Source organism: Cibotium barometz, chromosome 50 (genome assembly GCF_041138505.1).
Source record: "Cibotium barometz isolate CiBa-2024 chromosome 50, ASM4113850v1, whole genome shotgun sequence".
NCBI lineage: Eukaryota > Viridiplantae > Streptophyta > Polypodiopsida > Cyatheales > Cibotiaceae > Cibotium > Cibotium barometz.
The window spans coordinates 20437414-20581592 of NC_141095.1; the positions used below are offsets into that span (position 1 = coordinate 20437414).

Genomic DNA, 144179 nt, shown 5'->3' on the forward strand with positions numbered 1-144179 from the left:
GTGGAAGCATCTTAGGCTACCCAAGGTAAAGAACGTTTGCTTTTGATGAAGATCTTTGACGGATGCTTTTCTCTACAGATGCACGTTTGCTTGTCTTCTTCCCTCCACGCTAGGCGGCTAATACGTGATCAGACCAAGCTACGATGCCTTCCCTTGCTACCCAGAGTAGACTACTCTCTGCCTGCTACACGACTGAGCCACAAAAATGGAGCTGCCACACCCCACTGGCTGTGTGAAGAGGTGGTTAAGCACGACTACTCTGCTCTGAGTGCCAAGAGGATGCTCGGCCACGCCTACCTGAGCGCCATGTGTAGCTTTCCGCCACACCCGCCACCACCTGTGCTTGGTTGAGCTCCACCTACGATACCCTCCCCTTTGCTTCTTCTCCACTCCCAGTCCTCTTCTGTGCCTCCATGCTACTGAGCTGACAAACAACTAGCTCTATGCTTTGGCCTATGCTTTCCTTGCTTGGCCAACCAATGCTGCTACCCTTACCAAATGTTCTATGCCCAACCAGACCTGCTCTGTAACTAGAACGAGTGTAAGGTCGCAACCCTAGCACGTTTATTAAGAGTGTTTAGCCCGGGCTTTATTTTATTAAGCGTGTTTAGCTTTAAGCGTGGTTTTTAAAAACTTGGGTACCCACGTTGTCTTCTCTTTATGCTTGCTTTAGTGCAAGCAAACATTATCTCAACAAATCACAAGAATTAGAGCCTTAAATTTTGAAGGTTTTTCTAGATAATTTGTAGGATTTTGAGAAAAAAAATGGAAATGTTGCATTTATTACAAGGAAAAGAGCCTTAAATTTTTTAAGGCTTTCCAAGAATTTGTAGATTTTTGAACTAAAATAGAGGTAAAATGCCTTAAATTTTACAAATATTTTAAAATTGGAAAGTTTAAATTTAAAATAAAAAACAAAAATGTTGTAAGTCCATTATAAATACTTTGCAAGTTTTTTATAAAAGCTACTACAATTCTTTCATTCACCACAATGATCAATCCCAAAATCAATTATGACATTGCTCTCTACCCAACCATGACCATTTGTGGTGGAGTAGTAGGGCTTTTGTATTTTATAGCCAAGGCATGGGTTTGATTATCCCTCACTACACTCGTGAGTGGCTATAAAAACATGGGAGCATTGCTCCTCCACCTTAGCTCCACAATTGATGAATCACACTCAAATTTAACCTACACAAATTCTACCTTCTGGCCTTCAAAATTCCCTCATTGGCAAACCCACAATCATGAAGATTCCCAACAGTAAAAACCAAGTCAACACCTACTCCGAGGGCCTAACCCCACACACCATGGAAACCAAGTCAACACCTACTTAGCCTACCTATAATCCACACTAAGATCTCTCTCTCTCTCTCTCTCTCTCTCTCTCTCTCTCTCTCACACACACACACACACACACGCACACACACGCACAAATTATGCATATTTGTAGGATAGGCATAGTTTCATAAGAGACATAAGGCAAGCAAGCCAAGTGATAGGGTGAGCCAATGTAAGAGTAGGGTGAAGGAGTAGGGAATAGGTCAAGAAGGTAGTGAAGCAAGACTTATGACAAGGAAAGAAAGGCTAGCCGACCAGGGAGCAAGCTTTGTGGGGTGGGGGGGTGTTTGCCACATACACATGTGGATAAACATGCACAAGGGAGGGATACACTTGTTACAAAGCACATGGACAAGCATGCACAAGGAAGGGCTACTGTTGTTGCAAAGGCTTTCTCTCTCTCTCTCTCTCTCTCTCTCTCTCTCTCTCACACACACACACATAGAGGGGGGTTATGCCTTTACAACAAGTGGCAACCCTTGTGTGAAGCAATAGTGGACTTGTCATATTATAGCTTTATAGGCATGTTATTACGATTTTATAATTAATATACAAGAGCTTTATTACATTGAACATGACTATTGTGTAATATGAGTAGCTAAATATCATAGTTAAATTGATCATTTTTAATTTAGAAGGGAAAAACCTAGTGGGACAAAAGTTCCCATTGCATAAGTATATATCCTCCTAGTGTAGTATTACTATATATCTAACCAACCCCATGTAGTAGAATGTGAGGTACATAGGGGTCTGTGAAAGGGAAGAGGTCCAAAGCTTCATGTGACATATCTTTTCACGTGATAAGGCTTTAGTGAAAAGATATGTCACATTGTCATGTGTACTGCAATAGATCAAATTAATATCTCCTGCGCATGAAGCCTCTCTCTGACATAATGGTAATGCACTTCAATGTGTTCCTTAAAATTGAATTTATGCCTAAATAGATGCATAAAAGGATTTTTACAAAAGTGTTATTCCTACTAAAGTTGTCTTTATGCCTAATTAGATGCGTAAAGAATCTTTATATCAAAAAATTAGAATTCTCTTACATTCTATAAATAGATGTGATGATATCAATCTTCTCAACCATACAATGAATGCTGCTCGGTATTCGTCTTCATAAAATGGTGTTGCCACAGTTGATTGTTTCTTACTAAGCCAAGATATGCATGAATTATTGAGAAAGAAGCAGTTTCCAGATGTGGATTGCCGTGTATCGTACTCGCCTGCTTCTAACGCATCCTCACATTATGTATGTTAGCATCATTATCACTAGTGATAATCAAATCATCCACATAAATGACTAATATCATGACCCCTCTATTTGTCTCTTTCACATAAAGTAAAAAATTTGCATTGGATATCTGAAATCCAATGGTAACAAGATACTCCTCCATCTTGTTGGACCATGCTCTAGGTGTCTACTTCAAGCCATACAAGGCTTCACATAGCCTACATAGAAAATATGTGTAACACTCTCGTATACCAATGGCTATATCACCATGCAAGAAATCATTTTGTACATCCAGATGTAAAGACCAACCCTTTGCCTATTGCAGCCATATCAATGACTATATCACCATGCAAGAAATCATTTTGTACATCCAGATGTAAAGACCAACCCTTTGCCTATTGTAGCCATATCAATGACATCTCTCACATGGTTGACATTCTCGCACTGTGCTAAATAAGTTTATGCTTATAATGATAGACACATAGCATATCCAAATGGCGAGGAAGGGTTAGACAACATATACAAAGACCTAGAGTTGTTTTTATCATCGGATCCATAGACAAAGACGACGATGAAGAATAGGACCTTAAGAGCGAGAAGGCAAGGGAGATCAAAGAAAGCCTAGTAGCCAAGACAAAGTAGGCAAAGTGTTAGGATCCTCTCAAACAACCAATACCAAAGTCTGAAACCAAGGAAAAAGGGATAAATTCAAGGAGAAAATGCACAAAGGTACACTCAAAACAAAGATTAGTAAATCAACCTACATTGCACCAACAAGCTTATGCAAAACTCTTTCTTTTTTTGAAATAGTCGTACATTATCTTCACTTGTCATACATCAAAAGTTCTTTACATATAAGAGGAATGCCAATTGTATAAGACAGCTCAACATAAAACCAAGGGAGGAGGGACTAAGTGTCATATATCCATGTTGTGATCAACATCCTAGTCCTCATAAATAGTCTATACAAAGTTATCACCCAAAGAGGAAGAAGCCGAATCCACAGCCATATCTAGAGCCCTACCAACTTTGACTATATCCGTAACCTCAAAGCCCTGAGAAGTAAGAGCTTAGTATATCTCCTTGCTTCTTATATTTGAAGGTGACCAACAATCTCCCATCAGGCTCCACTCCAAAGGACATGAGCAAATCATCAGGTAGCTCCTCCTTATCCACATTAATATATCATAAACCTTGCAAACATAAAGCATTAGACACCGGTGCGCATGATGCCAATCTTCCTCTAGACCTTGTCAAACCTGCTAAAATGATAATCTAGAAACCAATCTCACTCTTCCCATTAATTAGCACACAAATGATTGACATGCAATTTTACATAACATTAATAACCAATTAACATGGGGGATCTGGTTTCCTCCATCCCCATAGATTAGCTCATTTCTTAAACACAAGATTTCTTAGAATATTGTGAATCTCATTAAGCCAAAAAGTGTTTGGACTTTTAAGCAGGGCCAACTTTCTTTCCTCAAACCTAGTGAGTCCAAGAGACTCTAGTCTATAGCACCAAGGAGACAAATCTGTTCACCTTGGACCAAACCCCTCTAAGAGTAGGACAACCCCATAAGAAATGCCACATACCTTCTTTAGCATTTAGACATTTGGGGTACCTTCTACTAGTCCATCTCATGTTACAAAATTTCTCACCCCAGTAGGCAGAGCTTCCATTTCCATAAAAACACAATGTATTTAAGAGGGATTCGCAAGATCCAGAGATCCTCCCATCTCTCCCTCCACACCTGCCAAACCCGGTTCAATCTCCATAGTATTTGTTCTGTTAACATTGTAGCAAAAAAGATCATCTTCGTATAAATTTTGCTAGTAGTACATGTGCCTATGTGTGTTATCCTCCCCTTCCAACACTAATTATCAACTCAATGTACACTATTAGAAATAATGGACACCTAGATCAATTCCAATCTTCTTAAAACCAATCCTATCACCCATAGATCCCTTTTTTTAAACTCTCTACTCATCTTTAATCTGTTCAAGCTCTCTCCAGCCAACCACTCTAGCATCCCATGAAATGAGAGATGCCACAATTAATAAGCCCTCTAGCAGTAAATCAATCTCTGTAAGAGGGGGATTGAACAAATGAGGGTGCTTTTTTTTGGCAAGCAATTACGGGCGAGCAGTCTTGCTGGTCAGTGTTCGAAATCGTAACACATGGGCACCTCTTGTTCCCTACTCTCTCTCTCTCTCTCTCTCTCTCTCTCTCTCTCTCTCTCTCTCACACACACACACACACACACACACGCGCACACGCACACGCACACACACACACACACACAATTCACATGTAGACTCTATTTACAAGATATCGATAAAAGTCACTTCCATACAGGAGACATTGAATATAAATTCCATGGGAAACACCAATAAGTGTGCCTGGTTGAAAACATAGGACATTCATCTCTCTCTCTCATCTCTCTCTCTCTCTCTCTCTCTCTCTCTCTCTCTCTCTCTCTCTCTCGATATTGGCACATTTCAAACTTTTGCAAGATATTGATAAATGTCACTTCCATACATGAGACGTGAATACAAAATCCATGGAAAACAACAATAAATGTTTTTGGAAACCAATGACATGGTCATCTCTATGACTCATATTCCATGTGAGGCACCAGCACTACCTGAAGTTGTATGAGCTTGGTGGTTTATGTTGGGTCGTGGAGCCCCCCCCATGGCGGATACTAATATGGGTTGGTTATGTTAGGTTGTGGTATACCATAAGGGTATAGCATCATTACATATGAAGCATACCCTAGCAACCATTGGGGTTATCCACGCCAAGGTTCCTCCAACAAAATTTGAGGTTGCATGCTTGCTTGAATAATTTTCTTGGATTCTTTACCTTGAAACCACGTGGAACCAAAGTCTATGGGCACATCTTGCAAAGGAGCCAACTCCTGATTATAGCACAGCCAATCATTTTCTATGCTTATACAATGTCAGCGAAGCTCTTTGCATGCCTTAGCCATGACACCAGTCCCTACAAAGCAATCCAATACTAATACCGCTTCCATTGTGAAAGTAAAGAGGAGCCACCTGCCAAAATGAAGAAAAACTTAAGATCAATGTCTTACATTGTATCGAATCATTACCAATAAAATAATAATTTAGAGTTTTCTTTTAATTTTCCAATACTAGAAGAAAAGAAAGTTGTGGTTCATACCTCTTCAAAATCTATCTCATCAAAGCGACAATAGCTCTCTTGCAACTCAAGATATAAAGTGTGTTGTAGAGCAAGATCATGGGCTCTGACTGTCTCCACCACATCACCAAAATGATCACCGATACAAGTGCTTACAAAGGTTCCATCCTCTCTTGAGAACTCATTGCCAAGAACACACGCAACCTCAACAAGCTCTTTCCAAATGTTCCAGTGAGGGACTAGTGGAGTGTCCTTGTCTATAGACAACCCTACTGGAAAATCTGCCCACACCATTGAACATCCTCCCAAAGATAAGGGCTGGCTTCCTATATTTCCAAACTTGTTCAAGCCCCCAAAAAACTTTACCAGCCCATTGTAATGCCTGGGAGCTAAGTTTATATTAGAACCATGTTGGAACTACAAATACTTATGTTCAAAATACAAGTTGGGGTTTTCATGCACTTACTGTGAGATGTTTCTCCCAATTATATTGTCGGCTATTTTAGTGATGTTTTCCAAAATAGCCATGTGCTTCAGTGATAAATTTTGAAACACGTGTAAAAAAAAAACCAAACATGGTTACATAATTAAACACATGCTTTAAAGGAAACGATTGAATAGCTATAAAATAAGGTTAGTGTCCATTACTACTTGGAGGACTGTCTGAAGTATTTGTGTCATTGTCTTCGTCCTCCTCCACCTCCTTATCTTCTGTGTGATCGTCCTCCTCTGAATCGTCATCATTCTCCTCATCTTCTCTTACAACCTTTCTTTTCTTCGTGACTTTCTTCCTTTTTTGGGGACCAATTCTTTCCACATTTGACTTGCCACCCTTTTTTTGGTGCCAAGATTAGTGACACCTTTGCCTCACCCACTTTCCCCACTGCCTGCCTTGGTTATGCCTTTCTTGCCATGGCCTGTAGGTTGCTTGGATCCAACTCAGCTCTAGACCGCTTAGGCTGATGTAGATCTGCTTCACAAAATTATGTCAAACAAATGGTTAACATAGAGCAAGACATGCAATATATCACATGGCACCGGGCATGGATAATACCTTTCCCCAGGCCTCCTCGTCTTCTGGGGGTATGTCCCATTGGCATAATCTAACTACCATGGGCACAAACTCCATACCTCTTTTTCGGCAAGTTCTTCTATCCAAATTTCTGGATATATGCCATTTTCCTGAACCTCACTCAACACCCACTCATCTGCGGGGATGACAAAGCTCGGGAAAAGAAACTATGTCCCTCATCAAAACCCACCACCTGGTAATAAATAGGATAATAACTAAGTTGCCTTATCGACATACCTATAACTAGTGTATAAGCAAGTTGGAATGAAATATTCTATTCTAAGCATACCTATATATGGCGCGTCTTGTTGTACATACAAGATGTGGTTGAGTCGATGCTATAATCGAAGACCGCATTGCTTTTTGCCACGATACAAATGTGGTGTCGAAATGTTTTGCTTTGCAATCGTTCAAATAATCTTTCAGGGAAATTATTCCCTTTGATTCTCCTTCCACATCATGAACATCTCGCAAGATTGGCTTCTCTTCCTCTATTTTGCACTTCATATCAAGTGATGTGGTTATTAAGTGATGCCAATACGTGTACTTGTTGAAGAACGTGCGGGATACAAGTTCTCCGCATGGTACCCATACAATCTCTCCTTTAGCAATGGTTTGAACCAACTTGCCCTTTCTACAAAAACAGAGCAGCCATGCATTACACTCTAAAACTTTACTAAAACCAACTTACGCTTTTTGCATAGCAGATGAAACCAACTTACGCTTTTTACTCATTTGGAGGCAAGCTTAAGTGGGCAATGAGTTGCAGCTTCTCGATTGTGAGTTGTTGTTGCTTCTCATGCCAATCCTGGTACTTAAATACCATATCAAAGAAATCCTTTCCATTTTCAAGATTTGCAATGGCTGCGAATGTCTACCCCTTTTTCGTGAAAATCATCTATGTTTCCTTCAAGTGATTATTGTACACCTCCTCCTCATCTTCCATGCATTCCCCTTCCTTAGGTAATCCTCTCATTTTTGTTTGAATCATCTTCTTGAAGTCATTCTGTTGTTACAAATCAAGATGAAAAACTTTAAGAAAACCTGAGCTAAAGAAGTAACGTCTTTGAATTAAATGTTAGAGGCATGCACAAATATTACCTAAAAAACAAATTGGGACAACAGTGCCATTGGGACACTGTACCAACTTGGTTTGCCCACTTTTTTATTATTGTGAGCAACTATTGTGGTTGCCCACTTCCATTCATCATCTGTTAGCTTATGTACCAGAGTATTCGCGTTTTCTATACCGAAACGTTGCATCAGAAAAATATCATGGCCCGATGTGTGTGGTACATGCACACGAGTCACCCTCATGAAAAAAAAAATTTAATAGATTTAGAGAATACTTGCATACAAGACATTGAACATTTGTATTGTAGAATATTTATATACCTATTGAGGTTTTCAAGGTTCATTAATAACTCTGCCTCTTCTTCCTTTGTGAAGGAAATGACTCCACACCTAACTTGAGGATACATATCCTTCAAATGTAACCATTCTATGTATCCAAGATAATGAAGAAAATTATATTGGAGCTTTCAAGAAAGATAGAAAACATTCCAAAGAAAGAAGTGTGAATTTAACTTACTTGTTTCAATGGTATAAAGCCGTGACACAAGTCTATGGTTTCCATCCCAAACAACTAAATTTTTATTGGTAAGGTGAGCCCACTTTTGTGTTTCTTTGAGATTTTCATCAAACATATTCACCAAAACCCATTCCTCCTCGGGTCCTTAGGGTTATGTTGTGCGGGGGCTTCCCTGGAAAAGACTCAGAAACAATGAACTCTCCCATTGATGGCATATAACCGTGCCTATTGAAGCTCTCTTCAATTTCTAACTGATGGTCATTTGTAGTTCGAATGGCTGGATTCACACAAAGCTTGTTCAATGGTACATGTGGTAGTCTCACATCATCGACAAAGTGTGAATACAGCCAATCCTGCAACATCTTAGTTTGCACCAGCCTCCCAAAATTTTTCGATAGAGAGGGCAAGTTCTTATCTTCCTCTTCCACCAATTGCTTGTGACAACTCTTTTTTGAGAGCTCTGTGGGGTAGAGGAGCCTACTACATTTGTTCCTTGGACCACATTTGACACAATTTCACTTGGCCCTGCATTTTCAGTGCTCTTGGACAATGTTGGTTGAGAAATGTTAATGATGTTTGGTTGCTTTGATGAGCTTTTCGAGATCGGGTTGATGAAGCCATTCTACAACATACAACATTGCAAAGTGAGTGTATTTGTATATGACTGTGTTTTAGTATGTGTGCATATACCAAAGTGTATGGGGGGGAGAGAGAGAGAGAGAGAGAGAGAGAGAGAGAGAGAGAGAACATCACCTCCTTGCTCCTTATGGTGGGAAATACAAAAAAAAGGACATCAAGATGTCCTTTTGTACAAAAAACACGTACTAACCATGGTTAAATCTAACCCAAAGAAACCTAACCTAACCACTCCAGTTATTCATCTACACCATGGTTGGCTAAGATAATTAGCGGGTGTTGCATACTTATCATGGACCCAAATTCCTGGCATAGACTTGATCCAACATCATTAACAGAGTAACATGGGCATCTTAGCCTCTATAGAAACATGAGGTGAACAACAACATATTGACATATAAGTAGTTGATGTGAAGAATATACACCAAACGAATAGAAAAAACTCTTTGATGAAGAATATACACCAGTGGAATATACATCAAAAGAACCATCAGAAGTAGCAATGATGCAACATGTTAGAGTGCTTTCTCTATTAGGTAAAGATCTTAATACCCATTAGGTAAAGATCTTGATGCAATTGAATACCCATTAGGTAAAGATCTTGATGCAATTGAATACCCATTAGGTACGGATCTTAATCTCTCCCTAGAGCCTTTATAAGCTAATTTTCATGAGGCAATGTGCAACATGTTTAAGTGCTTTCTCTATGATACAAGCATGTACACACACACACACACACACACACACACACACACATACACACACACACACAAAATGATTCCTCCTAAGAAAGAAATCAAGGCATATCGGAGCATAAAATAAAATTGTTTCGTTTATCCTTTTAGTGGAAGCCATGTTTATAGATTGAATCAGGTGAGGTGTCCACGTTCCCTTCTACCCCCACATACCTACTATTCCCTAAAAACACAAATGAGAGGGTGAGATATAGCTAGTAGTAGGTGTGCCTCCTTCTAGGCACTTTTGGGAGCTCTTCTGCCCTCTTCTCTACCCTAGAAAGTTGTCAAAATCTCCAGGTAAACCTAGCCTATGCTTTGGACTTCCGCTTTGTGCATTAATTAGTGATAAACATGGCTAATTTGTGTGTTGATTAGTGCCCAAATCCATGTATTTAATTCTTACTCCACCATAGGTAAAGGATCTAAGGAAAGAAGTAATGCAAGTTCTTACTCCACCATAGTTATAGGATCCAAGGAAGGAAGTAATTCAAGCTCTCTGATGTTAGCAAAATATATGAGACCATGATATGTACATGTAATCCTTTACCAAGCCAAAGCTCATGTTATTCAAGGCATTAATGGAGATAACACCTTTCAGTCCAACATAAACAATTTATCCACATAGGCTTACACCACTATGAATAAAATGTCATGGATGCTATATCCAATTAGAGTATCCATATTATATGTGTTAGAGCACCCATAACACATGTAATATTGATGGCAAAGTGAGAACACTCTTTGGTGAGCTAACCTGCAATGACAAGTTTTTTTGGAAATACGCTTGGTCATCACATATATATTATTGTTCTTTAAGAGAGCAAAAAAGATGCATCCAAGGAGAGGTTACATCAAGGTTACTTTATGCTTGAAAAATGTTTGTAGGGTGGCTTGAAAAACACCTTAAAAAAGATTGAAAATAAACCCCTGAACAAACGCTTGAAAAAAGATAAAAAATGTACGCTTGAATCTTTCAATTGAACGAACGTCGGATAAACGAACACGAACATGAACGCTTGACGAACATGAACACGAACACGAACAAGAATGAACCCTTGAATCACGAATTCTTAACGAACACGAATGTTTGAATCACGAACGTTGATTTTGCTAGTTCTCCAATTATAGATGTTAAGGACGCTGACGTGGCATCTGACCGCCACGTCATATTGTTGAACTTCGGCAATATGACATGGCGGTCAGATGCCACATCATATTACTTTTGTCTGATCCTACTGCTATTACTTTTGTCGCACCTGGTACCTGGAGCAGCTAGTTCTACTCCGCCTTTGAATCGGCAAAATGGACGCCTCTACCTTCTAGATTCTCCAAAGCGGAATACCTATCCGCCATCCGAGTCAACGACTGATCCGCTTCCGAGTTCAGCACACGCGCCAACAACACTGAAGTCAAATGCCACGTCGTCGCTAGCAACAAGCGAGCGATGAGAGATTAAAGCTGGTGGTGAAGTGGGACATGGCCCTGTGTGGTGACATGGTAGGTGATGTGGTGAAGTGGGACATGGGACATGGCCCTGTGTGGTGACATGGTAGGTGATGTGGTAGTTTTTGCCACATCACTTGCCCCGTCATATTGTCGAGGTTCGGCAATATGATGTGGCACCTAGGGCCACGTCACCTTCTTACCAACAAAGGCATACTTAAGCTATACAATGCATTTATAATCATCTAGATGCTATGATTATTTCAATTAATCAATAAATGTTTTTTTAACCTTAGAGCATCTATAATATCCTTCACATATTGATTAGAGTGAGAGGGCTATCCTATAAATATTTCTTGAATCCCAAAAATCCACCACCTAAAGAGAATGAGGGGGGAGATTTTGATGATATGTCCCACTATGCTTACCCTATTAAGTGCTCCCTAACTATACAAATACCCTATTAAGTGCTCCCTAACTATACAAATACTACATTCTCACACCACTCATAAATCACTAAGATCAATGCCAATAAAATCCAACACTTTCAATGTTGCAACATACAACACCATTTGCTTCACAAAAGGTACATGATTCTAGGGAGATCCTAGGAGACAAGTAATGCAAGCTCTACATTGTCAACAAATTATGAGGACATGATCCATACAAGTAATCCTCTAATGTCAATATAACCCAACAAACTAACACTACTTTCTCTCTTCCACATGATGGCTTTCCCACTAACATTTTAGACCCTAAGGAATTATTGATTGAATATGGCATGTTGAGGCACCTTTCAATGTTGCAAATTCTTACTCCACCATAGGTAAAGGATTTAAGGAAAGAAGTAATGCAAGTTCTTACTCCACCATAGGTATAGGATCCAAGGAAAGAAGTAATTCAAGCTCTCTGATGTTAGCAAAATATATGAGGCCATGATCTGTACATGTAATCCTTTACCAAAGCCAAAGCTCGTGTTGTTCAAGGCATTAATGGAGATAACACCTTTCAGTCCAATAAAAACAATTTATCCACATAGGCTTACACCACTATGAAAATAAAATGTCATGGATGCTATATCCAATTAGAGTATCCATATTATATGTGTTAGATCTAGCACCCATAACACATGTAATATTGATGGCAAGTGAGAACACTCTTTGGTTAGGTAGCCCACAATGACAATATTTTTTTGAAATACGTTTGGTCATCACATATATATTATTGTTCTTTAAGAGAGCAAAAAAGATGCATCCAAGGAGAGGTTACATCAAGGTAGTGCCTTTGAATATGAGTTCCCAAATCATAAAGATAAGGACCCTCCTACACCTTTGACCCCTTCAAAAGTAGCAAAGGGGGAACTAATATTCTCTCCATCTAGCCCTCTAAAGCACCCTCCTCTTAACATTGTGTAGCCTTCTCCCTAGTCCCCAATTGCAAAAAATCATGTGTAGAAAGGGGAAACTAATATTCTCGGCCACCAATAGTAACAAAGGGAGGGCCAACATTCTCTCCACCCAATGCTCTAGCACCCTCCTCTTAACCCAGTGCTCTATAATTATCTAATACTCAACTCCCCATTGGATTCTATATGGAACTTAACTATAATTATTTTGTAATTTCTCCTCATCATCATTGTACCTTTAGCCTGCGTGCATAAATAATGTTTTGGGAGTGCATAAATAATGTCATGGTGGCACACGGATTTGAAAAGGCAGACTTCTTTGGTTTCATGGCAGCTGAAACCCAAGCAAATTGGAATGCCATTAGAGAAGTCTACAATGAAGGATAATAAATGAAAGGTCGGTAAAGCTCATGTTTATTTCATTGGGCACAAAGCCTAAATATACATACCGCAAAGTATGTTATAAAGGCCTTCCAAGGCTTGCATAAGAGCATGTGCGAGAAGTGGCGGACCGAGTCAACAAAAAAGGCTATAGTAGCTCAAGGGCGACTTATTCGACAATGGTGGCGTAGTGGAAATGTAAAAGATTCAAATATACCTTCCATGGATCTTTGGCTCAACTGGTGGGGAGTACGCATTGCACATTGGGGCAATGTAATGATTTCGGTATGTATAAGAACCATTGTCTTTATTGATGTTTCTAATATGTCTCTAACTATTGCATAGGTGGAGAAGAGCAGCGCGATCAGTCATGTACACCACGAACAAACTTGTCAGGAGGTAAATGCATTGGTGCTTTTTGCAGGGTAACTCATAGAGTAAGCCATTGGGAAGGGAGCAACAAACTCCATTGAGCTCAAGTCAACCAGAAGTGCCTAAAGGAGAGACAAACACATTAAAAAATGATATGTCATGAGATGGTCATCGTACAAGATACAGAACAGGCATTTCAGAAGAAGCTGCAAAAAGAATCAAGAAAGCACTAGACATAAATGCACAAGTTACTCAAGTGCAGGTGTTTCAATCTTCCAAACATGAGGCTTTCACCATTGAGGCTTTTGGAGAAGGGTCTCATGTGGGAAGTTATGATGTGCATATCAAAATGCATCCATCATGCTCATGTCCAGATTTTTTGGAAAGGGTCAACCAACAAAAACCCTACTTGGCATGCAAGCACTTGTACTTTGTGTACATGAGAGTCATGGGGCTGAGCCAAAATGAAAATATGTTTATTCACCAACCAATTTTGACAGAAAGGGAGGTATCCGAATGTCTATGCAGAGAATGAACTTACCCTGAATTGGTTTAGTGGTGGACAACTCATGTTCTTATTTAACTTCAGAGGAGAGAGAGAGAGAGAGAGAGAGAGAGAGAGAGAGAGAGAGAGAGAGAGAAGGAGACAAGTGTGCAATAGAGAGAGAGAGAGAGATAGACAAAGAGAGAGATAGACAAAGAGAGAGAGAGAGAAAGAGAAAGAGAGAAAAAAGAGAGAAAGAGAAAGAGAGAGAGATAAAAGAGAGAGGAAGAGAAAGAGAGAGAGAGACAGATAAAGAGAGAGAATAGACCGAGAGCCCCCCATTATTAAAAAAACTGCTTGCCATATTTGGGTTTATGCTCGCCCGTAATTGCTCGCCAAAAAAAACCCCAACAGATGAGACCACAAAATCGGGTACTCCAACAAGGAATTACCCAAAATTCCATTCCATTTAGTAAGTCCACTTTTATCTTTCCAAACCTTGAAGCATAAGAGGAAGCCACAATCTTAACAAGGGCATGCGGATTTTATCCTTCCAGTCCAAAAATTTCCACACACTCCTATCCTTAACCAAAGACACCATCACAATATCTTTGAGAATTAAAGACCAATCGAAAGACAATATAATAGCATCCCTAAGCTTCGTAACAATTATGGCTTCTGATGAGTCAATATTGGGGTTTTTTTAGCAATCTTATTTATCCAAAGAAAAGCCTTTATGGGTTTTAAAAGCTTAAGCCAATGACATTTTTTGTAGTCCACAAGAGGAGTCCTGAAATGAAAGGCAGCAATATCACAATAATTCTGGCATGAAAAGGGAGAAGCACAAACTTCCACTTTTTTAGTTTATTTTGTACTTTAGAGAAAATCCAATCAAATATCTATTTTGGAGGTGGTTCCAACTCCCACTTGACAACCCACGTGTCTAAACACTTCTTCTTTGTGCACAACTTGACAACCCCAGCTATTTAGCTCAAAAGAATCATCCTTAATCAGATTGATAACCTTAGATTTGGCAATGTTGCACTTAGAGTTAGAGGCTATGGCAAAACATTGAACAAACAATATTCAAAGCCCTACTCACTTTATCAATGTCGTCCTTGAGGAAAAGGAGTGAGTCATTAGCAAAGCATTGAATAACTAGGTGATCAACATCACCCATTTTTAAACCAAAGATATCACCTCTTAGAGTTTCCTTGAGGAAATGGAGTGAGTCATTAGCAAAGCATTGAGAATAACTAGGTGATCAACATCACCTATTTTCAAACTAGAGATATCACCTCGTAGAGCTTCCTTCTCTAAAGCAAGAATCAAGGGATGAGTGGCCACAACAAAGAGTAGTGGAGAATATGCCCACCAAATCCTAATTCATACAGCACTCAACTAACAAATGACAAATGGACTCTGTTATAGAACTTTTCAAGGTCCAGTTAGAACACGTCATGCTCATGCTCATGTGTTAATGATTTCATCTGCTGCTTTAAAGCCCCAATCCTGACACCCTAATGCTATCATTTTTTTCATTAGCGATGCCTCTAGCAACCCTCTAATGCACCAAATAGCCTTCTCTTGGCAAGATCTCACTGGCTCAATCGTTCTATCCTTGAATAAGATACCAGTTTTCTGTCGCCCCAAAAACCCTAGCTAGCTCCCCACCATGAAGCGTGCAAGAAATTCCGTATGCTTCATACTAACATGGAATACACATGGATGAAATCAAAAGCACGTTCAAAGTTGATCCACAAAAAATCGACATTTTCTTCCAAAAATTGCAAGTGTATAAATTAAAGAGATTAAATAAAGATTTCCAAAAATCAGTGTACTATGTAAGGGTATCCTTCAAGGATCACGAGGATCTGATAGAGATAACTCAAGGGTTTGTTTACTTGGATGAAGAAGACCAAGAGCTACTCACATGGGGTCTTGAGAATTATGCCTTGATGCTTGTTCCAAAGCATATGTCTTTTATATCAACAACTTCTTCATCGATGAGAAGTGCATCACCAATCATTACTTCTTCATCAAACTCATCTACCTCGGGAAAACATGCTCGGACCTCAGGTCTCATTAACATAGAAGAGACGAAGTAAGAAGATCTTCATTAGCATCTTGACCACATCAAGGGGGGGATTCTTCCTCCACACTTATCTATTTAGTTTATGCTATGAGTCTTAGGTTCTTTGCCCGAGAAGTCCCCCAAAATCTGAATAATCTGGATATTTTGGATTTTGTATCTCCTTGATGCTATAAAAGGCAAAGGTTGCTTTGTAAACCAGCTAAGGCCAACCCACCTGTGGGGTCATTCCTCTATCCTAAGTGAAATGTAGATGTCTAGCATCTGTCTCATCATAACTGGCATTGTAAACCACCATGAGTAAGACCTACGGGCACTTGGATGGTCATTATAACTAGAGCTAACATTGACACCATAGTCGACATGGGTATTTTGTTGGGGGAGGTGTTGAAATAATACACCAAAATATCATGTGACATTAGGGATATGGGCTTATAGGTTCATATGGTCTATAGCCAACTTGGTTAAGTCTTTTTAGTGTGAACCACCCCTTAGTAAGAGTCAAAAGATAGGGCCTTGGTGTTTATAAAAGGCTATTGTATTTGGTGGTTTTATCATGCTTTTAAAATACAATTGTGCCCACTTTGCTCTCTCTTGTGTGCTCAAGCTTCTCTCTCTCTCTCTCTCTCTCTCTCTCTCCGTATATAGGCACCATGTAATTCCAATAGCTAGGACCCCCAGTACCAATGCATGTGGAGATGCCTCCACAAGAAGCCATCCCACCCCTAGAAGAACACTATGAAGAAGAGATCAACCCTCCAAAGGGCAATAACCTAGAGTGGTAGGATGCACTTAACAAAGGGCCATGGGAGTTCCAGGATAGAACAAAGATGAATCAAATTTTGGGCTCAGAGGTCTTGGAGGTACAAAGGGCAATAACCTAGAGTGGTACGATCCACTTAGCAAAGGCCCATAGGAGTTTCGGGATTGAACAAAGACGAATCAAAATTTGGGCTCAGAGGTCTTGGAGGTATAGATGATCTAGAAAGGCATAATTAATTTCTTCTCCAAATGGTGATGTCAACATCCGGAAGAAACAAGAAGAAAGACATACCCACAGAGGAAGATATGGGATTGCACCCTTGCTAGCTAAAGGAAACCTTTTCTTTAGAATCCTAGAAATTGGCTCACCTACTACTGCACTCCACAATACTTGCGAATCAATTTGACATACTTGCCTATCCAAAGGTTCCGGAGCTACCAAGAGTTCGAGGAACTTAGGGAGAATCCATACTCTGTGAATCTATGAAGAGGAGAAGATGCTCAAGAGGATGTCGAATTTCTGCAACAAAATGAGTTGTAAATTTTACCTCTTGTGCATGAGTAGGGCAACTTCCCACAACTGCACAGCCTTGACGGCAATACAGAGACTTCAATCTATCACCAAACATGCTGATCAACGTTGGTACAACTCTCAGCATCAACAATGTGAGTAGAACTAACATCTTAAAACAGGGCAAAAACCAATCACAACAGCTTGGTAACGAAGAGGAGAGAGAGCCAATCCCTTGAAGAAGAAAAGCTAAGTTTGATTTTTGCATGTTTTTGAGAGAAGAGAAGGGGACTCCTAGCTTCATATGCTTGCAATACCTTTGAACAAGGTTTTTGCCACTTCGTCATCTCGAACTGCCCATGCCCACTCTTTGAAGGTAAAGTTTTGTTATGAGTTTCATTTGTGACCTTAGGTAAGGCCCATTACACATCGCCATACCCCTGCCTGCCCATGTTGATGTGGTGGGGGTATCCACCGCCCATAATTCATGGGCATGCAATCTCCCCCGGGCGATGGGGTATGTGTAACGGGCCTAAGATCTCGAATTGGGACGAGCGGCAACTGCCCAGTTCTAGGGAAGCAATTTGAATGAAGCTCAATGCCCCTCCTCTAGGCTCTAGCCCCACTTCACCAAGGGGTATCCACCGCCCATAATTCATGGGCAGGCAATCTCCCCCGGGCGATGGGGTATGTGTAACGGGGCTAAGATCTCGAATTGGGACGAGCGGCAACTGCCCAGTTCAAGGGAAGCAATTTGAATGAAGCTCAATGCCCCTCCTCTAGGCTCTAGCCCCACTTCACCAAGGGGTGGTTTTAAAATCATGGCCAAAAAGAAAACCTCTTTGTGGCCTTAGGCTGTTACCACGACGATGAACCCCTCGATCAGGTGCTTTGTGACTTGCACATTTTTCTGACATCCCGGACCGGATGTTAATGTGAAATGCCCAAATACCCCGGCCTGTGCCTTCTTTCCCCTTTGGTATCTAGCATCGCTCCAATTCAGCAGCACTGAGCAGTCATTGCCCCCCTTCGTTTTCCTCCTGCGCATTAGGGTTTCATTTTCCTCCTACGCATCAGGGTTCTTCATGGGAGCAGATTGAAGCAGAGGGGCTATGGCTTCTGGACGCAAGAATCGGGGCTCTCGTCATCGCTCCCACAAGCACAAGCAGCAAAAGGCAGAAGACTCTGGCGACTCTGACACAGAGCGGAATTTGAGGCATGGCCCAATGCCAGAGCGTAATCCTAACCCTAACCCCACTCCTTCATCTCCATGGACGATGGAACCTTTACCCCCGAACGTCGAAGGCCCTTCTGTGCTGAAGCAGCCGGACATGGAGAATGTAGACCGAAAGAGCCACTATGATGCGCAGAAGGGATCGCAGACTGTGGCCGTGAAACGCAGGAAGGAATCTCTGACTGTGGTGGGAGAAGCCGCCCCTGCGATGGATCGTTGGGATGGAGGGGGCGCCGACGAAACGCTACCGCTAGCTCTGCTTGACATTGCCAAGAGCAATCTGATTATACCAGGTGATAGCCTGGACAGGAAGGACGCCAAATGTGAAGGCGATGGAAAGAACAGCAAGGGGAAAGGCAGGGCGACACTTGCTGTGGGTAACAGCAAGGGCATGGAGCATGTCGATCCAAGCCCTCATGAAAACAACATACATATCACTAGCAAGGTCAACATCCGCAGTGAGTCTGAAACAGACAGATCCAATGATGGCAACCCATCAGAGTTTGCAAAGGGTCAGATTATGGGGTCCAATGTATCTGAAACCACAAACGCCAGGGCTTCCAAGAGTTCGCTGAAGGACAAAGAGTTTGAGTTGGACGACCCTTCATCTCAGATGAATACAATTCTGATGGAGCCGGAAAGGAAGCGCTTTCGGAAAAATGATTTGTTGCAGAAGCCTAAGAAATCTGAAGACGTCACAAAGTCTGCCATATTTGAATATCAGGAGGAGCATCATAGTGCCCTTGAAAGAGGTAAACTTAGTAAAGTTTTGCATTTGTGATCATTTTCGTCATGGTATTTATCAGAAGAGCTTATTGACATATAGTAGTAGCATGGGGTTCCAGAAAAAATAAAGCTGGTTGGCCTGTTGTGGCCAGCTCTGGGATCAGCATTAATTCCCCTTTGTGGGCTGTTTGCAAGGCCAACTTCCTGACTGGGCAGCTCAACAACAGGCCAGAGCTGCCCATAACTGGTTGCCGAGGTTCTCCACACCTGTCCCTGTGTGGCTGTCCAGATCTTGCTCATTTACTCCTGGCTTGATGCTTTCAAAGGCCAGCTGATTTCATGTGGATATCTTCAATCATGGGCCTTTGTGCTTTTATAAACAAATCTCATGATTGCCGGCTTTCTCTGCTAGTGTTGCACAGTAATACAACCTTTTCTCTTCTGTTTTTGTGAACAAAGCTCATGATTGCCGGCTTTCTCTGCTAGTGTTGCACAGTAACACAACCTTTCCTCTTCTGTTTGTCTTCAATTGCTGAGACAATCTTCAAATTCTGCCACAGTTCTTATCAAAATTTGCCTCATCTCTTGGTCGCAAAAAAATTGCTAATGGAAAACTTTGAAGTTTGCACACCTGAGAGGTGAATCAAACCTGTGGGTTGGAAGGGATCTGCTCATCTCTCTGTGGATCCAAGGGAGGCAGTCACATGGCTTGCCCCTTCCTTGTAATCTGATTGCAAAACTGGGTAATAGTGAAGAATGTATTTTATTTCTTTTAGGGCTTTGTGCATGAACTTGTGAGGATCCCTCTATGACTGGCAGCTCTCAGAGGGAGAGTACGTTTAGGGGATGGGGGAGAAGTAATCACACTGTGGCCGGGAATGGGAAGAAAAAATATACGACCTCTTGTGGATAGACATGAGCTACTCCAAATCCTTACCTAGCAGCTGTAGAGAGAGTGGATGAGATTGGTGCAGATATCATGGATGACCTCAAAGGAAGCCCACGCAACAAAGGGGATGCCCCCCCCCCCCCCTGCCGGCCCGCTTTGTGCAAGAGTTGTCGCTGAGCCCTCAATGGTCCCGCATGACCGTTCCCTCCAAATCTGCCATGCTACTCTACTGTGGATCAGAATCGGGGGAAGTCCTCTGTAGCCAAGGAAGCGGGGCATCTGGTGGGGTAGTGCGATGAACTCTGTTTATGTGATCAATGAAGAGCCAGTGCAGTCCTCCTAATAGTTAATGGTTGGGCCCACTTTCATCGCCCATTGCCACCATATCCACATGATAAGATGATCATCATGGCGGTCCAAGGTGAACAAACCTGTTGAATAGTAGTGCAATCCCACAGGCATTGGTGGGCTCAACGACAATGGCAGTCTACCAGCTCGTGCATGGTGGCAAGCTGAGGCCCCACTGTAAGACCTTGGTGAGAAGTGAGCCATAGGAAATAGGAGACTTTGCAGGGACAGAAGCTGTTCAACATATGTTTCTAGGAATCTGCTATGCTGGGGTATGCCATGCCCTATGTGCTATCTAGCTCTGTTCCTGGAATTGAACAATTCGAGCCCTTTGCAATGGAGCTTTGAGATCTCCTTGGTTGCCCCTTAGGTAGGGTTCATCTGGCCTGTGAGTTTGATTGAGATGTAACATGCACTTGATGCGGAAGTGTTTTAATGATGAGATAATGATGCTTAACAAGGGTACTGTCAGAATGCACAGCGGAAACGAAGACAACTACTTAGAGAGCAAAACGCAGATGAGAGAGGGAGAGAGAAGCTGTATAAATTCGCTCTATATTCTAGAAAATTCCGGAAATGATACAAGAGAAGTGTGGGGGGCTAGGGCCAATATATATGGCCCCAGGCTGCTGGTCGGCCAGCCCATAAACAGACCACAGCAGCCATAGATGCTCACGACCAGCAAATAGACCAGTCGGCCAGGTAACAGTCAGTCGGCCAGCAGCCCTCCCACAGATAGCAAAAATGGGAAAATACTATGGAAAGTGAGGAAAAATGGGGGAACACCTAAAATGGGTGGGCACACCCACAACAGAGGCCCTAGTGTAAACTATACAGATTGGAGCTGAAGCTGACTGCTAACACTCCCTCTCAACTCGTGGATGTGGAACCAACCCCAGTGAGTTGGAGTGCTGCCGGAGCATAGCGTGAGGTAGAGACTTCGTGAAGAGGTCTGCCACATTGTCCTCTATCGAACAATAAACAAGCAAGATGTCACCAGCCAAAATCTTCTCATGAATAAAGTGATATTGTATCTCTATGTGCTTGGTCCGGTTGTAACCACTCCCTACAGGAGGCCTACAAATCGGAAGATACAATGGACATTATCAGCAACATTAAAACTGAAAATGATAAAGAACACTTGACACCATCACTGGGGCCGGAAAGCCCCCCTCCCCCCTCAATACAATTGTATTTCTTGGAGTATTTATATGTACAAGTGTTCACGGGCCCAAGGCCAGGTTTCTCCATAACAAGGAGTGAGTACAACTGAAAAACAATAAGATGATGAAGAATCAGTTGTCGGAGTAGACCAAATCACAGGTAGTCTCCCACCTTCACTAGGTGAACACCTGCCCTCACTAGTCTTCCGGGACCGTGCACCAATAGGCACGCCCGTACTAATGCCTGGTAGGGTGAAACAGTGGGGAGGGAGTGATACTTGGTGCTCCCAAGTCAGCTTTGCTCCTAGTTTTCTTCATACCCCAATGACCTTCATTGGCTCCTCTAAATGCGAGGACGCGGTCAGGGTAATCATGGGAAAAATCACCATCCCGATGGCCTTCCTTGGTGAAGGCAACTGGAGGTGATGCTTGCCTGACAAGACTTGTAAAAATAACATTTAATTTTAATAATATATGAATATGAAAATACAGAAATAAGTACCTGACAAAGATTCAATTTAGGTTGTCAAGTGAAGAGACTATTCCCCCCTTTTGATGTGATCCCTGTCGATGCAAACAATAGGTACAAGTATGGCAGCTAGTAGATACTGATGTGGCAGCCAACAGGTACTATAATCAAGTACAAGGCAGTAGCCACAGGTAGAGTAGGCGGGTACAGATGCAACCGGCAAGTACAGATCTGCAACAGCCAGGCGGGTAACAGACAGCAGCAGGTATTGGGCAGTAGCAGGTACTGGGAGTAGGCGGGTATAGTAATCCAGGCGGGTATAGTTCTGCAACAGGCGAGTACTGGGCAGCAGCAGGTACTGGGCAGCAGGTGGGTACAGTACTCCAGGCGGGTACAGTTCTGCAGCAACCAGGCGGGTACCAGATAGCAAGTACAGACGGGTACTGGGCAGCCAATCGGGTATTGTTATGAAGGCGGGTATTGTAATTGTAGAACACAGGCGGGTTGGAGGAGATGAATTCAGGGCAGCAGCCAACCAGTGTGTGTAGGCGGGTTCCAGGGCAGCAGCCAAGTAGTCAACTTCCTCTACCATCAACCACCCCACACCATCCATGTGTGGAGAGGAAAATATTTCCCCATGCAATACATGTTGTAAATATTATTAAACCTTAATAAAGTTAGGCACCCACATTAAATCAAGGTCCGGTCAATATTTTAAATGTGTGAACACCCAACCTTATAAACATTAAGGTTTACATTACTTTATGGATTTTACATTCGAAAAGGCCAAAAAGAGCAATACTTACCACTTGTTCACACGCCACACCAACTCGTCAGCAGACAACACACCCACGGTACACTGGGGGCGTCCCTGTCCAGTGTACTAGCACGACATAGCACGTAAACACACGAAAACAAGTCATGCGAAAACAAGTTTATGCATGCAAACATAAATGCATGTGCACATGTAATGGACGAAATCTCCCTTTCATGAAACTCGTACAAGGATTTCTTGTCGGGCACAAAACTGGCGCAACAGAAATGTGAAGTCTTGGTTTTCCTATGGAGTGACAGTCCCATAGGCAAAACACAAGTCCTGGCACGGGCCTTCCTATGGAGTGACAATCCCATAGACAAGGCTAGGCACAAATATTAGTCCTACCATGGAGTGACAGTCCCATGGGTAAGACGCAATCCTGGTCATACACGGGTGGCAACATACAGGCTTCCTTCCATATGGCACAATGCTGGTCACACAGGTGGCACAAAACTGGTTCCCGTCCATGTGACACCAGATGACTGACCCTCTCACATGGGGCACAAGCCTAGCCACATGTGAACATGGTAAAAATCTGGCCGCTCTATGGAGTGACAATCCCATAGAAGTGGCTCCAAAAATGGAGATGGACCAAATGGTGACACCGGGCACGGAAGACCGAGTTCTGAGTCGCCAGAGAGGCAATGCTCACAGATACAGTTTCAGGAGCCGAGGACGAAGCTTTGGCTATTTGATACTCTAGTTACACGTGCACTACTGTATGGTGCTCCCATCTGGGGTCCTAGCTTATACTACAGGAGGAGACAGAGGAGAGCCGGCCGAGACAGATACAGAGGAGGTATATGATGGGTGGAAGTCGATGGAGAGGCCCCTAGTGGTGATGATCTCATGCATGATTAGGAGTAAACCATCAGTGCCACATGAGATTGTGCGGGTAGAGATGGGGGCTGCACCAATAGTGACAGAGGCTCTATTCCAGACAGTGACATACTGGCATAGGCTATGGGAGCTTCCACTTGATAGATACCCCTGGCTAGCCCTGGAGTCCTCGAGACAGTTGACACTTGAGGGAGATACAAAGTGCTGTTATGCACAGGTACACACTTGGTTTGGCATGCATGGTATGTAGATGGAGGCACTCACCCCCTTCCAGTACAGCATAGAGGCCCTGTCATTTGCTCTCAACCGCATAGAGCGAAACAGGGTTATCAGGAAGGACATTGTTAGACTGGATACTCAGAGGACATAGAGTTCACCTAATCGTATATTCACTGGGAACGAAGATGGCCTTCTACAGAGATCACCTCCTATGCCTGACAGAGGATGGGTTCATCATCCGTCCACTGTCCACGCTACATGGACATACACCTATCCTTTGGGGTGAGATGTGCGATCGGCCAGATCTGCACCTCGTCCCACCAACTGAGAGTGGAGATTGCAGATATGGGCCTAGGGCGGCCGCACCAGAGGACAGGATATGCGAGCTCTGTCACACAGAGCCCGAGATAGAGGACCATTACATATGCCGATGCCCTGTATACTATGAGATTCGGGGGAGGTTCCATTGCCTCTTTCGAGCTGGGTTCGGACCACTTTCCAGGATCATGGACTTCTCGGATCAGAGATGCCTGGGACTTTTCTTCTAGAGCTCCGTAGACACAGGGAGTCCTTAGTGAGATCTTAGTGAGATCCAGATCAGTTGTACTTGCTCGAGGACCAGCACAGAGAGCTCTCACCGATTTCTTTCATACCAGCACTCCGAGGGTCGATCCACCCATCATACCCAGACTACAGGCTAGTGTAGGAGCTCGCCCGAGAGGTGTGACACTCGACAGAGCCACTGAGTTATGCAGAGCTTGACGCCCCAGACCCCATGGCCCTCGCCCACGGCCACGCCACCACAGGAAGATCCGGGCCATCATCTCCCATCATCGCAGGATCTTCTCGCGCCAGCTCAGTTTTACCACCTTGAGCACCACGTCACAGCGGCCCATGAGGGATGTATTTGTCAGAATATGCAGCGGAGATGATGACAAAATATGAGAACACGAGCAAGTGCAGTGCAGAAAAATATAGCAATGTAGAAGGAAATGAAATGAAATGAAATGTTATATTAACGTCTTCAAAAGGCCATAATGACCTATGAGACCAAAAAGTTACATCATGGTGGATTTGATACAATGTCTGGATAAAAAACCAGAAAATGAAAAATAAAGATGATACTACTGGCACCTAGAAAATGAAACTGGAACTGGAAGGTAAACAGAAACCCTTATAGGGTGTGAATATAGTGAGGGAGGGGGGGGGTACGCTATGGAGGTGAGTGGAGTACAGTGAGGGGATACAATATCATGTGGGACGGGGGGGTACACTATGGAGGTGCCTCCATCTCATAATATGTGCCGCATCGGACGCTGGCGGATCTCCTCAATATCCTCTGTAGTCAGCACCCTGACTGGGTGTCCCGCATGTCTCGCAAGAATAATCCGAATCCGCCGCTGCAACCTCCGTCTATGCTGGGATGCCCTCCTCCGTAGTCGTGGGCGTCTGGACCACCCAAGCTCAATCGCACGATCAATCAGTGTACTGCTGGTGTGGGCGGTATCCATGTCCTGCTGCTGCTGTGGTCCATCTGGCGCAGTGATGGCTGGACTTAAGAAGTCTGTAATGTGCCTCTTAGTCTGGCTCTCTGTGCACCTAAGCAGGCTATCTCTATATCTCCGCAGCTCAAGCAAGAACAATCCCAAACACCTCTGGTCCTGGTACCCCATGACTCTGGAAAGTGGTCCAAAACCCTCTCTGAATAAACAGTGGAAACGACCACGTATCTCATAGTATGCAGTACAATGGCATATATAATGCAGCTCTGTCTCTGGCTCCCCATGGCATACTCGACATATCCTGGCCTCAGCTGGTATACCTCTATATCGGCCAATCTCAATCTCAAGCTGGTGTGAGGATGTGCGAATCTGACCAATAGCATATCATACTGCATAAGACAAGTGTACATCTATGTAACTGGGTCTGATCACAAAACCATCTGCTGTGAGCTGAAGAAAATGCTCTCTGTAGAAAGCCATCTTCGTGCCCAGCTCCTCAGTCGGCTGTATCCATGTCCTCCTAATGTCCAGCTGAACTAAATCCTGACGGATGAGTCTGGTAATCTCTGTCCGTGTGAGAGTGAGAGAGGGTGCCTCCAGAGAATACTGGAAGGGAGGCAATCTGTCCATGCTAAAACCATGTGCCTGGAACCAAGATGTCATCTGTCCATACCAACAAGCCGTGTCTCCTTGTAAAGCTAACTGTCGGGAGGACTCAAGGGCGAGGCGTGCATATCTGTCTCGCGGGAGATCCCACAAGCCATGTATGTAGGAGACTGATCTCGTAAGAGCCTCAATCACCAGAGGGGCAGCCGCCAGCTCTGCTCGAATAATCTCATGAGGTACCAAGGCCTTGGCTCTAATAATCCTAGCAATCATAGATACCAAAGGCCTCTCCATACCTCTCCACCCGCCTGCGCTGTGATGGCCCACTGAAGGTCCCCATATCTGCACTCCATAAAGCATAGCTGATGTCACTAGAGTGTCAAAAAGCCAAAGTTTCATTCGAGGTTCCTGAAACTGAACCTGCGAACACATCCTCTCCAAACCACCCAGGGCTGCATGTGCTCTAGTCAATCTAGTCTCTGCTGCTCTCCTCATCGAAAACACTGGCCCACTGAATACTACCCCAAGAGACGTATATGCATCTGTATACTCCACAATCTCCTGCCCATATGTAAATGTGGGAGCTGATCGCCTAACCCACTGTGGCGTGGTGTTAAACACCATAACCTTGGTTTTGCCAAGGTTGACAGACAATCCACTATCATGTGCAAACTCATGTAAAGCATCCAGATGACGCTGCATACCCTCAAGGGAGTCAGAGATCAACACAATATCATCAGTATATAACAATAGTGGGATCCATGTACCTGCTGGTTGGGCTCCTCTGTCCCCCAATCTCTCAATGTAGTCAGAAGCCTCATCCACATACATACCAAACAATGAAGGAGATAACGGGCGACCTTGCTTCACTCCTATAGTGGAGTGAACCAAAGTAGAGACCCGCTCTGGGGTGCTTACCTGTCCTGCAACTGATCTATATAAAGCCATAATCCCCCATATGAGCTCTCTGGGTACCCCTATAATCGCCTCATCAATCTGGCTCTGGGCATTGTATCAAATGCTTTGCGGAAGTCCACAAAGCTAGAATAAATCCGTCGCCCATGCGACCTGCCCTCCTCAATAATGGCCCGCAAAGTCAAGATGTGGTCAAGAGTAGAGAAACCTCTCCTGAACCCGGCCTGTCCCTCTGCTCGAATGCCCTCTCTCTCTGCCCATGTACTCAACTGCTGCTCAAGAATGGATGCATACAATCGTGCTAGTGTGTGACCAATCATAATAGTGCGATAATTCCCTGGCTCCATAGGGTCCCCTGACTTGAAGATAGGCACGATGGTGGACATACTCCAAGTCTCAGGTAAGCCTTCACACATAGCACGATTGAACATCACTGCTAGAAGCTTTGTCAGCACGTCTCTGGCATGAATAAAGTGCTCAGCGACCAATCCATCATGATCATATGCTCTCCCAGTCTTCATCCTATCAATGGCCTTCCTTAAGTACATGTCTGTGGGCATGGTGCTGGCGGGTCAGGAAAAGGTGTCTGTCCAAGAACTGTATATAGAGATGCTGCATAACTACCCCAGACCTCTGTAGAAGTGATGGCCAAAGCAGGGAAGGACTCATGAAACAAACGCCAAGCCTCCCTCGAATCCTGGCTCAAGAACAGCTGGTATAATTCCTGCTCTAGCTGAGCAAGGAAGGCCCGCTTCTTCCTTTGCACAAGGCGCCGGAAGGCAATACGTGATTGTCGATGAGTAGTGACTCCCAAAGCAACCTCCCGCTGCAGTCGGGCTCTTGTCTCTCTGTACTCCTCATCATACTAGCTGTTCTGGGGCATACACCTAGAACGCTGTCTCTGTCCAGACTGAGTATGTGGATATGCCTCTCTCGCTGCATTCTGTAAAGTCTCTGTCAGTATATGGGTCAGCTCCTCCAAAGGTCTCCCTGGCTCCTCTGTAGATAGACGTCTATAAATCCCATCTCTGTAGACAGCATCAGTCTCTGAAGTAAAAGTATATCGAGTGTGATCTGCCCCTCGTGTCCTCTGAGCTGTGGTAAAGTGAAAAGAGATGGTCAATGTCAACAATGCATGTTCCACTACTACCCCAATGGGCCGAGATCCAACTGTGAAGTCCTCAATGCATGAAACAAAGCTCAGCATAGCCATAACATAATCCACTGTGCTAGCACCATGTCTGTGGAAAGCAAGTAAAACCAGCTGGTGACGCAAACCTCTGCAAGCCATTAAGTATGGCCAACCCATGTGCAGTCCCCATATCTACCAAATATCTCCCATACTCTGTGCACTCCACATCTTGTGAGCGTCTGTCTAATCCCATATCCAGAGTGTCGAGCTCTCTCAGCATCTCCTCTGAGGTATCATAAAAGGCTGTCTGGCGGTTGCCTGTCCGGGCATTAAAGTCCCCTAATAGGATGATGTCTCCATCCCTAGAGAACTCCCATATGTCATCATCTAGCACAGAGAAAGGAGACTGTCCTCTAGGTGCTGCATATGTCGATGTACTAGGAGCAAAATAGCATATGGCAATATACAGGAATCTGCTTGTGTCGGCCCTCAGTCTCACCCACATATATCTGGCCTGATCATCTCTCCGAACGATGTGTAGAAGCGGTTGCAGCTCCTCCTTGAAAAGAACTGCCACCCCCCTTGATCCTCTACTATTGTGTACCGATCTCGTCCCAACTCTGCAAGCTGTCTCCCATTTGTATCCTGTCACCTGTGGCATCATCTGACCAGGTGAGTCTCCGAGTAGAAGACTATATCTCTATCTCTGAAGCTGTCCTCAAAGGCACCTACATCAAGTCTGAGGGATCCATTGCAGTTCTAGGTTGCCAGCTTTAATTTGGTCCCATAGGTCTCGCACTATCATGTAGAGCGTCGCTCCACGATGACCACCCTCCCTTCTCTATAGAATGCTATCTTTCCCTTTTCTCTTGCCGCCCTAATCTCTGGCATGACTTCCTTCATATGTGCAAGCTGTGAAAGAGTACGGTCGTTACCAAGAAAAATGCCGGTATTCTTTAAAGTGGGTCGCCTCTTCAAGAACTCCTTCTTCGCCTCAATAGAGGGGAGGCGAAGTATGAGAGCTCTTTTCTTTGATGTTTCTCCGTTGCCTCCGCTTTTTTTGCCCACTCTCCAGGCTTTTGCGTGTGCCGGACTGTCAATCCCCATCAACACCATAAGCTCTTTTACCTCCTCTTCAACTTTATCCCCGTCTATAAGGCCGGTAATCCTCACATGCAAAGCATGTGTACGTCTTCGTTGTTCCTCTTCCAAAGTCATGTTAATGATTGTAGGTGTAGGGGTTGTTATCTCCTTACCTTAACCCTGCTTGGCGACCTCTATCCACTTCTCTGCTTCATCCATCTTCCTTTGAGTCTTGGTGATGACTTCCACCCATGAGGAAGTCTTTGCTTTTTGTTGCTTCTCTTCTTCCTTAATTGCCCGTACTTGTTCCTTGATAACCTTGAGCTCTTTTATCATGAATGGCTGAATTTCACCTTCTTCAAGTCCACCATTTGCCTTGGCCTTTGCAAGCTCCCTCTGAAGAGCTGAAATTACGCCTTTGAGCGTGTTGACTTCCCCCTGAAGGTCTTTGACTGCTGCTATGAGGTCCTCCTCCTCCTCTTTCCACCGCTGACCCTCATTGAATACCATTTGGAGAAAGTTGGCTTTCTCCTTCCACCATCCCTCCATCTCCGCCTTCCATTCCTTCATCTCCTTTTCCACATTTGTTATTCTCTTGTTTGTGACCATAAAGGTCGCCTTCGTCGGGTTGCGCAAGGGGGAAGCCATGGAAGAAGCGAGAGAGAGAGAGAGAGAGAGAGAGAGATTGCAGATCTGAAATTCAGAAAGTGCAGCCAAACCCTAAAACGCAGATCTGGGGCAGTGTAGAAGGAGAGAGAGAAAGAGAGAGAGAGAGAGAGAGAGATGGAGGGGTGAAAGGGCGGGGTGCAGGCAGGCAAGAAGGCGCACAGGCAGGGAGGAGGGGAGGGAGAGATGTGGGCAATGTGAGGGGGCGGGGTGCAGGCAGGCAGCAGGAGGGAGGGGCGAAGGGCAGGCAGCGGGAGGGAGAGCGAATGGGGGGGCGTGGGGGGGGGCGTAGGCAGGCAGTGGGGGAGAGAGAGAGAGAGAGAGAGAGAGAGAGAACAGTAGAGAGCCTGAGAGCCTGCGCTTCCTCTAGCAAAGAGGGAGAGAGAGAAAAAGTATCCTCCCTGCTGCATCTGCCCGACCAGTCCTCTCTTCTGCGGACGTGCCTGCTGCTGTCCAGCTGAATCCAACGCTCCCTGCTCAGCCCTCTGTTTTTCTGCAGCCAGCCGCTTGCCTTCCCAAGAGAAAAGCTCCTGCGCCTTGTAGCTACAGCTGGCCTGTTTCAAAGAAATAAAGGGCCTGATCTCTCTCTCTCTCTCTCTCTCTCTCTCTCTCTCTCCTTCTACACTGCCCCAGATCTGCGTTTTAGGGTTTGGCTGCACTTTCTGAATTTCAGATCTGCAATCTCTCTCTCTCTCTCTCTCTCTCTCTCGCTGCTTCCATGGCTTCCCCCTTGCGCAACCCGACGAAGGCGACCTTTATGGTCACAAACAAGAGGATAACAAATGTGGAAAAGGAGATGAAGGAATGGAAGGCGGAGATGGAGGGATGGTGGAAGGAGAAAGCCAACTTTCTCCAAATGGTATTCAATGAGGGTAAGCGGTGGAAAGAGGAGGAGGAGGACCTCATAGCAGAAGTCAAAGACCTTCATGGGGAAGTCAACACGCTCAAAGGTGTAATTTCAGCTCTTCAGAGGGAGCTTGCAGAGGCTAAGGCAAATGGTGGACTTGAAGAAGGTGAAATTCAGCCATCCATGATAAAAGAGCTCAAGGTTATCAAGGAACAAGTACGAGCAATTAAGGAAGAAGAGAAGCAACACAAAGCAAAGACTTCCTCATGGGTGGAAGTCATCACCAAGACTCAAAGGAAGATGGATGAAGCGGAGAAGTGGATAGAGGTCGCCAAGCAGGGTTAAGGTAAGGAGATAACAACCCCTACACCTACAATCATTAACATGACTTTGGAAGAGGAACAACGAAGACGTACACGTGCTTTGCATGTGAGGATCACCGGCCTTAAAGACGAGGATAAAGTTGAAGAGGAGGTAAAAGAGCTTATGGTGTTGATGGGGATTGATAGTCCGGCACACGCAAAAGCCTGGAGAGTGGGCAAAAAAAGCGGAGGCAACGGGGAAACATCAAAGGAAAGAGCTCTCATACTTGGCTTCCCCTCTATTGAGGCGAAGAAGGAGTTCTTGAAGAGGCGACCCACTTTAAAGAATACAGGCATTTTTCTTGGTGACGACCGTACTCTTTCACAGCTTGCACATATGAAGGAAGTCATGCCAGAGATTAGGGCGGCAAGAGAAAAGGGAAAGATAGCATTTTATAGAGAAGGGAGGGTGGTCATCGTGGAGTGACGCTCTACATATAGTGCGAGACCTATGGGACCAAATTAAAGCTGGCAACCTGGAACTGCAATGGATCCCTCAGACTTGATGTAGGTGCCTTTGAGGACAGCTTTAGAGATAGAGATATAGTCTTCTACTCGGAGACTCACCTGGTCAGATGATGCCACAGGTGACAGGATACAAATGGGAGACAGCTTGCAGAGTTGGGACGAGATCGGTACACAGTAGTAGAGGATCAAGGGGGGTGGCAGTTCTTTTCAAGGAGGAGCTGCAACCGCTTCTACACATCGTTCGGAGAGATGATCAGCCAGATATATGTGGGTGAGACTGAGGGCCGACACAGGCAGATTCCTGTATATTGCCATATGCTATTTTGCTCCTAGTACATCGACATATGCAGCACCTAGAGGACAGTCTCCTTTCTCTGTGCTAGATGATGACATATGGGAGTTCTCTAGGGATGGAGACATCATCCTATTAGGGGACTTTAATGCCCGGACAGGCAACCGCCAGACAGCCTTTTATGATACCTCAGAGGAGATGCTGAGAGAGCTCGACACTCTGGATATGGGATTAGACAGACGCATACAAGATGTGGTGTGCATAGAGTATGGGAGATATTTGGTAGATATGGGGACTGCACATGGGTTGGCCATACTTATTGTCTTGCAGAGGTTTGCGTCACCAGCTGGTTTTACTTGCTTTCCACATAGACATGGTGCTAGCACAGTGGATTATGTTATGGCTATGCTGAGCTTTGTTTCATGCATTGAGGACTTCACAGTTGGATCTCGGCCCATTGGGGTAGTAGTGGATCATGCATTGTTGACATTGACCATCTCTTTTCACTTTACCACAGCTCAGAGGACACGAGGGCCAGATCACACTCGATATACTTTTACTTCAGAGACTGATGCTGTCTACAGAGATGGGATTTATAGACGTCTGTACACAGAGGAGCGAGGGAGACCTTTGGAGGAGCTGACCCATATATTGACAGAGACTTTACAGGATGCAGCGAGAGAGGCATATCCACATACTCAGTCTGGACAGAGACAACGTTCTAGGTGTATGTCCCAGAACAGCTGGTATGATGAGGAGTGCAGAGAGACAAGAGCCCAACTGTAGTGGGAGGTTGCTTTGGGAGTCACTACTCACCGACAGTCACGTATTGCCTTCCGGCGCCTTGTGCGAAGGAAGAAGCGGGCCTTCCTTGCTCAGCTAGAGCAGGAATTATACCAGCTGTTCTTGAGCCAGGATTTGAGGGAGGCTTGGCGTTTGTTTCATGAGTCCTTCCCTGCTTTGGCCATCACTTCTATAGAGGTCTGGGGTAGTTATGCAACATCTCTATATACAGTTCCTGGACAGACACCTTTTCCTGACCCGCCAGCACCATGCCCACAGACTTGTACTTTCTTTACCTCAGAGATGGTAAGGAAGGCCATTGATAGGATGAAGACTGGGAGAGCATATGATCATGATGGATTGGTCGCTGAGCACTTTATTCATGCGAGAGACATGCTGGCAGAGCTTCTAGCAGTGATGTTCAATCGTGCTATGTGTGAAGGCTTACCCGAGACTTGGAGTATATCCACCATCGTGCCTATCTTCAAGTCAGGGGACCCTATGGAGCTAGGGAATTATCGCACTATTATGATTGGTCAGACACTGGCACGATTGCATGCATCCATTCTTGAGCAGCAGTTGAGTAGATGGGCAGAGAGAGAGGGCATTCGAGCAGAGGGACAGGCAGGGTTCATGAGAGGTTTCTCTACTCTTGACCACATCTTGACTCTGCGGGCCATTATTGAGGAGGGCAGGTCGCATGGGCGACGGATTTATTGTAGCTTTGTGGACTTCCGCAAAGCATTTGATACAGTGCCCAGAGCCAGATTGATGAGGCGATTACAGGAGATGGGGGTACCCAGAGAGCTCATATGGGGGATTATGGCTTTATATAGATCAGTTGCAGGATAGGTACGCACCCCAGAGGGGGTCTCTACTTTGGTTTACTGTGGATTTATGTGTGGATAATGTGGATTGATGTGGATGGATGTATGGATGATGTGGATTGACGTGTGGATTGATGTGGATGGATGTGTGGATAATGTGGATTGATGTGGATGGATGTATGGATGATGTGGATTGACGTGTGGATTGATGTGGATGGATGTGTGGATAATGTGGATTGATGTGGATGGATGTATGGATGATGTGAATTGGTGTGGATGATGTGGATGGATGTATGGATGATGTGGATTGATGTGTGGATGATGTGGATTGATGCGTGGATGATGTATGGATGATGTGGATTGATGTGTGGATGATGTGGATTGATGCGTGGATGATGCTATTGGATGTGATTTGATGTGGGAATGATGTGATGTGATAGCTATCGATGAAGAAAAAAAAATGGTGGAAAGATGAAAAAAGATGGAGACTAAAAGATGAAAAAAGATGAAAAAAAAGATGGTGGAAAGATGAAAAAAGATGGTGGAAAGATGAAAAAAAATGGTGGAAAGATGAAAAAAGATGTGGAGTGTATAGAAGTGAAGCAAGGTTTCCCGTTATCTCCGTCATTGTTTGGTATGTATGTGGATGAGGCTTCTGACTACATTGAGAGATTGGGGGACAGAGGAGCCCAGCTAGCAGGTACATGGATCCCACTATTGTTATATACTGATGATATTGTGTTGATCTCTGACTCCCTTGAGGGTATGCAGCGTCATCTGGATGCTTTACATGAGTTTGCACATGATAGTGGATTGTCTGTCAACCTTGGCAAAACCAAGGTTATGGTGTTTAACACTACGCCACAGTGGGTTAGGCGATCAGCTCCCACATTTACATATGGGCAGGAGATTGTGGAGTATACAGATGCATATACGTCTCTTGGGGTAGTATTCAGTGGGCCAGTGTTTTCGATGAGGAGAGCAGCAGAGACTAGATTGACTAGAGCACATGCAGCCCTGGGTGGTTTGGAGAGGATGTGTTCGCAGGTTCAGTTTCAGGAACCTCGAACAAAACTTTGGCTTTTTGACACTCTAGTGACATCAGCTATGCTTTATGGAGTGCAGATATGGGGACCTTCAGTGGGCCATCACAGCGCAGGCGGGTGGAGAGGTATGGAGAGGCCTTTGGTATCTATGATTGCTAGGATTATTAGAGCCAAGGCCTTGGTACCTCATGAGATTATTTGAGCAGAGCTGGCGGCTGCCCCTCTGGTGATTGAGGCTCTTACGAGATCAGTCTCCTACATACATGGCTTGTGGGATCTCCCCCGAGACATATGCACGCCTCGCCCTTGAGTCCTCCCGACAGTTAGCTTTACAGGGAGACACGGCTTGTTGGTATGGACAGATGACATCTTGGTTCCAGGCACATGGTTTTAGCATGGACAGATTGCCTCTCTTCCAGTATTCTCTGGAGGCACCCTCTCACTCTCACACGGACAGAGATTACCAGACTCATCCGTCAGGATTTAGTTCAGCTGGACATTAGGAGGACATGGATACAGCCGACTGAGGAGCTGGGCACGAAGATGGCTTTCTACAGAGAGCATTTTCTTCAGCTCACAGCAGATGGTTTTGTGATCAGACCCAGTTACATGGATGTACACTTGTCTTATGCAGTACGATGTGCTATTGGTCAGATTCGCACATCCTCACACCAGCTTGAGATTGAGATTGGCCGATATAGAGGTATACCAGCTGAGGCCAGGATATGTCGAGTATGCCATGGGGAGCCAGAGACAGAGTTGCATTATATATGCCATTGTACTGCATACTATGAGATACGTGGTCGTTTCCACTGTTCATTCAGAGAGGGTTTTGGACCACTTTCCATAGTCATGGGGTACCAGGACCAGAGGTGTTTGGGATTGTTCTTGCTTGAGCTGCGGAGATATAGAGATAGCCTGCTTAGGTGCACAGAGAGCCAGACTCAGAGGCACATTACAGACTTCTTTAGTCCAGCCATCGCTGCGCCAGATGGACCACAGCAGCAGCAGGACATGGATACCGCCCACACCAGCGGTACACTGATTGATCGTGCGATTGAGCTTGGGTGGTCCAGACGCCCACGACTACGGAGGAGGGCATCCCAGCATAGAAGGAGGTTGCAGCGGCGGATTCGGATTCTTCTTGCGAGACATGCGGGACACCCAGTCAGGGTGCTAACCACAGAGGATATTGAGGAGATCCGCCAGCGTCTGATGCGGCACATATTATGAGATGGAGGCACCTCCATAGTGTACCCCCCGTCCCACATGATATTGTATCCCCTCACTGTACTCCACTCGCCTCCATAGCGTACCCCCCTCCCCTCCCTCACTATATTCACAACCTTTAAGGGTTTCTGTTTACCTTCCAGTTCCAGTTTCATTTTCTAGGTGCCAGTAGTATCATCTTTATTTTTCATTTTCTGGTTTTTTATCCAGACATTGTATCAGATCCACCATGATGTAACTTTTTGGTCTCATAGGTCATTATGGCCTTTTGAAGACGTTAATATAACATTTCATTTCATTTCATTTCTCTCTCTCTCTCTCTCTCTCTCTCTCTCTCTCTCTCTCTCTCTCTCTCGACGCCGGTACCCTCCATGTCCACGACCTCTCAACCATTACGTGACTCACGACGACAATCTACACTTGGGGAGAATTGGAACCCCAAGTTGAAGGAGGAGGTGGATATGGCGGTGGCCCGCTTCTTCTTCCACGACCACATTGCCTTTCAAGCGGCTAGGTAAGTGCAATCGATCATTGCCAATTCATCATTCATATTTTCATCATCCTAGTCCCCTTCTCATTAGTAAATTACTTTCTTGAATAGGTCGAAATACTTCAAGGTCATGGTTAAGAAGATTGGGGAGTATGGCTCAACCTATACGCCCCCCTCATCCGAGAGCTTGCGCACTACATTGCTCGAGAAGGAGAAGCGCATCGTAGAGCAAGCGACCGACAACACAAAGCGGCAGTGGGAGAGGAACGGAGTCTCCCTCATTGTGGATGGATGTAGTGACACCCGCAAGAGGAGTATTCACGGCATGGTTGCGTATTCCCGTGGAGAGATGTACTTCATCTCATCTCATGATGCATCCGGCACCGGGAAGAGCGCGGATGTGCTTGCGGCGGAGTGGGCTACCACCATGGAGATCGTTGGCCCCGAGCATGTAGTGAGCTTTGTTGCGGATGGGGAGCCTTCCAATAGGGCGGCTGGAGCTACTCTCCAAGGTATGTATGGACATGTCACGGTGTCCTTTTGTATGGCTCATTGCCTAAACAACCTCCTCAAGGACATCGGGGCATTGCCATGGATGAGCCCGCTCATTGAGGAGGCCAACACCATGGTCTCCTTTGTCCTCAACCACCAAAGACTTCGGCATGAGTTCAACAAGAGGTCATGTCTCTCTCTCCTCAAATATTCCGACACTTGGTTTGCCTACAACTTTCTCATGTTGGGCCAGTTGAAGGATTGTAGCGGTGCTTTGAGGGGGCTTTTCCTTAGCGACGAGTTTGTCGCCATGCAAGAGTCCCGTACAAACACTGGCCAAGAGTGTAGGTTACGGGCGGATAACGCCTCTTGGTGGGAGTGTGTGAAGACCACGGATGCTATGGTGAGGCCCATAGTCCACCTATTGAGGATTGTAGACGCTATGCAACCATGCATAGGCAAGGTCTACGAGGCCATGGATCGCATGATAGAGAAGTTGAAAGACTTCGTTCCTGACGAAGGCAGATACGAGGAGATCCATGCCTTGTGTCTAGGAAGGTGGAATTCCTACTACTCTCCATTGCATGTAGCAGCTTATGTGGTGGACCTAGAATTCCAAGGCAACAAACAGGAGAGCGACCGAGAGGTGAGCGCTGGATGGAGGATCATCTTGGATTGTCTTGTGCCGGATGCATCAGTTAGGCGCAAGATCAAGGACCAGCTTTCCATGTACAGGTCATTTCATGGCTCCTATGGCTATCATGATGCATAGGTTGACCGCTCCAAAGTTGGTGCTGCTCTATGGTGGGAGGACTTTGGTTTGAATGGACCGGAGCTACAGCAGCTTGCCATCCGCATACTTAGCCAAGCCGTCAGCTCCTCTTTTACTTGGAGCAACTTTACAGCCACATTGCCTCTAGGAAGAGGAACCGACTCGGGGTGGTAGAGCGTGTCAATGACCTTGTCTTCGTCAGCGCGAACTTGCGAATGCTTTGCAAGAGGGTGACCAAGAAGGCAGATCCCTTCACCGAGTGGAAGAAGAGCAACAAGAGGATGAGGTGCAGGAGCAGCATACCAGTGAGGATGAGACTGAGGATGAGCTTGATGCTTCTTTGGCACAAGCTACCCATGACCATGATGCGAGCACTTCACGTGGATGATCATTCAAAGATGATACTACTGGCACCTAGAAAATGAAACTGGAACTGGAAGGTAAACAGAAACCCTTATAGGGTGTGAATATAGTGAGGGGGGGGGGTACGCTATGGAGGTGAGTGGAGTACAGTGAGAGAGAGAGAGAGAGAGAGAGAGAGAGAGAGAGAGTCTAGATAGTAGAGAGTAGGGCCTTGTGTGAGAGGGAACTTGGAAGTTGGAAGCTAGAAGAAGCTTGAAAGTTGAGGCAGAGAGACTAGAGAGAGTAGATACACTCAAGTCTCATAGAGTGTGGCTTGAGGCTTGAAATTTGAGAGAGAGAGTTGCTTGAACTTTGAAGCCTTGAAGCCTTGAAAGTTGAAGGGGTGTGTGTGTGCTTGTAGCCTTGTAGAGGCTTGTTTTTATATAGATATTAGATAGGCAAAAGAGAGAGGCAAGCCTCGAGGGCAAGAGAGAGAGAGAGGGCCAAGCCTCAAGGGCCAAGACCCAAGCCATCCCCAAACAGCCAAGCCAACAGCCATAAACGGCTAGAAATGGCGAACGTCCCCAAACGGCTAGAAATGGGCAGAAAAACGGGCAAAAAACTAGCGGACTATGGCGCAATGGCTCCCTGCTGTCCCCCATAGGCGTCCCCGTTCCCGTCCCTTGTGAGTGACGATCCCTAGGGGACGTCCGTCCGTCCCCTGCCGTCCCCGTTGCCGGTCCGTCCTGTTTCGGCGTCCCTCCGTTCCAAGCCCTCGTCCCTTTCGTCCCCTGTGACTATGGCCTGTGCCTCGCGTTCCTTCCGAATCGAGGGTAACTCCCCTTCCTCTACCTCCGGCCGTGGAACCCCAACAACAATGAAATCAGCAAGGTCGTAAGACTCCAACACAGATTCCATCATTACCTTCCATATGCCGTAGTTGTTCCCGTCCAACTGACCGTCCACTGGGAACGTGGGGAGTGTCGGGATCTTCACATGCCTCTCAGCCATCTCAAGTAAATCTGCCATTGCGGGGATGTAACTGAAAAGGGTGGGTGGGCAGGAAAAAAGAAGAACTTAAACATGCAAGTGGCTGTCTAGCAAATCAGCCCGCCTTCCTCTTGCTTCCCCTCTTCCCGAACAGTCCAAAACAGTCCAATCAGCATCAAAACAGCCCCCCTCTTGCTCACACAGTTCCCAAGATCTATCAAGAGCCTAGAGCTCTGATACCATGTTAGAATATGCAGCAGATATGATGACAAAATCTGAGAACACGAGAGCAAGTGCAGTGCAGAAAAATACAGCAATGGAGAAGGAGAGAGGGAGGCGTGTAACTCTGCTCTTTATACACAAGAAAATCTCGAATAACTGATACAATAAGTGGGGGGGCCATGGGGCCTTTTTATATGGCCCCACATGTGCATACGGCCAGCAGTAGGATAGCCGATAGCAAGATGAAGGCCCACGACCAGTTCCAGCACCAGTCGGCCAGCCCTAGAGAGCCGGCCCTCACACGTGTGGAGTCGGCCAGGTACAACAGACTATTTGGGGGTAGCAGACCTAGTCGGCCACCATAAGGATCAGCCAGGAGCCAAAAAACAGCCTCCCACATCTGGTAAAAAATAGGGAAAAATATGGAGAGTGGGGAAAAATGAGAAAACACCTAGTCCGGGCGACACCCACAATAGAGGCCCTGGTGTAAATGTACAGACAGGAGATGACTTCTAACAATATTAGGGTGTGATATGAGAGCTCTCTGCTCATGTACCTAGATCAGATTTTAAAGTTCTAGATTTTTGTTATCTTTCTTTATTACTATTTTGTACTACCCAGGATGATGTACCTCATGGATATGATGTAACCTTTTGGTCTCATAGGTCATTTTGGCCTTTAGAAGATGTTAATACAACTTTCTTTCTTTCTTTCTTTCTCTCTCTCTCTTTGCAAGGAGTCGGGTGCAGCCAGGGACTGCAGCATATGTGGGCGCACAGAGGGGCTGGCTTTTTCGTGGAAAAGAGGGGAGCTGTTCGGCTGGGCGCATAGGGCTACAGCATACGGTGTTTTTCTCTCTCATGCTTTTGTGAAAGGCGGGGCAGCAGATAGGCGACTAGTTGTTCTCTCTCTTTGGGCACACAGTCAGCTGCGCATGGGAGCTATCTTTCTCTCTCATTGGCTGAAGTCGGCTGGATTGCAGAGAAGGGTGGACCGGACAGAATTCCCTTTGCTTTTTGGCTACTGGTTGGCTGCAAGGGCAAGGACTGAATTGCTTTTTCTCTCTTTCTTTCTCTAGGGGAAAGCGACACAAGGACTGTAAGTTTCTCTCTCTCTTTGCGAGCAGGTGGCAGTGCAGCAAGTGCCTAACCGAGTCTCTTTTCACTGGCTCGTGACTGTTTCGGAGTTGTTTCTCTGGCCCTTGTGAGAGGAAGGGTTTGGCAGTTTGGAGGTGGAAACAAGGCAAGTGTTTGGACTGATTTGGAAGAGTTTATGGACTGTTTCATGGCTGAGCTTGAGGCTGTGTATGGGCCAGTTAGATGCATATTCAAGGCCTCACGGATGCACTGTCTTGGCTGATTAGAGGAGGTAACAGTGTGGTGTTTTTGGGGCACAAGGCTGTGTGTAATCTCTATGCTAAGAGGTCCAGAGGATTGGCAGATTGGACATGCAAACATACAAGCCATGAATGGCCATGATGTACTCATTTAAACTCTTCCATTTAATTTGAATAAAGAAATACCGAAAGGGGCGTCAAGCTTTGGGGCCAAGAGGTGTCGTTCTTCTTTTCGTGTTGGAGCACACTAGCTTCCATATATTTGTTTTATTTGCTGGATTACAACTGGTTTGGGTGACTACTAGTCTACCACACTTTGGTTTCTACCAGAGGCCGGTTTCAAGGTTCCGTTGCCGGGACCATCACCAACTTTCTTAAGGGGGTGAGCTTGTGGTTGTCTCGAGGAAAGTCGTTGCTGAAAATTTTAGCAAGATGTCAGACTATGAGGATGACTATGACTATGATGATGAGGAAGAGCAAGAGACCACTCTTGAGAGGATTGAATCTGAGGATGTACTTGCAGGAGAACAGGCTGCAGAAGATGCACGTTATGAGGATGTAACACAGCTAGAAGATATGCCAAGTAAAGAGGAAGATGATGCCCAGTTCAAAGCCCATTTGGCAGGGGTAGTGGATGTGCTTATGCAGCTCACGCAAAGTGAGAAGTTTGCTGAATTTATGAGGGCCCCTTTTGAGCCTAAGAAGAAGAAGAAGAAGGTGCGTTCTAGGAACCCACCTCAGGGCAATAGTGGTGCCTTCCCACAGGATACTGCTTTTAGACAGTTTTCTAACATGTAGAACACTTATGGAGCAAACCTACAGCGTTCCTTTTTCGGACAGCCACCAATTCTGCAGCAATCTATGCATCCATGCTATTTTGGTGGTGGTTTCGTGTTCCAATCTATGACTGGGGGTTATCCTCAGGGAGGCATGGGAATGCAAGGGAATTTTGGAGCTAATTTTCAGCCTGGTATGCAAGGCAACATGTATGGTGGTATGTAGCTCGGATGCAAGGGAATATGTATGGGGGCATGCAGCCCGGAATGCAAGGAAACATGTATGGGGGCATGCAGTCCGGTATGCATAGTGGTATGTTTGGAAACATGGGAGGATTAGCAGGATGGCATGGTATGCAAGGTGTGGGAAGTGGCAATGTTGACCGTACTATGGGCATGAATGCAGGGGGCAGCAATCTTGTGAGGCCACTTCCTTACGATAATCTAACGCCTATGGGTAAGGCGAAGGATTATAAGGAAGGGGGAGCTGCGGTGAAATTTGACACATTCAGTGGGGCCAAAGACAGGATCAAGGCTCTTACCTTTTTACAGCAGTTTGATGCGCAGTGGTGGTCCACTCTTCTTTTGCAGGGCATAGCACCATCTACTTAGGTACAGTTTAAACAGGTGTTCTCTTTCGTATGGCTCCCATCTACATTTGAGGTGGATGTAATGACAGCATGGCATAAGTTGGATGCATCGAAATGTGAGAATCTTGAGGATTACAACAAGAAGTTTTGGGAAGCTTTACTTCCCGTTATTTCTTATTGTGCAGTGCCACTGTGAGAGGAGGTTGAGAAGTATTGTTGTGGGTTGCCCAAGGAAGTGCGTGACTATTGCATTAAGACTCGAGTAACAAATATGTCGCAGATAATAGAGAATGTCATTCAACTGGATTTAAGGGTAGCAAAAGCACTGGCAAGAAGTCAGGGCATGTATCGTGTGATGCAACAGTGCCTGCAGAGAAGCGGTGTAAGATGTTACCAATGCCCAAGAGAACTCGTGAGGAGAAGCAGGCTTTGTTGGATGCCAAGAAATGCTTTTTCTGTACCGAAGAGGGACATATGTCTTTCAATTGTCCCAAGCGTAAGTCCAACAAGGACTTCGACACTAAAGGGCAGCCCAAGTCTAAGAAAGCCAAGCCTTCTGCAGGGCTAGTTCCTGATCTTGTTGGGAAACAGCCAGGTGGTGAGGAGACTGAGCCTAGTGAGAGAAAAAGTGTCCCGACGGTCCTAAGTGTGTTCACACACATCATTACCATATAATGCTACAAATCCCCCTTGGAGTGATGATGTGAACATGTACAAGGCATAGTTTTTTTCATACGCGTATGTTTCAGGAAACATACGTTTGCAAACGCTGGAAAAAAAAAGCGTATGGTATTCATAACATACTTTGCCCAGCGTATGTAAAAAAATTGACGACTAGGTTTAGGTGGAGAAATATTTGCCGTCGCTTCCGAGTCCCAACTCGTCGCTGCAGCCCGTCGCGCCCGAGTCCCAACTGGTCGCTTGGTGCCACACTGCCAAAACGTGCAGGGCTGACTCCTGAGGGCCCAATGCCCATGCTGCAGCGGCCAACCTGCTATTGTTTTTGTCAAACATGCTGATGTCGTGACAGTGTGATTGCAGCGCCCACGCCGCCCAGCGTTCTTAGTGCTCACTGTTCAGTGCTCTGTGGTTAAACTCAGGAGTCAGGAGTCAACAGTGAGCAAAGTTGCAAACAACACTCTCAGAGCCAGAACTTGTGTGCTTTGTGCACTGCACTGCAGTGAGTCAGACTTCAATGACAGCTCTGCATTGTGCAGTGACCACTGACACTTGTATTGCAAGACTCAAGTCATGGGGAGAAGAAAGAGATGCGAGTGGGACTATGTGACTGTGGTGAATAAACTCCCACGCGGTATGTGCACGATGAGGTGCAATTATTGTGCACATGAATGGGATGGCGGTCCTTCCCGCATTAGAGCACACATTTTGGGCTTGAAAGGTTATGGTGTTGACAGATGCAAATGTCCTCCTCCCGATGTACGAGAAGCTGTCCAGCGGTTGCATGTTGGAATGGATGCAAATCCACGAGGTGCAAATGTGGACACTGAGGTTGCTGACTTAAATGAGTCTGTTGAGGCTTCAACAGGTGCAAATGATGCAGGTGTGTCTAATGTGGGCTCTTCTTCCAAGAAGAGAAGAGTTAGTGGCACTGGCACTCTTACCCAAGCTTGGGCTTTGCAGGCAAGAAAGAATGCAGACATGGCTGTACGTAGATTCTTTTATGCAGAGGATATCCCGCATTTCAAAGTGAAATCTATCTATTTCCAGGACATGTGCAGAGCAGTGGGGGAGGTGGGGCCTAGCTATAAGCCCCCGAGTTATCATGCATTGCGGGGAAGGCAGTTGGTTGCAGAAGTACAGTGCATTGATAAGGATCTTTATGGTGTGCGAGAGAAATGGAAGAAGTATGGATGTACAATTGCATGCGATGGTTGGTCAGATAATAGGCGAAGACCTATTATCAATGTCATGGCTACTTCCATACATGGCACTGTGTTTTTGAAATCTGTTGACACTAGTGGCCAATATAAATCAGGAGAGTACATTTTTGGTATTTTGAAAGATGTTATTTTGGATGTGGGACCAGCAAATGTGGTTCAAGTATGCATGGATAATGCGGCTAATTGCATTGCTGCTGGCCAAAGAATTGAGCAAGAATGGCCTTCTATTTTCTTCACTAGATGCACATGCCATTGTTTAGACTTGCTCTTTGAAGACATTGGCAAAATAGGCTGGATTGCACCCATTTTGGAGAAAGGCATAAAGATTGTGAGCTTTATCACAAAGAGACCGACTATCCTGGCTCTGTTTAGAAAGTACAGTCAAAAGGAGTTGTTGAAGCCTGCTACCACTAGATTTGCATACATGTATATTGTGTTGGCTAATCTATTGGATGACAGAGTGTACAATGGTTTGCGGAGATTGGTTGTTGGTCCTGAATGGCAAAGACTTAAGGCTACTCGTACAAATGTGGGTCAAGAGATTGCTAACATAATTTTGGGTCCTATGTTTTGGGAGAATGCCAAGTTAATTGTCAAGATTTGTGGTCCTATCTTGAAGATATTGCGATTAGCTGATAGAGAAGGTGCAACAATGGGGCTGATTTACGAGCTTACTGATCGCATGGTGGAGAAGATCGAAGCCCTTGAAAATGTGGAGGAAGCAAGACTTAATGACATTAAGAGTCTGTGCATTGATCGATGGGATATGATGCATTCACCGTCGCATGCCACAGGTTTTGTTTTGCATCCTCTTTGGCGTGGCAAGAACCAAGAGAGTGATGAAGAAGTGAATAATGGATGGATGGAGGTAGTGCTACGGTATGCAAAGTATGATTTGGATATGCAAGGGGTGATCATTGATGAGCTTGATATTTATAAATCAGAGGGTGGCTCTTTTTCCCATGCCATTGCAAAGGATGAAAAGTGCATGCATTATCTTGTGAAATGGTGGGAAACCTTTGGTGCTAGCACCCCCAAATTGCAACAGCTTGCTATTCGAGTTCTATCCCAGGGAGTTGTGCATCCCCATGTGAAAGAAATTGGAGTACTTTTTCTCTTATACACACAAAGAGAAGGAATAGGTTGAAGCCCTCACATACAGAAAAGCTAGTATACATTCATACTAACTTAAGACTTGTGTCAAAGATAAAGGAGAGGGGCTATGAGAAGATGGAGGTGACCTTGGCAATGATTAATAAAGAAAAGGATGATGAAAGGCTCATTACTTTTCAAGAGCAACAAGAGGAAGAGGAAGAGATACATGCTAATGATGCCATTGTTGATAGTGGGGATCCTGCAGGCACTAGCTCTATTGATGATGATGAGCATGATGACCAGCTTTGTGATTCTTCTCAGGAAGAAGGGCAAGATGATGAAGATGAAGATGCTGAGCTAGAGACTTAACTTTTGACATACTAATAAGTTAATAACTATGGTCCTATGATGATTGATCTATTGCTAGGCTTTTTCATGTACTTATTGGCAGCGAGTCTTGGCCCTTCAACATTCGAGTTTACTTTTCTATAATCTAGATCAATATAATGAGTCCTGAGTCTCTTTTGTGTATTTTTTGTCTTGAGAGTAAGATTTCCACAACATACTTCAAATGTGGAATGGATGTTTTAAAATATCTTTGAATTATGTGCAAAAAAGTTAGTTAATTTTTTAGGTCACGTATGGTTCATACAGTATAGGTGAAACATACTTTTTTCATACTTTCATACCCGTATGCGTATGCGTATGAAAAACGTATGAAAAAACTATGGTACAAGGTATGGCCGATCAATCCTGAAAAGGTAGTAAGCCCGAAGCTTTACGAAAAGCTTCGAACTTTTCACGAGGAAGAGCCTTCGTGAACAAATCTGCCAGGTTGCCATGTGTAGGCACATAGACCAAGCTGATCTCTGCTGCTGCAGAGAGTCTTTTCAAATGCACCTTAATGTGCTTAGTGCGAGCCTGAAACACTGGGTTCCTCGCAACTGCTAACGTGCTCTAGCTGTCAGTGAAAGTCGTGGTGCTAGACGACTGTCCAACACCCAAATCAGCCATAAGACGTGCCACACACACTCAACTTTAGCTGTAAAAGCTGCCATGTACTCAGCTTCACACCTGGAAGTGGCCACTGTAGGCTGCTTCCAGGCTTAGTTCCGTACATCGTACGGATCAGATCGTACGCACGATTCGTACCGTACGGCACCGTACGTATCCGTACGATCAGGTACGATTTTGCTATTCTGTAACTTCTTGTCTACAATTTTTAAGTTTAGGAAGTATTAAAAAAAAAATGTACTAATATCGTACCGTACCTCAAAAAATTTTAAGGTACCATATGTACACCCTCTTATCTACTCATTTTGGGGTGTGTACTTATCTTTTGTATCTGGCACACATTTTGTAATATGCGGAAGCTTCGGAGAAGGATCGGTACTTCAAAACTCAGAAAACAGCACTCTTTTCGCGACGGAATTAACGCACAAACTGAAAGACGATGTGCAGAAAATAGAGAGAGAAGGGGGAGATGGAGAGGACACAGTATTGGGTCCCAATTACCCTCTGTAGGGCCCCCACCACGGATGGTGTATTTGCTTTATTAGAATGATGTAAATCTGAAAACAAATACAAAGTACTTTGACCTTTTCTTGGCTGGAAAACCTGCCCTTGACCTTCAGTCCTTCACCCCTTTGCTTTAGCAAGTTCTTGGCTGTCCTGGCCCTTGTTTGCTTGGAGCACTTGGTGAATTATGAGATACCCTCAATAATTTCTTGGCTGGGCTTTTATACCTCCTTTTGCATCCAGTCGGCCAGCTTCAGGTAGCTCCACGACTGGGTCTTATTTAAATAAATGCTTTCACACTTATAATAAATGCTGCTTTCACACTAGGCAGCCTGCTGGCCTTTCTGCGCAGCCTTCTGGGACAGCTTCAGGCGGCTGGGCACACCTGCGCATGGGTGTGGGACTGCCCCTACACCTGGCCTGACCTGCTGGATAGGGCTTTTGTCCCTGTCGGCTGCCTGTCCAGAAGCTCTAGAGCTGGCCGACAGCCCTTCCAGCCCATGCCATGGCTGGTGGGCATAGCTTGGGCCCTCCTGGCCCCTTGGGGGTGGTTCTACACCTCCCCCATGCCCATACTAAGAGTGCAAGTGCAAATCTTCGCACTGGGGTAGCCCTATGGGCTGGCCCCATCTCTACATGCAAACCTACATGCCTACAGAGGCCTGGCATCCAGTTGCAAACCAGATACACAGAACATCTGACATCATTCCAGAGGGAGACTCACAGCACGGACTGGCACTGCTTCATGTGCAGGACAGTGCACACCTGACCTTGGACTCATGTGCAAGACAATGCACACCTGACCTCGGACGACTGAGATGGATCCTTGGCTGACTCGTCCCGGACTGGGCTCACATGGGACCAGTTCACCATCCCAGGTCCTGCACCTTCTGTACAGAAATGTCTACGTGGCATCCAAGTGCGGTATGCACGTGACATCTCCTTCTGCTTAACTTGACGGAAGCTGCATAGCCTCCAAATAATCCGTCAATAATGCCGGATAGTCTTCGAAAAATTCTTTGTCGAGCCATACCGCTTCATGAGTTCCTCGGTCCTGAAACTTCGTGAGTAACTGTCGTAGTCTTCGGCCTGAGCCATGCTTGAAACGGTGCAGAAGGATCTGTTCTGGAACCATTACTTCTGCTTCATCAATAATGTCTGGTTCCGCTTCGTCTTTGACCTCTGAAGGGGGTGGACCTGCATATGGCTTTAACCAACTGACATGAAATACATCGTGCATAGTCCAACTCGGAGGTAGCTTTAACTGCATAGACACCTCATTAATCTTTTTCCGGATGGGGAATGGTCCGAAGCTCCTGAAAGACAACTTTGGGCATCGCTTGCCCACCTGCTTCAATCTTTGCTTCATAATCCGAAGATACACCCAATCTCCTTCCGAAAACTTCATGTCCCTTCGGTCTTTATTGGCCTGTCGAGTGTAGGCCTCTTGCGCTTTAGCCAATTTGTCTTTAACGGACTCTAGGATCTCCTGGTAAGACTCCGTCACTCTGTTCGCCTCTGGTACTGAAGACGAAGTCCTGGTTAACGACGACTGGAAAGGCCTTCCAAACGCTGCCTCATATGGAGGCTTGCCAATAGCTGAAGAAAAAGAGTCATTCAAAACAGCTTGAACTAAAGGCAAAAACGATTCCCACTTACCTTGCTGATCGTGGACATAACACTTCAGCACATCAAAGGCCAACTGGTTGTATATCTCTGTCTGGCCATCTGTCTGTGGGTGGAATGCACTGGAAAAATTCAACTTAGTACCAAAATTATCAAACAATGCCCTCCAAAAATGACTGGTAAACTTGGCATCTCGGTCTGATACTATGGTCCTAGGAATCCCACCAATCGGGTACCAATGCCGAATGAATAGCTAGGCAACATCCTCGGCGGTCACATTGGCCCTGCAAGGAATAAGCATAACAAATTTGCTGAACCTGTCAACAATAGTTAAACACTGTGTATTACGCTTACTCGGACTGGGAGGCAGATTTGTGACAAAGTCCATCGAAATGTCCTGGAAAGGACCCTCAGGAATTGGCAAAGGCTGTAACAACCCTATCTTCTTTCCACGAGGAGCTTTCACCTTTTGACAAATGTCACAGCGTTGTACATATGTAAACACATCACGCCTCATCTTTGGCCAATAGTATTGCCGTTCTAATCCATTTCAACTATTCCAGAAACATATTGAAGAAATTCAGTCCTGGCATAACCATTCGTAGCTCGCTGAAGCTCCCGCCTCCACCCTGCACTGCGCGCCCGCCTGTTCGCCCCCCCTCCCTCTGTCGCCTGTTCGCCCCCCACCCCCCGCCTGCCATCGCCCCCTTGCCGTTGCGCCCCCTCCTGCCTCGCTGCTGCGCCTCCCCCCTCCTCGCCATTTCGTCCCCCCCCTCCTAGCCGCCTCTTCGTCTATTCGCCCCCCCCCCCCCCCCCCCTCCTTCGCTTGTTCGCCCCCCTCCCCTTTGTCGCCTATTCGCCCCCCACCTCTCCGCCTGTTCGCGCCCGCCTCCCTTCAGCAGCGCCCCGCCTCCCCTTCCTTTCGTGTTGTTGCCGCCCCCCCCTTAGGGCTTCTCCTTCGTTTTCGCCCCCTCCCTCCTCTTTCGTGCTGTTTTTCACCCCCAGGGGGTTTTGTTTTTCTTCATTTTCATCCGGTCTTCCGCCTCTTTGTGTGCAGCCCGCTTCTTGCAGGTTTTCCGCTTTCGCCTCGCCTTCGCCTTCGCCTGAGCTTCAGACTCTGATGGAGACTCCTCCCGCCTCGCCTCAGAGGGACTCATCCGCAGCCCCCTCGCCCGGCCCCGAGGACATCCCCATCAGGCTTTCTCTTTCACCGGAAGAGGAAGCGAGCCTCACCGCAGAGGTGGAACGCCTCCAGGCTCATTTCACCATCTGCCGTATAGTCGGCACTCGCCCCAGGGATCTCCTTCAGGCTCGCCTTCTTGCAGATGTGGGCAAGATCCTGGATGTACAGCTCCTGGGTCGGGGCCATTATCAGATCGAGTTCGAGGCCGCCCAGAGCGTTGCCAAGGTCCTTGCCATGAGTCCTCTGGACATCAGGGGTGCTCGGGCTTTTTTCAGACCTTGGCAGCATGGATTTGACCCAGCAGCGGCGGAACAGGGAGAGCGCCTCTTCCATATTACAGTTTGTTTCCCTGGTCTCCGTGGGGAGTATCTTCCGCTCCTCTCCAGGCTCGGAGCATTGGTGGGCTCGGTACTAGAGACGGGCCCCTCAGCAGCTTCAGTGGTGGCCAGAGCAGCTGGGCTACCTTCGGTCAGAGTGTTGGTGTCTGACATCTCCTCCCTTCCTAAGGTCATTCAGCTACCTAGGATAGGGGGGGGGGTGGATAGATCAGAGAGTGGAGTTCTCGGGGCTCCCGAACCAGTGCTTCATTTGCAGGCAGGTCGGTCGGTCATCTGGCCAAGGCCTGCCCTCGCAGGAGACCTCGACCCTCACCACAGCAGCAGGCTACTGATGGCCCGCCCACAGATTCGGCTCGGCAGGCTGCCTCAGGGACGCCTGCTCAGGCCACAGAGACCTCGGAGTGGCAGCCTGGACAGGGGCGCCGCCGAGGGAGACAGCCACAACAGCACGCCCAGAGACCGCTGCAGCAGCAGCCACAGTCTCAGCCTCATTGGGTTCCCGTGAGGAACAGCTTTGCTCCCCTTCAGGAGGAGACCCCTGCAGCGACCGAGGACCAGGAGATGCCAGCTCCCCCTCCTTCACCCCCGTCCCCTCCCACCGCCTCGCTTTCTCCTTCGCCTCCTCCCGCCCCCGCTCCGGTTTCGGCAGCGGCTCCCTCACCACCTCCTTCGCCTCCCCCTCCTCCCCCTCCGCCCGCCTCACCTTCCCGGGAGACCCTTGCAGTTCCCTGGCGCTCACCTGCAGTCCGGAGAGCGCTGAGCACTGACCTCGCTCGAGCATCACAGAGGAGACCTATGCCGATTAGGGCCTCACGGATTTCATCTATCCGCAGTCGGCTGAGTCGCCTTGGCATTAGACAGCGCTCGGAGGCCTTTGATTATACCTTTACACGGCTTTTTGGAGCAGAGGGCCCCCATGAGCCAGCACCCATTCGAGTTCATGTAGTGATACCTCCGGCCCGCGGGGAAGAGGCACTAGACTCAGCGGTGGCCTTCTCGTTGCCTCTATGTGGACCTTGTGATCGGGAGTGGACTCTAGAGCTCGCTCTCAGCACTTTGAAGACTCAGGCAGTTGAGTTTTCTCACCACATGAGCGATCTGGAGGTGACAGATGTGATAGGCCGACTTTGGGAGTTGGCTCATTTTTTCTTGGATCCCGGGAGTGTGGATACCTCAGGGATTCGGCATTTGGTCGTGCGCATAGTGGCAGACTTGGCACGTGACCCTGGATATGTGAGTATACACGAGGTTTCTCTGTCAGAGCAGGAGGCAGTCGCCATGGGCCACAGCCACTGGCGCTTGATCCGGGATTCTTGCAGTACACCGGGTGGGCAGATTCGCAGCCGTTCGGATGGGGACTACTCTCCATCCAAGCCGCTTGCGAAGGCCCGCCGTACGGCTGAGACAGCATCCACCTCAGCAAGGCATCCATGAGGATCATCTCATGGAATGTACAGGGCCTTGGCGGAGCACACTTTATACGCTATCGAGGTTGCTTGAGGCAGGAGCTTCAGAGATGCCTGGTTGGTGGTAGCATTGACATTTTGATGATGGAGGAGCACCACTTGGGTGAGAGCAGGATCCGGAGATATGGTTCGGTGATGCCTGGTAGATGGGACACTTTTTGGTCTGCAGGGTTTGGTCCTTTGGGTGGACAGGGAGGAGTATGCATGGTTATTGCAGATGTATGGCGGCAGGCCATTGTGGATCGAGGGATCATTGTGCCTGGTAGAGCACAGTATGTCATTCTGAGGATGCATGATGAGCTATTGGGTGTGCTCAACATCTATGCGCCCAATCATGCTAGTGCCAGAGCAGAGTTCTGGACTCAGGTTACAGATGCATTGCCAGAGGCCGCACATTGGTGTGTTGGGGGAGACTTCAACATGCTTGAGGACCCGGCAGATAGGGTGGGAGGCAATCATGTTACAGTGCACAGCACGGAGCTTGCAGCTTGGGACCGGTTTTGCATGTCACTGAGGATCACTGATGCATGGCAACATGGGGCTTTCTCCCGGTCTCAGGACAGTCTTAGTTTCTCTCGGTCGGATCGCCGGCAGGGAGGGACTAATCTATCACGGATTGATCGCTTTTATGTGGGCGATTGGTTAGGGGAGCGAGGGGGCTCCGTCTGCATTCTCGCTGGCACCTCATTTTTAGATCATGCGCCAGTTATATTGACATTGGAGGAGGGGACACGGGAGCCCAGCTTGCAGTTGAGGATCCCAGAGAGGGTACTTGCAGATCCCAGTCTCGCTGAGGACATTGAGAGGATCTGGCATGATAGTCAGTGCTCTGACCAGGATGCAGCGGGCCAGTGTGCCCAGGGACTCATTGATCTTAGCTCTTTTCTGCACGCTGCAGCTTTGACACGACTGGGAGAGATTCGCGAGCGGGAGCAACGGCTGAGACGCAGCCTTGCTTCGCTGCAGCGCCTTCATCAGGAGCAGCAGCCTGCATGTGAGTGGGTGGCGTCCCAGTTGAGCCAGGCACGCCAGGAGGTTAGAAAGGTAGAGGAGCAGAGACATGAGTTTTACTATCGTCGCCAGGCCTCTCAGTGGACGCAGCTTGGTGATAGAGTGGCTGGGGAGTTTTTTGAGATCACTGGACCCCGTCATGCGCGAGCAGGAGTCCGCCAGCTTGGTAGACCGGATGGATCGGTAGCTACTGAGCTCGGGGAGATCAGAGCCATTGCCACTGCTTTTTATACTGACCTGCTTTCAGCGGAGCCAGCCACTGAGGATCGAGATGTTTGCAGACAGACTGTGTGGGCCCATGTGCAGAGGAGGGTCACAGACCATATGCGTACAGTTCTAGGTGCGCCTCTGTCAGAGATTGAGCTTGCCGAGGCCTTGAGGGTCCTGCCGCGACATAGTTGCCCAGGGGAGGACGGACTGACGTCGGCCTTTTTTATGCGCTATTGGGACCTTTTGGGGCCAGGCCTCCGCAGGGGCTTTCAGCATGTTTTGGACATTGGGGTGATGCCGCAGAGCTTTTCAGAGGGCTTGATCTATCTTATCCCCAAGGGGGAGGGAGTATCAGATGACATTCGGCATTGGAGGCCTATTACGATCCTCAATACTGTCTACAAGGTCTTAGCAAAGGCCTTGAGTTTGAGGATCCAGCCCTTCCTGGGGGAGTTGATTCATGCTACTCAGACAGGATTTGTCAAGGAGCGCAGTATCCTTGACAACATCTTTACTTTCTGGGAGGCGACGGCCCGAGCTAGATTTCTTGGCGAGGACTTGGTCGTGATGCTTCTCGATTTTGAGAAGGCATACGATAGAGTTGATTGGGGATTCTTAGAGGGCACTATGCTTCGCCTGGGCTTTGAGCCAGGATGGATCAGAGGGGTGGCAGCTCTGTATTCCACAGCTCGCAGCCAGGTGCTGATTGCAGGAGGACGGGGGCCGAGTTTTGAGCTGACCAGATCAGTCCGTCAGGGGTGTCCTCTCGCCCCTTTCCTTTTTCTCTTCTTTGCGGAGGCTATGAGTATGTATTTGACGGCAGAGGAGGTTGGTTTGAGAGGACTTCAGCTCCCAGTCCGGGGGGAGGATTTGCTTGATGCTGAGTTTGCAGACGACACGGGCTTATTTTTGCATGGCCAAGAGGCCAATCTTTTTCGGGCTGAGCAGTCGCTCCAGGTTTTTAGTGCAGCTTCGGGAGCATTGATCAATTGGCGCAAGACAGTGGCCTTTTGGATCAGTAGTGCTCCCACTCCGGCATGGAGCCCGGACCCCGGTTTTAGATGGATTTCTCCAGGCACAGCAGTGCGGTATTTGGGATGCCAGATTGGCCTCGATTTGTCACCTGAGCAGCAGATTGCCCCGCTTCTTCTGAGCATTCGGAAGAAGCTATTGTATTGGAGTACAGCTCGACTATCCTTGGCTGGGAGGGTGGTGGTGGCAAATCAGGTGCCGTTAGCGACCATGTGGTACATTACGTCTTGCTGGATTTTCTCGAGCTCTTGCATCAGCCAGGTACAGAGGCTGATCAAGAACTTTCTGTGGTCTGGGTGGGACGGTCAGCCAGCTCGGGCAAAGGTTGCATGGGCAGTTATTACACTTCCGCTGGCTCAGGGCGGTTTGGGCATTATAGATCCAGTCGATCAGAGTAGAGCCTTATTGGGGAAGCTTATTGTTTGGGGGTTGCTTCCAGGCGCTGAGCCTTGGAAAGAGCTCCTCTTGCAGCGACTGCAGGCTCGGGCGCCCCCTGCAGGGGGTACTTGGGCACCAGAGATTCGCTGGATCTTCATAGAGATGAGGAGGACAGGCCTCAGTAGAGGATGGGAGGACAGATTTGCTTTGAGTATCCTGAGAGCTTGGGAGCTGCTGAGACCGGGGCTCTCTCAGAGGCCTCCTTCTTGTGTTGAGGAGCGGGCCAGGCAGCCGCTCATCTGGAGCCCAACGGTTCGTACGGAGCAGGGTCATATGCTGGGTTCTCGGCCTCGTCTAGCCTGGGGACCTTTAGCGGCAGGCCCAGCTCGTAGTTTTGGAGACTGGCAGGCTTTCTGCAGTCTACCAGAGGAGATCCAGGTGGAGAGGCTGAGTCACTTCAGAGGGGGGTTGATTATGAGGGATGATATTCAGGAGGCACTTACAGAGGAGTGGTTCACACCTCTCGAGCCAGTGGCCCCACGGTGGATGGGAGCCTTTACACAGTTGGAGATCCTGATTGCTGTCAGAGCTAGCACTGAGGATGGCAGATGCCTCTACTATGAGATTCAGGATGAGGGCAGACTCCAGAGAGTGGAGGTGGAGTCGCCTTTGGTTGCAGAGTGCACCTTTTAGAGGATTCGGGTAGTGGCTGCCGCTTCTCGGAAGTGGCATATTGACCCCGACCGTGCTGATGTGCTCCCGGATTGGCGCATATGGGCATATGCAGCGCGCCCCTTGGCCCGGCTACAGTGGGACCCCGGGGAGTACGAGTGGCATGATCCTTATGCATCCCTTGAGGCCACAGAGATCACCTTTTTCCAGTATACTGTTCGGCTGGGACGGCATATTTTGACGGCGAGGAGGACGGTTTCTCCAGCGGCAGCGGGGCATTGGCGATTGCAGGGACTCTCACAGGAGTTCCTGGAGGATTTTTGGGCTCGGCTCTGGGCTAGTCGGCAGGCCCGCAGGATCTCGGCTTTTCAGTGGCTGGTCGCCCACAGGGGCTCAGCAGTTGGCACTTGGCTTGTTTACAGCGGTCTTCCGGCGGCCTGCGTCTGATGCGGCCACCCTATGGAGACAGAGACATTGCCTTTGGGACTGCCCTCAAGCACAGCAGATTTGGCTGCGGATACTGCGTATTTTGGCCCCCCTCTCTCCAGAGGGTATGTTTACGTGGGGTGCCGCTGCTTGGTCGACTTCGTCAGGGCCTGCTATGGGCTATGAGATGGAGCAGGGCAGTCAGGCCATCAGATTTATTAGGGGCCAGCCTCGCCTGGTTCCGGCACCGGACTTCTCGTCCGCCAGCTGGACACAGGAGAGGGATTTACGATGGGAGCTCCTCAGACGCCTCACCATCTGGTTCACCTGGAGGGCCCGGTGCTTTACGGCCTTTGAGGGGAGATTAGAGCCACCAGTAGAGACTGTTCGGGGGATTTGGCAGGAGTTGATCCACACCCTGCGAGGACAGTACGACCGCATCCGGGGAGACTCGGATGAGGCGATCTTACGGCGCCAGGCCTTTCACACCACTTGGCGCTGTGGCCCGTTCTACACCTTACACATGGGATCCCCCCGTTGGCACTACAGGCCACCTGTTTGGCTCTTCCCCCCCCCCTATTGTATGATTTAGCCGCTCAGTTCTTTATACTGATGCTTGTATTTTGTAGCACCTAGGGAGAGTCTCCCGGGCTGCTATGATGTATTCACTGCTCTTCTCTCTCTTAGGAGCAGGAGAGATCTTTTGTAGCCCTACGAGCGTTTTTATATAACTAATGAAAGGATCTTTTCTCGGAAAAAAAAAAAAGTATTGCCGTTCTAATTTCTCCAGAGTCGAATTCATGCCCCTATGACCACCTGTAATGGCGTCATGTGTTGGGGTAAAGGCATAATGCCCACCCTTATAGTGTGTACAAGCCCATAAGTTATAGTACATAGTACACTTAGTACTTTTAATGTACTAAGTGCACTATGTGTACTAGTGCAATATACATGTGTGATAGGGGAGTCACACACTCATATCATGAGTTGACTTATCCCCACAACTCTCTCTCTCTCTCTCCCTTGTTCTCTATGTGTATGTCTCCCACATGAATTAACCTAACCCTAATTCTTCATTCTCCCACACAACTGGTATCAGAGCAGGCTGTGTTTTAGGGTTTCAAGATTCCTCTAATTTGAGAGTGCATCCCCATGTTGCTACAAGAGGCAGTTTTCTTCAAGTCTCCACCACCATGCCAGGAAACGCAGAGGCCACTGTGTTCATTGAGAGCAGCAGGTAGGAGACTGAAGCGCTGAATCCAAGTCACGTGTAGCAGCCAGGCGAGTGTGGTAGCGGGACACCCAAGAGTACGCATGTTCTCTGAACGTGTAGCGAAAACACGTGTAGCTCTACACGGCGAAGGCAGCAATGCGAGCGCTAGGCGAAGCAGGCAAGCTTGTAGCGAAGACCAGGCGCAGAGGCTGTGGTGGCAAAATTTGGAACGAGTAAGAAGCTCAGGCTGCCTACTGGGAGCGATGGCGTAGAAGGTGCATAGCCAGGCGAACACGTGTGTAGCGCTGAGCGTGGAGCGAGCGCTAGGCGAAGGCAGGCGGCATACACGTGAACGTTTCCGTGTAAGGTTTGCCACCGACATCATTGGCGCCTGCAGCAACCATTCAACTGGCTTGCTCGGGACAGTCGTGAGGCGTTGGTCCAAAAGCGTGTTACGCTGGGCGTTTGACGGCGTAAAACAATTGGGCGCCAGCATCAATAGAAATTCTACGAGCACCTGCAATCAGCAACGAGCACCTGCAATCAAACATTCAACGTGTCTACAATCAACAAGCACCTGTAATCAAACATCACCAGCAGCAGCATCATCTATACAGGAGCACCAAATTCATCACCCCCCTTTCCTGCAACAAGAAAAATCAGAAAATAATAAGGTATTCTGCTTCAATTTTTTTTTGGGATTTGCAATTGAGCAAGTACAGTAATCAATTGAGCAGGTACAGGTGCCAAATTGCTCAATTTTTGAGCAAAATTGGCAAAATTGGGTGACATCGGTCACAATCAGGATCAATTTGCAAGAAATTGGTCACAATCAGGATCAATTTGCAGGAAATTAGATGTCGAAATTTGGGGCTTTTTATGTAATTGTGCAATTAAGCACTCATACATGCTGTATGATGTGAAAAATCGCACATTTGGGCAAAATTGCAGCAAATTGCAGTGCAAATCAAGGGGCTTTTGTGCCGATTTGGTTGATTTGCATGCATGATGCAGGCAATCGCATTTGATGCTGTGGATAATGTGTTGATGCCTTACAAGCACTCAATGTGCCTGTAAATCAAGGGGGTTTCATGTATTTGATGTATATGTGGCCAGGGGGAAGCATCGTGAACACTCTGGATGCCTTCATGTGCGTCAATGTACCATGTATGATCAGAAATTGATCTCAAATCAAGGGGCTTTTCAAGATTTTATGCTTGTTGAGCTTGGCAAAGCAGCAGGCAAGACATTTATGCCTTGAATCCTCAAAAATCAGCTTGCAGTCAAGGGGCTTTTGCCCAATTTCTGTTCGGGACTGTTTTATGCAGTGTACGGGACTGTAAAAGTCTGATTTTTACTCATTTGGACAGCCAAGAGAGCATTTATTGCTATTGTACCTGTTGGTACAGATTTGGCACAGCTTTGTGCAAGTTTTGGCATGGCTGTACACTGTTTTGAGTGACCAAAAGGTTCAATTTCAGCTGCTGTACTTGCCGGTACAGGTTTGGTACATCATTGGTGAGCACTTGGTACTGCTGTACAGTACTTTGGAAGGGCAACAGAGCACATTTAAGGTGCTGTCCAAAATCTGCAGCAACCAGATTTTGGTGATTTCATCACATAAAGTGGGAGAAAAGTTGCATTCTTGCTTCCGCAGTGGGAGATATACTTTGGGAGAATAACTGTGAGCACTTTGTGTGCTTTTGGTGCAGTGTTTGCACATTTTGCAGGGAGTCAGGCATTGACAGGTTGCATTTTGCTATGGCAACCACAGGTGAGAGCTCTTCATTGCTTCACATCAAGAAGCTTGAAGGCTCACATAACTATGATATTTGGCAAACCCAGTGCTACAATGTGTTGCTTCAGAAGAAGCAGCATAAGCCCATCAAAGAAAGGGGTGTAATGCCCGCTTCTCTTACTGCTGAAGAGTGGGAAGATATGGATGAGTTGGCAAGATCTACTATCATGTTGTCTGTGTCAGACTCATTACTTTTCAGCATTCGTGAAGAGAAGACAGCTTGGGGAATGTGGCAGAGATTGCAGGACTTGTATGCCCAACAAAGTGCCTCAAGCAAAGTGTATTGGTTGAAGAAACTCATAGGTCTTCAGATGAAGGAAGGGGCGTCTATGACAGCCCATCTAAATGAGTTTAATGGTATTGTCAGCCAGGTCATTAATCAAACGTTGGCAATGGAGGATGAGTTCAAAGCCACTTTTCTGTTATGCACTTTGCCAGAGAGTTGGGACACATTCAGGACAGCCACTAGCAATTCGCATGCTATGCTGTCATATGCAGATGTTGAGGGTGCTCTTCTTCAAGAAGAGATGAACAGGAAAAACAACTCTGTTGGAAAGTCCAATGCAATGAATGCACGTGGGAGATCCCAGCAAAGGGGAAAAAGCCAAGAACGGGGAAGGAGCAAGTCTCGCTCCAAAAAGGATTTGGAATGCCATTATTGTGGCAAGAAGGGACACATTAAAAAGCAATGCTACAAATGGAAAAATGATCAAAAGGAAAAGGGAAAAGGCAAAGACAAAGAGAAAGATGAAGCCAAAGATGTAAAGCCAAAGGGCAAAAGTGGAGTCAAGATTGAAGAAATCAATGTGTCACATGCAGGTGGCAGTGAGGATGAGGTCCTATTTACGTCTTCACTTGATGCCCATTCACTTCTTATAGGTGGTCATGGTATGCACTCATGGATCATTGATTTAGGTGCCTCCTTTCATGTCACAGGTTGCAGAGACTTGTTTGTCAGGTATACTGCTGGCAATGAAGGAGTGGTTTATTTGGGTGATAACCATGCATGCAAGATTCTTGGCAGAGGTGATGTGAGGCTTGTGTTTTCAGATGGCTCACAGCTTATGCTCCATGATGTCAGGCATGTGCCTGAGATCAAGAAGAACCTGCTTTCTACTGGACAGCTTGATGATGCTGATTATGTTACCACATTTGGTCGTGGAAAGTGAAAAATTAGTAAGGGCTCACTGGTTGTTGCCAGAGGCTCTAAGGTGGACACTCTTTACTTCATGCATGCAGGTGTTTGTCACCATGCTAATGTAAATGCAACCGAGCTGCCGGAAATCTCTATGTGGCATAGCCGGTTGGGACACATGAGTGTCAAGGGAATGGAGCAATTGTCTCGTTTGGGTTACTTGCCTTCTCTAAAGTTTTCAAGTTTTCAGTTTTGTGAGCATTGTATATATGGTAGGCTACTACAGTGCCCCCACAAGAAAGCTCTTGGACAGAAAGATGCTCAGTTAGAGCTTGTGCATACAGATGTATGTGAGATGCCTCAGCTTTCTTTGGGAGGGGCAAAATACTTTGTGTCTTTTATTGATGATGCCACACGCAAGGTGTGGGTTTATCCTCTTCGTTTGAAGAGTGATACATTCTCAGTGTTTGAGAAGTTTGTTGCTCATGTTGAGAATCAAACTGGCAAAACACTAAAGGCCTTGCGTTCCGACAATGGTGGAGAGTATATGTCCAAACAGTTTCAGGACTTTTGTGATGCTAAAGGCATCGAGAGGGAGCTCTCTACTCCTTATGATCCTCCACAAAACGGGACAGCAGAGAGGATGAACAGGACCATTCAGGAGAAGGTCCGTTCTATGTTGTCACATGTTGCATTACCTCATGGTTTTTGGGCTGAAGCTGTTATGACAGCCGTTCACCTTATAAACAGGTCACCTAACACGAGGCTTGGTGGGAAAGTGCCAGAAGAAGTATGGACAGGGAAGCCTCCGTCATACAAGCACTTGAGAGTGTTTGGTTGCGTTGCGTACGTGCACATACGTAGGGAAATGCGCACCAAACTTGATCCTATGTCTCACAAATGCATATTCCTAGGATATGGTGACAGAGGTGAAATGGGGTATAGACTTTGGGATCCCGTGAATAGAAAGATTATACGCAGCAATGATGTCATTTTTGATGAAACATGCATGTATAAGGAGCCTGCAAGGCAACAGGAGCCTGGCAGAGTCATCTTTGATGATGATGGACATCATGGACAACAACCAAGGGCTGTAAATCAGCCATTACAGCAAGAAAACCAGCCCTTAAATGGTGCTGAAAATGGTCCAAATGGACAGCCAGAGATGGCAGAAGATATCCCTATGGATATACCACAGTTAGAAGAAATACCGGGTATGATATTTCAGCCTTATGGCATGGAACAGGAGCCACCAATGGGTGATATGCAGGCTGGACAGCAACCTGCAAATGATGGTCATTGGGTACGGAGGTCCACTAGACCCTCCAGAGCCCCTGACAGGTTTGTTCCAGGGGTTGACTACTTGATGCTCACTGACTGTGGGGAGCCCTCATGTTATAAGGAGGCTTTACAGAGGGCAGACAAGGCTCTTTGGGAGCGTGCCATGAAGTCAGAGATGGATTCTCTGCACAAAAATGGAACATGGAAGTTGGTGCATTTGCCTGCAGGCAAGAAGGTTTTGCCATGCAAATGGGTTTACAGGCTCAAAGTTGCACCTGATGCAAAGCCAAGATACAAAGCCAGGTTGGTGGCTAAGGGCTTCAAGCAGGAATATGGTGTGGACTTTGATGAGATCTTCTCTCTAGTGGTCAAAATGACCACACTTAGAGCTGTGTTGGCTTTGGTTGCGCATGATGATCTGGACTTGATTCAGATGGATGTGAAGACTGCTTTTCTTCACGGTGATCTCCATGAGGAGATATATATGCAACAGCCAGAGGGTTATGCAGTAAGTGGAAAGGAGAAGCTTGTATGCAAGCTGAAAAAGAGTCTTTATGGGCTCAAACAGGCACCAAGGGAATGGTATCATAAATTTGATACATTCATGAAATCCCAGAAATTCAGGAGAAGTGACATAGATCACTGCTTGTACACCAAGAAAGCTTTGGATGGCAATCTATTGATCCTCATCTTGTATGTTGATGATATGTTGATTGCCGGGAAATCTCGTAAGGAGATGGATACCTTGAAGCAGAGGCTGCATCAAACCTTTGATATGAAGGATTTGGGTGATGCAAATCACATCTTGGGTATGCGGATACTTCGAGACAGAAATCAGCATGTGTTGTATTTGTCTCAGAAGGAATACATTGGCAAAGTCTTGCAGAGGTTCAATATGGACGGGGGGAAGAAGACTAGTACTCCTTTGCCTCCATATGTGAAACTCAGTGCTATGGACAGCCCACAGTCGGATAGTGGTAGGGCTGATATGGCCAAGATTCCGTATGCTTCAGCTTGTGGCAGTCTCATGTATGCCATGGTTGCTACTAGGCCAGACATTGCATTTGCAGTGGGAGTGGTTTCTAGATACATGGCCAACCCTGGCAAGAAGCATTGGGAAGTAGTGAAAGGTGTCATGAGATACCTGAAGGGCACACAGGATATGTGCATTTGTTTTGGCAAACAGGATGCATTAGTGCATGGTTACACGGATTCGGATTATGCCGGTCATCCAGATAACCGGAAGTCTACTACCGGTTATGTGTTTACATTCACAGGAGGTGCTGTGTCATGGATATCCAGGATGCAGAAGTGCACAGCCTTATCTACTACAGAGGCCGAGTATATTGCAGCCACAGAGGCTTGCAAGGAGGCATTATGGCTATCTCGGTTAGTGGTTGATTTGGGCTATACAGGGGATATTCCATTGTTGCATTGTGACAGTCAGAGTGCCATCCAGTTGGCAAAGAACCCTGTCTTTCATGCAAAGACGAAGCATGTGGATGTGAAGTATCACTTCATCAGAGAGGTGATAGAGAACAAGCAAATTCAGCTTGTTAAGATTCATACGGATGACAACCCGGCTGATCTGTTGACAAAGAATTTACCTCCGGAGCGGTTTGCTCATTGCAGACACTTGATGGGCATTGGATGAGGCCAGTTTCAGCCTTGATATGGCCTTGTATATTATCATGTACATGCTGATTTTTTCTTTTCCTTTACTTAAGGGCACTTTGCCTTTAAGTGGGAGGTTGTTGGGGTAAAGGCATAATGCCCACCCTTATAGTGTGTACAAGCCCATAAGTTATAGTACATAGTACACTTAGTACTTTTAATGTACTAAGTGCACTATGTGTACTAGTGCAATATACATGTGTGATAGGGGAGTCACACACTCATATCATGAGTTGACTTATCCCCACAACTCTCTCTCTCTCTCTCCCTTGTTCTCTCTGTGTATGTCTCCCACATGAATTAACCTAACCCTAATTCTTCATTCTCCCACACATCATGGGCATCATGGAGAAGAGCTGCCCGGAATGATTTCATGACACACAGTCGGCCTTTGTAGAAAAGCCAACCATCGCGTATCAGAAAATGGCATGGTCTTGTGGCATCCAATGCCTGTTCCCACTGTGTACCGAATTCCTCGGAATCCGCGTACGTGTGCTTCATGTCTTCTAGTCCTGTACCAACAAGGTCAAGTCTAGTGGTCTGAATCGCAGATACTTGTCCCTTCCTGCTCAAAGCATCGGCCACTGGATTGGCCTTTCCTGGAAGGTACTCAATCATACCACCGAGCTGCTGGAATATCTGACTCCAGCGGTGTTGTCGATCACTCCACTGTGCACTTGGCATCGTCTGAATCCAGCGCAATGCCTGATGGTCAGTGCGAACCTCAAAGTCACGGCCATACAGGAAATGTTTCCAATGTTTCAAGGCCTGTATAACTGCTAGGAGTTCACGATCGTAGACTGAGTAGTTCTTTTCGGCGGGGAGTAACTTACGAGACATGTAAGCTACTGGATGACCATTTTGTTGCAATACACCTCCAATTGCGATGTTACTCGCATCGGTGATCACCTGAAATGGTTCGTCCCATGAGGCAAGGGCTAAACAAGGCGCTTCTGACAAAGCCACCTTGAGGTTCTGGAATGCCTCCAACGCTCGTGGAGTCATTCGAATCTTTTGCCTCCTTGTTTTCACTCCCTTTAGCAGATCGGTGAGGTCTGCTGAGAGATCAGAAAACTTGTCAATGTGGGTGGAATATGCCTGGCATATACCCACAAATGATCTAATGTCATAAGCAGTCTGAGGTACTTCCCAGTTAACAATCTCGGCCACTTTAGCCGGATCAAGTCGAATGCCTTCGGCACTGATTATATATCCCAAGTAATGTACCTGGAACAGATAAAATTCTGACTTCTTTTCATTGACATAGAGCTTGTTGCTTTCCAGCAACTTAAGGACTTTCTCCACATCAATGTCATGCTGCTCAACTGTAGCTGAAAATATGAGTATGTCGTCCAGAAATATGAACACACACACTCCAATCAACTCCCGGAAAATACGCATCATCATGCAGTTAAATGTAGGTGGGGCGTTCGTCAATCCAAATGGCATAACCACAAATTCATAGTGGGCCCGTTCTGTACGGAAAGCTGTCTTGGGGATGTCCCCCTCAACAATCCGGACCTGGTGGTACCCACTCTTTAAATCCAGTTTGGAGAACACCTTAGCTCCATTCAGCCTCTCGAGGATATAGTCAATTCGAGGCATCGGGAATCTGCTCTTGATAGTCAGCTTGTTGAGTGCACGATAATCGACACACAACCGAGAAGACCCATCTTTCTTCTTGACAAATAAGATCGGTGCTGCAAATGGCGACACGCTGGGGCGGATGAAGCCAGCTTGCAACAATTCTTGGAGTTGGCGGTCCAACTCCGATTCCATTGCCTTAGAAAGGCGATACGGAAACTTGCTCGGGGGTTCCGAGCCTGGGAGGAGGTCAATCTTGTGATCCTCCGGTCTGGACGGGGGAAGCTGGGGAGGGAGACTGTCCCGAAGAAAAATCTTCTGGAACTTTTCATGGAGAACCGAGTACTTCTCGGAAGCACTGGCCACCGTCTGGGCTGTCTGGATGTAAATCATCGCACACTGTGCGCCTTTCCTAACTGCTCGCTTAGCCTGCAAGTGGCTTATGAGCGGAAAGTTTGGTATACCTGGCTCACACTTAATGGTCACCGGGGTGTTTGACACATTCCGATCAATCTGGAACGTGTGCTTGTCCCACTTGACATCAGGAAGAAACTTGTGAAACCACTGGATACCCAAAATTATGTCTGCTCCTACAAGAGGGGCAACCATAAAGTCACGCACAAACTCTATGCCCTGAATCACTAACTTAGCACCTAGAGCTTCATACTTGACGCTCGTTGTCATACCTGTGCTAAAACCCTCAACCTGTTTGTCCACCGGAGTCAGCTCGAAACGGGAACATCCTCCGTGCTGCCGCTGTCAAACAAGACGACTCTCTGGCCACCTATGTAGCCAAAGGACTTGAGCAATTCGTTGCGCTCATACTCCTGGTCATGGGCGCCTTTCTGCTTATCTTCGAGCTCCCGGCTAATAATTGCTCCAACTGAAGCACCGGGGGTTGAAGAACTAGGGGTAGCCGCTGGGGTCTGTGTGGGAGCTGTGCTCACCACGGAAACTGTGGAGGCGGCGGCGGCCTTTGGAGGCTTCTTCGGACAATCCCGAGAAGTATGTCCTTTTGTGTGACAAAAGTAACATCTACCCTCCTTCCTGTACTGAGAAAGCTCCTCAGCACTCAACTTGCCACCAGTCTTGCCTGCCTCCGCTTTCTGGTCTGGAGTAAGCTTAGACGCATTGTTCGAGTTCTTGGAGCCAGAGGCTCCCGGGCTCTGTCCTGGGGAAGACCCCGTCTGGTTCTGGCTTTTGCCCCCCGAGGCGTTAGCCTTGGGAGAAGCCGGCTGGGAAGTCTTGGGCTTGCCACCATTGTGTTTCATTTCTGCACTCTGCGCAAGCGAGAGTGCGTCCTCAAAGGTGGCTGGCCTAAACATACGCACCTCCCATTGGATTTGCGTGTCCAGGCCATACAAAAACTGCCCTTTCTTGTCCGTATCAGATAAGCCTAATTGCAGACACAAGGTCGAAATTTTATTGGCAAACTGAAGGACTGGTTGCGCGTTCTGACGCGCTCCCCTGAACTCGTCTTCGAGTCGCTCAAGGTAGTGGGGCGGTAGAAACCGCTGCTTAAGGTCGCGGACAAACTCGTCCCACACATAAGCTGCCATACCTGCTCTGGTGTGGGCATGAGCCCACTGAGTCCACCAAGGAATGGCCTCACCTTCCAAGTACCAACTAGCTAAGATCACTTTGTCAATATCTGTTTTCCTAACTGCGGCAAAGTAAGCTTCAAATTGATGTAACCATGAATAAAGAGTAGTGGGATCGAGTTTACCATTATACTTACTAAAATTCATTTTCTCGGGAAAATGATTCGAGGGCGCCGCCGGTGTCAATCTGGCGTCCAAAGCTCTGAGGTAACGCTCGTGTTCCACTCGTCGCATGGCGTCGTCTTCTCGTTGTCGAATCTCCAATGCACGCATCTGCATCTCAAGCAAGGAGCTTGGCTGCGGCTGTGACCCTGCGAGAGGGTCCCTGTGACGAGGATTTGGTATCTGGGATACGGAAGGAGAGGGAGGAGGAGATGGAAAACGCGACGCTGGAGAGCGAGAACGCTCCTCCAGAGCCAAAATCCGTGCCTTCTGCTCATCCAACTTGGTTGTCTGGTCTGCGATTGCTTGCATCATCTGCTGGAACATGTCTGTTACACTCAAGCCGGGTGCCCTAGCTGGGCTGCCTGGTGCACTCTGGTCCCATGGTTCTGGTTCTCTCTCGTCGCCGAAACTCGCCATAGCGGGAAAATGCAGTTCCTTTCCGGAACGCAATCTGACCATCCACTATCTGTGGGGGAGACTTCCGGAGGCTTCCGGAGGCTAAAAACCAACCGTCCTTCGAGGGACAGGAGTCACTCCGAAAGGGGTAGTCCACCGGCGTCTAAAAACCAACCACACGAGCGAAAAAATTTTCTGGTTTTCTTTGCTGAATCTTTGTCCTTGAAGTGAGCTCTGATACCACTGTAATATGCGGAAGCTTCGGAGAAGGATCGGTACTTCAAAACTCAGAAAACAGCACTCTTTTCGCGACGGAATTAACACACAAACTGAAAGACGATGTGCAGAAAATAGAGAGAGAAGGGGGAGATGGAGAGGACACAGTATTGGGTCCCAATTACCCTCTGTAGGGCCCCCACCATGGATGGTGTATTTGCTTTATTAGAATGATGTAAATCTGAAAACAAATACAAAGTACTTTGACCTTTTCTTGGCTGGAAAACCTGCCCTTGACCTTCAGTCCTTCACCCCTTTGCTTTAGCAAGTTCTTGGCTGTCGTGGCCCTTGTTTGCTTGGAGCACTTGGTGAATTATGAGATACCCTCAATAATTTCTTGGTTGGGCTTTTATACCTCCTTTTGCATCCAGTCGGCCAGCTTCAGGTAGCTCCACGACTGGGTCTTATTTAAATAAATGCTTTCACACTTATAATAAATGCTGCTTTCACACTAGGCAGCCTGCTGGCCTTTCTGCGCAGCCTTCTGGGACAGCTTCAGGCGGCTGGGCACACCTGCGCATGGGTGTGGGACTGCCCCTACACCTGGCCTGACCTGCTGGATAGGGCTTTTGTCCCTGTCGGCTGCCTGTCCAGAAGCTCTAGAGCTGGCCGACAGCCCTTCCAGCCCATGCCATGGCTGGTGGGCATAGCTTGGGCCCTCCTGGCCCCTTGGGGGTGGTTCTACACCTCCCCCATGCCCATACTAAGAGTGCAAGTGCAAAGCTTCGCACTGGGGTAGCCCTATGGGCTGGCCCCATCTCTACATGCAAACCTACATGCCTACAAAGGCCTGGCATCCAGTTGCAAACCAGATACACAGAACATTTGACATCATTCCAGAGGGAGACTCACAGCGCGGACTGGCACTGCTTCATGTGCAGGACAGTGCACACCTGACCTTGGACTCATGTGCAGGACAATGCACACCTGACCTCGGACGACTGAGATGGATCCTTGGCTGACTCGTCCCGGACTGGGCTCACATGGGACCAGTTCACCATCCCAGGTCCTGCACCTTCTGTACAGAAATGTCTACGTGGCATCCAAGTGCGGGATGCACGTGACACATTTGTTCATTCTAATCTAGTGAGTTTGTGTGCTCTCAAGCTTCTCTATCTTGTGTGTGTGCGCATTGTTGCAACCCTAACTCTAATTCCAACACTGGTGGGTGGTTGGTACAACACTTGGCGGCTGGTACAACTAAACCAGGTATAGAAGGTACGATTACTGTACATTACTAGGTTGTGGTACAATTGGTACAGTTTGCACGGTAGGTATTGGACGTCAACACATAGTCAGCCCAACACTTACAACAGGTACCATACGGAAACACTACAGCCATCGCTTGACGTTTGGGAACTTGAGTGAAGGGCATCACCCAGTGGCCGCTGCCTGGAGAATCTTTGCATCAACTTGTGTGTATTTTCCATGGCAAAATTGGATGTGGTTGACCAACCTTTATGCATACAAGCTTGTTGATTTTTTAGAAAGCTACGTGTAGATTGAAAGTTTCTTCTTTTGAAGATATCTGGTAGCTTCTTTTTGTTTCCAACTCTTACACAAGTTAAATAAGTTGTCTATTACCTATGGGTGCCCAAAATTATTAGTAGTGTCTAGCTTCTTTAAAATGAGTGTGAACTCATAGATTTATAAGTTGGTCACCATAACAATGTTCCCATTTTAGGCCTCTTTTCACGTATTTTAATCCTGTAAAATGTGATAGATTTATTACCAGACAAGTGCACTCTACTAGGGATAGGCAGCATACATGGACGCATAACTTTGAATACATATCTATAACTGAGACACACGCTTATCCAAGTACCGTTTGCGAGGTGCACACGTTACATGTGATAACTCGGGTGCGTCTTCACTCCGAGCTTCTGTTACTTCAGTCAAATGAGCTGCCTTGGCCTTGTCCTTCGGACAGGTCGCCTTCATATGGTCCTTATGACCGCAAGAGAAACACTTGCCCTCCCTAATGTTTTGGAGGATTTGCTGATGTTTCTGATCCTTCTTCAGATTGGGTTCACCCGAAGACTGGGTTTGGTCCAGGAGACTTAAACTTTCGTTTACGCATGGAGGCTTGCTGAGAGGTTTCTGTGGTTTGAGGTTTTTCAGAGATGTTCTTGTGAGTCTGGCCGGCCATGGTCTCCTCATAAATCCTAGCATACCGGATGGCATCCTCTAGTATATCTTGCCATGATTGTTTTTAACCTGGAGCTTGTGTTCCCATGCCAACCCATGGATAAAAAACCCACACAACATTGTGGCATCCATGTATGCCGCTCGGGATTGCAACTCACTGAATCTTTTGCAAATATGTGTCGAAAGACAAGTTTCTCATGTCCAAGTTCGTAAACTTGGCCACAATATCAAACTCATCCTCTGCTTGGAGGAACTCATTAAGAAACATTGTCTCAAAATCTGCCCAAGTACTTGGTTTATTCCTGATGTAGCATGCAATATGTTGATCATCGTAACGTGCAACAAAGTCTTTTTTATACCCGTGAGTATGTGCAATTTCACTTTGAGAGAGAAGAGAAGAGAGAGAGAAAGCAGATAGAATTTGACATAGTATTGGGTCCCAATTTACCCACTAAAGCAAACCCCCCCCCCCCACCCCCCTCACGTGCGTGCAAGGAGGAGTATTTGCTTATATTTCTTTGGAGAACTTACAATGAATATGAATGATGGCTGAGGACTGCCAAATGCAAGGACGATGTAGACCAAACGTAGGCTGATCCAGATGCTGTCCAAGCTCCATTGAATTGCTCGTCAATCACCACTATGCAATCCCAAAACTGAGGGATGCACATATGCTGGCTGAATGCTGAAGATGCTCATTGTGGAGGACTTGGAGATGATGCTGAAAGTATGCACAAGTGAAGCCAAAGGCTTAAGGCACACTGGAATTGCTTGGAACTGCTGTGATCTGATTTGTGAGTGGATGAATAATGCTGAATGGTATGCGTTGCTTATATATGGTGTAAGGCTGCTGGTCAGTCCAGAAAGAGGCTGTCGACCAGCAGCAAAATGGACAGAAATGCTGATATTGTAGCATTAAATGCTGCGCATTATCTTGATGCTGCTTTTTAAGCCTAGTCAACTCACTGATGCTGGCCGACCTGATATGGGTGGTCTCTGATGATGGCTGATTGCTTTCTTTGCTGGCCGACTGGCTGCCTATGCATAAGCCTTTGCTGATACCCTTTGGGCTTGGCCATGCTATGGGCTAGCCATGTACTATATATGCAACTAATGTAAACCTACTGCTATGGTTTGACTTCTACATGCACTAACTAATGGATTCTCCAAGTGGGTAAGAGGACTGACACATGCAGACTCTCTATGGTTGTGGAGATTGACCTACGTAGCTCATGCCTGAAGTGTCCTAGACTGGTGCTCACAATGGGGCCACGACATACGACAAAATATTCCCAAAAGGTAAAATCCTACAGATAAATGATGCACTGATGTAGAGCCAGTGTGTCACATAGCATTCCAGTGCAGGTGCATGTGACATTCCCTCCTGCTTAGCTTGGCGGCAGGTTCATCGCTTCCAAGTAGTCCGCCAGGAGCACTCGGGGAAGAACTCTTCATCGAGCCATACTGCTGCATGGGTACCTCGGTCTTGAAACTTCGTGTAGAATTGTGTTTGTCTTTGATTGGATCCATGCTTTCACCTGCGGAGGAGAATCTGTTCAAGCTCAATAACTTCGGCTTCGTCTACCACGTCCGGTTGTTGCTCATCTGTAATATCTTGCAAAGCTAGACCAATGTAGGGCTTCAACCAAGAAACATGGAAAACATAGCATCGTCCAACTATCTGGACGCTTAAGCTTCATACAGACATTTATCGAACAATGCTCTCCAAAAATTTGAAGTAAACTTGGCAAACCACCGATGGGATACCAATGTCGAATGAACCGGCAAGCAATGTCTTCAGCTGTGGCCGTTTGCTTGCATGGGATCAACATGCATAATTTACTGAATTGGTCCACAATGGTCATGCACTGAGTGTTCTGAGATCCAAATGCGGTCGAACAAAGTCCATACTGATATCCTAGAAAGGACCGTCTGGAACTGACAAAGGTTGAAGTAACCTTGCCTATTTCGTATGAGGTGCCTTCACTTTTTGGCATATTTGACATGCTTGGACATATTGATAGACATTCCGTCTTATCTTTGGCCAATAGAATGATCACTCAAGTTTCTCTAGTGTATTGTTGATACCACGATGCCCTTCAACGAGAAAATCATGAGCATCATGGAGAAGTGCCTGTCGCTTTTTCTAGAGAATGCACAGCCGGTTCTTGTAAAATAACCAGTCATCATGAATGGTGTAGTGACCTGGTTTTGACTGCAGGGCCAATCTAAATTGAGTCCCGAATTTGAGCCTTCAAGCTTTTTGATGTGAAGCAATGAAGAGCTCTCACCTGTGGTTGCCATAGCAATATGCAACCTTTGACACAGTCACTGCCTGACTCCCTGCAAGATGTGCAAACACTACACCAAAGCACACAAAGTGCTCACAGTTGTTCTCCCAAAGTTTATCTCCGATTGCGGAAGCACGAATGCAACTCTCCTCCCACTGAATGTGATAAAATCACCAAAATCTGGTTGCTGCAGATTTATGACAGCACCTTAGATGTGCTCTGTTCCCCTTCCAAAATACTGTACAACAGTACTAAGTGCTCACCAAAAAATGTACCAAATCTGTACCGGCAAGTACAGCAGCTGAAAATGAGCCTTTTCCTCACTCAAATCAATGTACAGCCATGCCAAAACTTGTACAAAGTTGTACCAAATTTGTACCAGCAAGTACAATAGCAATAAATGCTCTCCTGGCTGTCCAAATGAGTGAAAATCAGACCTTGACAGTCCCCACCACTGCATACAACAGTCCCGGACAGAAATTGAGCAAAAGCCCCTTGACTGCAAGTGGATTTCTGAGGGTTCAAGGCATAAAAGTCTTCCCTGCTGCTTTGCCAAGCTCAACAAGCACAGAATCTTGAAAAGCCCCTTGATTCAAGATCAATTTCTGATCATGAATGGTACATTAATGCACATGAAAGGCATCCAGAGTCTTCACAATGCTTCCCCTGGCCACATATACATCTAATACATAAAAGCCCCTTGATTTACTGGCACATTGAGTGCTTGACAAGCATCAACACATTGCCCAAAGCATCAAATGCCAGTGCCTGCATGCAAATCAAACCAATTGGCACAAAAGCCCTTTGATTTGCACTCCAATTTCCTGCAATTTAGCTTCGAATGTGAGATTGCTCACATCATACAGCATGTATGAATGCCCAATGGCACAATTACATCAAAAGCCCCAAATGTTAACACCCAATTTCCTGCCAATTGACCTGGAATGTGACCAATGTCACCCAATGTTGCCAATTGTGCTCAAATCTGAGCCATTAGGACCTGTACCTGCTCAATTGATGATAATGGACATGCAAATCCCAAAATTGAAGCAAATACCTCAGAAATTTTTGATTTCTGTTGCAGAAAAGGAGGGGGCGTCGTATTTGCTGACTCGTGTGCTGATGCTGCTGCTGCTGTGCAGGTACGGATGCTGCTGTGTGAGCAACTCTTGGGCTGGTGTTGTCAGCTGTGGAGCTCTGAAAACTGCTGTGAGATTGAGGCCTATCTCTGAGCTCAAGCTATGGCGTCCATGACCTCTGCGCCAGCTCTCTCGTCCGCCACAGCAGCCCCCGCCGCCTTATCTTGGCGTCAGTCAACCGCCGTAGTGGCCAGGTAAAGCTGCCTCAGCAGGCTACCTTCGCCTCCTCTTCTCGTCTCACCATGACCGTGGAAACGGAGGAGGCACTCGTGGGCTTCACGCCATCGCAGCTTAAGCCAGACACTCCGTCACCGAAGAGAGAGAGACATGTGGGGATAAGTCAACTCACAAAGTATGAGTGTGTGACTCCCCTATCACACATGTATATTTGCTCTAGTACATATAGTGCACTTAGTACATTAAAAGTACTAAGTGTGCTATGTACTATAAAACTTATGGGCTTGTACACACTATAAGGGTGGGCATAATGCCTTTACCCCAACAGAATCCTCGTATTGTGCCTTCTTACTCTTGAGATCTTTTCCCTATATTTCAAGCACAATTGACTTCTGCAAATTTTGAATTGTGCCTTTTCGACTGAGAGCATCGGCAACGGGATTATTTGAGCCAGGGATGTATTCAGTCATACCTGCAAACTGTTGGAAGATCTGACTCCTTGTCACTCCATTGGGCACTAGGCATGGTTTGCAACCATTTCAGTGCCTGATGATCTGTCTTAACAGTAAACTCTCTCCCGTGATCCTTTGCTAAGGGGGTGAAGGTAGAGCTATTTATGCCTAGATAAAGGCAAAAAAAAAAAGTCCTTTGTAAAGGAAATGTTTCCAATGTTTAAGTGCTTCCATCATCCCCCAATAGCTCTTTGTCATACACAGAATAATTCTTTTACATCATTTAATTTCTGGCTATAATAAGCCATTGGGTGCGCTTCTTGCTGGAGGATAGCTCCTATGGCTAGATTGCTGGCATCGGTGATTACTTCAAAAGGATCATCCCATGAAGCCAATTTGAGAACTGGAGACTTAGGCCACTTTTTTCATTGCATAAAATGCCTCGAGTGCTTTGCCCGTTATGGACATCTTCTATCGACGTGTCTTCATGCCCTCAAGCAAATCTGTAAGAGGTGCTGCAAGGTCGGAAAATTTGTCCATATGGGTACTGTATGCTTGGTAGAGACCCACAAAAGAGCGGATCTCTTGCGCATTCTAGGGAGCATTCCATTCGAGAATTGTTCTTACCTTTTTAGGTTCCAGGCTAATCCCGTTTGCACTAATAACATATCCTAGGTAATGGATTTCTTCTACTCCAAATTCGCTCTTCTTTGCATTGATGTAGAGTGCATTGTCTCGCAAAAGTTGCAAGACCTTATCGACATTGTAACATGCAGAAGTGTCACGTGCACGGTCGTGCCATGGCTTAATCTTCAGCATGAACATACTTAATCCCTGATTACTTAGCAACCAAGTAGCATCAGAAGTATCTTCATCAGAGTCAATTTTAGATAAGCATCTTCATCAGTATTAGCACCAGCATATCATCATCATCATCAGTAGCCAAGTATTGGAACCATTCAGTGAACATCCAACATCACCGTCTTGGGAAGGTAAAGAGCACCTGTCGGTAGCTTCCAGAGTGCTGTCGGCAGCCTTCAAATGCTCTTGTTGCAGATGGGTGATACCCCAAAGTGGCCACGACAAGGTGGAAACACATCTTATAAAAGTGCCGAATTATATGAATTATTTGTCTAGCATACTGGCCGACAGTAGGGCAGCTAGCCGACCAACAACTTTCTCACATTATATATAGTCCATCATTTTTAGCAAAGGAGCAAGTCATTAGTTCAGTTCATAAGATCATAAATTCATAGCATTCATGTAGAAGGACTAGGGTCAAGCCTTATGGGCTGACCACATGGCTCAGCAATGTGTGCAAGATTCATAAGATCATAAATTCATAGCATTCATGTAGAAGGACTAGGGTCAAGCCTTATGGGCTGACCACATGGATCAGCGATGTGTGCAAGCATAAGCCACCTTTTTGTACCATATGAATAAAGAAAACTTGACACGTAATCTCTCTTCTTTTCTCTCCTCTCTCTCTTAATCTCATGTTAACTAGCATCAATGTTCTTAATCATGCTTAGGGCTGTGGATCAGTACAACAAGGCTTCCGTGTTGGGTAGGAGGGAAGCTAGCTTGCACACACACACACACACACACACACACACACACACACACACAACCTCAAGCACAGAGAAACGTGAGTGCTGGAAAAGATGTACTCAATAATGATATGAAATGAAAGTACAAGTGAGTACTAAAAGGCCTAGGGCAAAGTGCCCAACACACATAAGTGTGTTCACATGGAGAAAAAACCTGTGTCCAGTCACAGGGAAGAAGTGCCCGTGAGTAAGCTGGGTTCACACATGAACTAGCCAGGAGTGGACATGACCAACAAACCCCCCTCAAGTGAATGGTGTGAACGGGTAGCAGCAGGGTGATAAAGCTGTGAATGCTGCTTTGCACTATGCTCCACTAAGAGTGAACTGCAGTGTCGATGGAAAAAGCAAGCACTATATGACGGGGAAAAGGAGAATCCCCAATGTCATAGTGCTAATGCTAGAGCACAGTAGTACATAAATGCATCACCAGAAATGCATGGCAAAGGATCATGTGGACATCAACTGCATCAAATCAAGAGGCATCGCATAATACCCCCCTGAAGGCAAGTACCAAATGCCAAGCTGAACTGCATGTAATCCACATCAATGCTCTGTAATTGCAGTAGTGATAAGCATAAGAAGAGGTAGCAGAGCCCGATGCCTCGCAACAATGATGCTCTGAATCCTCCGGTGTGTAGGCACCGTCTCCGATGTGAGGATGCGCGAACCCTTGGGTGTCTGGATCTGCCCAACTGGATAGCTCTCTCAACTAGAGTCCCACGGGGTGCCCACTGCTGGGCTGTCGGCTGTGTGTCCTCCCGGGTAGACCCTCTAAAGAATTCTGTAATCTGTCTTTGTGCGGACTCCCTGCCAGTCGGGCATTTGCTCCTGATAATGGACTCTTTGAGCCTGTGGATCTCCAGGAGATAAAAACCCAAGCATTGCTGATCACAATAGTCCACGACTCTAGCCAGTGGTCCAAATCCCTCTCTGAAAAGGCAATGGTAGCGCCCTCGAATCTCATAATATGCTGTGCAGCGACAGATGTAGTGCTCCTCCGTCTTTGGCACTGCGTCATGTGCAGGACAACGCACAGCTGACCTCGGACGCGTAGAGTGGAACCCTAGCTGACTTATCCCGGATTGGGCTCATATGGGACTAGTTTCAACTCGAGGTCCTACATCTTCTTGTTTAGATATGTCTACGTGGCATCCAAGTGCGGGATGCACGTGACATTCCCTTCTGCTTCACTTGACGGAAGCTTATAGTCTCCAAATAGTCCGTCAATAAAGCCGGATAGTCGTCGAAGAATTCTTTGTCCAGCCAAGCCGCTTTGTGGGTCCCTCGGTCTTGAAACTTCAGGAGGAACTATCTTTGTCTTCGGTTGGAGCCATGCTTGAAGTGGTGCAAAAGGATCTGTTCTAGAACCATCACTTCAGCTTCATCCACTATATCTGGTTCCACTTCGTCTTTCACTTATGAAGGGATTGGACGTGCGTATAGTTTTAGCCAACTGACATGGAACACATCGTGCATAGTCCAAGTCGGAGGTAGCTTCAACTTCATTGAAACCTCGTTGACCTTTTTCTCGATAGGAAAAGGTCCAAAGCTTCTGAACGATAACTTTGGGCATCATTTGCCTACTTGTTTCAGTCTTTGCTTCATAATCCGAAGATAAACTCAATCTCCTTCCGAGAACTTCACATCCCTTCGATCTTTGTTGGCCTGTCTAGTGTAGGCCTTTTGCGTTTTAGCCAACTTGTCTTTAACTAATTTCAAAATCTCATGGTAAGACTCCATCAATATATCATGGAAAGGTCCTTCGAAAATTGGTAAAGGTTGTAACAACCCTATCTTCTTCCCATGAGGAGCTTTCACTTTCTGGCAAACGTCACACTGTTGCACATGAGTGAACCCATCGCTCCTCATTCTTGGCCAATAATATTGTCTTTCTAACTTCTCCAAAGAGTCAAATTCATGCCCCGGTGACCACCAGTGATGGCGTCATGGGCATCATGGAGAAGGGCTGCCCTGAATGTCTTCATGACACAAAGTCGGCCTTTGTAGAAAAGCCAACTATCTAGTATCAAAAAGTGGCATGGTCTTGTGTTTCTAACTTCTCCAGAGTCGAATTCATGCCGCGGTGACCACCATAGTTGCATTCTGTACCTGTACTCATCCGATGTGTACCTTTAGTACTTTCCGTACCACTCCATACGTACCGTACCTCGTACGGATAAGCTCTTCGTACCAAATATGAGGTTCAATTTACAACACTTATTTGGTCCATTTTTTAACTATTTTAGTCAGTGGTCATTGCTTAGTAGTGAATAGATTAGTTTTCATTTCAGTATTACCATTGTCTTCCATGCTTATTTTGTATGGATGCTAGATATTCCTTATTTCTCTCTCTCACACACACACACACATATATATATGTGTGTGTGTGTGTATATATGTAAAATAAAAAATGTGAACGTACTTAAAGTACTTATCTTATGTGTACTTTACGTACTCGTACCGTACACGTACCATACCGCACCGTACCTAAAGTACTCAACCACTATGGTGACCACCAGTGATGGCATCATGGCTGTCATGGAGAAGAGCTACCCTGAACGACTTAATGAACCAAAGTTGGCCTTTGTAGAAAAGCCAACCATCTCGTATGAAAAAGTGGCATGGTCTTGTGGCATCTAATGCCTGCTCCCATTGTGTACCAAATTCCTTGGAATCCGTGTTTGTGTGCTTCATGTCGTCTAGTCTCGTACCAACAAGGTCGAGTCTAGTGGTCTGAATCAATGTCACTGTTCCCTTCCTGCTCAAAGCATCGGCCACTGGGTTGGCCTTTCTTGGAAGGTACTAGATCATACCACCAAATTGTTGGAAGATTTGGCTCCACCAGTGTTGACAGTCACTCCACTGTGCACTTGGCATTGTGTGAATCCAACGTTATGTCTGATGGTCAGTGCGAATCTCAAATTCAAGGCCATAAAGGAAATGCTTCCAATGTTTCGAGGCTTGAATAACTGCTATGAGTTTCAATCGTAGACCGAGTAATTCTTTTCTACGAGCAATAACTTAACGAGATATGTAAGCTATTGGATGGCCATTCTGTTGGAACACACCTCCAATTGCGATGTTACTCTCATCGGCTCTTACTTGAAATGCCTCGTTCCACGAGGCAAGGCTAGACAAGGCACTTCTGACAAAGCCACCTTGAGGTTCTTGAATGCCTCCAATGCTCGTGGAGTCATTCGGATCCACTGCCTTCTAGTCTTGACACCCTTTTGCAGATCAATGAGATACGTCGAGAGGTTAGTGAATCTGTCTATGTGGGTGGAGTATGCTTGGCATATACCCACAAAGGATCTAATGTCATGTTATTTCCCAATTGACAATCTTGGTCATCTTGGCTGGATCAAGTTGGATGCCCTCAACACTGATTATATATCCAAGGTAGTGGACCTTGAACAAATAAAATTTCTTCTCATTGATGTAGAGCTCGTTGCTTCCAGTAACCTTTCTCTACATCAATGTCATGTTACTCAACCGTAGCTGAAAATACCAATATGTCATCCAAAAATATGATCACACATTGTCCAATCAAGTCCCGGAAAATACGCATCATCATGTGGTTGAATGTGGCTAGGGCGTTCATCAAGCCGAAAGGCTTGACCACAAATTCATAGTGAGCTTGTTCCGTACGAAAGGCTATCTTGGGGATGTTCCCGTCAACAATTCTCACCTGGTGGTACCCACTCTTCAAGTCCAATTTCGAGAACACCGTGGTCCCATTTAGCCTCTCGAGAATATAATCTATTCAAGGCATCGAGAACTTACTCTTTATAGTTAGCTTATTGAGTGTAGATAATCGACACACAATTGAGAAGAACCATCTTTCTTCCTGACAAATAGGATCGGTGTTGCAAATGGTGACACACTGGGGCGTATAAAGCCGGATTGTAACAGTTCTTGGAGTTGGCAGCCCCACTCCGATACCATCGCCTTGGATAGGCGGTATGGAAACTTGCTCGGGGGATCCGAGACTGGGGGGAGGTCTATCTTGTGGTCCTCGGGGGAAGCTGGGGAGGAAGATTGTCTCGAAGAAAAATCTTATGGAACTTTTCATGGAGAGCCTCGTACTTCTCTGAAGCACCGGCCACTGTCTTGGCAGTCTCGATGTATATCATTGCGCATTGTGAGCCTTTCCTTATTTCTCGTTTAGCCTGCAAGTGGTTTATGAGAGGAAAGTTTGGGATTCCTGGCTCACACTCAATGGTCACTAGGGCTTTGGCCACATTCCAGATAATCTGAAAAGTGTGCATGTTCCAATCAATATATGGCTAGAACTTGTGAAACCACTGAATTCCGAAAAAATTGTCTGCCCCTTCTATAAGAGGGGCAACCATAAAATCTCGCACAAACTCTATGCCCTGAATCACTAATTTGGCACATTGAGCTTCAAACTTGATACTCGTCGTCATTATTGTGCTAAATCCCTTAACTTTCTTGTCTAAGTCAAGACGAAATGGGCTCGCCGAGTGGCCTGTTCTGTGACCACATCCTTTGTGCTGCCATTGTCAAACAAGACAACGACTCTCTGGCCACCTATGTAGCCAAAGGTCTTGAGCAATTGTTGTGCTCATACGCCTGGTCTTGGGTGTCCTTTTGCTTATCTTCGAGTTCGCTGCTAACGATTGCACCAACCAAAGCTTTGGGATTATAAGAACTAGGGGCAGCCGTTGGGGTCTGTGTGGGAGCTGGGCTCACCACGGAAGCCGTGGAGGATGGGGTAGTTGTCTCTGGAGTGATAGTTTTCTTTGGACAATCCTTAGAAGTGTGGGGGGCACCGCACGACAGGGGTGGAGTGACGGCACGGCCCCGGGGGGGTGTGAGGGCACGGCACCGGGGGGCCAGGTGCTATGTGACGGCACGGCTCGGGGGGGGGGGGGGGGTGTGACGGCACCGCACCGGGGGGGTCGGGGATGTGAGGGCACGACACGGGGGTTGGGTCTTATTGGCAAATTGTAGGACTGGTTGCGCGTTTTGACGTGCCCCCCGAAACTAATCTTCGAGTCGCTCAAGGTATGTGGCGGTAGAAATCGCCGCTTAAGGTCGAGGACAAACTTGTCCCAAACATAAGTTGCCATACTTAATCTGGTGTGGGCATGAGCCCACTGGGCCTACCAAGGAATGGCCTCATCTTCCAAGTACCAACTAGCCAAGATCACTCTGTCAGTATCATTTTTTCTAACTGCAAGAAAATAAGCTTCAAATTGATGCATCCAAGAATAAAGAGTTGTGGGGTCAATCTTGCCATTATACTTACTGAAGTTCATTTTCTCGGGAAAATGACTCAAGGAAGCCGTTGGTGTCATTCTCGCATCTAAAGTTGCAAGATATCTTTCGTGTTCCACGCATCGCTTGGCGTCGTCTTGTGTAGCAACATGGGATGCTATCGCACGGTCTTCTATCATTTGAATCTCCATTGCTTGCATGCGCAACTCGAGCGTCGAACTCGGCTGTGGTTGTAACCCTTCAAAAGGGTCATTCAGTAGAGGATTTGTTGTCGAGATATGGGAAACGGAAGGAGAGGGAGGAGGAGACAGAGAAAAAGGGGTTGGAAAATGGGTGCGCTCTTCTAGGGCCAAGATTTGCGCCTTTTGCTCTTCCAATTTGGTGCTTTGTTCTACGATTGCTCGCATCATCTGCTGGAACATATCCTGCACACTCATGTCTACCGCCCTCGAAGGACTGCTTGGTGCACTTTGTTTCCAAGTTCGTCGTTCTCTCTCTTCATCGAAGCTCACCATAGCAGGAAAATGCACTTCCTTTTCGGAATGCAATTTGACCATCCACTATGCGTGTGGGAGACTTCTGGAGGCTGAAAACCAACCGTCCTTCTAGGGATAGGAGTCACACCGAAAGGGGTGATCCACCGGAGTCTAGAAACCAACCACAAGCGAGAGAAAAAAATTTATTTCTTTTTTTCTGGTTTTCTGGCTGAATCTTCACACTTGAAGAAGGCTCTGATACCATGTAACATGCGGAAGCTCGGTGGAAGAATCGGTAACTTCAATGCGCAGAATTGAGCAATCATTCGTGATGAATATAACAAACAACATAGAAGAAGATGTGCAGAAGAGAGAGAGAGAGAGAGAGAGAGAGAGAGAGAGATTGAGATTTTATTAACGTCTTCTAAAGGCCAACAAATGGCCTATGAGACAAAACCTGTGTACATGATCATCATGTCTCAATGGAACATCAAATGGATACAAAAGAAAAAAAAAGATACAAAGTACTCTATAATGTGGAGATAAATCACATACAGGGCTTTGGTTAACTACTATGGGGTGGGTGGGAGGGAGGGGAGCTCCAACTGGTGCCAATGACTGGGTGTAGGATGTCATACATCGGGTTAGGGGCAAGGTATCTCCCAATCTGTGCTAGATCAATCTGGGGTCTGTCCTCTCTGCTATGTCTCCTCAAGATCTCATCAGTCTATGTCTGGTGGAGACCTGGGGGGTGAGGGCCAGGTGGACGGGGGCGTCTCTTGGATCGTAGCTCTCTCGCTTGGGCTGATGTCACTCCTCTACTAGTAGATGTAGAGATAGTGTATCTTCGAGTGACCCGGGTTTGGACCGAAGGAGCTGTGGAGGATTAGTGAGGGAAAGCTAGTACATCACTTGGCAGCCATGTGGCCATTTGTAAAGTAATTTTTGGTAATATATCTTCTATTATGAGATAGAGCGAGAGAGAGAGAGAGAGAGAGAGAGAGAGAGAGAGGGAGGGAGGGAGGGAGGGAGAAGAGGACACAATATTAGAATGATATAAAGACTGATTCCTGACCTGCACTTCTTCACCTTGGTTGAGCACCTTCCCCTTGGCTGTCCTGGCCGTTGGAACGCAGCAATTGTTGTGAATAATGAGATGCTAAGACAGATTTCTACATTGGGTATTTATACCGCTAAAACCTGCTGGTCGGCCGACTGAACAGGGGTGGGCCTGTTGCTGAAAAAGCTCATGACCTGGTCAAACATGCAATAAATGCTAATAATGCAGCGTTTTCATACTGGCTGTCCAGGCTGGCCCTTTGCGAACTCTTCTGGCTGCTGGGCAGCCTTGCGCAAACTGTATGGGCAGCCCCCATACATGGCTGCCTGGCTGGGCAAGGCCCTAGGGCTTGTCGGCTTCCTGGCTAGGCCCCTTTGGCTGGCCGACAGCCTGCCCAGCCCTAGATCATCTAACCCGAGAGCACATAGACTTTTTGCGTGGTTATGGTGATTGTTTCAGGGATGCATTACCAGGAGAGTTGCCACCTAAGCGTCCCGAGGATCATCGTATTGATATGATACCTGGGAGTACGCCCCCGAATAGACCTCCTTATAGGGTGAGTGCAAGTCAACAAGAAGAGATTATGGCGAAGGTTAATTACTTGCTTGAGAAAGGGTTCATACGCCCTAGTTCATCTCCTTATTGCTCACCTGTGTTGTTGGTGCAAAAGAAAGACGGGACGTACAAGATGTGTGTGGATTATCGTGCCCTTAACAAGGTGACGATAAAGAACAGGTTTCCGATACCACGTATCGATGATATTTTGGATAGGTTATATGGTGTAGCATGTTTTAGCCGCATCGATCTTAAGAGTGGATATCATCAGATATGGGCGGCCCCTAAGGATATTCACAAAACTGCTTTCCGTATGTAGTTTGGGCTTTATGAGTTCTTGGTGGTCCCATTTGGACTTACCAATGCTCCTGTCACATTTAATCTTATGATGGATCGTATCTTGAGAGCACATAGAAAGTTCACAGGTACTTTCTTTAATGACATCATTGTGTTCTCTAAAAATGAAGTCATTGTGTTCTCTAAAAATGAAGAGCAGCATAAGGAGCATTTGGCCATAGTGTTTGAAGAGCTTCGTCACCATAAGCTCTACATTAATGGCAAGAAGAGTGAATTTTTCTTGGCTGAAATTCATTACCTTGGTCATATTGTATCCAAGGATGGGGTACGTATGGATCTCGCCAAGTTGCAGGCTGTAAAAGATTGGCCAGAATTGAAGAATGTACATGAGATTAAGAGCTTTCTGGGATTATGCTCATATTATCGCCGGTTTATTAAGCTCTTAGCCGAGATTGCTTCGCCTTTACATGATTTAACAAAGAAGAAAGCTACTTTTCATTGGGGTGACAAGCAAAGGAATGCCTTTCTTAAGTTAAAGGAAGCAATCATGACTAGACCAGTGCTAATCATTCCAGATTTGCATAAACCTTTGTCGGTGGAATGTGATGCATGTGGGAGTTGTATTGGTGCAGTGTTGAACGAGGAAGGCCATGCAGTGGCATATGAGAGCCGTTAGTTGCAACATGCCGAACTCTACTTGCAGGTTTACGAGAAAGAGTTATTGGCAGTGATTCATGCTCTCATGATGTGGAAGCATTATCTTTTGGGAGCTGAATTTACCGTTAAGACTGATCATCAGAGTCTACGGTATTTTCTTACACAGACTAAGCTATCTGAGGAAACATATGAGATGGGCAAACTTCCTATCTATGTTTCATTTTCAGATTTTACATACCCCTGGTAAGAAGAATGTAGTGGCCGATGCACTATCCCGAAGGCCTCAAGTAAGTGCTATTGCAGTAGCCTATCATCAGGATTTATCAGATATGCGAAATTCTTATCATACAGATGATGATTTTCAGCATATATGGGCTGGTTTTCAGCAGGGTATAGCAACTCCGAATTGCTCCATACGTGATGGGTATTTGATGTTTCATAGTCGCTTATGTATACATAAGGATTTGAGGCAGAAAGTGATGGATGAATGCCATGCACCGCTTTACGCAGGACATAGAGGAATCCTTGCCACTACACAGGCTTTGGAGAGAGACTTTCTCTGGCCAGGAATGTGTAAAAACATAGATGACTATGTGCGCCAATGCATGGTTTTCCAGAAAGTTAAGTTTGATAGGCATAAGACTCCGGGGTTGCTTCAACCATTGCCGATTCCGAATCAGCCTTGGGAGAGTATTGCCATGGATTTTATCACAGGTCTTCCTAAGACGCAGCAAGGGAATGATGCCATTTGGACTATTGTGGATAGGTTCAGTAAGTAGGCACATTTTATTCCGGTACGGAGGACCATAAAGCCAGAGCATATGGGGCAGATTTTCAAGCATCATGGTATGCCAAAGACGATTGTGGGGGATCGTGATCCTCTTACCACAAATCTCTTTTAGCGAGCATTGTTTGATAACATGGGAACGAAGCTGAATTTCTCTTCTGCATATCATCCAGAGACAGATGGGCAGAGAGAGATTGCAAATTCAGCAGTGCTTGATCTTTTGAAATGCTATGTGGCTGATCGCAAATCAGATTGAGAGAAGTATTTGTCACAGGTAGAGTTTGCTTACAACAATACAGTGCATACTTCTATGGGCAAGGCGCTCTTTGGGATTGTTAATGGCAAGATTATTTTGCCACCTATCCTTCACACGAAGGATGAGATATTTGCAGCAGATAAGTATGTAAGGGATTTGGATACGGCCTTTGCACAGGTCCGGACAGCCATACAGAGATCCCAGAATAAGCATAAGAAAGTTGCAGATAAGCATAGAAAGCAATTGGATTTGAAGGATGGAGATTGGGTTTTATTGAAATTCCAAAAGGCTCGCCTTTGCAAGCGGTCTGGGAAAGATGGTAATTATTCGAAGCTATCTTGCAGGTATCATGGACCATTTCAGATCTTGGAAAAGATCAATGAGGTAGCTTACAGGCTGGCGTTGCCAGATCATTGGCGGATTCATAACGCTTTCCATGTCAGTCTCTTGAAGATATATGTTGGTCCTGAGCCGGTGGAGCCGGTTATGGAAGATCAACGCGAGGTTGATGAGCTGAAAGAGGTATTGCAGCCTGAGCAGATTGTTTTTCACAAGGAGTGGAAAGTTGCTAGAGGTAGGCTTGTCCGTAAGTACCTTGTGAAGTTCAGGAACTATCGAGCACTTGATGCGAAGTGGATGGACGAGGCATATTTTAAAGATTATCCAGATCTTCTTGCGGCCTACTTGGAAGCTTTTCAGTTGCGGGCAACTGATTAAAAGCCGGGGGGGATGTCACCACTTATTTGGCATACGTCTGGAATGATGTCATGATTGAATACATGTGGAAGGGCTCCATGGAAGGATTGGTATCCTGGTGTGAGTTCTTGGCATGATTTATGAACTCATGGAAGGGTGGTAACCCTAGTGAGTGACTCTGGACTCATGGAAGGGTGGTTACCCTAGTGAGTACTTTTTGGTTCTGTGTGGACGGCGCCTGTGATGAACGGGGTAGTTGGATGTACAAGATGTAAGTTGGGAGGTTTCATCCACTATGTTTGTAAACAGCATATGTATGCGAGTTGCACATGCATGGATGACTTGTTTTTGATGCCTGGACATTGCTTGGTATTTTGCCTGTGAATGTCCACGGGCACCGGGGACGCCTGGACAACCCGTGGATACGCGGGACTCATATGGTTTCCTTGTGTTTTGCAAGTGGTAAGTGTGCACACTTAATCCAATTTATTCATTATTTCATGTTACTAAGGTTTATTGGGTGCAGGGTTTACATTCACTTAAAGTGTGGGCAGACACACTTATAATTTTATAAGTGAGTTCACATCAGGGTGGACTATTTTTAATGAACCAAGGCCAAATATGAGAGATGGGCACCTGGGCACTCCCAAAAAGCTCCACGAGTTGCTATTCTGGGTGTGGGAGGGCCAAAGTGGGCAAGCCCTAACTTGTAGAGCACTCATCTGGAAGTCGTGGGCTGTTAGGAGCTGTTTGGACAGGAAAAACAGCAAGATTACTCATACGCATGAGCTTCAAGTGGAATACATGCGAAGCACAAGGGTCCTAGGGCTGGCTGGTTGCTATTTCTCTCTCTACAGGGCAGGTTGGCTGCATCTACAGGTGCTGCAGGCTGATTGATTTGGCTCCAAGAGCTTGCGCATGGCTGTTGGGACTGTTTTTTGTGCTTTTTTGCCGAGAATAGGGCTTGGACGGAGTGAACAAAGCCTCTACAGGAGCTGGCCGATTGTTATAAGGGCCATTATTGGCTGTTTTTACAGGTTTGCAAGAGGTTTCTCGCGACGAAACTTGAGCAAACATGTCCCTAGACAAGTACCAGGCATTGGGACGTGATCTGGTGGAACCTGTGGGTGGCCAGTGAGCCAAAACCATGGCTGGTTACTGTTTTGCAGGTTTGGGACAGCACTTTTTTAGAGGGTTGGTGACCGCTTTATCAAAGTGCAGGAGTGGTTGGTGATCACTCTTCCCTGGTTGGTGACCGAGAGTATTTCTACAGGAGCGGTTGGTGATCGCTCAACCTTGGTTGGTGACCGAGGGTGTTGCAACAGGAGTGGTTGGTGACCGAGGAGTTGCAGGTAATGTGTTTACCTATGTTTCCACAGTTGGATAAATCTGGTGTCGGTTGGATGAGTGTACTCTCTAGGCACCCGCATCTTGTACATATAAATACTTCTGTTGGTAATAAAGATACCCCGGGGGGGGGGGGGGGGGTGCTGGCCCAACTTCAGCCCCTAGTGCTATGTCATGTGCAAGTTGGTCTATGTTTGCAGGATCTATATGCTCATGTAATGTTTCACAATGATGGTAATCATGTATATGCCAGGAATGGTTGATGTATGTATGTAGTTTTGGTAGTGAATTGGTTCAGTATACACGTGCCCGTGTGTGACACTCACTCTCACCCTCTTGAGAGAGCTTGCTGTTGTGTACTTCTTTGTGTGTGCCTCATTTCTGTGCAATCCTAACCCAACAGGAATCCTCAGCAAGACCGCCTGTGATCCGCCACATCCATGGCAGGAGTAAGCCTCTTGGTCCAGGTCCAGACCACAATGAATCAATAATAATCCAAGACACACTTATATAGTGCTTATTGTTGCCATAATTAATAGTCCAGTCATAAGTAACCAATAACCTTGGATTTATTAAATCTGAACACGAACAACCTTTATCTGCCTGCTTTACCTAATCCTAGGGCTCCCCTTACCTTGCTGGATTAGTCCCAAGGGTTTGTGCTAGGTACGTAACACTCTTGTTAAAAGTAGTGTGATAAATGTGTGTAATGACAAACTTTGCCTAGAGCTAAGCATTATGATCAAATGTAATAACGCCATTTATATGGTTGATGTAATGGGTATTAGTGATATGAAGAGGTGCATATGTATGCACATGTGGGTGATGTGAAAGGCGATAACCACCACCTACCTCAACAAGATGTAATCATGTGCATTCTCAAGCAATAATGAAGTAATCAAATTCTTGCTCTGTCCACCTACGCGTTAATGAAGCAGTCAAAGTGTTCTTTTTGTTCTGTCCATCTGCGCATCATCATGTGAGAGAGAGAGAGGAGAGAGCCAACCCCAAATCCAGCAAACAAATTGGTATCAGAGTGGATGGTCTCTCCTTGATCCTGGGTAGCACGAGAGCGTGTAGAAATGTCTGCTTTGTCCTAGGGTAAAGCATCGCCAAAAGCAATGAAGCGGTGTAGCCAACGGAGAACTACGATCTAGGGTAGAGGTGTGCATGTGCTGCCATAGCCGTCGACTTGCATGCTTCATAATTCTGAAGCGAGCGAAGGCTTGGAGCGTAGGCCGCCATCATTTGCAAGGCCTACAATGCAGCCCAGAAATGAGCAGCAGCCTGTGAAGAGTATTCAAAGCTCACCGTCAATCAGCAGATTGGAAGCCTGGGCCCTGCGCTACAAACCACGGGCTGCGTGTAGAATTCATCGCTAGCATCAACGCCAAAGCAGAGATCGCCTCCAAGAGTTCAAAGCATCCATCACTAAAACCTACAGAAGACACCACCCGGAAGATCGCCGACTTGCAAAGTAACGAAAAAAAGAGAAAAAGGTTTAATAAAAAAATAAAAACCTTAGTTTTTAAATGTTAAATCAGCCTTTAATTTATGTAAGGGCGTGTTCACGTGCAAACAGCCAAGACAAAGCAAAGAATGTGTTCCTCATCCATGGTGCAAGACAACGCCGTCATCAACAATTAGTGCAAATGACAAAGTTGCAAACCAAAGTGCAGAGTCAAAGGGGTCAATTATCACTCGGACGAAGTCAAAGCAAAGACATTAGGACCAACAAACGCAAATAGAATCCGAAGTCCATGCGGGGATGGACAACTCTTTCCTCGATGCTTAAACTTCCTCTCTCAATGAGGAGAGAAAGACTCCTCAAAGAGGAGATGAAGACTCTTCCAAAATAAGAGTCTTCATCTCTTTCAAACGAAGAGATGAAGCTCTTAAATGATGAAACTTGTCCAATATCCACAAGGGCTAGTTTAGTGCATGACTAGGTGTAGACCAATTCATTATGGTAGCGTAGACACATATTAGAAAAGTTTTCATCAAGGGAGGTAGTGTGATAAATGTGTGTAATGACAAACTTTGCCTAGAGGTGGGTGATGTGGAAGTTTATGGGTTTCATGTGAAAGGGTGATAACCACCACCTATCTCAACAAGATGTAATCATGTGCATAATGAAGTAATCAACGTGTTTCTGTGCATCATCATGTGAGAGAGGAGGGAGTCAACTCCAAATCTAGCCAACATCTTTGACATGATGGTAATGCACCTGAATGTGCTTAGTACGGGTTGACTTCTTTTCCACACAAGGATTTGCCAAAAGTCTTATGAGCCATACACACTCAACTGTAGTTGTGACTGTTGCCCTCAACCCTATAATCAACTTCACAACTTGAAGTGGCCCTCACCCCCCTTGGCATAAAGCAATCCAAGAGAGTGGGTGCCCAGTAAGTAGCGGAAAACACGCTTAACAGCTTGCCAATGCCTGTTGTTCATAAGTCTACCCAATTGTGAGACCTGATACTGAATGCCTGGTCTCGTATTGCATAGATAAATCAAGCACCCAACAACTTGGCTGTAGATCATGACATCAAACGACTCAATTGGATCTTGGAGGCTAAGCCTAGCACTTGTCTCAACAGGTGTTGCATCAGGCTTGGAGTCTTCAAGATTGGACCTCTTAGTGTAGCATGCGCCGAGCTAGGACCGTGTGAAACAACGAATCCTTTCTTTTAACCTGAGTTTAGTGAGTCTTTAGGAATCCTTTAAAACAACATACATGAATCTGAAAGAGATGTAGTAGAGACGACACCAGATGGGGTCCCCAATTACCCACTGAAAGCAACACTCCCCCTCCCCCCCGCTCCCCCCCGCATGCAAGAGTATTTACTTTATTTCTTCTTCTGGAGAACTGTATAGAAGCTGAACTGTGTCCACAAGACTGAGCATACAAACTGGCTGACTGACCGCCAAACGCAAGGACAAAGCGACCAAACATTGGGCAGAACTGTGCATAAGCTTTAGGCGACTTTGAAGCTATCTTCGAGAGAAATACACCGGCCCGAGACTGAGGGAAGGTGTGCTGAAAACTCCTGAAGAGATTGAGCTTCTTTGCCTTGGGATGAGAGCACAAGTAGGGCTGTAAGTATGCATAGGCAAGAGCCTAGGCACACATGCTTTACTTCTGATGATAATTTCTAGTTTTTATCCGATGAATTATGGCTGAGCTGAACCTGTCTTTTTATATGCTTCAGGGTGCCGAATCGGCTGCCCATAAAGCCTGTCAAATGGCAAAAAATGTAGAGACTGACATTAAATGTCATTTGGCTGCATCAAATGTTTCACGACTAGCTAGTCGTTTGCCAATTGCTCACGACTAACATTAAATGTTAGTCAAGTGCCTGTAGAGTGGTCAGGGCTGCCAGTCTTGGCTGATTGGGCCCAAGGGTCTGGCCAACTGCTCCATAGCCTCCCAAAGGCTGGTCGGCTGAGCCTAAGGTATGGCTATGGGTTGGCTACCCCCCTTGCAAGGCAAGCCCACCTTGGGGCTGGCCCCTTCTATATGAATTCTTCACAGTGTGTTAAGACGACTGACCTGACACTCTCAGGCTGGGAGAGTGACCTACGTAGCTCGTGCCTGACATGTCCCCGACTGGGCTCACAAAGGGGTCACGACATACAACAAATAAATCCTAAAAGGTACTACTTTTGTACATGATTCTTGCACTGTTGATGAGCCAGTTTGTCACCTTGTACCAGAGTGCATGGGTGCACGTGACACTTAGTAACCGCTGAATGTACTTGGATTGCAACAACACAATGCCATCATCACGCTGAAAAAACTGAATGCTCAACTAATAAAGCAACAAACCCAAATATGTCATCTCAAATGACGCATGTAGTTTAGCTTTGAAAGTTGAATCTTCATCATTAGGGCATGCAAGCAACATGTCATCCACATATAGGATTGTTGGGTAATTTGGAGTTAGTCTGGAGTCTAGTCAAGTGTCCTTAGTGGTTTGAACACCCTCTTATTTAGCGTCAAAAGGCAAGGCTCAGTGCCTATAAAATCATGTACTTGGGTACTTCATTCTCACATCATGAGTACCATTCTAGTTGTGCAATCTCTCTCTCATACTTGAGCTCTACTGCCTCTCTCTCTCTCTCTCTCTCTCTCTCTTCTACATACTACACCATGATGATGATATTTCATCCTCCATAGCTCCATGAGTGATCTCCTGTGATATCCAGTATGGTATCAGAGATGGGACAACACAAAATCTGCGTTTTTTGTTGGACTGCCCCATCATCAATAGATCTGCGTTTTGATGCTACAGCCACCATTATCATCATTCAGGGTGCGTTTTTGCTGTTGCCGCCACTGTTGATACTGACGTAGATGCTGCTGTCGTTCCCACTTGCAGCTTGAAGGTGAAGCCTGAGGATCCTTTGCTGCCTGAGTTGTGTGCTCAATAATTGAGTGCGTAACACTACCAGGGTGTTAATTGGGAGACATGGGAGGGCAAGGACCAAGTTTGGATCAAATGCAGGAGCTGAGATCATGCTTTGATGTTTGTGTTTGCAAGGATGAGTTGCTTGTAGAGCACATGTTTGAATCCGTCCCATGCAATGGTATATTTTCCAAATTGTTGGTGTCATGGAAGGCGCTGTCTTTCAGGAGAGATGTAGCAAAAGTGAGTTTACGAGGTTTTAGTACATCCACAGATTTGAAATACAAGCATAGTTTTGTATGATCGTTGGCCACAATACAACATTTGTGTTGACCAGCATAGATTGTGGAGTGGAATGCAAAAATGTGCAATAAATACAAGCCAAGGAAGGAGAATTGTAGGGAAAGAAATCACAACAAAAAAGACAATAACGAATTGATTGTTGAAAAGTAATACATATAAAAAACCTTTGCAAGTGTTATGCAAAATTCAACACCAAGTCTTGTGCCTTCTTCACTTGCATGGGATCTTGGCTTTTTAGTGAGTGAGTAGGAGTGGAGAGTTGCTTTTTAATAGGGCATCAGGGACCGTTGCTTAACCTCCTCAAGAAGGTGGCTCCTTACTTCGTGGGCTGGCCGCTGACCCTTTTCCAGAATCTTGCCTATAATGTAAGATGAATTATTCAGTTGTTGGGAAACGGCTACATCTTATAGCATTCGACTCAGCGGCCGTGGCAGAGGGCACTTTGTCACGGAGCCCGATAGTGATTCGGGAGGCACAAGCTTTCTTTGCCAGATGGGACTATTACTTTTCTCTTGATGTAGACCTGTTGGTCGGAGTCATTGGCTTCCCGATCACTGTTTGCTTCCTCGGGATCCTTGAAGAACTTGACGCTCCTTTTGGCGGTGATCAAGAGCACTCTGGGTGAGGTTCTTGAGTCCCCTTTGTCCGTGGCCGACAGAGTCGCTTGGGTGGTCAGACTCCCCTCTCTCCGGATTTGTGTCGCTTCATCGGAGAACCTACCCCACTAGCTGGTCATCTCTTGCCTAAATGGCTACTATTTTCTTCAATTGGTCTAGGCTTTCGGGCCAATGCTTTATTTACTAATAGATGGGTCATCTTGCCCACACTTTCCCTCATCGCCGCACGGCTCCACCCAAGGCATCCCCGACGGCTCCAGGCACGGACCCCCCCCCCCCCCCCCCCCGTTCTGCAACAATTCCTACACTAGAGCATGCAAAGTGGCAGTGTGTTGGTGGCCGTTATCGACAGCGTACTCAGATGCCACCCAAGGCAACGGTCACTTTAGAGAACGGTTTTGAGTCGTTAGCCTCGGAGGCTTCTCTAGAACTACCTCAAGATCCGCTACTCCAGGATCACCCGATGCCCCCCCCCCCCCCCCTCTCAAGGCCCCAAGTCCTATCCCTCCATCGAGTGATGAGCTGGCCCCCATCCCCATCCCCATCCTGCCCTCCCTCTCCCAAAGGAGCTAGCCTAGGCCCTAGCCTCCCCCACTCTAGAGCCTCCTCAACCTCTCCCCCTCCACAGGACGCTCCTCCTCCTCCCCCCCTCCCCTTTCGAGCCCGCAACCTCCTCCGCAAAGCAAGAACTTGGACCGTCGTCCTCGAGGATTTAGCAGCCTTTCCCTTGCCAGTGGTCCGGACCCCTTTGAGACCCAGATAGTTGCCATCCACATGAGCACTTTCGCCTCAAATTCGCCCTGGGGGCCTTCCCTATTCATGGGTCTTCGTGTGGATTATGCCTTGTTCCGCCGCCGTCCGATGGAGGCATGAGACTTCTTCAAGGTTCAAGCGTCTTATTCGTCATGTACCACTCCCTCCACCCGCCGATGTTAGAGAGGTGGTTTTTTTTCTTCCCCTTGAGTGTAGCTCCGGGGACTGTGTGGGATGATGCGACTGTGACCCATACCCTCCAAGATTAGGCTATATATCACTCCGAAATGTTGGGCGTCATCCAGGTCAAAGATACCTGGTGGGATTCAGGGCTCAACAGGTGTGAACACCCCCAATGTGTGGATAGGATAAGTGTGCCATGTGTCATGACTTCAATGTGTGTGTGTGTGATTTCTATGGGTCAAAAGATAAGGCTTCAAGCCTACAAAAGCACGTACTTGGTGAAGGTTCAACAAATCAATCAAATCATCATAGAACTCTTGCAACATCTCACCTCAATGAGCCTTTCTACCATGAAAGTTTGAGGTGATACAAATCCATTTGATACTTAGGTAATTAGTTAGGATTTCAAACATAGCACCATGGAATAATTATATTACTTCTTCAAAGTATGGAAGAGATTTGACTTGTTTAAGCTCTAAATGCTGTTTTGGATACATTTTAAGACCTAATGCATATGCGATGATACTTAGATATAGAAGATCCTTGTTTGAAGAATATTGAGCTCCTTGAAGTTGATCAAAGAGTTCATCAATGTGAGGCATTGGATACTCATATTTAATTGTGATTTATTTAAACATCATTACATTTGCAAAGCAGAAAAAAATCTCAGCACAAATGAACTATAAATAGAAGTGATGTATTATGCAAAAGATCTTTTACACAGAGAATATAAGACTACATTCATAGAGTCATGGCTCATACAAAAAGGAATGACCATTGATTAATAAATGAGCCAAAAGAAAGGATAGCGTAAATTTTCTCACAGGAAATGCAAGAAGCCTAATGGGGGTTCTCAAAAAGATGCTAAAGGTAAACATTATAAAAAACAGCTGCAGTCGTGCAAAAAAGTTCCCTTTTTGAGTAAAGTAAAGGTTTACCAGAAGGACAGCACACATGTGCTACTTATCATCTAATAAGTGGAAGTCTGCATTCGGACCCCATGATCTTATGAGAATGTATGGTGTCCAGATGCAAGTAAGAATCATGCTCGATGATAGTGCCACGCTACAACTTCTTTAGTTATGCATTAGTCAAGAAGCTTAAGTTGCAACTTGCCATAAACACCAAGTGCTCACGAGTACATGGCGTCTTTGATAAAGGGCACTGGTAATAACGTCAGGAATACCATGATATGTGGTATTGAGGTGAAAATGCATCTTGATAGGACAAATGTAATCCTAGAGAAGGAGTGACTTATGGGTTGGGTCATTTGTTTTCTAGCCTAATGGGTTGCCCCTTGGTAGAGAAGTAGCTCATTGCATAGATCTTGTACCTGATAGTGCACCTATATTCAAAAACCTTTATGGTATCGCAAAGTAAAACAAGAAGAAATGAAGAGGCAACTGGCTGGAATACTTGAGAAAAGGTCAAGTTCAGCCCAATAGCTCTCCTTGGGCCTCACAAATTTTATTAGTGAAGAAGTATGGATAGTTCTATGTGTTTATGTATACACTATGGAGCTGTGTGCACACACCTGTCTTCACTCACACTTCTTTCTTTGTTCTGTTTTGAATAGGGCTCACAATGGTCGATTTTCTGCGCTAAACCCTAACCCTAGTGTTGCTAGTAGTCATGACACATGCTTCCACTGTTTGGAAATGATACATGTGACAAGTGAGCTTAAGAGGACGTGCTTATGACGTATGAGTGAATGGCATGTTTTCATTGTCAGATTCCCAACTGGGCGATAGTTTTAAAGACTTTTCATCATTTTATGGAAGGTGTTTGTGATGCTGGTATTGTAGGCTTCCTGTAGGCTTGTGTCGTGCAATAGTTATGAGAGAGAGAAGAGAGCAATGGAACAAAATCAAATGCAAGCACACATTGTAGAACTAAACCATAATTGCATATTTTATGTACAAGAATAAAACACAATTGTATGTTAACTTCATGGACACATTGTAATACTATTGGAGACCATTTGGTCCTCTGTAGATGTTAATAGAACTTATGGAGAGTATGTACCACAGCAGAGGTACAGGATGAGGCAGACACTCTTTGTTTAGCTTACTGATGCACAACCCTCAGCCCTGCTGTGCAACCCTAACCTAACCTTAGCTGCATCCTATCCTTGCTGCATTGTCCCCCCCCCCCCCCCCCCCCCCCCCAAACTTTCCACACTTTGTGTGCTACTACAGGTGTACGCCACCCCTCATGCCCCTCGCCACTCCCCCAAACACCCGCCCCCGTCTCATGCCTCCGTGCTGCCTCCAAGCCATGTAGCAACAAAATAACACTGCAATTTTAAGACCTCAGGCGGTAGGTTGGGTGTGCAGCAAGCAGAAGGCAAAGGTGGATAGCACAGCTATTATGGGGATATGTAGGTAGAAGGTGACTAACCAGCAGTAAACTTTTTGGAGTGCCCTAGATGCTTAGAGAGATGAGATGAGCACGGTTGCTCTAGCGGGTTGCCAGGCGTGGGCTTTTAAGGCCAGCAAGCTGGCAGATTTATTGCAACTCAGCTGCTTCAGCTCCAGTGGGGCTTCTTGGACATGTTACCAACTTCCAGCAAGTTCTCCTGCCCCAAGAGCTCCCAACGGCTGCCTTGTCCTCAGCCCCTCGGTATCCGGGGCAGTTCAAAAGCAGGAAGATTTACAGCTGGCTTTCAGACTTTTTAGTGTTGCATATCAGTAAGGTCCTTTATTGCAGCATGTGCTTGCTTTCTTCCTGTATACTTTGTAGCTTCAGGTGCTAATGTAAGAGAAGTGATTGGCTTGCTAGCAAGAGCAATTCATGTTTGGTTGCCCTGGTTATGTGCAGTAGTCCATTATGTTGCAGCTTGTTCAGTATATTCAATTCAAGCAGTTACTACTTGTGTTTTTATAAAAGACTTGTATATACGATGTTGAGTTTGTGTGTTAAGTGAGTGAGCATGTGTTTGAAAATTTACAGGTACACAGTGGGTGATTCGAGATCATGTTCGGAACATAGAACTTGAAAAAGAACTTGAAAGCAGGATTCGTCGCCGCAGAGAAGGATCCAGAGAGAGAGACAGATGGCGGGATGTTGGTAAAGAAAGAGAGATCAAAGGATCTCGCATTCAGAATGAGCAGCAGTACCAGAACGAAGATAGGTCCAAGGATGAGAAAATGAGACAGGAGAAGCCCAAAGATGATGATGGTGGGGTGAGAATTGAGAGAGAGAGTACTAGCAGCAGACACAGAGATGAGAACTGGAAGGCAGGTAGACAACTGGAAGACAAGCACAAAGAAGAGAATCTTAAGGTTGACAATGGTCGTGAAGGATGGTGCAAGGATGATAAGGATCGTGAGCAAAGAAGGAAGTCTGATAGGAACAGGGAGGACAGAAGCTTTGAAGGGAAACTAAAGGATGACAGACAGAAGGAGGTCATGAGCAGAAAAGTTGAACTAAAGGATGACAGACATAAGGAGGACTTGCACAAAGATGCGAAGGAGAGGGATGGTAGAGTATCAGAAGGTAGGCGCAAGGATAACAGGTCCAGAGATAGCAGGTACAGGGACGAGAAAGACAAAGAAGTTAGGCTAAAAAACCAGGGGGATATTGTTGAGGAGGAAAGGCTTAAGCGTGAAAGTACGAAAAAGGGAGAGTATTCTAGCCGGCACAAAGAAGAGAAACTTACAGACGAGAGCAATCTAGATGATGAACTCAAACGAGAAAGAGAACATGTCAATGATGATAGACCAAAGCTGAAGGACAGAGGCGGTAAGTTCGAGGAGGAAATCGTGAGAGATGAGAAAGAGAAGCTCGGCAAACACAGAGAGGAGGATGCAGCACATGTAAAGAGCAAGCACGACAAAAAGAAAGGAGAAACAGAACAGGATAATGGTGGCAAGCACAGAGATGATTCAGGGATGGATCATGTAGCAGATGCCAAGGGCAAGTATGAGAAAAAGAAAAGTGAAAGAGAAGAGGACCATGGTGTTAGAGTTATCAAGCCACAGGGTGAGAAAGGAAGGGTTGAGAAGCAGCAGGATGGCAAGGATATGGATGAAGGAGAAAGGCATGATAGACAAAGGGGAAGCCGTCAGGATAATGGCAAACATACAGAAATCGCAGGTAAGGATGAGAAGGTACGTAATATTAATGACAGAGATGGAAAATACAGAGATGATCGAGTGACGGGTGAGAAAGAGCATAGAGAAAAGGCTAAAGATGATGGGAACAGACATAGCAAGCGTAGAGATAAAAGCAAGGAAAGGAGATGGGGAGGTCTTCAAGATGAAAGACCTAAGGATAGCAAGGAGAGCTTCAATGCACAAAAGCATACAAAAGAAATGGATGACAGGCAAAGATATGATATTCTTACTGCTGCCAAGCAGAGAGGTGAAAGAGGGAAAGATGACAGAAAGCACAGTGATAAAACGAAGGAGGAAAATTACGAGGAGATGCCTGTACATGCTATTGTTGACAGATTGGGTTTGACAAAAGAGGCTAGCAGACAAATTGATGGAGGAGACAAGGAGGGTAGACCCACGAATGTGGATAGACATCATCATGATCAGCCAATCAAACAGAGCAAGGATTCAGATCGGCAACCTCCTGAGCCTGCCGAGGCAAGAGAGAGTAAGGGTCATGCTGCAAATAAAGGGGATCGAACAGATTCGAAAGCTCCAAGAGCTAATTCTTCACAGGATCAAGAGAAGGTACTATCTATCACTGCAGTCAAGGATGTGACTACTTCTGAAAACCAACCCAAAAGGACTTATGACTCTGACACACTCGACATAGCCATTGCAGATAGGGAGCATGCAAGGTTATTCTCTTGGATTGATATTGCTGCTTACATCTTGTTATGCACCTGAGTGGTCTCTCTAATTCTTTTGCAGTGCTTTGTGCAGGCCTCGAGATAGACCAGCTGAAGAAGCGAGCGACCAACTGCATGAAGACAAGGGACTACATGACAATTCTGGACAGAGGAGTAAGTTTGAGACGAGTGTGAGTGTGAGTAGCAGCAGCGGCACTAGACGGCCAAGAGAGAAAAACTGGCACATGACTGATCATGGAGATCAAGGCAAACAATACCTTGGTTTTGATGAGGAGGTGAGAAGCTGGGAACCTAGAGTGTCAAACCAAGAATCAGATGATGAGAGGTGGCGACCTTTCAGCCATGAGAGGACTTGGGATTCCCGACCCTCTCTATCACCCAGGGGGCCTCATGCTCATGGGCATGAAGGGTTCGTAAGGGGCCCAGAGTCTATGCTTTCTAAGGAGGCTGCTATGCTAAAGAGAAAACATCATAACTTCTCACAAGGTGCTGGGCCCACAAAAGCTCGGCGCGTGGATGAAGCTTCAGTTGAGAGGTTGGAGCGGTTGCATCAAGGTACACACATGAATCGAGTACCAACAGATGGGCCCATGGTTCGGCCATTGCCACCCAACCGTCTTGTAGGGCCTTCAGCATTACTCCCTCCACCGCCTCCATACAGGCCAGGGGTGGACAATCCGGCAGTTATGGGTGCCACTAGCAATTTTGTAGAAGGCTCTAACCCAAGGGAGAGTGTAAGGTATGACAGAAAGGCTGGAGGAGGGCATTTAAGAAGGTCTGATATGGTAGGACCAGTTGATACATGGGGGGGTTTTGGAATGGGCAATTGGAATGCTCATAATCAAGGTCCTGTTCTGGGTACTGGTAATATGTTTCCTTCATTTCCTCAGATGGGCACAGGGGCTTTTCATGGAATGGGTCAGCAGTTTCATGTACCACAAATGTTTGGACCTAGTGGGGCAAGGCCTTCTGGTGACATGAGATTTGGAGGAGCTCGATTTCATATGGGCGATGGTGGGGCTGGCTTCCTGGGGCATGGACCCAATCGTGGGCCTGTGATGGGATGGCACAGATTTCCAGATGCAAGTGAAAGTCACCGTCCTCTCTCAGGTTTCATGGACACTTGGGAAGGACCGGGACGGTACCCAGATGAAGGCCAGAGATTTGGGCACCCTGACTGGGATCAGTTTTCTCAAGGTATGTCTGGAGGAGGTTGGGAAGGAGTCCCAGACCCATGGCAAGGTCAACAAGCTGGGGATTCTAATTTTGATTTGAATCCCCCCCATTCACACAGAGAAGCCTTGTATCAAGCCAGGATTGGAGAGGGGGTTTCTCGTCCAGATCCTCACATGGATAAGGTTCAAGTTGTAGAAGATCGTGTGCTGGAAACTCCTGAAATCTTTCCTGTGTGTTCGATTGATCCCATGGCAAAAACCAATTTGAAGGCAAGCAAACGAACCAAAGAAAGGATGCAGATGATGCTTCTTCATGCAGACATATCTGCCGAACTGGTTGACATTGATTTGTACAAAGAATACCTCAGCTTGCTACCTCCATCAGAAGCTAAGAAGAGGGAGGCAAGTGCTGAGGATCACATGGATGTGTCCATTGCCTTTGTAGATGAAGATTTGGAGTTTGAGGTGAGTTTCTACTTGGGTATGTGTTGATCGCTTATTCTTGAGTATTTTGCTCATGTAACTGCTTTTTATGCAGGTGGACTCTGAAGCACAAGATCTTCTTTCGAATCTGGATCCTTTTGCAACATTTCTACCATCTCTATCAGACAGTGCATATAAGGTTTGTATTTGAGTGTGATTATCTTGGTTTCATGTGCCACTATGGGACACTGCACACCCTGCTCATCTTCTGTATCATCTCTTGCTTATGTTGTTGCCAATGAACAAGTTGACACTCCGTTGACAGCAGCCTGCATGGTTGCAAGCTTTTTTTCTTGACTACTTTCTCCAAACTGCATGTGCAGGATGCCTTGAAGATATACCAGAGATCGGTGCAGCAGAATCGTTTTCAGAAATCGGTTGTTGGATCTTTTCTTCTTCCTGAGAGTATCTCTTTGATAAGAATGCCTAGCCTGGACATAGAGTTAGTAAAAGGGGACAATATGGAGAGCTTTGGAGAGCAAGCATCCATACCAATAGGTCCTGTGGCTCGAACAGAGGTGGCTTATTTCAAGGTAGCCGAGGCAAAAAAAACAGTGGAAGTACAGCACTCTGAGAAAGCATATGTTCTAAACACAGTTGTGGAAGGTAATGGTTTGGTAGGTGAGCGAGAGCAAAGCAGTGCAGAAGGCTCTGTTTTGGGTGTTGAAAACTCTAGCCCGACATGGCAAGCTATTGTGAATCACATTCAGTCTGCTAAGAACCTCGACAATGACCGAACAAGTCCTGTCAATGAGATTGGCAGCGACCATTCAGCTGATCATCTAGAAGCTTCTCAAGTTGCTGATGATGACCAAACAAGGTGCGCCAACAACAAGGTTGATAAGAGCCATCCTGCTGATCATCTTGAAGCGTCTCAGGTGGTTGAAAGGGAGGACTCAGAAGGTCAACTTGTGGAAGACAAGGCAGTGAACTCTGAAGCTCTTGCCTCTTCAAGCAGAAGAATGGAAGAGTTGGGAAGAAGTTTTGAAGGAGCAGAAGCTATTGAGATACTTGACCTAAAAGGTAAGTCTAGACATCAGGAAAGCCCTGAAAACGCTCATGAAAATACACATTGATGCCTTCTTGTGCTTGTTTTGCTTCATGCCCTCCCTGCTTGTCTTGTCCCTTGTGGGTTTGCATTGATCTGAAGTGTTTAAAAGGGCAGGCTCTACTGGGGGGCCTTTCTGATGTCTGAGTCTTTGTTTGGCCAGAGAGTTTCCCAAATGCCTGCATGGTGTATGGTATCACACAAACTGTACAGGTTCACCACCCCACCCACAGTTCGATGTTGAAATACTGCAGCAGTGCCAAAGGCTCATTATGCTGTTGAGTAACTTCAGTAGCTGTGGCATGGCATTTTTGGCGGTTTTTGGAGTGTTGGAGTAGTCACCTGTATATTCTCTTCTTGGCTCTCACACTATATATAGGAATGCTCGCCTTTTTTTGCATCTGCTTGGTCTTGAGCCCCTCTGATTGACCACTGGGGGCTTCTAAATTTGTTGCTTCTAAAAAGCGAATAGAAAGCTAAATATTCCACAAGGTTTCTCCCTGGGGTCATGGGGAGTTCCAAAAAATTTTCCCCCCCATTATTTTGGCTGATGAGAATGGCTGGCTATAATTCAATAGCCCTTGTAAACTGTACTATTAAGTGCCTGGGAGGGCAATTCACCTCACCTAATGATTTGGGGGTGTGTGTCCATCCTATTTGAAAATTTGTGTCAATGTAGAGTGGCATCCATGTTTCTTATATAGACGTGGCGTACTAATTTGAAGTTTCACTTCATTAGGTAAGTGATGACATCACCATAAGCATGTGTGACATCAGTATCTAGTAAGGCTCAAAGGGTTAGGCTGGCTATCATTGGAGCTAGTATACTATCTTGTTGTTAGTTTTAAAACCAGTCGTATTGTTATGTTTTTGACATCATTGTTGATGTAGTGCATTAGCTAATGATGCGTCTGTGGGCTTGGTATTACAGTCTGTCCAAATGAAACCTGCATGAAGTGTGTTATAAATAAACCATGTATATGTAGGGCATGAACTGGTCTGGAGAGAGTGGTTCACCTTAGATGAGCTCTACAACATGGCATTCTATTCAGCTATGTGATTTCACCTATGAATGTATGCTGCAAGCAGTGATCTCATTTAGAGCTCACAGTTTTTGATTTTAATAATGTGAGTGGGGATGATATACATGATAATAGTTATTGAGAGCTGTGCAGGGTTCTAGTTTAAGCTCAAAGTTTCCCTGATGTTCTCACAGGGCTTATTGATGCAAAACAAGGGGCGTGCTGCAGGTCAAGAAAGTAACAGTAGCAATCTTATGTATAGGATTTTCTCCAGTGTTCTGCACGTGGGAAGTGCTGCATGAGTGTGCAGGGAGAAAAGCAAAAAAGTAAGTTAATTTTGCCTTCAAAACATCTGAAAGGTCTCTCTGAGACCGAAGGGTAATACGGTAGCTCTCTGAACATAGTGATCCATGGGAAAACTGAAAATTGAAGACGAAACTAGTTACCTATATTATGAACGTGGTAAAAAAGAGGTACTATAGGTAGCCATGTGGCTAACGCAAGGTGCCAGTTTAGTAAGGAGGGCATGCCTCGTCCAGTAACAGTACTGTGCTCCTCCATAATGGAGTGCAGAGCTGTGATGATGTCCACCTCTTGTCGTGAGATCTCTCCGTGTCGTAGTATGTCATGGGTCCAGAGTTGGCAGATGGAAGGTCAGGATCCTTGGGAGCGGGGGTGTATGGCTCTGAGAAGGGATCACTAGTGGCTCACTCCGTAGCCCATGGGGTTAGAGGGTTTTATGATATGGTATGTTTATGATGGACCGTGTGATCCCTTTGTCCCTATGGAGCTTAAGTGACATATCTGTCGCACGGAGATACAATCGAAAGATGTCTACAATGGAGGTCTGGGAAGCATCACATTGCCTCTAACCCCTGGGTGCTAACAGAGAACGACCTTTTGCTGATAACAAAGCTCCAATCAGTGCGTATGTGATCTCTTTGCATAGCCCATGACATATTGGAATTCGTCTTGAAAAAGGCTACGGAATCTTTCTCAGATCTCATAGTAGGGTGGGTATCGGAACATATAGTGCTCATTTATCTCCACCTTCTTGGTCATGCTTACTTGTGTGTTGTGGCAGGCTCTGGTGGTATGGGACACTAGTGTTGAGTGGCATGTATTTGTGGAGTGGAGCCGTAGTCCTTGGCTCAAGGGTGGATCCAAGTGCCGATCTTGCGGTTGGATGGTGAGCTTGCATACTTTCCAAGCAAAATATGGGTAAATATCAACGCTTAAACCAAGATTTTCAAGAAAATCAAGATCATTAAGAAACTTTGCATGTTGTCAAGAAAGTGCTCAATGCCCTTGCTTTGCTAGACTTGGTTGGTAGAAAGAAACAAACAAACAAAGTAATATTAACGTCTACGAAAGACCATAAGGGTCTATGAGACTATAAGTGATGCAATAGTACTATGGATATACTAAGCCATGGTTGCTTTGCTAGACTTGATCTACAAAGATTCTAAGGATCTATGAGACCATAAGTGATACAATGATACCATGGATATACTGATGTTAGAAGTCATCTCCTGTCCAGTTTTATACACCAGGGCCTTTGTTGTGGGTGTGCCCGCCCTTATGAGGTGTTTTATCATTTTTCCCCACTCTCCGCATTTTCCCCCTATTTTTCCTATTTTTTCTGTGGCTTGGGAGGCAGCCCATTTGCTGGCCGACTGCTGAACTGGTCCACGACCCCATGTCCAAGGTGGCCGACTGCTGATGATCTGGTCGATTGGATGGTGTGCTGGTCGTGGAGTTTTTAGGGCCAGTCGGTTGCCCTACAGCAGGCCGATTGTTGATGTGGGGGCATATAAATAGGCCCCCAGCCCCCTTGCCACTTGTGTATCATACTCGGGATCTTCTTGTGTATATAGAGCAGAGTTACACGCCTACATCTCTCTCTCTCTCTTGTGCTGTATTTTTCTGCATGTGTTTTGCTCGTGTTCCCAGATTTGGTCATCATCTCCGCTGCGTATTCTGACATGGTATCAGAGCCTAGGCTCTAGATAGTTCTTGGGATTTGTGTGAGCAAGAGGGCGATTGTTGTGTGGCTGATTGGTGGACTGTTTTGGACTGTTCGGGAAGAGGAGAAGCAAGAGAACGGCGGGCTGATTTGCTGGACAGCCACTTGCAGGTATTAGTTCTTCTTTATTCCCACCCACGCACCCTTTTCAGAGTACCTCCCCGCAATGTCAGATCTGTTTGAGATGGCCGAGAGACATGTGAAGATCCCGACACTCCAAACGTTCCCGGTGAACCGTCAGTTGGACGGGAGCAACTACGGCATATGGAAGATTATGATGGAATCTGTTTTGGAGTCTTACGATGTCGCTGATTTCGTCGTCGTTGGTGTTCCACGGCCGGAAGTAGAGGAAGGGGAGTTACCGTCGACCCGAAAGGACCGGGAGGCTCAGACACAGATGTGGGATTGTGTCAACGTCAGGGTCCGTTCGTTTATTTTCCTCAATTGCACACCACAGGTAATCAATCATGTAAAGCATATGATGCTGGCCAGAGGTATATGGCAGCATTTGGCTTCTCTTTACAACAGGGTATCGCCCATGAAGAGGATTTCCTTGGAAGTACAGATGCGGGCTATGAGCCTTGCAAAGTCGTCGACGATGCGGGAGCATATTAACAAGCTGCAGGCTCTTCAGCAGGAAGTTCTTCAGGCTGGGAAGGAGATATCGTCAGAGGACATGGGCATCACGTTGCTGTCACATTTGCCCTCTTCGTACTCAGCATTTTACTCGTCTTTCATTACCAGTGGCAGACTCAGCACCATCACGTGGGAGGAGCTTGTGCCCATGGTCCTGGACCAGGAGGAACGATTCACGAATCCTTCTCAGGGTGGAGGTTCGGAGGCCTTAACTGGCCAACGGTCGAAAGGCCGTAACTCGGGCAAAGGGAAGGCTTCATCGGAGAAGTCTTCTAAGAAGAAGTCCGACGCTGACCGCGAGAAACTGAAGGCAGAGAGGACCTGTAATGATTGTGGCGAGAAGTGCACCTGGAGGTGATGGACACCGATGTTTCATTTTCTCCAGGTAGGGAGGAGATTGGAGGATTCGCCGCAACGGATACTCGGGAGTGGATTCTCGATAGTGGTGCTTCCAGGCACACGACTCCTTCCCATTCCGGTTTACAGGATCTCTCCAGGCTTTCTGGTCACATTCTTACTGGGGATACATCCACTATCCCAGTTCACAGTGAGGGCAGGATGGAGATAGTTCCCGATGGCAGAGGGGGGAAGCATTCCTCCCAGGTGTTGTATGTTCCGGCACTTGGTTTTCATCTGTTGTCAGTGCATCAGGTTTGCAAGACTGGCGTACGGGTGGAGTTTGATGAACATTTTGTTGCTCTCCGGGACAAAGCAACAGGCCAAGTGGTTTGGGAAGGCGGAGTGGAGAATGGAGTTTACAAGCTTTCAGCACTCTCTCTCTCCCAGGTCCTCAGGTTTGTGATGAGTGGCAGTTTGGTAATGGCCACTTGTGTGTGGATACGCTGCAGGTACAGGCTTTCGGGGACCAGATGGTGGATAGCTTGCCAGTAGATGGCAGCAGTTGGTAGGAACTTTCCAGTACTGATGTTTGTAGTTCTTGTGTTCGTCAGTCAGAGGAAACTGAACAGGTAACTTATGCTCTGATGTCTCGTAGTATTCGGGACAAAGAACCTCCAGTAGATGAGCATGTTCTTTCCACGGGGACCTTTCGGAAAGCCAGGCAGGTGGCAGTTGATTACTTGTAGAAGGAGGTGGTTTCTCCAGGCTTTGTGGTTCCGGATTCAGAGGGGGTGGTTGACAGGTTTCAGAAGGCCTTGCGTGGTCTTCAGCAGGTTTCCAGGACTTGTTTTTGCACCGTAATAGGTGTTGATCCTTGTGAGCAGTGTGATGCCTCTTTGACTCAGAAGCAGGATGGTTCATTGATCTGGTTGATGGACACCAGAGTGGACGGGAGCTTCCTGATGAGGCAGTTGAGCTCATGGTTGCGGATGACTCTTTGGGTGGTAGGATTGAGTTTCCTGTGGTTTCTGCGGCATGCGAAGGATCATGGACTCTTGTACACAGGAGGGGGATTGTTGGATGGAGTCCGACTCCACGGTTGGAGTGACTCGATTTGAGGAGGAGATCCGGACACGAGGAGATCTACTTCAGGCCCAGGAGCAGTTTTTCGGAGCAGTAAGAGACAGTCATCTTTTGCCTTGTCGCGGACAGAGGCAGAGTACCGGGCTGCTTGTGATGCTGCTTGTGAGGTGGTGAGGATGCAGAGGTTGCATTGCAGGTTTGGGCTTCCACTGGAGGAACCCATTTTCATCCAGAGACACTTTGTTCGTGAACAAATCGTTGCTGATGACATCTTGCTAGAGTTCTGTTCAACGGAGGACAGTACGGTGGACCTCTTCACGAAGTCGCTCTCTTAGGGTTTGCTCAGGCGGCACCCCAGCTCCCAGTGGTTGGTTTCACAGCCAGGAGCTGAGAGGGGGTGTTAGAAGTCATCTCCTGTCCAGTTTTATACACCAGGGCCTTTGTTGTGGGTGTGCCCGCCCTTATGAGGTGTTTTATCATTTTTTCCCACTCTCCGCATTTTTCTCCTATTTTTCCTATTTTTTCTGTGGCTTGGGAGGCAGCCCATTTGCTGGCCGACTGCTGAACTGGTCCACGACCCCATGTCTGAGGTGGCCGACTACTACTGATGATCTGGCCAACTGGATGGTGTGCTGGTCGTGGAGTTTTCAGGGCCAGTCGGCTGCCCTACAGCAGGTCAACTGCTGATGTGGGGGCATATAAATAGGCCCCTAGCCCCCCTGCCACTTGTGTATCATACCCGGGATCTTCTTGTGTATACAGAGCAGAGTTACACGCCTACATCTCTCTCTCGTGCTGTATTTTTTTGCATGCGTGTTCCCAGATCTGGTCATCATCTCCGTTGCGTATTCTGACAATTGAGCCATGGTAAAAGTAACTAAGAGAAAAGAAAAAATGACTCACTATTGGATTAAGATATGATATCAATGTGTGTTCAAGTCAAGAGCTTACCTTAGTCTTGTTGAACCATGTGTTGTTGGGTCTTGCCTTCGAGCCGCAAACTCAACTTTCCTATGTGGGTATGCTACCTGATCCGCCATGTTCTCACTCCGTTGTCACACCAAAGTACTCCTTTAGCAAAGAGGTAAAGGGAGAGCTCTCTATGCCTAGATGGAGACAACAAGAGATTGTCTTTCACGCTTTTCTCTCTCACAAAAGGGAGGGATGAAGAGGAAGATAATGAAAGTAGAAAACCCATAACCAATCCTATCTAGAAAGCATCGATCAAACATGTAAGATTCAATAGCATACGTGTAAGCAAGAAGAGGAAAGAGAAAAGCTCATAAGTATTTTATTGCAAGGGGATAATTATCTATTGCTTATTGTCCAAAATGACTACATACAAGTGACTAGTTTCATAATAGGTTGGCTAAACTTATAAGTGGTTTGGTCTCTATTACTAGTCTTATGCAAGAATGTACATGAAGCCGTGAGACTTTTCCCATTTCACTGTAAGCACAAGGTAAGGCCGTTATATATGTTGCAGTGTCGTCTAACAAAAGATAAGTGCCTATTCGAGTAGGTAAGATGGCAAATGTTGAGATATCGAGCTCAACTAGTGGTATAGACATTGATGACCCACTTGGACGATAGCTTTCACACTCATGTCACTGGTATGGTTGGTAAGATTAGGTACAGACATTGATGACCCACTTGGGCGATAGCTTTCACACTCATGTCACTGGTATGGTTGGTAAGATTAAGGTTTATATACCGTCAGTCGTTATGTGATAGCCATATTTGGGTTATTAGAGTAAGGTACAATTATAGTGTCAACTCATATAGTCGGATTCACACTATGGACTGACCATTGTATGTTATAGTAGGAACGTACTTTCCCTTACAATATATACTTTTATCTCTTTAGTTTATGGTTGTAGTGTCCTCTAACAAAAGATGAGTGCCTATTCGAGTGGGTAAGATGATAAATGTTGAGATATCGAACTCAACTAGTGTCACAGACATTGATGACCTACTTGGGCGATAGCTTTTGTACTTATGTCATTGGTATGGTTGGTAAGATTAAGGTTTATATACCGCTAGTCGCTATGTGATAACCATATTTGGATTATTAGAGTAAGGTACAATTATGGCACCAACTCATATAGTCGGATTCACACTATGGATTGATCATTGTATGTTATAGTAGAAAAGTACTTTCATTTATAGTATATACTCATCTCTTTAATTTATGGTTGTAGAGAATAGAAGGTTGAAGAAAATTTAGTCATCCATCTCTCTCGTGTCTTGCTCTCTCGTATATGTGTATTTGTTTGTAAGAAACTCAATCTCTGTCTCTCCCTTGCATTCTCTTTATGGTATTAGAGCTCCATTTCGTGTGAGAGCCAAGGAGACAAGTAAGAGGCAAGAACAAGACAAGCATGAAAGCGGCACACATGTAGGGAATTTCCATCTCTTCTTCTCTTTGATTTTCGAGTATCACCTTTGATAGTTGTTGGAGTTACAAGCAGACATGAAAGTCATTGTCTCAGATCAAGGCATTCTCTTGGGTGAAGGAAAAAGACCATATTGTGTGTAGTTTACGTTAATTATGTTACATAATTTTTTGCGTGTTTAAGCGCAATTCAAGCGCGTTTTGACGGGCCTTGTTTTGGCTATGCAAGTTTTTAACACAAGTACTTTGTAAAGTGTCAAATTTGACGGTATATGCCTAATTTTTGGTCAAAGAAAAGTTGTAATAGAAATTTAGTTGCAAGACAGTCTGTGCAGAGAACCTCAATGTTGCAGATGTTAATGGATGTATGTTTATGTGATTGGTTCATATACAATGGCATTATAACATGTTTATATTACCACTATTGAAGGTTGCAGATTTATTACAAGTACAGAAGGTTTTTTCCGAGCACTATTTGGTAAGTTGCTGCAAGTAAGATGTCTGACAATCTGTCAGAGTTTGTGAGTAAGAAGCTAGACAAGAATAACTTCCAAGCATGGAAGTTCAGGATGACCGATTTCCTTATCGAAAAAGGATACTACAAGTTTATCACAAGTGATGAAAAGGAACCGAAAATTGCTGAAGAAAATCCGACCCTACAGCAGGTGCAGGCATATAAAGCATGGCATGAAAGAGCTAAAAAGATGCTTTACTAGTTATCTGTCAGTGTGATAAATTCTATGATTGTGCATTTAAAAGATGCACACAAATGCCTAAGGAGGCTTTATCCTTGGTGAAGATGTACAACACAAACACCCAAGCTCGGAAGATGCAGCTAAAGTAGGAGCTACATAATGTGATCAAATTTTGTGAACAGAGAAAAATTGAGTATAAATGATTACTCAGTGAAGGTTAAAAGGCTTGCAAATGCCCTTGCTTCTATTGAATCACCAGTAGATGATAATATGGTGTTCGTGACCTTGAATGGTCTTGGCAAAGAGTACTGCGAAATTTATTGCTCTCCTCATCCATGAAGAGATGAATATTGGGAGAGGTTCATCCTCTCGAATTGCAAATGAACAAGTCTTCCACTTAGATATAGGTAGAGGCAAACATAGATCGTCATCTAGAGGACGAGGTGGTGGTCGATTTGGAAATCGAAACCTGCAGCAGAACTAATAAGAAGAAAATTAATCTTATACAGGTGCAAGAGGTCACTCCAGAGACAGGGGGAGCTAAAGAATCGGAGGTGGTTAGCAAAGAAATCAAAATTCAAATAGCATAGAGTACTATAACTGTGGCAAATCAGGACACATGACAAACGACTGTTATAAAAAGCAGAATGATACTAAAAGTGGAAAGTTATAGCAAGGCAACTATGTATCATCAAGTAAATGATGACAAAAGTGAACAGCTGTTTGTTATGCAACACATGCTTAGTTCCACAACAAGATATGTATCATGATCATGAAATAATTAGTATGTAGACTTGGCACCTCTACCAGTCATTGTGAGTGAATAGAGAGATGTAAAAAATAAAAAAATTAGGTTATATAGAAATAGGTGATGAAACTGCGCACCCCATTGTGCATGTTGGTAAAGTGCCACTGCCTATGTAGGATGATAATATATGTCATGTTTCAAATATTAAAAATAACTTAGTTTTTGTTGGACAGATAGTTGAGCATGGTTTGCAAGTGAGGTTTAATCTTTAATAATGTTTTGTGGAAGACTTAGAAAATCAATGCCGCTTGGTTGCAAAGGATAACAACAATGACAGGATGTTTACTTTGTATGTGAATATGTCTGCTGCAGGTGAAGGCAGTCATGTTTGCACATGGGATGTGTCATTGCACATATTGACATATGGAACAAGCGCATTGGTCGCGTCGTGAATGTACAACGGTTAAAGTCTATGAAGTTTAAAATATTATGATAGGTTTGTCAAATTTTAAGGTTGATGGTATGCGTAAAGTATGTGAAGCATGTCAACTTGGCAAATAGGGCAAACAAGCTTTCTCACATGAAAAGCACGTCAGTGTGCAAGGCCATTGGATGTTATATATTTGGATGTCTTTAGTTTATGGTTATACTCTTATAGTATGTTATAGTAGGAGAGTACTTTCCCTTATAGTAGGAGAGTACTTTCCCTTATAGTATGTACTCTTATCTCTTTAGTTTATGGTTGTAGAGAATTAAAGAAGATAAAATAAAATTTAGCCATCTATCTCTCTCTCTCTTGTGTATGTGTGTTTGCTTGTAAAGAATTCAATCTCTCCCTCTCCTCCACATTCTCTTTATAGCAAAGTGATTTACATGAGATCGAGCGGGTAAAACCATGTTAATCTATAGATTGGTTAACATATCTCCCTTTCTAATGGTGACCACGTCCTTGTGTCACCTAAGTAAATGGTAAAGTTGTTTTCAACGTGGAAAGATGTGGACAGTTCTCCTTCTGTTTTGGAAATGGTTGGGATCCTTCAAATCTAGGTAGTTGGTGGAAGTGGGCCGCACTTTGTGATTGGCGGAATGAGTAGCAGGACCACCATGGAATGATTTACATGGATAGATGGTAGTCTGAATATTCTTGGCGTTATACTTAGAACTCATAGGGTGATGCCTAGATATTGGGCTTCTTCATGGTAAATATGTCAGCATGGACAAGGTTGTGTTGGTGTTGAATTGGAGTCGAATGTTGCATGCATTGAAGCATGTTAGAGGTACCTGTAAGGTTGAGGGTTCTCCAAACGATGGGCCATACCATGGACGAGGCTTGCCATGGTATCCCTATCCAAAGAAGTACGTGGAGTTTGGCGTTGAACGAGGTTAGTTGAGAAAATATATCTATTATACCAGACCATGTACTTGTACCACCTGAATGGAGGACTGTACTGACTGAATGGAGAGCTATATTTGTTGTACCATCCCATATACTTACTGTATCGGCTAAATCGAGGACTATACCTGTTATTTTAAATTCTATACTTGTTGTACCAGCCCATGTTATAGCTATAGTAGTTGAATGGAGAGTTGTACTTACTATCGAGAGCTGTACACGCAATAGAGTTGGTGCATGATGTACCAACTCAATTGCATAAAGACCCATGGTTTTTGGGGAAGAATCAGTACCCACATGGAGGTATAAGGATTATATTGTTGGCTCAACATTTTTATAGCATGTGTAACCGGTTGCCTCGTGTTGTGCTGTGCTATGGCATTTGTATATATATAATCTGGCGTCTCCCGTGGGGAGAGTAAGGCCCTCAAAGCTTGTACATAATATTTTCTCCTTGGGTAATAAAATACTCCAAGGGGGGGGAAGGGGAGGGCCCATTCCGGCCTCTATCTGGTGTCAATTGTGCATATCCCTCTTTTACAATTTTGTGGATTAAGTGGAATATGTTTAAGGCTGTGGCCATAGTTTGAGTTTTTGATTACATTAACAATCATAAGTGTTTTACGACACCCCCATGCGCGCCTCTTGTGCCCTCTATCTGGTGTCAATTGTGCATATCCCTCTTTTACAATTTTGTGGATTAAGTGGAATATGTTTAAGGCTGTGGCCATAGTTTGAGTTTTTGATTACATTAACAATCATAAGTGTTTTACGACACCCCCATGCGCGCCTCTTGTGCCCTCTTTCTCGTTTCTTCTCTTCTCATCTTGTGTCTCTCTCTCTCTCTCTCTCTCTCTCTCTCTCTCTCTCTCTCCATATATATATATATATATATAATAAATTTAATCTTGTTGATGTGTGGCATTGTTAGAATGTGTTCCATGCTGTGTGCTTATTTCCTCTATGATCAAATATGGACGCATGTGCGATCATTACTCCGCATTGGAATGTGGGTGACGGCATTGTTTGATTCCATATGTGTGATGTATGCTTATGTGTGTGGGTGACGGCATTGTTTGATTCCATATGTGTGATGTATGCTTATCGGGGGTACATTTCGTGTTTGGGTTATTCTTGATATCTTTGAGGACTAATGTGTTTAGTCAGCTATGTGCGCTCAATTTAAATGGTCGGGATTAATTTATTAATCAACTGTGTGCACTGACATTTATTTTATGGACAGGCGATATTTGAGTGGCGGACATTAGTTTGAGCGGGACGTTTTGGGATGTAATAGGATCTCCGAGAGCGTGTGACACCCATTTAGCATATTCATATTCTAGTATTTATTGGTTATCATTTTGGTATGCTTACCTTTTTGATATAGGCTCAAACATTATTATTACCCCTTCTGCTATTTTTATGCACATGTTGTGCAAGTTCTATATTTTTGCAAGCCTTGAGCTATTTTTGTAAAGGAGCTAATTTTGTAAAGGGATACCGAACCAAAAGGGTCAACTAAAGCTTAAACAAAGCCTCAACTAAGTGGAAGCTTCAAAGTAAGCCCAAAGTCAGTGTTAACCACTGTGGTTAACATTACCTTTTGTGTGGCTACACTCCTTGTAATCTATCTTTTGTAACCGTGCAATGCGCTTATGTATAAGAGACATGGGATGATCGAGCTTACACCTTGTGTAATGCCGGTCATGAGAAATAGTTGTACATAGATCTAGAAAGACTAGGAAGACTCGTTTTGGGCCCCAATTGTAAATAGGCAAATGGCCATTGTAACTATGAGCTCTTGTATATAAGTCATTTTATGAAATATGAAAAGGGACAATCCCATTAGTCGCATTTGAGCTTGCCTCTTCTCTCTCTCTCTCTCTCTCTCTCTCTCTCTCTTTGAGCTTGTGGTGCATTTTAGCTTGTGTTTTGCTTACTTGCATGGTTGATTGTCATATATATAAGTATGGATGGTAACTCTCATTTCCTTTCTTCTCTAGTCTCTCTTTGCTGTCTACCGAGTCTCTTTGCATGCTTGAACGTTGAGCTCTCCCATAGCTCCCTCCTCCTTGCTCACTCTACCTAGCTATTGAATCTCTTCTTGGGTGACACAAGAAGAGGTGGAGTGAGCCCCTATCGGAGTGAGCTCTTTGCATGGTAACTCTCATTTCCTTTCTTCTCTATGCTCTCTTTGCTATCTACCAAGTCCCTTTGCATGCTTCTTGCATGAGATGAAGGTTGAGATCTCCATATCTCCCTCCTCCTCCTTGCTCACTACCTAGCCATTGAATATCTTCTTGGGTGACACAAAAAGAGGTGCAGTGAGCCCCTAGCGGCTTCACATTGAGGAATTAACACAGGGTTGGCTAAGTGCAACTCTCCAGACTCGACCCTTGCATGTATCTCTCTTCTCTTCTCTTTCTTTCTTATGTGTAAGGTATCATGTTATCCTTAATATCTTTGGCATCGCTACCGGGGAGAACACAAGAAACATGTTACCTTGCATATAAGAAAGAAAGAGAAGAGAAGAGAAGAGAGATACATGCAAGGTTCGAGTCCGGAGGGTTACACTTAGCCAACCCTAAGAGGGTTAACTTCTCGACGTGAAACCGCTAGGGGATCACTCCACCTCTTCTTGTGTCACCCAAGAAGAGATTCAATGGCTAGGTAGTGAGCAAGAAGGAGAGAGCTATGGAGAGCTCAACCTTCACCTTATGCAAGAAGCATTAACCACAAGCGCAGAGAGAGAGAGAGAGAGAGAGAGAGAGAGAGAGAGAGAGAGAAGAGCCAACCTCAAATGAGACTAATGGGATTGTCCCTTTTCATAGTATGACTTATATACAAGAGGTCATAGTTACAATAGTCGGCCATCCATTTACAATTGGGGGGCCCACCCAAAACTAGTCTTCCTAGTCTTTCTAGCTCTATGTACAACTATTCCTCATGACCGGCATTACACAAGCCGTAAGCTCGGTCATCCCATGTCTCTTATACAATAAGCGCATTGCGTGGTTACAAAAGATAGATTACAAGGAGTGTAGCCACGCAAAAGGTAATGTTAACCAGAGTGGTTAACATAACCCCCTCTTTATTGTTGTAGGTCCATCCTAGGAGTTGGCCAGATCTATCTGTAGTAGTAGATCGAGTAGGTTTGGATGAAGTTGCGGCGCGAGATTGTATTGGGGGGGGGCTCGATGGAAGACCTTGTAGATGGTCCAGAAGGTCATCTCCATCATGTCTTTAAAGGTCTACAGGCACCAAGCGGACATCCACATGATCCGCTCATAGTAGCCAAAAATCTGCTTGAGGGTTGGGCCTTTGTTGATGTCGAAGGCCAACCCCTGTGCACCTTCATGGTAGTGGTCCCAATCAGGGAATAACTCCAGCAAAGTGATGATCTAGTGGAAAAATCTGATCGTTCACGGGGCTGGGTCTGGGACTTAGTCAAGCGACGGATGAATTCATTGAAGCACTAAATCATTGTGTCTTCCGTGTAGGACTGCTGCACTGTAGGAGGAGCGAACTAACTTTAGCTTCGGGTTTTGCTTCTACTCCTCGTGAAAAACATTCCACACCCACCGTCTTTACATAGGGAGGTAGTCCGGGCTTATGCGGAGTGCGAGGGGCGTGTTGCAATAAGTTTCCTAGATGAAAGGTTTAAAGAGGAAGGGACACCTCTAGGCCAATTGCTCGCCCATGAGGTCGAACGACGTGATGGAGCGACCAACGATGGGTGGCCACCAGTGGTATCCTCTGCGCTCTCTTGGTGGGTGTTCTTGCTCGCCACTGGCGATGCTTGGATAACATGCTACCTTGAACATAAGAAAGAAAGATAAGAGAAGAGAGATACATGCAAGGCTCGAGTCCGGAGGGTTACACTTAGCCAACCCTAAGAGGGTTAACTCTCGACGTGAAACTGCTAGGGGATCACTCCACTTCTTCTTGTGTCACCTAAGAAGAGATTCAATGGCTATGTAGTGAGCAAGAAGGAGAGAGCTATGGAGAGCTCAACCTTTACTGTTACATTCCCGTAACGCCGCTACGGGCATTACCACAAGAGGGGACGGCCTCTGGCGCACCACCCAGCCATAGAGGAAGAATGAGGATTGCCCCTCATCCCCCACCAGGCTATATAGTGTGTGGCCTGCCGTCCACACTAGCCTGGCCACCCATGACTCCGCATGGGCGTCCTCTCCCACTGAACCCCGGACATGGCCATCCGGTCTGCCCGTCGGTTCACAGGCATTACAGCCTACGTGACATTACCCCCCCTTAAGAAGAGTTTTCGTCCTCGAAAACAAACAGGGGAAACCTTTTGGAAATTGCACTACGGCGTTCCCAGGTTGCCACCTCCTCATCCCTATCTGTCCATTTAACAAGTACCTCCTGGTACACTTTATGTCGGGTTTGTCTGTCACGATACTCTACAATCTCTTCAGGTTCATGTGGTATCTTTGGTGGCTCTATCAAGTCCACCAAAATCTCTGGAGAAACTGCGTTCTCTAACCCGTGAACTGATTTCTTCAGTTTACTGACATGGAAGACAGGATGGACTTGAGAACTCTTTGGTAACTCAAGTTTATATGCTACGTCCCCAATCTTCTTAAGGACCTTGAAAGGACCGCAATATCTAGGAGAAAGTTTATCACACTTTCCCGTTTGCATGGTTGCTGACTGCGCAGGAACCTTTAAAAATACAAAGTCACCTTCTGCAAAGGTCACTTATCTGCGTCCTTTATCGGCAAATGTGTTAGCGCGATCCTGTGCGCTACGGATGCTCTCGCGTGCAGCTTTGAGCATATCATTCATTTATTCAAGGAACTCCTTGACAGATTGAATCTTCTCCTTTTCCAGGCCTACAACCATTGGAGATCTCGGCTGGAATCCATACATTGACATGAATGGTGTAAATCCAGTCGCTGAATGCTTGGAGCTGTTATAAGCAAACTCCAATATGGGCAAGTACTCTTCCCAATTAGATTGCTTCTTACTAACATAAGAACGCAACATATCCTCTAGAATTTGGTTAATTCTTTCAGTTTGACCATCAGACTCTGGATGATCTGTCGTACTCATACTCAGAGTAGTATCTAACTTTTTGAAGATTTCCCTCCAAAAATGACTGTTGAACTTTCTATCTCTATCTGACACTATATCTGTGGGCAGGCCATATAGCTTGTAGAGATGTTCAATAAAGAGTTTTGCCAACTCTGGCGTTTTTACAGTTTTCTCGTGGTAATAAACTTTGCCAGTTTAGTTAACTTGTCCACTACCACCCACACCGAATCATTCCCTCGACTCGTCTTGGGTAAACCGGTAATGAAATCCATGGAAATGCTTTCCCATTTCCCTTGAGGAATCTCCAGCGGATGGAGTAGTCCTCCAACCTTAAGACGTTCATGTTTATTGACCTGGCACTTACTGCATTTCAGCACATAAGTTTGGACGTTCTTAAACAAACTAGGCCAATAAAACTGTCTTTTTACTAGTGCATAGGTCTTCTGAATCCCAGGATGACCCGCACTTGGACTATCAAAACTATACCCCGAAGGCTCGGCTAGCCTCTCCAGACTAACTTTCGCCTCGCTACCTGCCGCACCTACGGCCAGTCTTTCCGGACTAGCATTATGTGCCGGCGAGGAAGGTGGGCGCGGCTGTGACAAAGTGTGTACGCGTACAGCACGCCAGACCTCTGTAAAGACAGGATCATGCTCACACAAGCCATGATTTGGTATTGCAACCAAAACCTTAAGGCAAATTTCATGCCTTATTTTGCATCATGTCATTAGCACAGAAGCTAATGTACTGGAGAGCACTCTAGTAGCGCAAGTTCTTAGACCATGCTACTAGATATTTGTAGACTACGCTACCATGTTGCATCACCAACTTGTTAAAACTTCTCCTTGGAAAGCTCTATGGCCATAGGAGAAATAAACTAGAGCCAATCTAATCATGCATCACAAGGATTAGTTCCAAAGTTGAGAGATACTTTTCTCTTAGAGTAACATCTTTGCACAAGCATATGCTCTAGAATCTTGTTGAGTTTCTAACTACCACTCTAACTCAGAGTAAATGTAAGTTTTGAAAATTTCTCTTCAAATATAACAATCAAACTTCCTATCTCTTATGCCATACTATATATGCGGGCAGACCATATAGTATGTGGAGATGTTTGATAAAGATTGTTGCACCACTACGGGTGTCTGGAGTTACATCCAATCACTTACAACTTTTGTTGCTATTACCAGACACATCCCTTCAAGTATTGTCTGGACTCACACAACTATTCGAGTTTATGTGATATTTGAGGATATCCGATATCCCTCCTTTCCCTCAAGAAAGGTTTTTGTCCTCAAAAACTCTACTCTCAAGCGGACTACGCGCTAGTGTCATAGGTCCAAGAACAAATCTAGACCATGTTTAATATCATATGTTATATTCTTGAGTCCTTCCAAGAAACTTTTAAACATCTTGCAACAACGAAGATGTGGTATAGTGTCTACACACATATGGTGGTACTATTGATAAATTGCTTTGCAACAGATCAGTGGTTTCACACTTGTAACAAAGTGTTTCATTGTTGCATATTACTACCCTTCATAAGCGGTTACACACTTATGAATTATTTGGGTGGATTGTACCATCTATCAAGAAAAATTCCAAACTACTAATAACCACATTATCAATCCACAGATAATGACTGAGCTTGCTGCGAAGCCATAGGTTGCTAGATAATTGATGGTAATTACACAAGCTCAATGTCTCATTACATCATACATTCAATATAAATGCAAACATCACAGTACTTCGTGATGATGAACTTAGGAATTTCATCCTATCCCTGTTTCGTGTTGGTATGAAGTATAACTATAAGAACATTATTTGCTGCCTCCTCATTATAGCGGCAAAGCTACCTACCCATCACAGGTGGCAATCTCTACCAAGCTATAACCAATGACAAGCAAATAAACGAGTACTCTTGTAAGTTCTTCATAACCATATCTCGCACCAAACTCATAATCACTACGGATTAAATGCCAGGGCTTGCAAAATTGAATGTTATCTGATAGGTAGAGGGGATCATCAAACTACGGATGACCTCGACAACTCACTAGGACTAGTGATGTGTAACTTTTAAGTTACTCCACTTTCTTGCTTATTCCATACCATCGAACAAATCGGTCCCTCGATTTGAGCAATGTCAACATATTTATGAGTACCTCGATACTCATGGATTGTGGTTCGGTAATTTAAAATGTTGATCTAGAGTATCTTTCACTCGAGGATCTTAATGTTATTAGCAGTTATGTATTAGTAGTGAGTAACTATGTACCCACTATCATCACACTAGTAGCTCCATACTAGTCTGTGAGTAACTCCGTACCCAATGGCGTACCTCCCCCGAGTGAGAGTACCATATACAACCATCTATAACAAGATGCTTAAGTCACTTGCTGCTAAGAAGTGACTACACAAATTGACCCCTCCATTGCACATTGCAGTACAATTTATGGTATTACAACACGAATTTTTGGACGTCCTTATCATAGAGGTCAACTTAAAAACTAGTGCATAGGTCTTGTGGAGTCTCGGCTGACCTAACCACACCACTGGTGACTTCCTACAAAAATGTGGCGCCGAAGTCACCACCTATGTACTTTAACTCCGTAAAGTACATGGTCTTCATCTATGGAAAGTTGTAAAACATTCCTGCGAGATGGATTTTATCACCCTAAAATTATTGCTAAAATTATTGTGCACTATTTTAGTGTGAAGAGCTTTTTTCCTGGGTACCATGGTTCACCCCAAGCTCATCTATTGCTAAATTCTCCGATTTAACAAAAGATATGTCTGCCTCCGAACACTCCAGTTCAGCCCCAGACTTTGAGTTTACTTCTTAACACTCCGGTTAAGTCAAAACTCACCAGATACAGTAGGATTTACCACTAAGCTCTCCGACTTAGCCTTCTATCCTAACTCAGCCCAAGTTTATGTACACTACATATGTCGGATCTGATACTAATAACAACCAGGCTCATCTGGAGTGAGATACTACTCACTATTGCCATGTAAAACCTTATTAAATCCTAGAAATGCTCCACTCATTCCTCAGGGGTCATACGACTTATAGGGTTTACACGCACATGAACTTGTAAGCAAAATAGCCTGTCATGCAATATTACAATTGCTTATGTAGGAAAGTAATATATTTTCCAAATTCATATGGTAGTAACTAAAATGTGCTCACAATCGCACACTTATGTTGAACATAGGCAAGACTACACTTGCAAAATGCTATAGGGCGTCCCCCATGCATGAAACTGTCCAACCAAACTAGTCTTACTGCTAACCTCTAGATTTAGATCACTCCGGAACTAAATCACTCTGTTAGCACTAGTATACCATCATGGTCTTGCTACCTAGAGCTTCTCCGAACTCTCTAACTGGGTTTTATCCCAACTTATGACTATATTTGGTAATTTTCAAAGTTCAAATTTTATCTTGCACACTTTATCACTACAGACAAGTGTACATACAGACCTGCCAAAGAGTCAAGTTACATGCACAAGCCTTGGCGTCCCATTCCACCAAGACTACAATCGATTCCGTGAGAATTTGATGTCCCATACCATCAAATTACCACCAAACCAATTAATGTGACATATAAAAAGGCTCTTTCCCCCCTCGAAAGATCACCACAAACTCTCGAGCAGTGGGATGTCGACGCATGGCAATAAAAAGAAGAGAAAACCATGCCTCTACGGGCCAAGGCCTTTTGTTGCTACAAACAGTAAGCAACTTGTTTGGACACAAGGCCTAACCACATCAAGACTACGCTTGTACATGGTTCTCATTTGCCAAAGTTTATCACGATCTTCTAGCAACTGTTAAAAGATTGTGAAGGGTTATGAGCACTACGGCTCAATTAGGCTTACCTTGATTTCTCGTGATAAGCTCTTCGTCTAATTTGGGCACAACTGACGCCATTGCCGGTCCTCTTAGCCCAAGTAAAACACACTGCGGTTTCAAATTTACACTATAGCCAAACTACGTGACTTTGATGGTTAATACTAAGTCTATGCTCAGCTTAAATTTAGTCTCTCTGAACCAAATGTGTGATCACCACATGTGCTATTCTCGAGGCGTTACGGCCATAGACGTGTTCACTAGGCACAACGGCCATAGAACGGCTCTCTCTCGAAGGACTCGGCACTACGGCCGTGGGATTCGTCTCTCTCTTAGCACGCGGCGCTATGGCCATGTGCGGTGGGTCTCTTTCATGGAAAACGGGCACTACGGCCACACGACACGACGGCCGTGGGTTTTGTTTCGTGGAGTGTACCGTTGTTTTGTGTGTTTTGTTTTGTTTTAAAAAAAAAAATAATAATAACGGGCCGGGCCGGCCCTTGCCGCTTGGGCGTGGCCGCCCGCCCGTGAGGAGTGTGGCCGCCGCCGTTTGGCATGCCACCCGCTGACCGCCAATGTGATTTTTTATTTTTTTTAATAAAAAAAATAACGGGCCGGGCTGGCCCTCGCCGCTTGGGCGTGGCCGCTCACCCGCCCGTGGGGGGTGTCCACAACGTTGGCATGGCCGCCCGGTCGCCCGCTGGCATGGCCGCCCGGCCGCTGGGCTGGCCGCCCGCTGGCCGCCTAAGGCTGGCCGCCATGGGGCTGGCCGCCGTGGGGCTGGCCGCCGCCTGGCCGCCCCTGGCTGGCCTGGCTAGCCTGGCCGCCTAGGTCGGCCGCCGCCTGGCTGGCCCGTGGCTCAGGCATTGCCATCCTCCTCCACACGCCCGCCGTATAGCCGGTATTCACAATCGAGGGAGAAAGAAAACAGCCCGCACCCACTCGACGTGGTCTTCGCCACCAGCCGCACTCCTGGGTTCTACGCCCCCACCCACTCGACGTGGTCTTCGCACACTGGTGGGCTGCTTCGCATTGGGGCTGCAACGTCTTTCGCAGCCATTCAAGCCTTTCGCAGCCATTCAACGTATTTCGTCGTCCTGGGCTACTCTTCGCCTTTACAAGGCAAGCCCCCCCAGCTCTTCAACGCGGCCCTGGGCTGCTCTTCGCTGACAATGGGGCTGGTTTCGCCCCCCCCCCACAGCAAACCAAAAATTTTGCACACCAGCTTCAACGCAGCGAAAAAAAAAAAACGAAATTCACTTACCTCCAATTCGCTTGCTCCAATTCGCTTGCTGTGTGTGACCGGGAGAGAGAGAGAGAGAGTTCTTCCCTTCCATTCTTCCATGGCCGCCTCTCTCCACACCCTCCATTCGAGATAAGGATAAGGAGACGAATGGTCGAAAACCATCGAGTGGGCTCCGGTCCCCCGGTCACGCGCGGGCTCTAACAATCCCATCGAACCACGCTCTGATACCAGTGTTACAATCCCGTAACGCCGCTACGGGCATTACCACAAGAGGGGACGGCCTCTGGCTCACCACCCAGCCATAGAGGAAGAATGAGGATTGCCCCTCATCCCCCAGGCTATATAGTGTGTGGCCTGCCGTCCACACTAGCCTGGCCGCCCATGACTCCGCATGGGCGTCCTCTCCCAATGAACCCCGGACATGGCCATCCGGTCTGCCGTCGATCACAGGCATTACAGCCTACGTGACATTTACCTTATGCAAGAAGCATGCAAAGAGACTTGGTAGATAGCAAAGAGAGAGTAGAGAAGAAAGGAAATGAGAGTTACCATTCCCACTTACATACACCAACAATCAAGCATGCAAGCAAGCAAAACACAAGCTAACATACACCACAAGCTCAAAGAGAGAGTGAGAGAGAGAGAGAGAGAGAGAAGAGGCAAGCTCAAATGAGACTAATGGGATTGTCCCTTTTCATAGTTCATAAAATGACTTATATACAAGAGCTCATAGTTACAATGGCCGGCCACCCATTTACAATTGGGGACCCAAAACTAGTCTTTGTAGCTCTATGTACAACTATTCCTCATGACCGGCATTACACAAGCCGTAAGCTCGGTCATCCCATGTCTCTTATACGATAAGCACATTGCATGGTTACAAAAGATAGGTTACAAGGAGTGTAGCCATGCAAAAGGTAATGTTAACCAGAGTGGTTAACATACCCCCCTCTTTATTGCAGGCCGGATCTATCTATAGTAGATCGAGTAGGTTCGGATGAAGTCGTGGCACGAGGCTGGAGTAGGGGAGGCTTGATGGAAGACCTTGTAGTGGTCGAGAAGATCGTCTCCATCATGTCTTCAAAGGTCAGTAGGCGCTAGGCGGACATCAACATGATCCGCTCGTAGTAGCCAAAAATCTGCTTGAGGGTTGGGCTTTTGTTGATGTCGAAGGCCAACCCCTACGCGCCTTCATGGTAGTGGTCCCAATCAGGGAATAACTCCAGCAAAGTGATGATCTAGTGGAAAAATCTAATCGTTGTGATCATGACTGGGTTTGGGACTTGGACATAGCGGCGATGAATTTGTTGAAGCATCGGATCATTGTGTCTTCTGTGTAGGGTTGCTGCACCGTTAGAGGAGGGAACGAAGGAAAGTTGAACTTCAGCTTAGGGTTCTTCTTCTTCTACTTGTGGAAAATATTCCACGCCCACCGTCTTTGCATAGGGAGGTAGTCCGAGCTGATGCAGAGTACGTGGAGCGCGTTACAACAATAAGTTTCCTAGATGAAAGGTTTGAAGAGGAAGGGACACTTCTAGGCCAGCTTCTTGCCCATGAGGTGGAACGTGATGGGGCGAGCAACAATGGGTGGCCGGTGGTATCCTCCGCGCTCTCTTGGTGGGTGTTCTCGCCGCCACTAGCGATTCTTGGATAACATGCTACCTTGCACACAAGAAAGAAGGAGAAGAGAAGAGAAGACAAGAGACTTGGTAGATAGCAAAGAGAGAGTAGAGAAGAAAGGAAATGAGAGTTACCATTCTTACTTACATACACCAACAATCAAGTTGGCAAGCAAGCAAAACACAAGCTAACATACACCACAAGCTCAAAGAGAGAGAGTGAGAGACAGAAGAGGCAAGCTCAAATGAGACTAATGGGATTGTCCCTTTTCATAGTTCATAAAATGACTTATATACAAGAGCTCATAGTTACAATGGCCGGCCACCCATTTACAATTAGGGGCCCAAAACTAGTCTTTCTAGCTCTATGTACAACTATTCCTCATAACCAGCATTACACAAGCCATAAGCTCGGTCATCCCATGTCTCTTATACGATAAGCGCATTGCATGGTTACAAAAGATAGGTTACAAGGAGTGTAGCCATTCAAAAGGTAACGTTAACCAGAGTGGTTAACATACCCCCCTCTTTATTTTGCAGGCCGGATCTATCTATAGTAGATCAAGTAGGTTCGGATGAAGTCGTGGCACGAGGCTGGAGTAGGGGGGCCTTGATGGAGGACCTTGTAGTGGTCCAAAAGATCGTCTCCATCATGTCTTCAAAGGTCAGTAGGCGCTAGGTGGAGATCCACATGATCCGCTCGTAGTAGCCAAAAATCTACTTGAGGGTTAGGCTTTTGTTGATGTCAAAGGCCAACCCCTACGCGCCTTCATGGTAGTGGTCCCAATTAGGGAATAACTTTAGCAAAGCGATGATCTAGTGGAAAAATCTAATCGTTGTGATCATGACTGGGTTTGGGACTTGGTCATAGCGGCGATGAGTTTATTGAAGCATCGGATCATTGTGTCTTCCATGTAGGGCTGCTACACCGCTAGAGGAGGGAACGAAGGAAAGTTGAACTTCAGCTTCGGGTTCTTCTTCTTCTACTTGTGGAAAATATTCCATGCCCACCGTCTTTGCATAGGGAGGTAGTCCGAGCTGATGCAGAGTACTTGGAGCGCGTTGCAACAATAAGTTTCCTAGATGAAAGGTTTGAAGAGGAAGGCACACTTCCAGGCCAGCTTCTTGCCCATGAGGTGGAACGTGATGGGGCGAGCAACAATTGGTAGCCGATGGTATCCTCCGCGCTCTCTTGGTGGGTGTTCTCGCCGCCACTAGCGATTCTTGGATAACATGCTACCTTGCACACAAGAAAGAAAGAGAAGAGAAGAGAAGACAAGAGAGATACATGCAAGGGTCGAGTACAGAGAGTTGCACTTAGCCAACCCTAAGAGGGTTAACTCCGTGATGTGAAGTCACTAGGGGCTCACTCCACCTCTTCTTGTGTCACCCAATAAGAGATTCAATGGCTAGGTAGTGAGAAAGAAGGAGGGAGCTATGGAGAGCTCAACCTTCACCTCATGTAAGAAGCATGCAACGGGACTTGGCAGATAGCAAAGAGAGAGTAGAGAAGAAAGGAAATGAGAGTTACCATTCCTAGTTACATACCCCAACAATTAGGCATGCAAGCAAGAAAAACACAAGCTAACATACACTACAAGCGCAAAGAGAGAGAGAGAGAGAGAGAGAGAGAGATAGAGAGAGAGAGAGAGAGAAGAGCCAACCTCAAATGAGACTAATGGGATTGTCTAGTTCATAAAATGACTTATATACAAGAGGTCATAGTTACAATAGTCGGCCATTCATTTACAATTGGGGGGCCCGCCCAAAAGTAGTCTTCCTAGTCTTTCTAGCTCTATGTACAACTATTCCTCATGACCGGCATTACACAAGCCGTAAGCTCAGTCATCCCATGTCTCTTATACAATAAGTGCATTGCGTGGTTACAAAAGATAGATTACAAGGAGTGTAGCCACGCAAAAGGTAATGTTAACCAGAGTGGTTAACATAACCTCCTCTTGCAGGTCCATCCTAGGAGTTGGCCAGATCTATCTGTAGTAGTAGATCGAGTAGGTTTATATGAAGTTGTGGCGCGAGATTGGATTAGGGGGGGGCTCGGTGGAAGACCTTGTAGATGGTCCAGAAGGTCATCTCCATCATGTCTTTAAAGGTCTGCAGGCACCAAGCGGACATCCACATGATCCGCTCGCAGTAGCCAAAAATCTGCTTGAGGGTTGGGCCTTTGTTGATGTCGAAGGCCAACCCCTGTGCGCCTTCATGGTAGTGGTCCCAATCAGGGAATAACTCTAGCAAAGTGATGATCTAATGGAAAAATGTGATTGTTCACGGCTGGGTCTGGGACTTAGTCAAGCGATGGATGAATTCATTGAAGCACTAGATCATTGTGTCTACCGTGTAGGACTGCTGCATCGTAGGAGGAGCGAACCAACTTCAGCTTCGGGTTTTGCTTCTACTCCTCGTGAAACATTCCACGCCCACCGTCTTTACATAGGGAGGTAGTCCGGGCTGATGCGGAGTGCGAGGAGCGTGTTGCAATAAGTTTCCTAGATGAAAGGTTTAAAGAGGAAGGGTCTAGGCCAGTTGCTCGCCCATGAGGTCGAACGACGTGATGGAGCTACCAACGATGGGTGGCCACCAGTGGTATCCTCTGCGCTCTCTTGGTGGGTGTTCTTGCTCGCCACTGGCGATGCTTGGATAACATGCTACCTTGAACACAAGAAAGAAAGATAAGAGAAGAGAGATACATGCAAGGCTCGAGTCCGGAGGGTTACACTTAGCCAACCCTAAGAGGGTTAACTCCGGACGTGAAACTGCTAGGGGCTCACTCCACCTCTTCTTGTGTCACCCAAGAAGAGATTCAATGGCTATGTAGTGAGCAAGAAGGAGAGAGCTATGGAGAGCTCAACCTTTACCTTATGCAAGAAGCATGCAAAGAGACTTGGTAGTAGATAGCAAAGAGAGAGTAGAGAAGAAAGGAAATGAGAGTTACCATTCCCACTTACATACACCAACAATCAAGCATGCAAGCAAGCAAAACACAAGCTAACATACACCACAAGCTCAAAGAGAGAGAGTGAGAGAGAGAGAAGAGGCAAGCTCAAATGAGACTAATGGGATTGTCCCTTTTCATAGTTCATAAAATGACTTATATACAAGAGCTCATAGTTACAATGGCCGGCCACCCATTTACAATTGGGCGCCCAAGACTAGACTTTCTAGCTCTATGTACAACTATTCCTCATGACCGGCATTACACAAGCCGTAAGTTCGGTCATCCCATGTCTCTTATACGATAAGCGCATTGCATGGTTACAAAAGATAGGTTACAAGGAGTGTAGCCATTCTCAAAAGGTAATGTTAACCAGAGTGGTTAACATACCCCCCTCTTTATTGCAGGCCGGATCTATCTATAGTAGATCGAGTAGGTTCGGATGAAGTCGTGGCACGAGGCTGGAGTAGGGGGGGCTTGATGGAAGACCTTGTAGTGGTCCAGAAGATCGTCTCCATCATGTCTTCAAAGGTCAGTAGGTGCTAGGCGGACATCCACATGATCCACTCGTAGTAGCCAAAAATCTGCTTGAGGGTTAGGCTTTTGTTGATGTCAAAGGCCAACCCCTACGTGCCTTCATGGTAGTGGTCCCAATCAGGGAATAACTCCAGCAAAGTGATGATCTAGTGGAAAAATCTAATCGTTGTGATCATGACTGGGTTTGGGACTTGGTCATAGCGGGCGATGAGTTTATTGAAGCATCGGATCATTGTGTCTTCCGTGTAGGGTTGCTGCACCGTTAGAGGAGGGAACGAAGGAAAGTTGAACTTCAGCTTCGGGTTCTTCTTCTTCTACTTGTGGAAAATATTCCATGCCCACCGTCTTTGCATAGGGAGGTAGTCCGAGCTGATGCAGAGTACGTGGAGCGCGTTGCAACAATAAGTTTCCTAGATGAAAGGTTTGAAGAGGAAGGGACACTTCCAGGCCAGCTTCTTTCCCATGAGGTGGAACGTGATGGGGCAAGCAACAATGGGTGGCCGGTGGTATCCTCCGTGCTCTCTTGGTGGGTGTTCTTGCCGCCACTAGCGATTTTTGGATAACATGCTACCTTGCACACAAGAAAGAAAGAGAAGACAAGACAAGACAAGAGAGATACATGCAAGGGTCGAGTACAGAGAGTTGCACTTAGCCAACCCTAAGAGGGTTAACTCCATGATGTGAAGTCGCTAGGGGCTCACTCCACCTCTTCTTGTGTCACCCAAGAAGAGATTCAATGGCTAGGTAGTGAGAAAGAAGGAGGAAGCTATGGAGAGCTCAACCTTCACCTCATGTAAGAAGCATGCAAAGGGACTTGGCAGATAGCAAAGAGAGAGTAGAGAAGAAAGGAAATGAGAGTTACCATTCCTACTTACATACCCCAACAATTAAGCATGCAAGCAAGAAAAACACAAGCTAACATACACCACAAGCGCAAAGAGAGAGAGAGAGAGAGAGAGAGAGAGAGAGAGAGAGAGAGAGTTAGAGAGAGAAGAGCCAACCTACAAGGAGTGTAGCCACGCAAAAGGTAATGTTAACCATAGTGGTTAACATAACCCCCTCTTTATTGTTGCAGTTCCATCCTAGGAGTTGGCCAGATCTATCTGTAGTAGTAGATCGAGTAGGTTTGGATGAAGTTGCGGCACGAGATTGGATTAGGGGGGGGCTCGATGGAAGACCTTGTAGATGGTCCAGAAGGTCATCTCCATCATGTCTTTAAAGGTCTGCAAGCACCAAGCGGACATCCACATGATCCGCTCGTAGTAGCCAAAAATCTGCTTGAGGGTTGGGCCTTTGTTGATGTCGAAGGCCAACCCCTGTGCGCCTTCATGGTAGTGGTCCTAATCAGGGAATAACTCCAGCAAAGTGATGATCTAGTGCGCCTTCATGGTAGTGGTCCTAATGAGGGAATAACTCCAGCAAAGTGATGATCTAGTGGAAAAATCTGATCGTTCACGGTGGCTAGGTCTGGGACTTAGTCAAGCGACGGATGAATTCATTGAAGCACTAGATCATTGTGTCTTCCGTGTAGGACTGCTGCACTGTAGGAGTGAACCAACTTCAGCTTCGGGTTTTGCTTCTACTCCTCATGAAAAACATTCCATGCCCACCTTCTTTACATAGGGAGGTAGTCTAGGCTGATGCGGAGTGTGAGGGGCGTGTTGCAATAAGTTTCCTAGATGAAAGGTTTAAAGAGGAAGGGGCACCTCTAGGCCAGTTGCTCGCCCATGAGGTCGAACGACGTGATCGGGCGAGCAACGATGGGTGGCCACGAGTGGTATCCTCTGCGCTCTCTTGGTGAGTGTTCTTGCTCGCCCCCACTGGCGATGCTTGGATAACATGCTACCTTGAACACAAGAAAGAAAGATAAGAGAAGAGAGATACATGCAAGGCTCGAGTCCGGAGGGTTACACTTAGCCAACCCTAAGAGGGTTAACTCCCGACGTCAAACTGCTAGGGGCTCACTCCACCTCTTCTTGTGTCACCCAAGAAGAGATTCAATGGCTATGTAGTGAGCAAGAAGGAGAGAGCTATGGAGAGCTCAACCTTCACCTTATGCAAGAAACATGCAAAGAGACTTGGTAGATAGCAAAGAGAGAGTAGAGAAGAAAGGAAATGAGAGTTACCATTCTTACTTACATACACTAACAATCAAGCATGCAAGCAAGCAAAACACAAGCTAACATACACCACAAGCTCAAAGAGAGAGAGTGAGAGACAGAAGAGGCAAGCTCAAATGAGACTAATGGGATTGTCCCTTTTCATAGTTCATAAAATGACTTATATACAAGAGCTCATAGTTACAATGGCCGGCCACCCATTTACAATTGGGGGCCCAAAACTAGTCTTTCTAGCTCTATGTACAACTATTCCTCCTCATGACCGGCATTACACAAGCCGTAAGCTCGGTCATCCCATGTCTCTTATACGATAAGAACAATGGTTACAAAAGATAGGTTACAAGGAGTGTAGCCATGCAAAAGGTAATGTTAACCAGAGTGGTTAACATACCCCCCTCTTTATTGCAGGCCGGATCTATCTATAGTAGATCGAGTAGGTTCAGATGAAGTCATGGCACGAGGCTGGAGTAGGGGGGCCTTGATGGAAGACCTTGTAGTGGTCCAAAAGATCGTCTCCATCATGTCTTCAAAGGTCAGTATAGGCGCTAGTAGGCAGACATCCACATGATCTGCTCGTAGTAGCCAAAAATCTACTTGAGGGTTGGGCTTTTGTTGATGTCGAAGGCCAACCCCTACGCGCCTTCATGGTAGTGGTCCCAATCAGGGAATAACTCCAGCAAAGTGATGATCTAGTGGAAAAATCTAATCGTTGTGATCATGACTGGGTTTGGGACTTGGTCATAGCAGCGATGAATTTGTTGAAGCATCGGATCATTGTGTCTTCCGTGTAGGGCTGCTGCATCGTTAGAGGAGGGAACGAAGGAAAGTTAAACTTCAGCTTCGGGTTCTTCTTCTTCTACTTGTGGAAAATATTCCACGCTCACCGTCTTTGCATAGGGAGGTAGTCCACACTGATGCTGCAGAGTACATGGAGCGCGTTGCAACAATAAGTTTCCTAGATGAAAGGTTTGAAGAGGAAGGGACACTTCCACGCCAGCTTCTCGCCCATGAGGTGGAAAGTGATGGGGCGAGCAACAATGGGTGGCCGGTGGTATCCTCCGCGCTCTCTTGGTGGGTGTTCTTGCTGCCACTAGCGATTTTTGGATAACATGCTACCTTGCACACAAGAAAGAAAGAGAAGAGATATACATACAAGGGTCGAGTACAGAGAATTGCACTTAGCCAACCCTAAGAGGGTTAACTCCGTGATGTGAAGTCGCTAGGGGCTCACTCCACTTCTTCTTGTGTCACCCAAGAAGAGATTCAATGGCTAGGTAGTGAGAAAGGAGGGAGCTATGGAGAGCTCAACCTTCACCTCATGTAAGAAGCATGCAAAGGGACTTGGCAGATAGCAAAGAGAGAGTAGAGAAGAAAGGAAATGAGAGTTACCATTCCTACTTACATACCCCAACAATTAAGCATGCAGGCAAGAAAAACACAAGCTAACATACACCACAAGCGCAAAGAGAGAGAGAGAGAGAGAGAGAGAGAGAGAAGAGCCAACCTCAAATGAGACTAATGGGATTGTCCCTTTTCATAGTTCATAAAATGACTTATATTCAAGAGGTCATAGTTACAATAGTCGGCCATCCATTTACAATTGGGGGGCTCGCCCAAAACTAGTCTTCCTAGTCTTTCTAGCTCTATGTACAACTATTCCTTATGACCGGCATTACACAAGCCGTAAGCTCGGTCATCCCATGTCTCTTATACAATAAGCGCATTGCGTGGTTACAAAAGATAGATTACAAGGAGTGTAGCCACGCAAAAGGTAATGTTAACCAGAGTGGTTAACATGACCCCCTCTTTATTATTGCAGGTCCATCCTAGGAGTTGGCCAGATCTATCTGCAGTAGTAGATCGAGTAGGTTTGGATGAAGTTGTGGCGTGAGATTGGATTGGGGGGGGCTCGATGGAAGACCTTGTAGATGGTCCAGAAGGTCATCTCCATCATGTCTTTAAAGGTCTGCAAGCACCAAGCGGACATCCACATGATCCGCTCATAGTAGCCAAAAATCTGCTTGAGGGTTGGGCCTTTGTTGATGTCGAAGGCCAACCCCTGTGCGCCTTCATGGTAGTGGTCCTAATCAGGGAATAACTCCAGCAAAGTGATGATCTAGTGGAAAAATCTGATCGTTCACGGCTAGGTCTGGGACTTAGTCAAGCGACGGATGAATTCATTGAAGCACTAGATCATTGTGTCTTCCGTGTAGGACTGTTTTACTGTAGGAGGAGCAAACCAACTTCAGCTTCAGGTTTTGCTTCTACTCCTTGTGAAAAACATTCCAGGCCCACCGTCTTTACATAGGGAGGTAGTCCAAGGCTGATGCGGAGTGCAAGGGGCGTGTTGCAATAAGTTTCCTAGATGAAAGGTTTAAAGAGGAAGGGGCACCTCTAGGCCAGTTGTTGCTTGCCCATGAGGTCGAACGTGATGGGGCGAGAAACAATGGGTGGCCAGTGGTATCCTCTTGGTGGGTGTTCTTGCTTGCCACTGGCGATGCTTGGATAACATGCTACCTTGAACACAAGAAAGAAAGATAAGAGAAGAGAGATACATGCAAGGGTTGAGTTCAGCGAGTTGCACTTAGCCAACCCTAAGAGGGTTAACTCTCGATGTGAAGCTGCTAGGGGCTCATTCCACCTCTTCTTGTGTCACCCAAAAAGAGATTCAATGGCTAGGTAGTGAGCAACAAGGAGGGAGCTATGGAGAGCTCAACCTTCACCTGATGCAAAGAATCATGCAAAGAGACTTGGTAGATAGCAAAGAGAGAGTAGAGAAGAAAGGAAATGAGAGTTACCATCCCTACTTACATACAGCGACAATCAAGCATGCAAGCAAGCAAAACACAAGCTAACATACACCACAAGCTCAAAGAGAGAGAGAGAGAGAGAGAGAGAGAGAGAGAGAGAGAGAGAGAGAGAGAGAGAGAAGAGGCAAGCTCAAATGAGACTAATGGGATTGACTCTTTTCATATTTCATAAAATGACTTATATACAAGAGCTCATAGCTATAATGGCCGGCCACTGGGAACCCAAAATTAGTCTTCCTAGTCTTTCTAGCTCTATGTACAACTATTCCTCATGACCAGCATTACACAAGCCATAAGCTCGGTCATCCCATGTCTTTTATACAACGATAAGCGCATTACGCAGTTATAACAGATAGATTACAAGGAGTGTAGCCATGCAAAAGGCAATTTCAAGCCATTGAGAGAGTGCGATCGAAGGACTAAAAGTGGAAATTCATTGCTAGATTGAAGCCTACACTTAGGGTGGAGATCAACATGTTTCAACCACACTCTCTATCTAGGGCTATCTCTTTAGCCCGCAATTGTGAGCGAAAGAATGGAGCCCCAAAGGAGAACAAACCACTACATGAGTCTCATACTAACAAATTTAAAAAGTTTGTTCCTTATCATAAGTTTGATAAGAATGCGAATGGGAATAGAAGCATAGTTTCTAACAATGACAAAAAAGCTACCAACAACAACAAGAAGAGTGAAGATGTGATGCCAAATCAAATTTTCGTACCTAAAATCACGAGATGCTACAATTGTGGACAACAAGGACACATTGCAATCAATTGTCCGGAGAAAAAGAAGCAACCCACCACTCGAGTCAACATGATTGATGGTGAAGACGATGAGGAGGAGGACGACTTTTCTCTCGAGAAAGAGGGTAATTCTAAACGAGAAGAGGAATACGATGATCAAGGTATGCCTAAACCCATTAAAAAGAAAGCCTCTCTTCATATGATTCTTAAAATGAAAGTTACTATTAAGGGTAAGGAAGTAAATATATTGCATGATGATGGTAGTACACACGATTTTATTTCTGAAAAGCTTGTGCATGATCTTAAATTAGATGTTGTTTCTTCTAAGTACAAGATAAAAATTGCATTTCAAGGCACTAAATACCATTGCACTCGAAAAGTGAAAGATGTTGTATTATCCATTGCACCTTACAAGCAACCCCGCACATTTCTCGTTGCACTTTTGCATTCATATGATGTTATCCATTGTATGCCATGGAGACGTGAGCACAACCCATGCATTGATTACAACTCTCATGATTTATCATTTAATTTCAATGGTGAGTGTGTCTGTCTTAAAGGATTAAGGGAATCTAGTGGATGTACACTCCTTAGGCACACCCAGGCTAAGCGAGCCATGAGGAAAAATGAGAAAACTTATTTAGTCTTGGTGGCTTATTTCATTCCTTGTAAAAAGACATTAATTTCTTATCAAGCTGCACATATGTTCATTAAACAACTCTTTGTGCATCGTGGATTACCTAAGATTATTGTATCTGATAGAGATAAAAAGTTTTGTAGTGATTTCTGGACTACATTGTTTGACAATCTTGGTACAAAACTTGATTTTTCTACTGCTTTCCATCCTGAGTCAAATGGTCAAACTGAGTCGACTAATCTTCTTTCCTTTTCGTTCTTCTTGCTCTTAAAAAGTCTCTTGGATGGTATAACGGATGTCCAGTTAAGGCTCAGCACTTCGTTCACGTTTCTTGTTGTTGACTATTTGCTCCAATTCTATTCTTTTGGCTTTTTCTTGGTTGAGTTGAGCTGAATAGATTGAAGTTGCTCCATGATTGTTGGGGGTTGTGGATTTGCCATGGTGTATGAATAAGAAGAAGAATAATAATAAAATGATGATAACCTAATTTAAGGTCAATCTTGGAAAATATTGTAGCTCCTTTCAACTTGATGATAACCTAATTTAAGGTCAATCTTGGAAAATATTGTAGCTCCTTTCAACTTGTCTAAGAGATCATCTACACGGGGTATAGGATACCTATTCTTAATAGTATTCTTATTCAAAGTTCGGTAGTCTATACACATGCAGAACGTTCTATTCTTCTTTTCTGACAAGGAGAACGGGTGCTCCGTATGGTGAATTACTAGGCCTGATAAGTTTTCTATCAAGTAAGTCCTTTATTTGATTCTGGATCTCTTTTTTCCCCCAAAAGTTTACCCTATAAGGAGCTCTACAAGGTGGGATACTATCGGGAATAATGTCTATCCTATAATCTTCTGGTCTCGAATTAGGTAAGTAGTTCATTCATGGAACAATCCAAAAATTGTGAAATGAATTGTTCGTGTGCGATGAGTCCTTAGGAGTTGGTATTTAGAAGCAGTAAGCTCATTCTTGCTAGCAGTTAAAGGAAAACCATAAATGAAATCCATGCTTATTTGTTCCCAAGGTTTATTGGGAATGGGTAAAGACATAAGCAATCCAAATTTATTTCCTTTGTGACTTTTTATTTTTTGAAATATAACACATTCAGAAACAAACTTTGCAATGATGTTAGGCCAAAAGAAATCTCTAGTAACAATTTGAAAAATAGAAGAGAAACCTCTATGTCCAACATAAGAAGGTTGATGAGATTGTTCAATGATGACTCGCCTAAATGGTTGAGTGATCCACAATTTCTTTTGAAAGAACAGAAATCCATCATCATATGAATAATCTAAATGCGAAAACCAATAATTATCCTTCATCTTGTTATATGTATTAGAAAAATCAAAGGTTGTGAAAGCAAGTGTTTGATGCTTTGATGATCAGTTTTAATAATAAATTCTAAACCCATGAGATAATGCTTCCAAATTTTTAATGCATGCACGATAGTAATCAGTTCTTTGTCACAAGTGCTATAATAATCTCAAACAGTTTCAATTTCCTACGCTCAAAGGCAATGGGATGATTGTCTTCTTGCATAAGTACAGCACCAATTCCATATCCACTAGCATTAGTGACTACTACAAAGAATGGTCTAAGCAAATCAAGTAGTGTCAATATAGGTGCATGTGTAACTGCATACTTAAGAGCATTAAAAGATTTCTCATGCATGTAAGTCCAATGAAAAAACTTGGCCTTTTTCCAAAGTTCAGTGAAGTAATGGGCTTTGTAAGCAAAGTTTTTCACAAATCTTCTATAATATGAACACAATCCAAGAAAAGATCTTAATTCATGTATCTCCTTTGGTCTTGGCCCAGTTCTAATGGTCTCTATCTTCTTAGGGTCAATACGAATTCCATCAGTAGACACGATGTGCCCAAGTTCTAATGGTCTCTATCTTCTTAGGGTCAATACGAATTCCATCAGTAGACACGATGTGCCCAAGGTATTCAATCTCTCTTTGGAAGAAATCACTCTTGTCTGGATGGCATAAAGTTGATTCTCCTTTAAAAGATTGAACACTTTCTCTAAATGATGTTCGTACTCGTCTTCATCTTTTCTAAAGACTCAAATATCATTAAAAAAGACAACCATGAGATTCTGATGCTCCAAGAATATATGGTTCATCATACAACTAAATGTAGCCGGAGCATTAGTAAGTTGGAATGGCGTTACTAAAAACTCATAATGACTCGTTTGTGTGTGAAAGGCAGTCTTGTAAACATCCTCTTCGGCCATTCTAAATGCAACCCAAGGTCCGGTTCACAAAAGGATGGAAATCTTTAAAAAGGGGCACGGGTCTAACATGCCAAGATTTGATTGGTATGTCATCCATGTCATAAGTTATTCGGCACCTCTAGGCATGAAAAAGTTATTCGGCACCTCTAGGTATGTCATCCATGTCATGGATGCCTAGGCATGAAAAAGTTATTCGGCACCTGTAGGCTGAACAAGTTCAAAAATTAGCAGACATCTTCACAAAATTCCCAAAAATTTTATCTTCAAGCGGGATTTGAACTCGGGTATCTTGATAAAAATCGTCTTACCTTCCTAATGGAGCTATGATGATTGGCAGCTAAACTATTGGTGGTAGTTTTTTTCAAACTTATATTTGAACTCGGGTATCTTGGTAGGAAAGTTTTACCTTCATGATGGAGATATGATGATTGGCTCTGCTAAAGTATTGGTGATCGTTTTTCAAAGAAGACCACCTTTTGTGAATGTAGGGCCAGAGGATAGAGGCACTTGGGTACCACCCCAAGATAGAGGCACTTGGGTACTGCCCCATTTGTGAACGTAGGGCCAGAGGATAGAGACTTGTGTACCACCCCACTTGGCCTAAGGTTACTTCATGGATGAACCTCCCGTGAAATTGGGTGCTTGTCTAGTTAATACAATATAAGGGGCTCCACCTTCCTACACCCTCCGTGTTGTAGTAACTGCATCTCCTTCACTTCTAGGCAATCTTTGCCAGCATTCCCAAGTCTATAATGACCATTGTCAGGTGACATCAATTGATGGCATTGATCTATAGTGGCATGGAATGGAGTGAATCATAAAGCTCAAATTAGGGACAAATCATCATGGATTAATACAAGATTAAGGATAATCTCATACAATGGCCATGATGCCTAAGTGATTTAACCTCCCACCCAGAGGATGGAAACAACCTTCCATAGGCCTAGGTTGAAAGCCATGAGGCTCCAAGAGTCATGAGATGACCAATACCAAAAGATATCAAAAAGTATAATGATCAAAAAGGTACAATGTCCATCATCCCTATGCCTCATATAGGTCCCCTAAAGGTACACATGTAAATGTCCCTAAGCCCAAGTGCCTAGGCCCCATTCCCCATGTGCATGTGCACCCAAACCTAGTACTTCATTACAAACCATCCCCTCCTATAATAATTTCGTCCTTGAAATCAAAGGGTGGTCGTGCGCCCAAAGAAAACATATACAAGTGTCTATGTGTAAAAGCCAAAAAAAAAAATCACATCCATGATGATTGAATGTAGCAGAAGACTTGTGCATGAATCATATGACCCCCTGGATCAAATGGAAAAGATAGAGGACTCTCGTCGATGATAAGACTATATATGCAACCTCTTGGATCAAATGGAAATCCGAGGCATACAAAATCCAAGGCAATGGCTCCATGATAATTTGGTGCAAGTGGAGTAGATAAAGAACCACTGTCGATGACGAATCTAGTCGAATATCCTCCAGGATCAAAGGGATATGTATGGTATATACCCTAAATTGTTGAAGCTGGAATGGTAGTAGGTCCTGAAGCAAAAGAAGAACTCGACTCCAAAGAGATAGAAGTACCATGATCAAAAGGAAAACTCATAAGCTCCTCCTCATGACCACACTGTGAATCTAGCATGAAAGGTATCCACCGAAGAAGCTCAAAACTCCTGGCCAAAATGTCAAGTGATCCTAGCACAAAAGAATCATCATGTCTGCCAAGACTAGAATATGCCGTAGATGCACCTGAATGTCGAGCCACATATCGACAAACTATGCTCCTCAAATGGCAAAGAATGCATCCAAAGAAAAATGTCCTGACTCCAAAGAACACAGGATCCTGCCAACATCCGAAGGAGCCAAATGAACATAACTCAAGGTCGGCCTCAAGTAGAGTCAAATGTGAACTCATGCCTCCATCATATGTAGCACCACTCCAAAAGTCAAAAGCATGATCCACCATATCTATGTATGTATGAGTATGATCCGACCCATGCACAATATCTCCATGTGTATAACACTCTATATGTATGTGATCCTCTAAAACAGAAGCTAAATCATCATAAAGATTGTCATCACTAAACACTGACCAAGTGTCTACACAAGAGGTAAAAGTGGTATCAGTCAACTCACTATCAATGGAATCTCCAAGGTCACTAAGTTCATCCTCAAAGGTATAGACCAACTCCATCACTGGTGTCCCTATATGACCTAAATCCCATGATAGATCAATCTCCAATAGTACTGGATCTAAGGAAACACCTAGATCAACTGTAAAACTCTCAAAGTCAATGTCACAGGATATGCTAAAAATATGATCGATATGCATACTCCCACGATGTCTCACCTCTATGAACTCATCACTACTCTCATGCACTATCCCTGACTGTTCAATCACCACAACTCGATCCACTCGAATACTACCAGGAATGCTATGAAAACTAAGAGTAGTGGTCATATCCAAAATCTCTCCACATGTAACAAATCTAGAGGAGTATCCCAACACATCTAATACTAGAACCTCGGGTCTATGCTCCTCATGGTCTATGATGTGCTCAACGACATGTGAAGTGTCAATCACATGTGTGACTAAAGATGTATGACTAGCCGAATGATCATGACTAGTCAAATGCCCATCAAGATCATGGAATGCATCACTATGGTCATCTAATGTATCCCTATGATCACTAGAAATAGAGATAGGTAGCTCTATACATCATCATCATGTACATATGTGTCAGTGGCATCATGTGCACATGTATCACTATCATCATGTGTATGTGTGTGTAATACATCAATATCATCATGTGTGTGTGTGCACGATACATCATCATAGGTATGGGGGTGTGATACATCAATGTCATCACATGTATGTGTATGACCATGACCATGTGTACAAGTATCAACATCAATATCATCATCAACATGATGATGATCATCACCATCTTCGTCATCATCCACTGAATGCATGTCATAAATGATACCCATCCTCAGGTATATAATCATCATCAACATGATGATGATCATCACCATCCTCGTCATCATCCATTGAATGCATGTCATAAATGATACCCATCCTCAGGTATATAATCATCTCTGCTTATAATTGTAGGGTACTTAATCAAATCCCCATATACATCCTCCCATGGAATCAATGTCGAACCATCCATGTAAAGATATCCACATAGATACTCAACAAAATCACCATGTGTAGAATGTCTAGACCATCTAGCACCAACATCCTCCTCATCAAATAAATGTCTACACTGGGTAGGTAATAACATCTGAAGCTTAAACATCCATATGTGACATGAATATGATGTGTCATCATAGCATGATGTCAGTGAAGAAGGATCCAAAGGTCAAATCCGCGATGTGCCAAATGTATGTATAAACTCGGCAAATGATATGTAACTCCTCACTTGAAATGGCAAATCAAGATAACGGCAATGAAGTCATAATGATAGGATACGAGCACATATCGCACAATCATGTTCTGGGATGGAGACATAGTGATGTCGACGAGACGAAGATGGTGGGTAGCACGTCAATCATAGGCGGGGTAGAAGTAGTAATGGGAACTCATGTCGTCCCGCCAAAGCCCGAAAGTGTGGAAACACCACTAAATGTGCTCATCAAGAATCCCACACTACGTGTAGAAAAGCACCAATGTGCTCATCAAGAATCCCACACTACGTGTAGAAAAGCACCAATGTGCTCACGATGACCAATCGTGCATGAACAAGGGCTAAAATGCAATGTGCTCAAGATGACCAACCGTGCATGAACAAGGGCTAAAATGCACGTGTGAATGCCCAAAAATACACGAAATCAACCACACGGCACACTAACCACCTCCACGAGGCTCAAAACATGTACCTCACATGTGAACAATCACACAATATGCCCACACTACACACAAACTATCCCCACAAACTCAAGGCATGATGACGAACTCCATCACCGCATGTGAACACCTCTAACTCAATGCATACTCATCATGTGTGGGAATCACCACTAGCACAAATAAGGGTGTGGCAAGGGTCAAATTGTGGAATGGCCAAAGAATCCAAAGGTTAAGGGTGTGGAATGGTCAAAAGATCAAGGGTTGGGGTGTGAATGGCCAAGGGATCTAATGGGAAATGTATGGGCAAGATGGGCTAATGTGAAAAAAAAATGAAGGGTTAAGATGTAAAGTAGATGGAGGGTGGAGATGTAAGTGAGAATAGGGTTTAATCAAAAGGTGACTAAACGTTCTTCTTTCTCCCTCTCACACTTATTCTTCATCTCACACAACACTCACAATTGCTGGCTGAGAGCTGCAATTTTCTGAGGAAGGCTGAGAGCTGCAAAGCTCTATGATGCTGCCCTTTTTTTTTTTGGAAATACCATGCATGCTTGTGTATAGTAACTTGTTGTTTTTTTGTTTTTAAAGACAACTATGAAACGTTGCTTGATTTCTGAAGGGCTGTAGACAACTAAGTGTTTAGTGCTCTAGAATTGCAATGAAACGTTGAGCAAGAGCCGTCACTGCCTGTGCTGAATTGCAATGAAACGTTGAAACATTGAGCAAGAGCCGTCACTGCTTGTACTGAACTACTATGTTTAGTGCTCTAGAACTGCGATGAAACTGTTGTACTGCTGCGCCTCCCCTACAAGAGCCGTCCAAGAGAAACGCTGACCTGCGGGTGAAACCTTTGTACTGCTGCGCCTCCCCTGCACAAGAGCCGTCCACTGACTGCTTTGAGGTCCACCAACTCTCGGGAGCTTTTGGCGGAGGAGCCAACGGTGCGGGCGTTGCTGCTCTGCTGAAAGGAGGTTAAGAGAGCTGCCAACAGGGTTTGCCTGGAGGCTAGAAGAAGCAAGATCACTGACAACTGGCTGTCTCTACCATGGCCCCTTGCTGCTGCAAGCACTTGCTGTTGCACTATGTTGTAGCTTCACAATGCTTATGTTGTGTTAAGCAAATTGAATTCGTTTGCTGGTACAACAGAGATGGTGATCTTCTTATTTGATGTATGTATTTGATCTGCTTGATCTTCTCCAGAAGCTTGTTTGATGTTGCCTAAACGCTTGCTGTTGATGACGATAGCTTTATGTGTGTCGACCGCAATCCTTAGTAGTGAAAATTCACTGAAGCACTCCCTCCCACACATAATGTCGAGGCCGCTGGTTGTTTGCTGAAAAATTCATTGCAATGATCAAACGCCTGCTTGTATTGCTCTTCTCGACTGCAAGTCTTGTTGGTTGAGCCTTTGCAGAAAGGCGATGAAGCAATGTAGAGTTGGTTGAACCCTTGAAACAAGGCGATGAAGCGAGCTGTGTTGCCTCTCCTGCTCTTTTGCGAAGTAAGATTTCGATGTCCCTCAATGCCTTCTGTCTTTCAGCTCAGACCCTTGAGCACATGACCTTGCATCAACTGTACCAGCACTTTTTGTTTTGCCAAGATTTGCTGCTTTTTGCACCAGATTTGTACACTTATCAAACTTAAGCAAGATTAAAGACAGGTTTTATTGAAGCTTTCTTGAATAGACTTTGTAGAGTTCTGCACAACTTCAAAAATCTGCACTCTCTGTTGCTTTTTGTTGATGTCGGTTAGTGACACACAAGCATACATCCAATAGCTGGCTTGCAAACTGTCTGCATGGATGCATTTCATTGGTTTCTTCATGCACGCATTCAACTATCTGTAAATTTGTCAATCTTGGACTGATTCAGACCATTCTTGCTAAGCATTCATCAAAAATTTTTTGCAACTGCCCTGATTGCAGAAAGATGTATAACTGTTTGACTTGTTTGCTAGATATCTAGCAAGATGTGTAAATGCTAACATATTGGCTTGCCAATAATCTCAATTCAATTATGAGAGGGATTGCTATGTCTTTGAACTTTCTTGCTAAGATCAACTTACTGAACACTTTTTCTTGCAGAGAAACAAGAAAATCAAGAATAGAATGAAGTTTAGGGTAAAGATCACTTATTTACTGATGTAAAGTTTTGCACCAATCTTGCTTTAAACACTTAAGTTCTTCACTCTGCACTGTTTTCTTGATAATCTTTATGGATTTTCTTCATAATCTTTGCACTGACTGTGTCACTGTTTCAAGGAACTCTGCACAGAATTTGCAAAACTGTTATAATAATCTGCTCCAGAATTCTGTTCAGCACAACAATCTGCACTCTGCACAATAATCTGCATAAAAATTTATAAACTGCATAGCAATCTGCACTCTACATAATAATTTGCACAAAAATATGAAACCGCACAACAATCTTTGAAACTGCAATGGAATTTTCTGCAAAACTGCTTAAGAAACCATCTTCTTGTAAATCTGCTCCACCAAAAATGATTAACACTAATCACTCTCTAAACAAGGGCTTAAGCCAAAGGCTCTAATCCTAGGGATCTAAGCTCTGATACCAATTGGAATGGAGTGAATCATAAAGCTCACAAGATTAAGGATAATCTCATACAATGGCCATGATGCCTAAGTGAGTTAACCTCCCACCCAGAGGATGGAAACAACCTTCCATAGGCCTAGGTTGAAAGCCATGAGGCTCCAAGAGTTATGAGATGACCAATATCAAAAGATATAAAAAAGTATAATGATCAAAAAGATACAATGTCCATCATCACTATCCCTCATATAAGGTCCCCTAAAGGTACACATGTAAATGTCTCTAAGCCCAAGTGCCTGCACCCAAACCTACTACTTCATTACATGGCATGGCTTCGCCTTCCTACGCCAATTTGCCAATGTTCCCAAGTCTGTAACGACCCTAAGAACATATGGGGTGCCCAAGTGTTCCAACCCGCCCGGACAGGTGTGTAAGAAGGGGTGATGCTTCTCGATTCTTCTGGTTACCTTTGGAAATGGAAAAGCTCCTAGCTTCAAAGTACAGCAATTTGTCTCGTATCTTCTCCGCACAGGAAAAATTTAGGGTTTTCGAGAGCTAGGATTTGCAGGATTTATTTGAGAAAGCTAGGGTTTCTTCTTCTGTCTTCTGCGCCCAGAAAACCTAGGATTTATCGCGGAAGAATGGAAAACCCTAACTCGTTTTCTGCAGCTGCTGCTCGGTTGAAGAGGAAGTGTGACGACAACGATGGCGTGGTAGAGCTCTTCCATGGCGTTAGCCTGTCTCCTCACAACAAGAAGCGGCGTCAGGCAAGTTAACTTGACTGTTCTCCTGTGTGTGTCTGTGTGTGTTCGTTCATTACTCAAAAAAAAGTGTGTGTGTTTTCGTTCTTGTTCTTGTGAAAATTCTGTGGCATGGTTTTTACCCTCTGAGCATGATTTCGCCATGGACTCTGCATCCTTTGACTGGAGTTGCGGAGTTTCCTTAAAAGCCTAGTAGGTTTGAGACACATGCGTCTGTTTTTCCTCTGTAAGGCTAGGGTTTTTCTGCAAGGTGGACACGCCATTGTTTCAGAGGCGCTTCTTTTTCTCTGCCTTTGGGCTACGGTTTTTTAAGCACAATCTTTTCTTCTTCATTTTTCATGCCTCTTTTCTTCTCTGTGAAGTCCAGGGCTTTCTTGGAACTGTCGCAGTGCCATTTGTTTCAAAGGTTATTGGCAGCTTAAGGGTTAGGGCTCAATTCTGAATAGTAGCCTGCCTAGCAAACAACTCTAAACTTTTGATCTGAGCATGCAATGTTGCAGCTTCTTTGGAGAATTAAGAGAAGCCTGTTCATGGTATGGACACAAAGGTGAATACACAGTCTGAATGTTGCATATGTCTCTGGAGTTTTGTATGATCAGTGCTGTCTTTGCTGGAAGATGAAAATGTAGTTCGGATTTGTCATCTAACTACTGACAAACCTGATTATGTCTATGTGCAGGATTTTGGCTCTACGAGCTTTTCCAAAGATTTTCTGGGCATGCCTTACCTTCAGGCAGAATTTGCTGGCTCATCCCCACCTGATTTAGAGTTGTCTGAGCAAGTGTCAAAGAATTTGCCAATCTGTCTTCCTGATGTAGATTTGCCTGACCATTCGCCAGAGCCTTTACCTGTCTGCCCTGCAAATGATGCGAGGGCAATAGTATTGTACAAACCTGTCAATCCACCCCTCTATCCTGGAGGTCCAAGTGCAGGATCCCAGATAACATTGAATGCAAGCATCTTGTCAACCGGTAATATGGAGTTTGTCTAGTAGTCAGGCTGCCAGCCTGCCTGCCTTTCATTCATAACATTTGTGTGCGAGAAGAACTTTGTGGGCAGGCATTTGCTGATGGGAGCTGTTGGAATGCAGGAATGCTGGATGCTTCTAGTTTGCTAATGGGCAGAAGGGACGATCAGCTTCCATGGTTGCGAGTTTCAACCAACAGCTCCAGAATGTCAGATGACATGGAGGATGCCGAGGAGAGAGGAGTGCAATCTGGATCAAATCCTGATGATAGGCTAGCTGTTGTTCCATGGGTTTCCAATCCACCAAAATTGCCTATGCACTTACTGCCTATGGCAGACTCTCAGGCTGTAGATCAAGCTGCCAGCCAAGATGTAGATGAGATGTGTGGTGAAGGTGAAGGTCTGGATATAGAAGCCATGGAAGAGGATAGTGAATCGGGCATGGAAGTTGTCAACTCTCAACTTAACAATTATAGTATCAATTATCGCTATGAACCATGGCAGCATTATGGGGTGCCCCAGCCCCAGTATAGCTCTATCATGTGGTCACACTAATGTTGTTGAATTTTTTAATCAGAAAATGATTCTGTTTTGGTGTTGGGATATCACCATTATGCACAGGCCACACTGATTATATGTTGTGTGTGTGTGGGTGGGGGTGGTGGTGTGTTTTAGGGGGGTGGATTGTGTTTGGTTGTGGTAGAATTTGTGCATTTTATCTGAAGAAATCAGCTACATACGCAGGCTAAAACCTCTTTAACGCCCCACCAAATGCCATCATTGAGTCCTTGGTGCTTTTAACAATCTATAGTCTGGGAAAAACCTTTGAATCTCAATACCCAAACCTGGCATCTAATCAAAAGCAAAGATGATTTTGGGTTGGCTTGCTTGCTTTTTACGATCTGCCACCCCAAAGAGACATGCTTCAAAGAACTCCCACACCCAAGATAGGCATGCAATATGTAGCAACACCTTCGAAACTTACCGTAAGTGTTATTTATAGTTAAATGCTTCAAAACATGGCACCATAAGCATTACATGCCACGGCTATGCATTTTGATAATTCAATTACTTTCCTCAAGTTTTTCCAAAGCATTGAGAATTTGTTGGTGGACCCCACATTATCGTGTGCATCTAAGGCCATGCAACACTGCTTAAAGTGTCTTCTAGAGACCTTAATAGAAACACCTTAAAATATATATATATATATATATATATATATATAGAGAGAGAGAGAGAGAGAGAGAGAGTTGAAGTTTGTAAGTTAAACTTCAAATATTGTAGATCCATTGTATTTTGCAAGTTGTAGCTCTTGAGAGAGAGAGCTAGAGAGAGAATAAAGTTGAAGTTTGCGAGTTAAACTTCAAATATTGTAGATCCATTGTACTTTGCAAGTTTTCTATATGAAAAAGACATGTCATTTGACACTCTATAGAAGGAAATTTATAAAAACCCAAGAAAAAGATACTTCATGAATCATTATGGGGTTTGGGAGGTCCTCAAAAGTGCCTTATAAAAAAATTATTGTATTTATTTTTACATGCCAATGTGAATTTCAAGTAGGTTATCTTAGCCCAAACTATGCTTGAAATGTTTCATTGATGACATTTCAATGAAACCATTATCATGGATATTCTCCTTGTTGAAATTTGTGAATATAAATGCAATGTTGCAATAACAAATTAATTTCTCTTAAAAGTCAAAATTTAAAATTTGATAAAGGAAAAAATGATCTCGCCTCTCATTCTTAATTAGAATAACATTGACCCATAATGTATACATTCTTCTTGGACCTTGCACATAGAAAACTCATATTATCTCTATATGAAAGCATCACAATCAACCTAAATAACTACTAATTCATCCTCAAAGTATACTTCTCATATTCAATCAGTACGAGAATATGGTCCACCTCGACGTCTCACATGCAAAAATAGATTAAAGCCTAAAGAGGTGAGAGAACTGAGACATCAAGGATCTAAATTCTTATTTCTTTCATGTGATGGTTTATTTATTCAATAAGTATGAGAATATGGTCCACCTCGATGTCTCACCCCATTAAAAATAGGTTAAAGCCGAATGAAGTGAGAGAACTTAGACATCAAGGATCTAAATTCTTATTTCTTTGGTGTGATGGTTTTCTCTACCCCATGACCAACTTTCAAGATCCGATCCAAGATTCAACAATCTAACATTATTGTTACAATATGTAGGTAACGAGGCATCATGATTTCTTGGATATTACAAAAGATTAAGACAAGAAGCTCCAATTGAAAGACAACATAACTCTTTCTTAAATATTCATATTCGGTCTTTGTTTCACTACATTCATAGTCATAAGAATCATCTTTTAGAACTTCAGAAGGAAATAGAAGCTCAAAATGCGTGCTCTTGGGAGCTACACAGTGGGCTACACAGTGGGGGTTGCTTGTGTGAACGTTAATTAGCAACGTGTAGCTCCATGTCATTACCAACGTGTAGCTCCACATCATTAGCAGCACACACAGCTCCATGTCATTAGCAACGTGTAGCTCCACATCATCAGCAGCATGCAGCTCGACACGCGCCAGTGTCGCCTGCAACTCCAACAGTGCTTGAGTGAGTGCTTCACATGCCTCTCGATTGGCGTGCAAGTGAATGCATGAAAGAGATGCATTTGGGAGCTTTTTTGTGTGGGGGGGGGGGGGGGGGGGGGGGGGGGGGTTAGGCATTTACGCACTTGAAAAAAGAATCCCGCCCATTGCTTGTGGGCAGGCTTTTCCAAATTGACACCCTCAAGAAATAGGATTAGCAGTGGGGATCCCTAGAAGGTGATTGTTATGGTCAGAGTGTAAGCTCCATAGAGTATTAGAAACTAGGTAAATGGTAGTGATGTGTGGATGTAGGCTAATAATGGGCTGGGCACCTTTTTCTTCTTTAGGAGGTTTTTTTCCATGAGCATATGTACACACTCTTATGAGTGTGTAAGTGGACCTTATCATGTTACTTCGCTTGTACTTCACTCATTCTCATCAATCTACTTTGAGTGTCATGCTTCCATCTGTCTCTCCTTACTTGCTACATTGATCTCCACTCCAAAACATGTAAGTGTGGGTTGCTACATTGATCTCTACTCCAAACATGTAAGGGTGATTAGCTTGCTTAGACACAGATGGCCCTATAAATTCTCATCAATCTACTTTAAGTGTTGTGCTTCCATTTCTCTCTCCTTGCCCACTGCATCTATGTGTGGGTTACTA

At 45.4% G+C, this 144179-nt stretch overlaps 2 protein-coding genes across 3 annotated transcripts; both read left to right on the forward strand.

The window, feature by feature from the left end:
- The first annotated feature begins 18200 nt into the window (after positions 1-18200).
- Positions 18201-99317, forward strand: LOC147609915 (uncharacterized). The gene is made up of 6 exons (XM_086786715.1): positions 18201-19219; positions 94093-95935; positions 96021-97587; positions 97661-97744; positions 97929-98628; positions 98817-99317. Exons 1-6 carry the CDS (start codon positions 18346-18348, stop codon positions 98933-98935), a joined length of 5187 nt encoding a protein of 1728 aa, XP_086642841.1. The 5' UTR covers positions 18201-18345; the 3' UTR covers positions 98936-99317.
- A 40318-nt stretch (positions 99318-139635) lies between these two features.
- LOC147609916 (uncharacterized) lies at positions 139636-141533 on the forward strand. 2 transcript variants are annotated; one of them, XM_086787270.1, is made up of 3 exons: positions 139636-139980; positions 140654-140945; positions 141065-141533. In XM_086787270.1, the coding sequence occupies exons 1-3, from the start codon at positions 139855-139857 to the stop codon at positions 141493-141495; spliced, it is 849 nt and encodes a 282-aa protein (XP_086643396.1). In that variant the 5' UTR covers positions 139636-139854; the 3' UTR covers positions 141496-141533. The 2 variants fall into 2 exon arrangements, with proteins under 2 accessions (XP_086643396.1, XP_086643397.1); XM_086787271.1 differs by lacking the exon at positions 139636-139980 and adding an exon at positions 140003-140521.
- Positions 141534-144179: the final 2646 nt, after the last annotated feature.

What these genes read in the sequence shown, in the direction of transcription:
- LOC147609916 (XM_086787270.1), top strand. Translation starts at nt 139,855, where the DNA reads ATGGAAAACCCTAACTCGTTTTCTGCAGCTGCTGCTCGGTTGAAGAGG. An exon ending in ACAACAAGAAGCGGCGTCAG is followed by an intron (nt 139,981 to 140,653) that starts GCAAGTTAACTT and finishes GTCTATGTGCAG; the next exon opens with GATTTTGGCTCTACGAGCTT. An exon ending in TGCAAGCATCTTGTCAACCG is followed by an intron (nt 140,946 to 141,064) that starts GTAATATGGAGT and finishes GTTGGAATGCAG; the next exon opens with GAATGCTGGATGCTTCTAGT.
- LOC147609915 (XM_086786715.1), top strand. Translation starts at nt 18,346, where the DNA reads ATGGCTTCTGGACGCAAGAATCGGGGCTCTCGTCATCGCTCCCACAAG. An exon ending in ATGAAGATTTGGAGTTTGAG is followed by an intron (nt 97,588 to 97,660) that starts GTGAGTTTCTAC and finishes CTTTTTATGCAG; the next exon opens with GTGGACTCTGAAGCACAAGA. An exon ending in TGAGATACTTGACCTAAAAG is followed by an intron (nt 98,629 to 98,816) that starts GTAAGTCTAGAC and finishes TTGTTTGGCCAG; the next exon opens with AGAGTTTCCCAAATGCCTGC.